Source organism: Diceros bicornis, chromosome X (assembly GCF_020826845.1).
Source record: "Diceros bicornis minor isolate mBicDic1 chromosome X, mDicBic1.mat.cur, whole genome shotgun sequence".
NCBI classification, from domain to species: domain Eukaryota; kingdom Metazoa; phylum Chordata; class Mammalia; order Perissodactyla; family Rhinocerotidae; genus Diceros; species Diceros bicornis.
In genome coordinates this window covers 123806892-123951070 of record NC_080781.1, presented here as the reverse complement: position 1 = coordinate 123951070, position 144179 = coordinate 123806892, and the positions used below count along the sequence as shown (strand labels likewise).

Sequence of the window (144179 nt, the reverse complement as noted above, 5' to 3'; positions counted from 1 at the left end):
GAGAGTGTGGGGTGGTGGTTGAGTGTGTGGAGCTCCCGCCTTGGAGAGACTGGGTTCACTTCAGGAGGTCGAGGTGTGCGCACAGGGCGGGACTGTGTTGACTGTGTGTGTGGAGCTGTGGGTAGTGGGGCTTGCCAGCTGCAGAAGACTTGTACTTCTCAAAGACCCACATAGGGGGTTTGCCCCACCTTCCAAAGCCTGAAACAATTCGGTGCTCCCATGCCTGAAGCCAGCTCCACCCAGCTGTAATCAACAGAGAGCTGACAAGAGACCTAAAAGCTGGAGGCTTACAGCAATTGTAAGCCCCTGAGCCTAACAACCTGCCACACTGGGGGCCTACTTACTTAAAAGAAATACTGCAACACAAATGTGCTATTAGAACTTGCAGTCAACTGTGCTGGGGGTCCCCACACCCAATAAAGAAACTGAGGGGCCCACAACAACTACAAGAAGCTGAGCATTACAACAGCTGGCCGGGGGCATAGCTCAGCCTACCTGGGCACCTACAGGGAAAGCAACCAAGCCACAACAGAAGGACACACGTAGCCCACGTAGGGGTCACTCCTGGAACATTCGGAACTGAGGGAAGCACACTGTCAGGCCTCATAAAGCATCACTTATATAAGGTCACCTCTCCAAGAGCAGGAGACATAGCTGACCTACCTAATACATAGACTCAAGCACAGGGAAAGAGGCAAAATGAGAAGGCAAAGGAATACATTACAAGTTAGGAAACAGGACAAAACCCCGGAAAAGTAATTAAGTGAAACAGAAATGAGCAACCTACCCGATAGAGAATTCAAACAAAGAGTGTTATGGATGCTCACTGATCTGGGGAGAAGAATGGATGAACACAGTGAGAATGTCAACAAAGAAATGGAAGATATAAAAAAGAACCAATCAGAAATGAAGAATACAATACTGGAAATAAAAAATTCACTAGAGGGACTCAAAAGCAGAGTAGAGGATACAGAAGAACGGATCTGTGAGCTGGATGAAAGACTAGAAGAAATCACCCAAGATGAACAAATAAAAGAAAAAAGAATTAAAAAGTCTAAGGGACCTCTGGGACAACATCAGGCACACTAACATCCGTGTTATAGGTGTCCCAGAAGGAGAAGAGCGAGACAAAGGGGCAGAGAATCTATTTGAAGAAATAATAGATGAAAACTTCCCTAACCTAAGGAAGGAAACAGACATCCAGGTACAGGAAGCACAGAGAGCACCAAACAAGATAAACCCAAAGAGACCCACACCAAGACACATCATAATTAAAAGGTCCAGAATGAAAGATAAAGAGAGAATCCTAAAAGCTGCAAGAGAAAGACAAGTTACATACAAAGGAAACCCCATAAGGCTATCAGCTGACTTCTCAGCAGAAACCTTACAGGCTAGAAGAGGTGGCACAATGTATTTAAAGTGCTAAAAGGAAAAAAACCTATAGCCAAGAATACTCTATCTGGCAAAGTTATCATTCAAAATGGAAGGAAAGAGAAAAAGTTTCCCAGACAAGCAATAATTAAAGGAGTTTGTCACCAAGAAACCAGTACTACAAGAAATGCCAAAGGGACTTATTTAAGGGGAAAAGAGAAGACCACAAATAGGAAAAATTATCTACTTCCATGATAAGAGGGTAATGGATGCAAATGCACAAAAAAGAAGTTAGATATGATATCAAAAACATAAAATGTGAGAGGAGGAGAGATAAAGTGTAGGGCTTGCAGATAGAGGTCAAACTAAAGAGACCATCGACTTAACATAGATTGCTATATATGTAGGTTACTGTATATGAACCCCATGGTAATCACAAACCAGAAAACTATAATAAATATACAAAAAACTACGAGAAAGGAACCCAAACATAATACTAAAGAAAGCCAACAAACCACAAGGGAAGAGAGCAAGAGAAGAAAGGAACAGAGAAGGACTACTGAAACACCAAGAAAAAAAAGTTTAAAAATGTCAATAAGTACATACTTATCAATAGCTACTTTAAACATAAATGGACTAAATGCTCCAATTAAAAGGCAAAGGGTGGCTGATTGGATAAAAAGAAAGACCCATATATATGGTGCATACAAGAGACACACTTCAGACCTAAAGACACTCACAAACTGAAAGTGAAGGGATGGAAAAAGATACTCCCTGCAAATGGAAATGAAAAGAAAGCTGGGGTAACAATACTCATATCAGACAGAATAGACTTTAAAACAAAAACTGTAAAAAGAGACAAAGAAGAGCACTACATAATGATCAAGGGAACAATCCAACAAGAGAATATAACACTTGTAAATATCTATGCACCCAACGTAGCAGCACCTAAATATATAAGGCAATTATTAACAGACATAAAAAGAGAAATAGACAGTAACACAATAATAGTAGGGGACTTTAACACTCCACTTACACCAATGGATAGATCATCCAAACAGAAGATCAATAAGGAAACACTGTCCTTAATGACACACTAGAACAGATGGGCCTAGTAGATATATACAGAACATTCCATCCAAAAACCAAAGAATACACGTTCTTTTCAAATGCACATGGAACATTCTCCAGGATTGATCACATATTACACCACAAAACAACTCTCCATAAATTTAAGAAGATTGAAATATTACCACGCATCTTTTCTGACCATAACGGTATGAAACTAGAAATCAACTATAGGAAGAAAATCAGAAAAGCCACAAATACGTGGAGATTAAACAAAATGCTACTGAACAATGATTGAGTCAATGAAGAAATCAAAGGAGAAATAAAAAAAAATACCTGGAGACAAATGAAAATGAAAATACAACATGCCAGAATTTGTGGGATACAGTAAACGTGGTTCTAAGAGGGAAGTTTATAGCAATACAGGCCTATCTCAACAAATAAGAAAAATCTCAAATAAACAATGTAAAAAGGCACCTAAAGGAACTGGAAAAAGAACAGAAAAAAGCCCAAAATCAGAGAAGAAGGGAGATAATAAAAATCAGAGCAGAAATAGATGAAATAGAGACTAAAAAAAATAGAAAAAATTAATAAAACCAAGAGCTGGTTCTTTGAAAAGATAAACAAAATTGACAAACGTTTAGCTAGACTCACCAAGAAAAAAAGAGAGAAAGCACAAATAAGTAAAATCAGAAATGAAAGAGAAATTACAGCAGACACCTCAGAAATACAATAGATTATAAGAGAATACTATGAAAAGCTATATGCCAACCAATTCGACAATCTGGAAGAAATGGATAAATTCTTAGAATCATACAACCTTCCAAAACTGGATCAAGAAGAAATAGAAAATTTGAATAGACCAATCACCAGTAAGGAGATCGAAACAGTAATCAAAAGCCTCCCCAAAAATAAAAGTCCAGGACCAGACGGCTTCCCTGGTGAGTTCTACCAAACATTCAGAGAAGACTTAATACCTATTCTTCTCAAACGCTTCCAAAAAATTGAGGAGGTGGGGAAGCTCCCTAACTCATTCTACGAAGCCGACATTACCCTGATACCAAAACCAGACAAGGACAACACAAAAAAAAAAAGAAAATTACACGCCAATATCACTGATGAACATCGATGCGAAAATCCTCAACAAAATACTAGCAAATCGCATACAACAATACGTTAAAAAGATTATACACCATGATCAAGTGGGATTTATTCCAGGTATGCAGGGATGGTTCAACATTTGCAAATCAATCAACGTGATACACCACATTAATAAAATGAAGAATAAATATCACATGATCATCTCAATAGATGGAGAGAAAGCATTTGACAAGATACAGCATCCATTTATGATAAAAACTCTGAATAAAATGAGTATAGAAGGAAAGAACCTCAACATAATAAAGGCTATATATGACAAACCCACAGCTAATATCATCCTCAATGGTGAAAAACTGAAAGCTATCCCTCTAAGAACAGGAACCAGACAAGGATGCCCACTCTCACCACTCCTATTTAACATAGTACTGGAAGTCCTAGCCAGAGCAATCAGGCAAGAGAAAGAAATAAAAGGGATCCAAATTGGAAAGGAAGAAGTGAAACTCTCACTATTTGCAGATGACATGATGTTAAATGTAGAAAACCCTAAAGAATCCACCAGAAAACTTTTAGAACTAATAAACGAATACAGTAAATTTGCAGGATACAAAATCAACATACAAAAATCTGTTGCATTTCTATACACTAACAACGAAGTAGCAGAAAGAGAAATTAAGAATACAATCCCATTTACATTTACAACAAAAAGAATAAAATACCTATGAATAAACTTAACCAAAGAGGTGAAAGATCTGTACACTGAAAACTATAAAACATTGCTGAAAGAAATTGAGAAGACACAAAGAAATGGAAAGATATTCCGTGCTCTTGGATTGGAAGAAATAACATAGTTAAGATGTCCATACTTCCTAAAGCCATCTATAGATTCAATGCAATCCCTATCAAAGTTCCAACAACATTTTTCATAGAAATAGAACAAAGAATCCTAAAATTTATATGGAACAACAAAAGACCCTGAATAGGTAAAGGAATCCTGAGAAAAAAGAACAAAGCTGGAGGTATCACATTCCCTGATTTCAAAATATGCTACAAAGCTATAGTAACCAAAACTGCATGGTACTGGCAGAAAAACAGACACACAGATCAATGGAATAGAATTGAAAGCCCAGAAATAAACCCACATATCTATGAACAGCTAATCTTCGACAAAGGAGCCAAGAACATACAATGGAGAAAGGAAAGTCTCTTCAACATATGGTGTTGGGAAAACTGGACAGCCACATGCAAAAGAATGAAAGTAGACTGTTGCCTTACACCATACACAAAAATTAACTCAAAATGGATTAAAAACTTGAATGTAAGACCTGAAACCATGAAAATTCTATAGAAAACGTAGGCAGTACGCTCTTCAACATGGGTCTTAGCGACATATTTTCAAGCACCATGTCTGACTGGGCAAGAGAAACAATAGAAAAAATAAACAAATGGGACTACATCAAACTAAAAAGCTTCTGCACAGCAAAGTAAACCATCAACAAAACGAAAAGACATCCTAACAATTGGGAGAAGATATTTGAAAACCATATATCTGATAAGGGGTTAATCTCCAAAATATATAAAGAACTCATGCATCTCAACAACAAAAAAACTAACAACCCAATTAAAAAATGGGCAAAAGACCTGAACAGACATTTCTCCAAAGAAGATATACAGATGGCCAACAGGCACATGAAAAGATGTTCAGCATCATTAACTATCAGGGAAATGCAAATCAAAACTACCATGAGATATCACCTCACACCTGTCAGAATGGCTATAATTAACAAGACAGGAAACAACATGTGTTGGAGAGGATGTGGAGAGAAGGGAACTCTCATACACTGCTGGTGGGAGTGCAAACTGGTGCAGCCACTATGGAAAACAGTATGGAGATTCCTCAAAAAATTGAGGATACAACTACCATACAATCCAGCAATTCCACTGCTGGGTATGTACCCAAAGAACATGAAAACCCCAATGCGTAAAGATACATGCACCCCTGTATTCATTGCAACGTTATTCACAATAGCCAAGACTTGGAAACAACCTAAGTGCCCATCAAGGGACGAATGGATAAACAAGATGTGGTATATATACACAATGGAATACTACTCAGCCATAAGAAATGATGAAACACTGAGTGTATTATGCAAAGTGAAATAAGTCAGCGGGAGAAGGTCAAATACGTACGATTTCACTTATTAAGTAGTAAATAACAACAACAACAAACAAACACATAGAGACAGAGATTGGATTGGTGGTTACCAGAGATGGGGGAGAGGAGGGCAAAAGGGATAATTATGCACATGTGTGTGGTGATGGATTGTAATTAGTATTTGTGTGGTGAACGTGAGAACATGATGTAATCCATGCAGAAATAGAAGTATAATGACGTACACCTGAAATTTATACAATGTTATAAACCAATGTTACCAAAATAAACAAAAAATTTTTAAAAAGTTTAGAAAAATAACATGAAAAAAAATAAAGAACAATGATTTTTCTTTATCAAAAAAAATGCTATTTGCTTCCTTCCCCATTCCCCCACTCTCATAAATATGCCCAGAAGCCTTTGTTTTCTTTGACTATTTGGAGGTTGGCATTCTGCCTACAGAAAGTTTGGGAAGTTAGGGCTTCTCTCTACTCTCTTTAACTGTTTCATTCAGCCCAGCACTGAGTCCCATCAGGCACTGCACTAGACAAAGAAGTACTTATTGAGCGCCTGTTCTATTCCAGGCACCACACTAAATACTAAAGATTTAATGATCAGCAAAATTAGACATGGTCCCTCTTCTCGTGGAACCTAGTCTACTTGGGGAGGAAGGTATTAATAAAATAGACGCATTAATGATTTTAATAACTCAAAACTAAGATAGGTGCTCTGTAGAAGGAGTTTTACCGTAAAGCTAAAAAAGCTAATGCAGCTTCAGGTAAACTCCAGGGCTTCTCATTTGAACAGGCTCCTATAAGCACTGGGAGATGTCGGGAGTCAGAGTATTCTAGGTGGATATTAAAGATGATGGGGGACTTGAGGTGAAGAGGAAGATCATTTTCAGCCTGTTCAATGATTTAATCATACACGTAATAGGGGACCTAAACTTTCAGCTTTCAGGCAGATGTGTGTTTTATTTAAGAAAAAGAACAGAACTTTGAATCATTTATAGAGGGAAAGGGCTCCAAATTCCTAAATATCAAAACCATACAAAAACAAGTCTGTTTCCATGGGTGAAAAAGTCCTCAATCAATTCTGTCAGAACGCTTAGAAATGACCACAGTCAGATGGATTGTTTTCTGGTTGATGGTATTCGGCCAAACTAACTGGAATAAAATCAACCAGCTGGCAATCCCATTGATTGTACTATCATTGATCATTTTCTAGTCAAAAAAAATGACCTCCATGTGAGCAATTCAGGCATATAATAACAACATAGACTCTTGTTCATATATAGTAGTCATCACTTTAGATTAGTCTTCATCTTGATTTAGTTACCCTGTGGAACACAAGGTATATTTACTCAGATTATTTGATGCTCTCTATTTCAATTAACTCCAGACAGGTCCCCTCCAGAGGTAAAAGGCAGAGAGCATAAGTTTATTTGCCTACATTGACCAAATTGGCACGTAGTCAGGCAAACACAAGCATAGAAACATCTGTCTAGTAAGCTACCCAGAGCTCCCAAGCCAGGAGGGTGATTTGAGTCAGGTGGAGATAAGAGATTACCTTGACTGTAATTCATAGTTGTCGGGGAAATGACAGAACTGGGGAGGTGCCCTACTCTTGCTGAAAGCAGAAGCCATTAATGAGGGGAAGTTATCAGTATTGATCATGAAAAGTACAGTAAATCCTGTGACCACATGCATCCGCTTATTGGGAGACGTTTTCCAAGAGTCACCAGTCCTGGGAAGCTCAGGTTGCTGGGACTGATTTGGAACATAGCAAATTTGTACATAAACCTGAGGATTAAAAGGCAGAATGATGCAGTCATTAGAGGGAGCACTGAATTAAACTGGGCACCTGGAGGCCCAGGCGCTGGTCCTGCCTCCACCACTGTATAACCTTAGGAAGACCTTTCTTCTCTCGTCTAGGCCTCACTAGGTCCCTCTGCAAAAGGAGAAAAGTTACACCAGATGGTCACCAAGGTCTTTCTCTCCTCTCTCTCTCTCACACACACAAACACACAATCTATCTCTCTCTCTCTCTCTCTCTCTCTATCTCTCTAATCCTACAAACTCCTCTCTACAAGGAGGGATCTAAAGAAGTGATCAATTTCTAAAAAATGAAAGGAAACATGTATTCTGTCACTGGTGGGAATTAAGTTTCCAGAACTATGTAATTTTAATAGAAAGAATGTCAAATAAACTCTCCTCTTTGGACCAGGCTTCAGGCTGAGATTATGAACTTAAGTCTTCTCGAGGGTTCTTCATCTTACACTGGAATGATTTAGTCACCACATAACACGTGGCCACTACTGTTTTTAGCTACTGTCCCAGTCAGGACCCACTTATAACAATACTTTATTTTATCCCCAGATAAGAAAAGCTCTATTCTAAACAAGAGACCAAATTTTTACACATTTTCATCCTGCTTTCCTTGGAGATTTCTCATCTCACCAGCAACATATGAGAGGCCCAAATACTCTGTGTTCTCGCCAGCATTTGATAGTATCAGTTTTGGTTTTGCCTTGTTTTTGTTTCAGCCACCCTGATTGGTATGCAGTGGTATCTCACTGTGGCTTTAATTTGCATTTCCCTAATAACTAATGAACTTGAGCATCTTTTCATGTGCGAATGTGCCAGCATTATGCCTGGCACATAATAATTGCTCCCTTCCAAGGTTTCAGGTGGCTTCTACTCCCTTCTTCCCAAATACATGATTTTAACAGAGGCCATGCAGAGAGAAGACCTTACCTCTCGACTCAGAGTATTAAGTAACAGTCGCATGCTTGAGGAGAAAGGCATGGAGGAGCTGGGGAGACAAGGGGTGTCTTGGGGAACTTCTCACACTCCACACCGTGGTAGTAAGAATTGCCCTAATTCAAAAAATTCTTTTCAATACTAGCTTCTCTGGATGAAACACACACACACACACACACACACAAAGGAGCAATTTTCTCTTTAATTAAAAAATCGTTTCAGTGACTTGTACAGTGAAGGTAGACGGCTAGATTGGAAGGCGGCTGTAACAAGTCGCTGAGGAACTGCCCCCATATGCACTGCTGGCTGCATTGTTAAGCTATGATTCACATAAAATGAGATGAGAACATTTACTCTCCTTACAGTCTCCCCTTCACACTCTGAAATGAAGTCTCCATAGTTTCCCATGTCTTTTGCTGTTTAACAACAACAACAACAAAAAAAAATAGCTTGAAGCCTGGAACCTGGTTACAAAGTCCATTTGACTCACTAAATATTTATTGAGTATCTAAAACATAGCCAGCCCCTGGTGGTCTAGTGGTTAAGATCAGGCGCTCTCACTACCGTGGCTCAGGTCGTTTCCTGGTCAGGGAACCATACCACCCATCTGTCGGTTGTCACACCATGGTGGCCGTGTGTTACTGTGATGCTGAAAGCTCTACCACCAGGATTTCAAATACCAACAGGGTCACCCATGGTGGACAGGTTTCAGCGGAGCTTCCAGACTAAGACAGACTAGGAAGAAGGACCTGGCCACCCACTTCCGAAAAAACTGGCCTCGAAAGCCCTATGGATAGCAGTAGAGCATGGTCTGATATAGTGCCAGAAGGTGAGAGTATGGCGGAAGAAGACGGGGCAGGGTCTCAGGGTCACTAGGAGTCAGAATCAATTCGGCAGCACTAACAACAACAAACCTACAGCATGCTAAAACTAGGCTCGACAACCTGGGGGAACTTAATGATATATAAGACAGAGTCTCAACCCCTGGAGGGAAACTGGTGGTCTACGTGCACCTTGGGTGTGATTCAGGAAACAGCTGAAAATTCTGCTTGTAGTCCAGACTTGGTATATGGAGTCTAGGCCTGAGGCGAGGCCTCTATTTTTGTTTTAAAGGCCTTTTTTTTGATGACCCTCTGAACACAAAGCTTCCTTTAGTCTCCGACTCACTTCCTCTTTCTGAACGGCATTCACAGCTTGTGTTGACTATTTCCTGTTCACATTTTCTAAATGCTCTTGTTTATTATTCTCTGCCTTAAAAAAAAAAAACATAGAGAGACAGCATAAAATGTTAGCATAAGCCTTAGCATATATTTTCAGGCTAAGGAACAAAAAAAAAGTCAAAAGTGGGGACGAGCGGGCCAGAGTAAATCACTGTTGTGCATATTCTGTATAAATACACTAGACTAGAGATGACAGATAGATAGAGTCTTGTTTAGGGAACCTCTTCACCTAATTGATAATTTAATGGGAGGAAGAGGGGATCATATTTGACAACAAACACTGGAAGGAAGTCCAGCTCTTTCAGTGAATAATTCTGTGCCTGCTTGTTTATTACCGAAGAGAATTATTTGTGTGAGAAAGGAAGGTTTGAATCACTTAACTACACAGTCAGTTCTTAATTATCCATGTTAATGGAGAGAAGCAATTGCTCTGATACACTGAAACAACAGATAATCAAAAATTCTTCCCCTTAATTAGTCACCTGTTCTCCGACAATCTGTCTCCCCCTCCACCCTCCCGCCCGGCAAATAATTTGTTGTAAATTAGGGAAAATGTTTTCCCGAGGTAATCTCTCCCCCTAGAGGCAACTAGCCTACCCAGCTGATGGATCAGTTCTCTGTGGAGAGGCTGTAGTACTAGAATGCCTCTGCACTAATTTACAGTGGGGTCTGTGGGTGATGAGGAGGGAATCCTTTCCTAGAGATAGAAATGTACACGTCCACTAGCCACAGTGTGCCCTCTCACCTCCTGCTTCCCACATTAGCGCATCGGGGAGGCCAAGCTCTCAGGGAGGATGTGGGACAGGGTAGAGATTAAGGGCCGAGATAGTCAGTGGGAGATGTGGGACTCTGGGTAAACTGCACTGAGCCTCAGTTTACCTCATTGGGCTTTTGTCAGATGTAAATGAGATCATGAATGCAAAGCCCCTGACTCAATGGATGCCCTTGGTGAAGTCAGCCATTATTATGATGATGATGTTGATGATGATTATTAAAGGTGGTTGACTGTGTAAAGAATCATTACAAGAGTAAGTGGATCACCTCAACCAGGGGCTTTGAGTTTGTTGCAGTGATTTATTATAATAGTAGTAAAAGCTTTTGATTTTTCAAAATACATTCTAGAAGATGCAAATTATCCCGCAATAACCTTTGCTTTCACTCTCCCTTCTGATAATCCTTCCTGCGGGCAGAGGAAAAGGTAAGATTACACCTGGTGCACTGGGAGCCCCAGGCACACCCCCAAGGGTGAGGTTGTGTCTCGGGAAGATTGAGCTCCCTTGGCGGGGGGTGGTGAGTGAGCTCTTCCTTCACCCCAGCACCGAGTGCCTTCTAGTGCTTAAAGCTCCCCTCAGCGTCAGCTCCCCCAAGTTTCCGGCCAGACCACCCATTCCTCCCCACCGGAAAGACTCGGGCTTCCTTTGAATATGTAAATATCATTGATTACATCTCCTAATCTTCCTTCAGGCCCGGGAGCTGTATTCTCTTCTGAAGGTGATTTTGCAGAAAGCTAATCTGGTCCATTCTGGGTGGATTTTGTCAGACTAGTTTTAAGAGTTCTGGGACCAGTCTACTGTCACCCCTGCCAATGTTAACTCCCTCTATGACCTTGGTCAAAACACTTCCTTTGTACTATGAAATAGGTTGCCCTAGAAATTCTCCGAGGATGGTTCCTTCATGCTCAGACCTTCTAGGGTTCTGAGATTCGAGCTGGGAGAGGAAGAGGACCATGGGATAGGTCACAGGATACACACCTTTGGAGGAGGACAAAGACCCACCAGTCATGTCTACTCAGTAATACCGCCCAGAGAAGCTCTTCTCCCAACCTCATTCTAGTCAAAAGGAAGGAGAGAGGCTCACAGAAACACTGTAAGATCTAACACGTCAGTGAAATCTCCTAAATTATTTGGTCGACTGGATGATTTCTGGCAGTTTCTCCCTAGGCCACCACAGAAGGACCAGACCTTGCATGGAAGCCATGCTCCTTTTCCTCACTAGGTGGCAGCAACACTTAGCTTTGCCAAATAGAAAAAGTGTCCTTTCTTTGTCATTTCTATGATGATCTCTATCATCTATATGTTTAATTTGGGAGCACCTCGATACTTTGTATTTCTATTTCTATTTTCTTGAGCAAATAGACAAGTTTCATTCCAATTACAAGTAATCGCAAATAATGGTACAGAGTTCAGGAAAAGGCATAGAATATAAAGCCAGGAAAGAACCAAAGCAATGACTGAGTAAGACCCTTGAATTTGTAGAGGATGAAACAGAGCTAGAGTGACTTGCCCAAGGTCATGCAGGCAGGTAGCGGCAGAGTGGGAACTAGCACTCAAGGCTCTTAACTCTCAATCGCAGTCTCTTCCTGTTTCCTTGTTTTGGGAGGTGAATATGCCCAATAGCTTCATTTAGTAACTGTGTACCCCAGGGCAGATTAGCTAACCTCTCTGGGCCTCGAGTTCCTCATCTGTACTATGGGCATAATTATAGTATCTACCTCATAGGATTTTACTAGAACGAGAGACCCTGTGTGTAAGGGACAGGGAGGCACATCACGCTCTGCGAGTTGTGTCACAGGCAGGCAGGTGCATCACACACAGGGGTCCCCGAAGGCATTTTCTTCCACAATTTCCTGTGACAGAGTCTGATACAACACACTACATACAGGGTTTTCCTCCTCTTTTCCCCACACAGGACAGTACATGCATTTTTAACAAAAACAATAAAGCTGTATTCAGGAAATAAGAAATGGGAGGGGTCGGTGTCCAATGAGAGGACATCTCAGGCCTCTTTCAATGCTGACAGTCTCCAACAGTGTCTGATTCGGGGGTTAAGGTGAACTGTGTCTAACTCCAGGTTTCTCCCTCAGGAGTGGAAGTGAGACATAGCGGCTCCTTCACCTACTACCCCCAGCTTTGTCACTCGCCCACTGCAGTAAGACCTCGAGGTAGTAGACTCTCTGAGCAGAAGTCTCTGAGTACCACGCCCAGTCTAGTTCATCTGACTCCTTTTGAAACATGCATAAGACCATCAGAAGCAAAACCAGCAACCCAGGTGAGTGTCACCTTTCTCCTTACAGCTCTACCGTGGGGGAGCACTGCATTTGCAAATATCACAGTGTAACTATAATCGGGGACCCACTTCTCAAAAATTGTTCTTAGGATAGAAACTACTGAGTGTCTCCAGAAAGCCCAGGGCCGGGCCAGGTAATGTGGCCCCATAGAGTCCTGGAGAATCATTGTAGCTAAATTAAATCCCAGTGACGGTAATGTGTCACATTTATAAAATGCTCACACATTGAGACAACGTTTTGTTTCCTCTTTTACCTCATTTGATCCTTGAAACAACACTGGAGTCAGTATGGCAGACAAGTCACTACCTCATAAATGAGGAGAGTATGAGAGGCAAGACAAGATCGAGTACAAAGAGCTTCGAATCAAACAGACTTGAGTTCATATCACAGCCCTGGCACTTAGCTGTGTGGCTCTGGCAAGTTAAATAATCTTTCCAAGCCTCAGTTTCCTCATCTGTAAAATGGGGATGGTAATAGCATCTGCTCCAAGGGTTATTGTGAGGATTAAATGAGATGATGCATGGAAGCAAAGGGCCTTAGCACTCAAAAATGTAACTTATTAAATCATTGACAATATGTAAGCGACAGAAGTCAGAACAGGTACCCCAAGTCCAGTGGGCCAAATGTCCAAATTCAAGCATATGGATACATAGATCCACAATTAGACTTTTCTTTCTGAAATGGCAGGCTTTTCTTATCAGCTGATCTTTGCAACCAAAATCACCTTTTTGGCCGTTATGGAGATTCACAAGTGAATCTCCAGCATTTTATTTGGTGAAGCACTCGGGATAGTCACACTTCCGTGTGTTGCTTTTGTTAGATTTTACCTCGTATTGATACAGAAACTGTTCATCCTGTTCTGTATTAGCATGGTCACTTCTGCCCCCAGACTGCGCAGAAGGAGGAAGTTAGAAAAAGGCCAGGAAAGCACGAAGACTGCCAAGGGTAGAGGGTGGGGTGAGTGGGGGTGGGGAAGGAAGTTTCAGCCAAGAATCCCCAAATTCCTTTTCTACACCTAGAGAAAAGAGTTAAACCACTTTTTTTTCCCCAATGATATAGTCTTCCATCACTGGTGACACACAAACACAGTAAACTAGTGGTATTTCTCTGGAGAGCAATCTGGTTTGAAAGCTCTTTATATGTCTCATTCCATTTTTGAAAACATATTCCAAAGAAACAACCTCAGAAGGAGGACAGGGGGTGGGAGCGTGGCAAGCTCTGTAAGATTGTTCCAAGTCCCACTATTTATAATGGTGAAAAGCTAGAAACAACCCAAATGTTCAATAATGGTAGAGTATCTAAAAAAAAGTAGTCTACCAACCAGATGGAACGTTCTTCAGGCATTAAAATGGTAAGCACGCAGGCTGTGTTAAGTGAAAAAAGGAGATCACAGTGTGGTATAGACACAAACATTACAACTATGTAAACCTAAAATATAATATGGACATGAATGTAAAGGAAACAAAACGTTTAATGGATAGAACATTTTAATTTAGTTTTGTTTAGCTACTGCGTGTGCCACTTTACAGACATTACCTCATTTACTTCTCATGACAGCTAATCATCTTGTCAATTTCTACACACAAAAATGTCCCCTGCTGGGACTATAATTTGGGCTGTGTATAGCAGCATTTTGAAAAGGGGACTTCAAAACATACGGCTCTGCCATTTACTATCTCTGTGACCTTGGACAAGTCACTCCCTCTAGGTTGCTTGCTTTGTAAAATGAAGAGAAATTTGACTACATTTTAAATCTCTAGCTCTCAAAATCGAGTGTCTGTGAGCTACCAAATAAGTCATAATTTGAATTTTTCTGTTTCTGGTGCTTCTGAGAATCCCTGCTCGGTATGCCTACCCCAAAGTGTCATGTCGTTTTGAAAAGTACGGTGCAAAATGCCACTGGAGAAAAATATAACTGACTTTCCTATTTTAAAACAATACACAACTCAAAACGTTATATTACTATCATTCATATTTGCGTGAATTTTGAGGACCAGACTGAAAGTGCTTCCTTTCTACCACATCCAGAGAATTGGCAGAGGGGGCGGGGAGTGGGGAACGAACTCAGAGAGAATTTGGAACCATGCACAGATAGTGTAAGCGAAAAATGGTGAAATTCTGTGCAGCAGCATCCCCAAGGCCAGAGGGAAACTTGAATCTGCTTTGTTTTCAGTTAGATTAAAATAACCTTGCCACAGAGGAGGCACTATTTCCCCCGAGTGCAAGCTGTCCTTCTGAGGTGGGTGGAGCAGTGTGTTTAGCCACGTGGCCTGGGTTAACCCCTCCCAGCCCTGGGGTTCTTCAAAACCCACGTGCTGCCCTCTTTGGCATAAACTGCTGAGGCTGACTGCGGTCTTTTGATTCAGATTCTAGCTTGATGGGGCTCCAACTTTCCACACTCTTAAGAGAGATGGTCTGTTCTTGCAAGATCTAACTTCCAATAAGGCCGTTCCCATTTGTAAGAAATGAGCAGAGTGCAAGCATCCTAATGGCTGCCATCCATCTGTTTGGACTATATCTGCTTCTGCCTTGTGTGCCTGGGGGTGGGCGTGGGTGGGTCTGTGACCACACTACGTGCTTTGTTGCCACCTCAAGTGAATAGATCCCACTTTGTCCCCTTCTGAAACAGGACTTCTCCTCCCCAACAGCTGAGGGAAGTGGAGAAGGAAGGGGGGCACAGGAACACAAAGGGGACTGACACTCTGTGAAGTGCCAGGATTCTGGTTTAAAAAGCTGTCAAGTATATGAATGACTCCTGTGTTTGTTTCCCCCCCAAACAAGCCTCTTTGTTAGCTAGTTACACACAATTATTATCCTTTGCATGGAAACTTGATCTCTTGTCTCTGACTGCAAACCCCTCCTCCAGCATTTGGGTTGCAAAATTCTTGTTCTCTTGACCTCCTGTCTTTATTCCCTATCACCTGGTGAACCTCTCCAGCCCTCGGGCCACAAATGAACACCGTGGGGGGAGGTGTGGGGGCGAGGTGAGGGAGAAAAAGCAGAACTAGAAAGCACAGAATTATCTATTCCAAGCCGAGCTGTGTGTCATGTTATCATTATTAATAGTATAAGGCATTTTAGGGGATAATTCTACTGACCTCATAGCATCATTGTCAAGAATAAGTGAGACAATCTGAAAAAAAATGCCTAACGCAGTGCCTGGCACATTAGTTCGTGCCTCCAAAATATTAGCTACTATTATTACTCCTAACTATTTTATATTGAGCTCCTACTGGATACTGAGCAGGTACGCGATCCTTTATATCAACTCGTTTGAAGATCAATAAAACAGTTTTAAGCAACTGATATTATCCTCATTTTACAGATGAGGAAACTGAGGCTCAGGGTCAAGTAGTCTTTTAAGTGGCGGGACTGGGACCCAAGCCCAGATGTCTTGAGTGCAAAAGCCCATGCCCTTTTCACCACACTGCAAAGGGTCAAGGGCATGTTTGGGGACTTCACAAGTTAGCCAGTCTGTTACTGTCCTAGCCAGTCAGTTACTAAATTTCAAATGCTCATAAAATGATAGCATTTCTCCCTGAAACAATTTCTTCAAATGTCATTTCCTCCTTCTTTAAACAGACTGAACACATCCCTGACTCACATTTGAACAAAGTCATTTCACATTTCGAATTTTCTTTCCCCTGCAGTCAGCCCTATGGCAATTCCACAGGCCCAGGGCCAAATTCCAGCTCATAGTGGAGGATGTGTGAATACCATAGGCTAGGAAAATAGCAAGAGACCAACTGACAGCGGTCCCCACAGTGCTATCTTACCCAGCAATTTTCCAGCAGGCTGTGGATTAAGATATAAGTGAAACATATGGAGATAGGAAAAAGCATATGTCAGGCCTACTGTGGCCCGTGTTCCTGTCAAGCGCATGCACCGGGTCATTTTCAATCACGAAAACAACACCGAGCAGGCTTCCCAAATATTTCTACAGAACTAAAATTGAAATCAGTGCTTTATTTCTCACACCTTCCTTCTGAAGTCAGCCTCATCTGCAGTATCCCAGGGTACACACATCCAGAAGGAACCAGAATTTGGCGTACACACTCCTCCTCCCAGAAAGAAAAAAGAACTGGTTAGTTCCAGAAGACTGAACAGTTCCTCCTGGGTTTGTTTCAGTTGAGTTAATTATTCCCAAGCATAGTAATAAATATCATCAGCAACAACAAAAACATATTGAACACGGACCCTCTACAGAGCAGTGTGCAGAGTTCTGAGGATAAGACATAGAAGAGTTTACCATCCAATAAATAGGGACCATTTATAAAGCCTGGTTTTAAGAGCCATTTCTTCCATGAAGCCAGATTCAACTAGCAATTCGATTTTACCATTCTTTTGGCCCTTGGTGTAGGCTGCAGCACTGCTTTTAGCGGCCCTCTCTTGCTCTGGTTCCTCATACCTCTGGAAAGCTCGAGAACTCTGAAGTCAGATTATGCTGAATTTGAGTTATGCCTCTGTGAGGTGGGGGAAGAGTAACGATCTAGAGTCATGTGTGAACCAAGGTGTTTGCCTGGTTTTGCTGCTGCAGAAAAGGGATCCTGGAAGGAAGTAGTGAGAAATGAGTCCAGAGAGGGGCCAACTCATCGGACGCTTCCCCAAAATAATGGTTGCGAAGCATCCTTTAAGTGTGCCTTTCACAACTTAGTGCTATCTCCATCTAGTTCCCTTCCATCTCCGTTTCAGTTTCATTGGGAGGATATAGGTCAAATTCCAGCTGGATTACATAACGGTTCCCAGCACTGGATCAGCAATTCTCACTTTTTTTTCTTTCTAAAGATTGTTTGGACAGCCTTTCACATGTGTGTAGAGGAAAGAGCATTAGATAGGGTGTCAGGAGACCTGGGTTCCAGCTGTGGGAACTTGAGTCAACACCCCTCTCTGAGCCTCAGGGGGAAATGAGAGGACTAAATTAAGTGGCCTTGACAGTCTTTCCTGGCTTTCACATTCCCTGATCTGTCCTTGACAGTAATATCTGGAAACTAAAGAAAAGCAAAGTCAAGGGTATGTGTCTTTCATGAGAGAGAGAAATATGGTCTATTTCCCATTGACCTCAGAGACAACCTGCCCTTTTTCCCTTCTGCTTGGGAGTCTGGAGGATCTGGCTGTTGGGCTAATCTGACCCTCAGAAGCTTTGCTCTGTATTGCTGAGTGCACACAGAGATGATGAGAACCCATTGGTGAAACCTACTTCTGTTCCCGGCTGCCCATGTGTGCATTCCAATAGACCCGCGTGCCCTGGAGAGTGTGCACACAGGTCCCTTTGTACTCTTGGGCCCTTTTTCCTCTCAAAGTACACATTCTCTAAATAGATCTGTGAGCTGGCCATGAAGAAACAATAAGGTTTATTTACAGTGCAGGCTTTAGACTATACAACTGTATCAGCCCATTGACAAACAATTGAGTTTTGCGAAGGGAAATTCTCAAGAAGAGCCAGAGTAAGGACAGATTTTTTTTCAACCATTGAAAATGGTTTCGGCTTGAGTCTCAAAATCTTAAAGACCTAAGACGTTTTATAACGCCATGTAGTCCCAGATAGAACTTGATGATTAATGAAGTGCAATATATAACTATGAATGAGATTCCTTGCATCCACATAACTTTCAAACAGCTAAGTTAATACCCAAAGCAACAAACCCCTCCCTCTGCTGCAGAAGCATCTGAATTTGCAGCATGCTAAACTAGCAGCTGTGTGTAGTGGGTGAAGGGCCGTGATCTACCCTAAATCCGACCAGAGTTCCCTGGGAAACATCTCTCTCAGGTCACGAGGAGAGGAGTTTCTTCTGCATTTCACTTCCTGTGTGCGATCTGCATGTCTTTACTTTCCCCTCATTCATCAAACTAGTTCCTTTTGAATTGTAGGTGCGTATGTATGTGCACTGTCCTGTGTGGCAAAGTGAGAAGGAACACTGTGTATATAGTGTGTTGTATCAGACTCTGCCACGGGAAATTGTGGTACAAAATGCCCTTAGGCCTCCCTGGCACACCTCCCTGTATGTGATGCCCCTCCTGGTGTGTGATGCTCTCCACAAAGCCTTGGCGATATCATGGCTTTCGATATACTGTAGGGCAAAGCGTCTGCCTGCCCTTAGTAAAAAAATGTCAAGGATCAGGATGTACACGACGCTAGATCTGTATTAGAATTTTTAATATTTATCATCATCAAAGTGTAATGATACTAAGTACTCAGCTGTAATTGACATCACACTAGACATTATTCAGTACATTTCCTTAGAGGTGTATGTTATACAACTAATAACACTTATAGAATCCGAAACTCTGGGAATGGGGCCCAGCAATCTGTGTTTTAACAAACCATCTCGACTCCTCTTCTCATTTTCTCCCATCTGGATTTTACAAATTTTTAGCTCTATTAGAAATTTCAAAGTGTCTTTAAAGGGCATTCCTTGATATTTTATACTTTTTGGGCATCCTCTAAAGCTTCCTTTATATTACAGACCTGTATTTAGAATGAGAAGACACAGCCCATGTTTGCTCTACTTTGTTTGAAGTCAAGAAAAAAAAATGAGGACATTTTCTTGCCCTTTAATAATTTTAAGTCTAGAGCTTTTCATCAAACCGGTGGCCATCCAAAATATTTTCGTTTCTTCCTCCTTCAGTAATGTGGGGTTTTTAGCACTATCTTCCATGCATTCAACAAATATTCGTTGTAGGATAAACAGTGCTATAGATGCGATATGTTTTCCTTTACGCATGTATTTTGAAGTGAGTCCCGAGTACTCAATGTTTATTGTCTCTGCTGAGCATTTCTAGAAAAAAAGTTGCTTAAGAGGAGTCATATTTATCTCCTTTGCAGGACATATATTAAACACCCGTCTTCAATGATCTCTTATTGAACAGTTTGAATCAATTCTATTAAAGGCTTAAGAGAGAGCTATACCGATACTTGCGTTGGGAGATGTAGTTGTAGGAAGACCCTACCTATTATAGAAAGTGCAACTTTGAAAAGGTTTAGTAGCCCAAGTGTAGGGACTGGATCAGTGAAGAAGTGGAAGATGTGGGTTAGGAATTAAGAGTGGACCACCTGGTAAACTGGGAGACACAGTGGAAGGAGTACTGAATATATGTGGGCTTGAATCCTGGCTCTGTCACTTCCTAGCTGTGCTAACCCAGGGCAAGTTAGTTAAACTCTCTGTGCCTGTTTCCACATCTGTAAAATGAAGATGAGAATAGAAGCTATCTTATAAAGTTATGGTGAGGATTATATGAAAGAATCCACGTAAAATCTTTAGCACTGTGCCTGCCATTGAGTAGGCACTGGACAGATGACAGCTCTTCCTATCTACCCATAAGTATTGAAGACTCACCCTACTGCTCCAAGCAGATTGCTACCACACCCTTCCCCTCTGAGGTTTGTCTGAATTTCCAGTTTGGAGGGAAATACCCTCCAAACAGGCAGTGGTGGCCTCTTCTTCCTCTCCTCAGCTCACTGCCCCCACCCTGCTGAAGTCAGGCCATGAGAATCAGCACCCCACCCCACCCCAGGACAGACCAGAGCCTCCCTAAAAGGAGAGGGTACAGAGAGCAAGGTCATCCCCATCCTCCATGCAAAGGGAAGGGGGAATGGGAATGGGGGGAGGGGTACTGAAGGGTCACTGGCGGGGCGGGACATGGTGCTGCAGTGGGAATTCCGGAGCTGGGAAGGCTGCCATCAGGCAAGCAAGAAATGACCAGAGCCTGAGGTAAGTCTGTAACTTAGGAGAGGAAAAAAAGCGCTGATTTGGGAAAAGAAAGGAAAATGTGAGTAGATTTGGCAAGAGATGAGTCCAGAATGAAACATCACTCTCCCCCTTCATCACAGCCAAGCTGCAACAGATGCTAGGCAAGAGTCAGAAATGAGAGGAGAAAGAACGCAAAGCCAGAGCCCAGTCTCGCCCATGTGCATGATGGATGAATCTGACAGGTAGTGCAGGTTGGAGAGGAAGAGCCATCTCATGGCTGTGAAGCATAAAACTCTAGGACGGTGGTGTGGTGGTGGGAGTTGAAATACAAATTTGTTAGACTTGGTTAAGTCCGCTGAGTGTTTATTACCTGTGAATTCAATTCTTTAAAACTTTATCGTTTAATAGGAAAAAAAAGTGACAATTCCTAGACCTATTATGACTGTGGTTTCTGAATCTTTTTTCCTGCTGTTGTCAGGGTTAAGGGGAAAAAATAGCCAAGTAGGAAAAAAAGTGAGCAGGATTCCAGTTGTCTTTTGCTCACTGAGGAACATCCGCTTTCCAATACGAGAGGAGAGAAGAGGAGCCGCCTGGGTTCTTTCCCAGCTCTGAGCCTGGGTTGGCTCCAAATAGACTCCCTCTCCCCCAGCTGGCAGCGTTCAGTTCCAGTATTTTCTGAGAAATGTACAGATAGTCTCGTGGAGGCTCCTCAGGGAGCTCTTCTAGCCCCAAAGAAGCATGTAAGGGGGCTCTGACGACGTCTAATCACTCGCTTAGAATCAGTGGAGGGCAGGGCTCCTTCCCTGCCTCTCTCCCCAGCCTGCCAGGCACAGAGTAGGCGGTCAGTAAAAGTTTCATTGAATGGGGGCTGGGCCGGTGTCTGAGTGGTTAAGGTTCCGCTTCCTCTGCTTCGGCGGCCCGGTTCCGGCCCAGATCCCGGATCCGGGTCCCGGGCGCGGCCCTACGCCACTCGTCAAGCCATGCAGTGGTGGTGACCCACCTATAAAGTAGAGGAAGATTGGCACAGAAGTTAGCTGCAGGCTAATCTTCCTCAAGCAAAAAAAAAAAAAAAAAAAAAGGAAGATTGGCAGCAGATGTTAGCTCAGGGCGAATCTTCCTCAGGAAATAAAGAAGAAAAAAAGTTTCATTGAATGACTTACCTGCTGAATGAATGGATGAGTTCTAAAAATCACAGGGATCTATCGAAGATGTTAGTGAGAAATAAGGGTTACCAATAGATTAAAAGAGACTTGAAAGTCATATCAATTAATACTATGTGTGGACCTTGTTTGGATTTTTATTCAAACAAAAAATGAGACAATTTGGAAACTTGAACGCTGATTAGATATTGGATCATTTTATTTGCCCTGCATCGTGTTTTTTAAAACTTTTAATGTTGTCAACATTTTTAAAATAAGAGATTTTATGTTGAAATCCAGATTTCCATCTTATTTTGAAAAATGGGAAGATCTGGCCACAGAAGGCCCATCTCCTCACTCAACTACATGGGCTGGAATGAGGAATGATTGCTCTCTTTCGGTCCTCAGATCCAGAATAACTGCCAATTCTTCCACAAAGGCTTCTCTGATCACCCCAATCAGGAGTGATTTCTCATTCCTCTGAGCTCTTGGGCGGGATTCAGGCCTTTAGAGGCACTAAATGCTGAAAAGATTATGGAGGATGCCTCCCTGTGTGTAATTCCAAATAAAATTTGATTTTTCAAAGTAGTAGTGTTTACAAGTAGGCTGAAGACAAAATTTCTAGGTTTTAAAAAAATTCTCCAATTTCTTATTTTGAAAATTTTCAAACCCACAGAAGAGTTGAAAGAATGGTAAAATGAACATCTATGTAAACATCTAGATTCACCAATTTGTAACTTTTTGTGATATTTGCTGGTTTTTTCTCTGAACTACTTGAAAGTAAGTTTCAGACATTATGATGCTTTACCCCTAAATTCTTCAGCATTTCTTTCTTTAAAAAAAGGACATTTTCCTGCATGACCACAATATCATTCTCACACCCAAGAAATTTGACCTTGACCCAATATTATCTAATATACAGTTCATATTCAAATTTTCCCAATTGTCCCAATAATGAATGCCCTTTAAAGCTGTTTTTTTTTAAATCCAGATTCTAATCAAGGATCTTGCATGGTACTTTGTCTCTTTAGCCTCCTCTGATCTGGAACACTTCCATGGGTTTGTTTTTAATCATTCACGACATTAACATTTTGCGACATCCAGGCCAGTTGTTTTGTAGAACATGCCACAGTCTGGATGTGTCTGAATGTTTCCTCATTATTAGATGGATTCAACATTTAACAATAGGTTCAACATTTTTGCCAGAAACTGCAAAGGTGATGTTGCATTTTTCAAGGTTTTGTTTGTAAAGATCCAGATAAATTCACCAAAGCTGAATTTGTGTGTGTGTGTGTGTGTGTGTGTGTGTGTGTGTATGCTTTGCTAGCGCCCTATTCACATGTGTGTCATATTAATAAGCTGGCTACCATCATATACATCATGCAAAGCATTCGTCTCAGTACATACATAGGAGCAGGGCTTTGGATGCTGTAATGCCAAACTTTTTCCCCACTAGCATTAATCTACATCTTCACCAACACTTATTGTACCCTGTTTAATTTTTGTTAAATCTGTAGGTGTAACATGATATCTTGTGGTTTTCGTTTGTATTCTCATGACTGCTAAAGAGTTTGAGCATCTTTTCTTATGTCTATTGACCACTTGTGTCTTCTTTCCTGTGAAAGGCCTGTTTATGCCTTTTGCCTTTTTGGAGGTTGTCCTTTTCTTATGTATTTTTAGATCTTTATGCATTCTGCATACTAATTTATCAATTATGTGTATATCTCAACTCTTGCGAAACAGTATCGCATAAGGCTAAGCACATAGATACTGTGGTCAGATGTTCTGGGTTCAAATCCCAGTTTTGTTACTTACTACCTGTGTGACTCTGGATAAATTATTTAACCTCTCTCTGCTTTAGTTTCCTCATCTATAAAATGAGGGTGATAATGATTAATAGGGGGATTAAATGAGCTAATATATAATGCAGTTAGAACAGCGCCTGGCACATAGTAAGGGGCAATAAGTGCTGTTAACAGCGGCTTCCATTTTACAGCTCCCATGTAATTTTGTAAGACCCAGCGGGCTCCTCCAAGTGCTCATCCCACAAGTGGTCTCCCGCACCATACCTATGGCCCCATCCATAAACTGCCTCCCTACAACCGTGCACCACACCCCACTAATAACGCGGTGACTCCACTTTGTACAGGCAAGCGCTCATGAAGTGACGTCTGTCACTCAAAGGTGCCTCAGGCCAATGAAGTTTTCCCTTGTGAATGGGAAAAACATTCTGCAACCTCGAAGGGCCTTCTCCAAAATCTGGAGAGATTAATGCCAATAAACACCCTGAAGATAACTCACGACACTTTGAGACCTAAGTGTCATAAAGTATTCTGCAACAATTTAAGCAAGTCTTTACTCATGATCGGGCCCCTAGCACTTCACAGAAACTTCTCTCTACCCCAACCTCTCCCTGGGCCTCTTCCCCCAAGTTTGGCCTTTCTTTGTGTAGTGTTTCAAAGACTAGCAACTTCATGATACAAGCGCACCCAGGAGGCACTCGGTAAATGCTCCCTAAGCGAACGAATGAATGAACGAATGGAGGAAGGAACGTTGCCGCGTTCCGAGATATTAGTGATGAAAGGGAAAAAGGAATGTTGGATGGGCAAGCCGGGTGATGATTGGCTGGCCCCTAGGACCGGGGTAGGGGAGAGGCAGAACGCAGGAGAGGGTTTCTTTAGACAAGGTGGTCGCTGCCCAGCGCGTTACGACGTGGTGCGTGAGGAGCAGCCCTGCCGACTTCGAGGGTCCGACGCGAGCGCGGCGGGTCTTCGGGCCCCGCCCGGCCCCGCCCCCCGGCGCCGCGGCCACGGCCGAAGCGGCGGCCGCGCCGGAGCCTGCGCACTGGGGCCCCAGCGCCGCCAGCGGCTCCGGGCTCGGCTGCTCGGAAGATGGCGGACCGTGCCGGCGCCGGCAGTAGCACATCCCTGAGGGGGATGCGGGAACGGATGGGTGAGCGGGACGGCAGCTCCCGGGGAGGATCGGGAGGCGGGGTTCCTGGGGCCCTGGGGACCGTTGGAGCGGCGTAGCGGGCGCCAGAAAACTTTACTGCGGAGTCGCCCGCGCCGTCCGGTCGTTCCCTCACCCCCGCCGGAGCCCCCTGGGACGGGACGGGTAGCCGTTGTGGGACGGGGGCAGGAGAGGAAACGGCCGGCCAGCGCCGCCAACGGCCGAAGTCCCGCAGCCAGCGGCCCAACTGCCACCGCCAACGGCCGAACCCCGCGGGCTGGGCGCGAGGGAACTAACGGGCGCTGCCGGGGCGGGGGGCCTGGAACCCCGGTCCCCGCGGACGGGCCCGAGCCCCGCCTGCCGTTGGGGGCGGCGGAGGCCCGCGCAGCCGCCGGAACGGACGCGCCGCTGCCCGGGATGTGCGGGCGCCCGCCCAGACCCGGCGCGCGGGGACCGCCCCCGAGGCCGGGGCAGCCCTTCCAGGCACGGGTAGTTGGGAATTTTCCCTCTGCCCGGGCGCTCGCGCTTTAATCCTCTCCCACGATCGCAATCCTCGGCTCTCCCAAAGGCTTCCCTTCCGCACCCTCCCGGTCGAGGTCGGGTGAGGAGGGAGTCTTGGGAGCCCCTTGCTTGCAAAGTTGGGAAGAAACTTAGCTCTCTGCTTCTCCTGATTTGCCTGCTGTAGCACATGACTGCGCTAAGATGTCACCTTCCGTGGGACATCTTACTGACCCTAGGCTGAACTGAACGGGAATCAGCACTTCACAGTGCTTTCTCCTAAACGAGTCCCATCGCCGAAAAGTTATTTTCCCCTAGAATCGTTAATTTTATAAAATTTGGCAGCGCATTGCTTAGCCCAGGAGACGGCTCCACTACGTGAGCGCGATAGTATGTATTTCTTGCTTGTCGGAGGTTGCTTTTAGCCTGTAGCTAAAAGCAGAAACACTGTAGCAGTGTTTCCTCCTATATGAGCTTGAATAAAACGATCTTATTGAAATCCTTAGGGATTTTTCCATTTGCAGTTGAAAAATTAGATTGGCTGCAATTGGGAGGCTTCTGTTACTAAAGAACGCTTTGAATCAACTCCCCAAAGAATGTGTCAGAAGCAAATACACTTTGATTATTCCATAGGGAGAAAAACTTTTTTTTTCTGTCTCTATCTTATTACCGTTCACCTAGAGCGAGAGCGTGCCATTAATTCAGATCGTTTTATTGCTCATTGACGCCTAAGGCTCTCTGACTTTGGTTTATTTCAGTGGTTTAAATTAACCAGCATTCTGCATAACCCCCAAAAGCATTTGTATATTGAATGTTGAAAAGTATGTTAAAATTTTGTATGGGATAGCTGCTTGAATGCACAGTATTTCAAACCAAAAACTTAAAGCCGTGCACAAAAGGCTTAATCCAGAACGCTACTTGACGTCCCTGCTACCCATTTCATATTAGGAATTGAAAATGTCACATGTTCGGCTTTCACAGAGCACCAGCTGGACTAGAACTGCCCTCACGGTCTCAGCCTTTTCCTGAAGGGGGCAAGGAGTCAATGAAATGTTTTGCCACTTTGTGCCAATTGCTTCTTTTTATTCTGTTATCCAAATAACAGTGAGTAGCTCTAAATCTATTAGTCTGGTCAATTTCGTCTCCTGGGAGTCTGGCTGCAAGAGTTAAAACACTATCCTGGACAAGTAACTTCTTTAGGCACACAGTACAGTCTACATATATTTATTATATACATTTATTGAGTTATGTTTTCTGTGCATGGCGCTGTGCTAAGAGTGTAGTATACCAAGGAAATACACTTATTTTAACAAAACACGTTTCATATTTTTATACAGAATTGTTGTAAAATAAAAATTTATGTGACTGTTTCAACCAGACGAGCATAAGAAACTTTGCCCAACTCGTCACCTTTCCCTTCTTGTTTTACTAAATTCGCAAATGATTTCTCAGTTGAAAATAAATTATTAAAATAATACTTTCTACAAATGCAGAAAAAGGTACTAAGACTGCCAGCCAGATCATCATAGCATTTTTAGAGCTGGAGAAACCCTAAGATTATTGAGTCCAGCATCCAGAGGCCCAGCTGTAAAATCCTGGGCAGCTTCTACAACTGGAATGTGTACTCTAATGGGGAGCTTCGTGTTTTTCCAAGTAGCCATTCCATTATAGACGGCTCTAAATGGTAGGATAGGAAAGTGTCTCTGATTTTCTTCAAGACATGCTATCTTTGGGTTGAATTTAGGGGTCTTCCAGAACTTTCTCTCAGCCCTATGACTGTTGCTTTTTTGGCAAAACTCGGTGAATCTGCCATATTTTTGTGGTTCCCTGATTGCAGATTTCTTTGGTTTCCTATTTTTCCTTAATATTTTCTCACCCTCTCCCTGGCCTAATGACGTGTGCTCTGTCATAAGGCCATGAAGAGAGATCCTTGGTATGGGTGGAATGGATCTGCCGGGGATCACACCACTCCCAACTGCTTTTCTTTGAATGAGGGTGGATCCAGGACAGGGCCAGCAGCTGTGGGAAAGGTCAGAGACTGGGCTGCAGGAAGAGAGTCGACTGCTAGACCCCCCAGCGGGCACTTTGCAGCACTACATCCAGCCACTCAAGATGGGACTTGCTGGCAATTGCTTCTTTCTATTCTGTTATCCAAATAACAGTGAGTAGCACTAAATCTATTAATCTGTCACAGTTAGTTTCGTAGTATGATCTCTGCCACAACTGTAGCCCTTTTTATAATAATAAAACCTTTCAATCATTTTTTGCAATCTACACCCTTTGCTACCTAATAAAAATACTAGTTTATGTGATCTAATATTTCTGAGTACAGAAGAAAGGATCTTGGGGAGGAAAGATCATGGAGAGGTGGGGCTACAGATTTTATGTTGAATTCTGAGTGAGTTCAAGAGCAACAGCTGTGGCAGACAATATAAAATTGCTGAATAGTATTGGGAAGAGTATTTATCATTGACATCTCATGAGATGAAGCATTTGGGGGAGATTGTGCTGGGGTGCAGCCTTAGGAAGATTATTACCATTCTTGAACTAGTTGTCATGGAGAAGTGTTCTTCCTTCCTTTCTTGCATTTAGCTGGCCCTACTGGAGCAGAGCTCTAGTGACACAGGTCGTGTGCGTGTGTGTGTGTGTGTGTGTGTGTTGAGGAAGGAGGGGTCCAGGAGAGAAGCAGAAATTTTCCACTATATTAAAGTCAGTAATGAGCTAAAATGCTTTATGTCCAAAAGGAGCCTCAAAATTTCAGTGACATCTTTTAGAAAATCTATTAAATGTAAAGCATTCTCTAACTTGGACATCCTAGTGGCCCCTACTTTTGGTTCATTTCATTATGAGGCTTTTATTGGGCTAGATAACCAGGATGATGGAATTTGTAAGTTTTCCCCTCATAGGATGAGAATGGTTTTCTTCTTATAATGTCTTTCACACATTTTCTCTAAACATAGACCTTTCTTAGCCACAGCATAATAGTGCTTTCTTAAAAAAAAAGGTAAATGCTTTATTTTAAAATCTTTACATTGCTGTATTTTCAAAGTATATTTTAAACCAAAACCCATATATTTCATTTATTTATTGTTGAATCAACTTTATACATTTAGATCTTGATTCCTTCTTTGTGATATTTTAAACACAAGTAACCTTAGAAGTAGCTGAGGTGAGAATAATGAATTAAGTCATATAAAGGTTAATGTGGGGCCGGCCCCGTGGCTTAGCGGTTAAGTGCTCGCGCTCTGCTGCTGGCGGCCCGGGTTAGGATCCCGGGCGCGCACCGACGCACCGCTTCTCCGGCCATGCTGAGGCCGCGTCCCATGTACAGCAACTAGAAGGATGTGCAGCTGTGACATACAACTATCTACTGGGGCTTTGGGGGGAAAAATAAATAAATAAAATTATAAAAAAAAAAGGGAACTCATCTCAAGGAAAAACAATGTTTAAAAAAAAAGGTTAATATGGGTTTTGTACAGTCTGGTTCTTGATGATTATGTAATATTTCAAAATAAAGTTGCTTCTTAATCTACAGTTGAATCAAGTTCTGGCTTCACCAGTTATTACCTGTGTGATCTGGGAAAGTTATAATTTAATGAGGTAATACAAATGAAAAGAACTTTGTAAATGGTGAAGTGATACATATTATTTGTTATGGCAGTTTTTAGGAAAGTACTGTAAATACAGATCAAGATTCATAATTCAGTTTTAGTAATAAACTCTACACATTTTCTTATTTAATCTCCAGGCAAAAGGTAACTTTTAAATTTAATTTGGGATTTAGAATTAGTAGAAGAACTACAGAAATACTGTAGTATACTTACTGCACCTTACTCTTACTTGCAAATGAATGGTAAGTAAATTCCCTCGTTCAATGGAGTTGAATAAAATGTTCACTCTGTTAGGTTCAGACATAAGGGCTTTCTCCCGTTCCCTGGGCAACTTAAATCATTTTTAGAACCTGTCCTTCTGGTTAGTGTATTTCTGGCCAGTAAGAATTTGGATATAAAAGTCAAAAAAAATCGAATCTGATATTATTACCTCATTAACCTTTATATGATTTGGTTCATTATTCCCACTGCAGCTACTTCTAAGGTTTCTTCTGTTTAGTAGCATCTTTAAATCTGGTAAAATTGTACATTTTGAGAGAAATTGTCCTTATAGTCAGCTAAATTGTACCAAAATATGGACTTTCCTTAGGACTTCTAAGCAGGAAAGCCGAATGTGCAAAAACAACTGTTGTTTTCTCTGTGCTCACATAGAAATGTTGCGAGTGGGAGGGGCATATGTAAGAGGGCTTAATTAATTTAGAGAGTATATTTAAGAATTTTTCTTAATACACTAGTACTCAAATTCAGAGGATAATTGGGGGTCCACAAAATTGCCGGTAGTTGAATTTTTAAGGAGGCTGAGAAGAGTCTAATCTTCAAATTTAGCTAGGTCATGGATTATCTGAGGTGTTAGGTCTCTGGGGTAAAAAAAAAAATCCTTTTTCCCTTTTGAAATGGCGAACCTTATGGCAGCAATTGTGACATCACTGTCAAGGTTACTCTGTAACATGACTCCCGGATATCTTTCCTCAGTAGCAACTAACATCCAGAGTCCATTCATTCTATGAGTACAACTGACAGCTCCTCTCTTCCCTTAATTATTTTAATTACCCGTCTTTAACTGTTATGTTTTTCTTAATATATAGAAACCAGAATTGTATGCAGTATTGCAGGGGCATATTTCCTGTGCTTTTATACAGGAGTAGAAGAGAGTTTTCAGTGTTATTCTCCAGATCCTTCCTGAAGATGCCCAGTATTGTGGGGGCATTTTAGATACAGCCATACTTGGAATTAAAGGATTCAGGGAATCCCCTGTAATAACTTGTATGTTATCATATCATATATATCATATGATATATCATCATATATATATCATATCATATATCATCCTGGAATTTTAGTTTTTCTTACTTTCCATCAAATTGTGTTCCCCTAATCTTATATTTGACCCTTATTGAAGTTTATTTACCTCTTTTCTGCCTGGTTACACAAGACCTGTGTAAATTTATATTGTATAATTTATATTTGTTTGCTTGACATTTTTCTACCTAGACTAATCCCATCTCATTGGAAACTCCTTGAGTGGTTTTCTACCTTCACTCGGCATCCGAATAGAGCTTTTAGCAACTGCAGACCGCCTGGTCTCCACCCGCAGAGAGTGGGGGCGGGGAGGGACAGGCATTGCTAATTTTTTTAAAGCAACGTTAGGTGACTCCAGTATGCCGCCAGGGTAGAAAGCCCCTGATCTGGGTAATTTATAAATGTCCTCATTAATACTGGGCCCAATCTTTGAGGATTTCAGTGTTGACACTTTTGCTTCCAAATTTAGATCCATAAACTCCAAATCTTTGCTTTACTAAATTCCCAATTTATGGTGAAACATTTTTTCCAATTCCTTGCCAGCTCAGTTTTTCTAGTACTTGGTGTAATGTCTTGTCTGAGGCATTTTTGAAAGCTTCATCATTAGCTCCTACTCATCCACAAGCTTGCTCCCACTAACAACTCTCTCTTTATGTCCGCAAATATGCTGGCACATCCATAGTAAATGCTTTTCATTCTTTGTTAAGTTATTGTTGAACATCGTAGGTACTCAGTATGTCCTTGTCGTTGACCCAGATTAATCTGTCATTATTTTGCCTTGTAGAAGAGATGCTGTCCTTTATCGTCAAAGATACACTGTCTCTGCTTTGCCGCCCCCTGTGTTAGTGGTTTATATTCTTAATATTGAATCCCTTTTCTTTATCTCCCTGTATTTTAGTTGCTGCTGCTCATGCCATTGCTGAAGAAAGACGGAGTCAGAGTGGCTTCAGCTCTTTTCCATCCCAATCCTCAAATATAAGATCAGCATTTAAACCAGGTATAACTTCTAGAATGTGTTGATAGATGTCAAAGTGTCATTAAAATTTGATATCCTATTAATGTCTGACTATATTCTTTGTTTTTTTTTTAGTGATAGATGGATCTGTCCTTAAAAATGATATGAAACAAAGGTTAGCAAAAGAGCGCAGGGAGGAGAAGAAAAGACAGCAAGATGGTATGTTTTAGACATTTTTTTAAAAATCAAAATGAATTAATTTTATGTTAAGGTTGTATATTTCCAAAGTGGTTTTACTTACTTTTCCTAATCTGTTTATGTGCTAGATTATACTTATTATAGTATGTATTATATTGGATTAAATGCTTATATAAATCAGATAAAGAACGCCCGTGAAAAATATTTGATTAAATTGTTTAATTTTTGAAGTAGTATTTATTAGCTTTAATTTTCTGAAAACTAAGGTATGAAAACTTCAACATTTGTGGAAACAAAGAAAATGGGATTTCAGTAAAAATGATTCTAAAAATGGAAGTGAAGTTGCTAATAATCTTAACATAGATGCATTATGTTTCCCTGCTGTGCTTCTCAAGTGTAACTTTATCAATAAGGGTCTAAAAGAATAATCTCTGCACCTTGAGAGGATGCTTTTGCAACTATGTATTTTTCTCCTCTGGTCTTGTAAATCCACTGACAAAACTAGTGCTCAACTGCATTCAAATGGAAAATCATTATGTTTGTTTTGGTGAGGAGCTGTTTCTTCCTGTAGCTCTTTAGGAGAGTATTTTACAACTGCATAGATACTCTCCAGGCTTTAGTGAGGGGCAATTTGTATATAGGAAAACATCATGCTGTTTGGTAATGTGGTATGTGACTAAGCCCACTAACTGGCATGCTTAATAATGGGCTGTACAGATGAGACCTTTGAAAGAAGTTTCCTACTAGAAGGGGAAAAAAACATATATTCTGGCCATGTGGTTTTTTTAAGTCTTATTTTAATGTACAGCATGTTAATCTAGTGGGGTTTGACCTCACCTCAAATCAGCAGAAACATCACATGAAAGAAAATATTTCTTCTTAATTTGGAATTTTAGTTCAGACAGGATGAGAGTCATCTAAGCCAATTCAGTTCTCTGGAGTTAAATGAACACCCAGTGAAAATGATTCTTTGGTGGCCATCTCTGTTCACTTATATAATAAATCTTTAGTTATTAGCACAGGTTATATTATTTTTAAGAAAGAGAATGAGCTATATCAACTTTTTCCTCCTCTGTGTGTAATGTGGAAAACTTAAATGTTTTCTTGGCTCTTACATCTTATATTTGGAATATTTCAGCTAATAAAGAAATGCAACTACTTGAAAAAGAAAGAAAGTCCAAAATCCAGTATGAAAAACAGATGGAAGAAAAACAGCGGAAGCTGAGAGAACAAAAAGAAAAGGATGAACAGCGGAGAATATCCGCAGAAGAAAAAAGAAAACAAAAATTACAGGAAGAAAGGGTACGTATCTTTCTAGTCCGTTAATCAGATGATACAATATTGCCTGGGTCTAGAATACTTGTTTCTTAGCCCTTCTCTGCCTTTACTGGTCCATCCTGTGGAAAGGGAACCAAATCCCAATTCTTCCTTTCTTCTTCCCTTCCACGTTAGAGGCTCTTGCCCCTGTCCTGATCAGATCCCTGAGTTTTGGCCCAGTAGTGAGGTCAAGAGGATCCTTGCAGGTCCAAGAAGAGAGCCCTCTCCACCCTCAGGACTTGGCACGCAGGGGGCCTGTGGCCCGGGGTTTGCTCTGAGTGGCTCTCTGTCCTACCAAAAAGCATTAGGTGTTGTCCCATTGCCTGGAATTCACAGACCCACCTTCAGGCCCTCTGTGATAGGCCCTCATCTGACTGGGTACTTCTCACAACTCCTCTGATTGTGTGACTGACTCCCAACCAACCAGATCCACGCACTTGCTCCCTGACGTAGTCCCCTGGCTCCCTCCTGTGTGCGCTTGCTCTCTCCCTCGTGTTCCTCACATTCCCTTTCTTTCTCTGTTGTTTTGTGGTCCTGCCGCTCTCTTTTCCTTTCTGGACTCTTTTGGTGTCTTTTGACACTCTGTTGTTATGAGTCACTGCCTTTGTTAGGCCCTCTCTTTCCCTTCTGTCCCTCTTCAGTCTGTCTTTTTTTGTTTATACTTGGGCATCTGGCTACCTGTCTCATTCTGTATGATTCTCTCTGGCACCTTCTCTGTAGGTCATTCCACTGCTTTATCCTGAGTATCCTTGACTCCTTCTTCTGAGTCTGGCATGTTCTCTGTGACATTATTCTCTTTCTTACTGGCATTCTCTCTTTTTCTTTATTTCAGTGACTCTCGAGTGTCCCTAAATAAGTCTCATTCTATCTTCTGGTTCTTTCTGACTCTGGCTCTTTTCTGCCTGAGGCACCTCACTTTTATTTCTGCTCTCTTTGTCTTAGCTTCTCTGTTTCTCTCTCCCCATCTTTGGACTTTCTGCATGTTCTCTCACTGTGTGTGTTTTTATCTCCCTCTCTTTTTCTGTTGCTCTAATTTTTAAATTTCTTTTTCTCTCCTTTTCTCTTTGGTTCCATTTGTCCCCATGAACCGCCTTCTCTATGTCTTTCTCTGTGGTGCTCACATTTCCTCCTTACTTGTGCACACAGATAACTTGTGCACATGGTTGCTCTCGCACATGCTTCACCCCCATCCCCTGCTCCCATATGGGGATCTTCCTTGTTCTAGGACTGTTGTCATGCCATTTCTTCCCCATCCATGGTCCACTGCCACTTTCTCTCTGTCTTTCCGAACCTTTTGCTGTGGTTGTTTATACGCTTTTTTCACATTCCAGTATTTAATGGACTCTCATTCAGAATTTCTGTTATTCTCTGTCTTCCCCTGGGAAACATTTTCTTACTGTACTTAACTGTGGTAAAGAGAATGAAGGCCAGAGATAGAGAATTCACTGAGTAAAGACAAAGAACCAAACAAAGTAAAATAGAAAACTGTGTGTGCAGAGTGGGGGAGGGTTGCTGGAGGAGAGAGGCAGTACCAGGGACTGAGAAAAAAGACCATCTTACAGAAAGAGGAGCCTGAGAGAGCCAACACAGAGAAAAGAAGAGAATGCAACAAAATGACCTGCAGACAGACAGGGAGCCAGAGACGTGGTAGGAGAAGAGGCATAAAGACGAGGAGCGAAGGCAAAAGGGAATCAACCCCAGAGAGCTAGTGTGGGGGAGCCCCAGACAGAGCGGGGACCATGGGGCACTGTAAGTAGGCTGCACATAGAAAAAAAGAATAATTCCGTAGAGCAGGGAAAAAACCCCAAACTCGGTGGTGCTGAGGAGGGGCGAGTGTGGACAGGAGATAGATCTGAGCTAGGACAGGAGCTTACGAATGAGCCACAGATGCAAGAAGGAACCTGACAGAGCACAGAGATTCAGTGCATTTGGAGACAGCAGGATGGAATTCTTATGAATCAGAAATGCTTTAACAAGACAAGATTCATCTCTGTTTTTAGTATTTATTATACTTTCTGGGTTTCTAAGTAATTTAGAACAACTTACTTTCTGTTAGAAAATATAATTTTAAACTATTGCCATTAAATACATTTTATTTGGAGAATTACAGTTGCTTTTCTTCTCAGATGATATGGACAGCTCTCCACCTTTCCAGTATGTTTACCCCACCTTTCCAGTATGTTTACCCTCTTTGCCCTCAGAGAAATGGTGGGGACACTGTAAGGGTGATGTTGCTATGAAATGGTTGTTGTCAGGAAAGAAGAGAAAACCTTCTGGCCCTGAGATTGATTTGCTGAGCTAATCTAGTCCATGATTTGTTGTAGCGCAGGGCTGAGAAATATCTTCAAAAAGAAAACTGTGCCACTCATTTATGACAGTGGAGTTGTTCTGCCACTGTATGGCATTTACATTTGTATAGCTGTCATCCCGAGCAGTTTAAATTGAAGTTGAGGTTAAGACAAACACATTGATTATCTTTTTTAAAACTTTATTAGTTAACACCAGAATTCCAGATGTTACATTGTGGGTATAATAGGTAACTCTGGCATCGATTTCACTTAGATGTGTTAGTTGATTTTTTTCCTGCCTCATTCTACAAAGAATTTAAGGTGTATTTTAAAAAACATTTGCCACAACCAGATGATAAGATAAATGGTTGAGGGAATCAAGCAGAGGGGAAAATTAAAGTAGGAAAATAATAACATATAAGGTATGATTAGCATACACAAAAGTATACCACTCAGTCTTGGAATAACTGCTAGAAATAGGCTACAAATTTGGTCCTGAACTTCCTAGTGATATAAGCAAAGAGGGAAGCGTGATCAGTTCCTTAATTCAGATCCGTAAGATTAAAACCTAAGTTATTCAGGAGAAGCACTGATATTGATTGATACTTGAGCCATGTCTCCAATTATTTTCTAACTTTTACCTGATACAAAAATGTGGTGATGGGGTTGTTTTATAACCACAGATCAAAATTATACTAACCAATATAATGAATGTGTAAAAATTTGTTGGCATTTATTTTAAATAGGAGAAATTCAGAGCCGTTCTTTATCGCACGTTGGAACGGAGCAACCGTGTCGATCATCGTCAAAAAAGATGGTCATGGGAAGGGTCTATGACAGTGAACTCTGACAGTAAAACTGGTAATTAATACAACTGTTAAACTTCAAGTTCATTCATGTTCGTAGTTAAATATTGGCTCTTAGTATAAGGTTGCATTTACGACAAGGTTTTGAGCTTTGTATCCTAAATGAAAATGCTGCCGTGTATTCTTTGGGCACAGTCAATTTATATTTAAATTTGTGTCATGTGACATTGCAAAAGAAACAGGTGACATTTTATAATTTTGTCCAGTATATCCAAAATCTTACCATTTAAACTTGTAATCAGGGCCGACCCCATGGCTTAGCGGTTAAGTGCGTGCGCTCCGCTACTGGTGGCCCAGGTTCGGATCCCGGGCGCGCACCGATGCACTGCTTCTCCGGCCATGCTGAGGCTGCATCCCACATACAGCAACTAAAAGGATGTGCAACTATGACACACAACTATCTACTGGGGCTTTGGGGGGAAAAAAAGGAGGAGGATTGGCAATAGATGTTAGCTCAGAGCTGATCTTCCTCAGCAAAAAGAGGAGGATTAGCATGGATGTTAGCTCAGGGCTGATCTTCCTCACAAAATAAAATAAAATAAACTTGTAATCAGTATAAAAAGATTAATAATTAATTAATACTCTTTACACAGCTTTATCTAATGCATATTTTAAAAATAAATTGCCTGCCCTGTTTACTGTTGATGTACTGTAAATTTTCCTATGTATGGACATAATTCTACACAATTTCATACAACATAAATTGAATTTATATAGTTTGTAAGGCATGACTGATAATGAACATTGTGTACCTAATAAATGTACGTTTATGTGCCATAGAACTACATCACAAACTCATTTTGTTTTAGCTAATGATACTTTCTTTAAATATGAGTAAATACTATATCTGTTCTCAGCCAATAGACGTTCTATATCTACTGAAAAACTTGAACAGGAGACTTCCGGTTTACACAAACAAATGTCTACATCATCTGCAGGTCTTCAAATTTCTGTTGTCAAGAGTAAGTAGTTATTTCATGTATTCTACTGAATTTCAAACCAATGAAATCAATTCTTTCTATGGATTTTTACAATACCACTTATTTAGGTTGTGGAACATTTAGATTTATTTCAAAAGAACACCACATTGTTTTACAGTAGATAGAAATGATCATTACTGTTTTGTATTTTCATCAGTATAAATCTGTGTTTTGTGATTTGTGTATTAATCATATCAGATGGGTTTGTTGGGCTCAGGTAGCCCAAACTGAAACATATTTTCACCAAAAGGCATTACCATTAAGTGACACAATAATTTATTTTAAAATTCATATTCTATGTGACGTATAAATGAAATTGTTTTCTTTAGGGACTAGTTAGACTAGTCATTCAATTTCCATTAAGTTTCATGAATATTACCTAATTTAAGGAAAATAATAGCCTATATATAGCAGTGGCCAGGTTGATCTGCTTCACATATGTCATATTTGTTATTCACAACAACCTTGTAAAGTTGACAGGCAAGTATAGTTACCTTCCTAGTTTTATAGTTAAGACCCCAAGAAATTCAATGATTTCCATTTTACCATGCTTTTTTTTTTTTTTAATTTTATTTATTTATTTTTTCCCCCAAAGCCCCAGTAGATAGTTGTACGTCATAGTTGCATATCCTTCTAGTTGCTGTATGTGGGACGCGGCCTCAGCATGGCCGGAGAAGCTGTGCGTCGGTGCGCGCCCGGGATCCGAACCCGGGCCGCCAGCAGCGGAGCGCGCGCACTTAACCACTAAGCCACGGGGCCAGCCCTACCATGCTTTTTTGATTTATATTTTGGTCATTTGTTAGATGGATCATGATATTTAAATGGTACATTTCACTAAGAAGTCCATGTTTTCCCCCAAAGCAAATAAAGTGATAACTGTTTAATGAGAGAAGTATCGCTAAGCTCCACTTTTTATAACTCTTTGTAGTGGTAATGCAGTCTTCTTTAAAATAAAACAGAGTTATCTTCTGTGGATACTTCAAATACCTTTTGCTCCTGGTGTTTGCCATTTTAATTAGTGTTCGTTATTAAAAAAAATCTTTACCTGAGTGTGTGTCAGTGACCACTTCTGGCTTGTAGCACATGGTGCTTCTCACTGATAATTGAAATGAATTAGTCAACCATACTCATTAATCAAGAAAAAAATATTTTTTTCTTTCCAAAGGAAAAAACAGTATTGATCTTAGCAGGAAAAAGACATGGCAAACATATTGCACATCATTCGCTCAAACTTAGCCATTAAAAAAGAAAAAATACCACTTTTGTGCCTTGTGAATTGAAAAAAAGGCATAATTATAGTTGGAATTTAAAAATGTTTCTTTTGTATTGCTTAGGGGCTTTGATATTTTTTTGAGCAATGTGATTGCTATAAAATTCCAGTACAACAAGAGATTCTGGATCTCATTTAAAGCATAATTAATTGTAGCAGTGGTTAACTTCATGGGAAGGATTTCCATTTTTGCCTAAACATTATAACTTTAATATGTTAAAGGATTTTTGTTTTGTTCACACTTACATTATGTGTTATTTGTACTTTCAGGACTCTTACAATTTCCAGCCAGGAGCTTGAGAGGTCTTTTGTTATTTGTCAGTCTGGGTGCAAAACATTTGCTCTTCTGATGTTTTAACGAAAGTTGATCCACTTACCACCCCCACCCTCAATATGCTTTCCCAAAGCACTTTTATGTATAGCCCGGGTTCATTCACAGATTACTGTGGGAACATTTTTCTCTAGCACCATGCTTGACATGTGATAAAGCTAATTGATTTTTTACCAACTCAACCCTTTAGAAAAATTAGATAACATTCATTGCAATGTCATGTTTACATTTTAATATATCTTAATTGTTTTACAAGTGTTGACTACGTTTTCCTATCTAATTGCTTTGAGGAATTAGCAAAGATTTCTTCCACAGACATTTATTACATTTTCAATAAAATGAGCAAACACTAGTATGCTTTTGTTAATATGTCTACTTGCCATATTAATTAGACATATAAAGAGAAGGGACAGGTGATGACTTGCAAGGTAATAATTAGTGAAATTGCACTGAAGGAGCAGTTCCAAGAAACTTTTTAAATGATTTCATTACTGGTTTTTAATATAAGGAGGTTTGTGTGGAAAACACTTTGTGAAATAACTTGCTCAAAGGTACAGTATGTTGCACACTCTGAAATGATGAATGCTGTAATTAGTGATTCCAGGGAAAATAAAATCAATATTGGCAGTGGCTTACCTTTTTAAAATCCCTTCAAATTGAAATGAAACCTGTTCAATCCAGAGAGATGAACATTTCAAACTCAAATGAAGTTCATAATCTAACCTGTAATATTTTAAATAGCCCTGTTTTAAATCTTGGCTGATTCAGGGGCAGGCCTTGTGGCCTAGTGGTTAAGTTTGGCACGCTCCACTTTGGCGGCCTGGGTTCAGTTTGTGGGCACTGACCTACACCACTCGTCAGTGGCCATGCTGTGGTGGCAGCCCACATACAAAATAGAGGAAGATTGGCACAGATGTTAGCTGAGGGCGAATCTTCCTCAGCAAAAAAAAAAAAAAAGAAGAAAATCTTGACTGATTCAAATAGTCTATTTTTCTTCTGCTCACTGCTGACTCATAATAACCGTTCACACTATTTTGTCATTTCTTGCAGTATGATAATAAAGGATATGTGATATAATCACATGATTGAATTGATTACACCTCTGTGGTTCATGTTGCTCAATTACATTATCAATTCAAGAATTTTCAAATGACGCTGTATTGTCAATATGTACTGTAATTTACAGATCCCCAAAAGAGAAGTTATTTTTTAAATACATTCCTCAGTATTCTGAGTCAGAATATTTCAGGGGAAATGGAAAAGTATCTACACAAAACAGATTATTTTTCTTTATGAATAGTTTGAGTTGCTAAACTTGTGACGTCTATACCAAATGCTAATGATCATTTTTGTTTAAAAAAATACTAGTTATAACTAAAGTATAAATTACTTTACTAATAGATGTCATGGATTGTGTCCAGAATTAAAAGTTGTATATTTCTAATGAACTTGGATGTTGTCAGGTAGTATGAGACATTTTCCCTCTTAATTTTTACCGTTTTCTAAATAATTTTATTTCATTTCAGGTAACTTAAAGAGTAAACTAGTTTTTAAGTTTGGGGACGTGGAGTCTCTACATAATATTTGAAATTTAAATAAATTCTTATATAAGCAAGAGTAAAGAAGATAAAAAAAATGTTTGTAAAAAGGAGTGGATTACTCCTGAAATAATATATTTAAACAGTTTGTAAAAAATAATATTTCTTTGCCCTTGATCTGCAGAAAAAACAGAAAAGAGGAGAAGCTCATCCTTGAATAGAAGAGATAGCAAAGTAAATTCATCTACAGAAACAGAACAAGTAGAAGAAAAACCAGTTGGTTAGTTATTTCTAAGTACCAATCTTAAATAATGGTTTAAAAGAGATGTGTTCATGTTGACGTTCAGTTGCTTGAAAAGTCATTCCTAAAATTGGAAGCCAAAATAATCCCTTCTTTAACTCAAAAATGTACTTTGGTGCCATGTTTATTTGGCTGAAGCCAGAAGAGTCTGTCTTTAAATGAAATCTATCATTCTGCCGTCATCTGAGCAAGGGGTCTATAATGAAGTTGAGGAACTAGATCACAGATGCTGCTATAGATAGATTTGTACTGCAGGACTCGATTCCCTTCACACATTTCATCAGTTTGCATTTTGAAGTTCTAAATTACTGGCCACACTTTGAGCTTCGAAACTTTGCTCTGTTGCTTCATAGCATTACCTACGTCTATCCTTTGTGCATGTTTTCACTGCTGATTATTGCACACAAAATTTCATAATTATTACCAAAGTGCTTTATTTAAAGTAGTTTCTTTCTAATGCCTTCCCCTGTAACTCTTCCCTGTCAAACATGATTGTTGCTTTTTGTTTCCTACCGAACCATTCACTTACAGAAGACTCTCCACTTAATTGATTCAGGTCAAATCCTATTATAACAAATGCCATTGTCACAGGGACCTTTCTGAACATAAAAATTTATTGGAGCAAGATATCTATAACAAGATTCACTTTGAACAAAAGAATTCAGTCAATCCCTTGCAGCTTTTGGCAATGGACTTGACTGGTATGACTCTCAGTGGCAGATATCTGTGGGAATCCACGTCCAAGTTGTTTCGGCCTATACAGCTTTTTCCTCCATATGTGAGTTGCTCCGTAGAGACGCCATACATTGGGTATGGTTCTGTTAAATATATCGCCTAGACTCCTTCACTGGGGTTCTTGTGGGATGCTAGGGCCTTTGCCCCTTGATTCAGGTACTCTCTTCCTGACAATGCCGTTCAGTCAGGTGGCAGTGTTCAATCCTATTATGTATGTGTTGCTCTCATTGCCTCTACTTTTAGGCTGGGAAAGTTATTTGCAGCAGTTCACATTGCTCTTTCTTGCTTTGCATTTATTTGTGAGACTTCAAATTGAATCCTTTTTGTTTGTTCTCATGATTTAGCTCGTCAGCTGTACACCAATGTTCGGGAGAATAATTTAATCACACGCCTGCTCGCCCCAACAAAAGCATCAATAGCCAGGAGCAAAAGTGCTGCTTCATTATCAATCCCTGGAAAAGATACTCCAGGTAACAGGCCTAGGGTAGAAAGCCTGAACGAGTTAGTATCTGCACTTAAAAAATAGGTTGCATCACTTAATTCATTGCGGTAAGGCATAAAAAGAATTCGAATCAATAGTTCCCAAATGAGTGATTCTACTCAACATTTTATGTTGTGTATTTAATGACTTTTAGTATGATAGAGTAGTTATCTGGGTAATAGGTAATTTATAGGATAAGGAGGTAATTTTGGCTGTTGTTAAATTTTGAGGCTCTGTGGGTTTCTTGACCTATGCTTAAATGTGTCACAGTACTGTAAAAAGTACTGGATTTTAAAAGTATAGGAAACCCTAAGTAATATCAAGGGAGAAAGCTTCTTACTCCACTCTCCTTTTTTTCCTAAAATATGGAAGAATAACATTGAGCTGCTCTTAAGCTTTTTTTTTTTTTTTTTTGTGAGGAGATCAGCCCTGTGCTAACAACTGCCAATCCTCCTCTTTTTTTGCTGAGGAAGACTGGCCCTGGGCTAACATCCGTGCCCATCTTCCTCCACTTTATATGGGACGCCGCCACAGCACGGCTTGCCAAGCAGTGTGTCGGTGCGCGCCCGGGATCTGAACCAGCGAACCCCGGGCTGCCACAGTGGAGTGCGTGCACTTAACTGCTTGCACCACCCAGCCGGCCCCCTGCACTTAAGCTTTTAATTAAGAACATAAAGATTGTTAGTAAAATAAAACAAATCTTTAGGGTTATATGGATTTTCTCATTTAGAGCTTATAGAATGTTAGATACACTGGTGGATAGTAAGAAGTCAATAATGGAGAGCTCTAATGCATTATTCCCCTTATTCTTTTCCTCCACTTTTTCCTTTCCAGAATATATCCTACCCCCTTGGCTTTTTTTCTGTCAATAGTCATATGATTAGTAAAATAACTCAAAATGCTGTCACAGACTTTCTGGTAGGCAGCCTTACTTTTTTTGGTTCAAATTCCTGACTTTGTTTATGCCCAGTTGTATATATGTCAGATTATTTTCTGCCAGTCTCCCCCCAATCTATTGTAAGATATTTCTAATTACTTTCATTTTAGCTTAATATATTACTCCTATAAAAAAATTCAATATTTTGTCTTAAATTTCTATAGCTCATAGAAATCTAGTTATTATACTTACTATATTTCCTGTAGAACAAATTGTTGGTGTTAAATAATGTGACTGTTTAGGCACATGCAGATATGTAAATAAAATGCTTTCTCCACCAAAAGTGAGGGACTGAAAAATAACATTTAATTTAGTCAAATTTTTTTATCCATAAGTAGTCAATCTCTGGTAATTTGTTCTATTTTAATTATTTGATGAGATCATGTAAAAATTTACCACCCTTATTTATTTATTTATTTATTTGTTTGTTTGTTTGTTTGTTTTTTGTGAGGAAGATCAGCCCTGAGCTAACATCCGTGCTAATCCTCCTCTTTTTGCTGAGGAAGACCGTCTCTGAGCTAACATCTATTGCCAATCCTCCTCCCTTTTTTTCCCCAAAGCCCCAGTAGATAGTTGTATGTCATAGTTGCACATCCTTCTAGTTGCTGTATGTGGGACGCAGCCTCAGCATGGCCGGACAAGCGGTGCGTCAGTGCGCGGCCGGGATCCGAACCCGGGCTGCCAGCAGCGGAGCGCGTGCACTTAACCTCTAAGCCACTGGACCGGCCCACCATCCGTATTTAAAATGAAGTGACAGATTTATCAAGTCTTAAGAAAGCCACCACCAGATACCTTTTTAATAATGTTTACTTTCTTTATCATACAAGCAATAAATATTTAGTATAAAAAATTTTTAAATATAATTCCCTATTATCCCAATACTCACTGATAACTGAATATTTTTCTTTGCATTTATGTATTTTTTTCACAAAATGGGGTCAAAACCTGCTTTGGTTTAAACTCAATATATACCATTTTCTGTGCCCCCAAATTACATATTATTACTCTTAATGACTGCCTTAGTGTAGTCCAAATTTCCTGTTGAATATTTGAATTATATTTTCAATTGTTTCAATATTATGAACAGTGCTGTAATAAGTAACCTTGTACATACATCTTCATTTATTTATCTCATTTTTTCCTAAGGATAAACCTGAAGTGAAATTGTTGGAACAAAGAGTATGTACTTTTTAAAATGGCTTTTGATGCATTATTGCCCAAATGCCCCCCAGGGAGCGTATATAAATTCACACTCCCACCAGCAGTGTATGAGGTTGCCTGGTTCCCAACATTGGTATTGTCACTTTCTTCCATCTTAGCTAGTACTGAGTATTATCATTTTTGTCCATTTGTCAGGAAAAAAATATTTAGATTGTTAAAGCTGCAAGAGACCTTGGAGATCCAGCTCATTCTGATTAATGTCTTATTGCAATTTTTAATATGGGTGAGAAGATGCTCTTTTTTACATTCTCTTCTAAAGCAATCATATGTAGAGTGTCTTCTATAATCACCTATAATGATAAGATCTCTGGCCCTGATGAAGTTGTTTAGACTGCTTTTAAAAAGTGTTGAAGATCTTGTAATTTTCCATGAAAATCGTTCTGAACTATAGTGTGGTTAAAACAGAAATGGCTTATTGCAAACATCGACTTTGGAGAAGCATCTTATTTTCATCTGTAGTGGACTGTTGCTTTCACAATGCCTCCCTATTGGTGGTGGCGCTTTTGAAGTACTGACTTTGGGATGCTTCTCTCCTGTGTCTGTGATTCATTTCACTAAATACTTCTGTGTTGTATATAATCCCTGTGATGTCCTAATAAACTCTCTTTTCTCTTCCTGTTCTTATACACGGTATGTTTCTGTCTTGTCAAATTTCTAACTGTATGGAATTTCACTCTTTGTCCTCATTCACCCACAGGTGTCCACAATGCGTTAATCCAGTATATACACGTGCCCTTGCATAGCCATAGCAGTGATGAATTGAAGAATACCATAGTGCTTCCCAAGTTAACAGGGGCAACTCCTTCCCAGGAGAATGTAGAAACACCTTCTGAGGTGAGCCTGGAAGCACCCCCTAAGGCAAGCGTGGAAGTGTTCCCTAAGACAAGCTTGGAAGCGGCCCCTAAGGTGAGTGTGGAAGCACCCCTCGATGTGAGCACGGGAACACCCCCCGAAGCGAGTGTTGAAGCTCCCCCCAAGGCGAGCATGGAAGCAACTCCAGAGGCAAGCATGGAAGCAAGCCCCGAGGCAAGTGTGGAAGCATCCCCTGAGAGTGTGGAATCACCTGAGGTGAGCTTGGAATCACCTGAGGTGAGTGTGGATTCGTCCCTGGAGGTGAGCGTGGATCCGTCCCCCGAAGTGAGCATGGACTCATCCCTCGAGGTGAGTGTGGAAGTATCTTCTGAGGCAAGTGTGGAAGCATCCCCTGAGGCTAGCGTGGAAGTATCCCCCAAGACTAGTGTGGAAGCCCTCCCCAAGTTAAGCATGGGAATGTCATCTGAGGCAAGCGTGGAAGTGTCCCCTGAGGCTAGTGTGGAAGCCCTCCCCAAGGCAAGCATGGAAGCATCATCTGAGGCTAGCATGGAAGCCCTACCCAAGACGAGCATGGAAGTGTCACCTGAGGCAAGCGTGGATGCGTCACCTGAGGCAAGCGTGGAAGTGTCCCCTGAGGCTAGTGTGGAAGCTCTCCCCAAGACAAGCATGGAAATGTCTCCTGAGGCAAGCGTGGATGCGTCACCTGAGGCAAGCGTGGAAGTGTCCCCTGAGGCTAGTGTGGAAGCTCTCCCCAAGACAAGCATGGAAATGTCCCCTGAGGCTAGCATGGAAGCCCTACCCAAGACAAGCATGGAAGTGTCACCTGAGGCAAACGTGGATGCGTCACCTGAGGCAAGCATGGAAGTGTCCCCTGAGGCTAGTGTGGAAGCTCTCCCCAAGACAAGCATGGAAATGTCCCCTGAGGCAAGCGTGGATGCGTCACCTGAGGCAAGCGTGGAAGTGTCCCCTGAGGCTAGTGTGGAAGCTCTCCCCAAGACAAGCATGGAAATGTCCCCTGAGGCTAGCATGGAAGCCCTACCCAAGACGAGCATGGAAGTGTCACCTGAGGCAAGCGTGGAAGTGTCCCCTGAGGCTAGTGTGGAAGCCCTACCCAAGACGAGCATGGAAGTGTCACCTGAGGCAAGCGTGGATGCATCACCTGAGGCAAGTGTGGAAGCGTCCCCTGAGGCTAGTGTGGAAGCCCTCCCCAAGGCAAGCATGGAAGCATCATCTGAGGCTAGCATGGAAGCCCTACCCAAGACGAGCATGGAAGTGTCACCTGAGGCAAGCGTGGGTGCATCATCTGAGGCAAGCGTGGAAGCGTCCCCTGAGGCTAGTGTGGAAGCCCTCCCCAAGGCTAGCATGGAAGCGCTCTCCAAGGCGAGTGTGGAAGCGCCCCCAGAGGTGAGCGTGGAAACATCTTCCAAAGTGAAAGTGAGAGACTCTCCACAGGTTTGTCAAATGCATTTTATTGACCAATTTTCTGTTAAGATCTGTATATTTAGTTGTGTAGATTATGATAGGTCAGGTTTCACAACATAAGCAACTTATTTTTATTTATAGCATTCTGCAAGAAAATTAATAAAATAGGATAACTCACTTTAATTATTTAAAATTCTATGATATTTATTGTACCAGAGTTTCCCCCCAAAGCTGAAATATTAGTTAACTTTTAGTAGAAGGGAGAAAATGTAACAGTTTATATGAACTATATTTCTAAACTGAAGAAATAGTTTTTGAGAAATACTGCAGACCCTTAGGATTTAGAAATAGAATTAGGTTTTGAAGTAAAAGACTTCTTTTAAATTAATTATTTCCCATGACCTTCTTGAACTGTATAATATGAGTTGTTAGTCTGGGAGAATGTATCTCTGTACCTAATTCTCATGCATGACAGGAAAATTGGGAGTTTAAGGATCTATAATTGTATTTTCTTCAGAATATTTTTCTCTTAAAAAGGAAAGCCAGCTGCAGTAAGGTAAATGCTAGTAATTTCTTATCTGATGGTGTTGATCTGTTCAGAAATCACAAGTGGACAAACAAGCCTCAAACTCTGTTACCAAGAAGCGCCCATCATCGCACGTACTGTGTTACAGAAGGTCATCTCCTGCAAGTGGGTTGCATCCGCTCCCTCCTGTCAGTGCTAAGTAAGTAGCTTATTTGCAACTGTTCCTGATAGGTATTTTACCAGGATAAATTTCACATCAGTGTTTCATAAACTAGATAATGTAGTATGCATGGTAACGTAAAGAAAAAAACCTTTAAAAATGGATTTACCTTTGCTATCATAAAATACCATTATCTTCTAATATCAAGACATTATATTTTATGAAATGGTACACTAAAAATTAATTAGCACATATTTATTACAAAACCATATTGATTTCCCCCATTAACTATTAATTTTTCCCAACAGGCAAGTTCAAAAGAATCGCCCCCCATCACCTTCACTCATCATGTCAAAGCAATCAGGACAATCTTCTCCTTCCTCTAAAATAATTCCTGTTCAACGTACCCTAATTGCACAAAATGCATTAAATACTACGGGAAGGAAAAGAGAAGCAATTTCTAAAACCACTAACAGCTCTGAGGCTATAAGCCAAAAGCATATGACCTATGAAGGTAAGTTCCTTCTCTAAGAAGTTTATTTTGGCAACACAGAAAATCTTAAGGTAGCTTGGGATGGTCAACTTCATTTTATTCCCCAATTCAGAGAACTTTAGGGGGTGAGCTTTCTTTTAGATAAAGAGAACCTAATCAATCACCGGCACATTGCTTACTTGTCCTTGCCAGAGCTTCTTACTCACCCCCACCCCCTTATTGGTTTGGAAAATCCCTTTTTGGAACTGATGTTAAAAGTACCGGTTGGATGAACACGTTGGTCTAGGTGATCCCTACGGTTCCTTCCAGCTCTGATAGCGGATGGTTCTGTGAATGGCCCTAAGGTACTTGCCATCCTTGGAGAGAGCATATCTAGTCATTTGTGGCTGAGCAGGTTTCTTTCAGGAGCTGTAAGTCAGTTTCTATACACAGGCCATAATGTGTGTCTGGGCAGTATATGGGTTCCTGAAAGTAGCATAGTGGTATTTTGCCTATCACATACATTCTTTTTAAATGTGTTTTTAATAGTTTCTTTCTTTCTTTTTTTTTTTTTTGTGAGGACTATCAGCCCTGAGCTAACATCCATGCGTATCTTTCTCTTTTTTTGCTGAGGAAGACTGGCCCTGGGCTAACATCCATGCCCATCTTCCTCCACTTTATATGGGACGCCGCCACAGCATAGCCTGGCAAGTGGTGTATCCGTGCGCGCTCGGGATCTGAACCCAGGCCGCCAGCAGCGGAGCGTGCGCTCTTAACCACTACGCCACGGGGCCAGCCCCCACATGCCTTCTTAATAACCATGGGCATTACTTAATTTTAAATATACTTAATTTTAAATAGGAAAGAGCCGGCCCTGTGGCTTAGCGGTTAAGTGCATGTGCTCCGCTACTGGCGGTGTGGGTTCGGATCCTGGGCACGCACCGAGGCACCACTTCTCCGGCCATGCGGAGGCTGCATCCCACATACAGCAACAAGAAAGATGTGCAACTATGACATACAACTATCTTCGGGGGCTTTGGGGAAAGAAAGGAGGAGGATTGGCAATAGATGTTCGCTCAGAGCCGGTCTTCCTCAGCAAAAAGAATTAGCATGGATGTTAGCTCAGGGCTGATCTTCCTCACAAAAATAAAATAAAATAAAATAAAATAAAATAAAAATATGGTAGGAAATTTTGCTGTTTGAAGGAATTCCACAATGAATTCTTTGTAACAGAAACAATCTTTTTATTATAAATTATTCATTCCTGGTGTCTTAAAATCTTCATTTTCTTATGTGGTTTATTTAAAATAAAGAAATTAGTCACATGGACTAAAATATTATAATATGCTTCCATGTGGTCACCTTATTTTACTGATAGTCTTGGTTTCTTTGGTTATCTACAGTTAGCCTCTTAATGATCAACCAAATATAGTAATATACTATTATCAACGGTTAGCTAAACAGTAATTATTTAGTAAAAATGATGCACAAATTTCAAAATGTATGTTGGATATATTTTTGTTTAGTCGAGTATTTAAGATTTTTATACTTCATTTGGGCCAAGCATAAGCTCATCTTCCTCTATATTCAGTATATCTTAATCATTTTTCCCATCAGGTCAATTTAGTCAGGTTTCTTAGAACAGCTAAACCAAAGTAGAAGTACATTATTTCATTTTGGAACAAGTAGTTGTTAAAAAGAAATAAAATGCTACTTCTGTTGTTGGAGAGAGAGTTGGGGTTTTGAACAAAATCTGTTATATAATCATTTATAGATTGCTTGTTATTTATAAATTTCAGGCCATGTACATATTGTTGGGTTTTTTAATATTGTTGGTTGTCTTGCACCTCTGTGTTGGGCTTAGAGGCAGTAAGTTCCCTAAACTGTTTTACATGTTAATTTAAACTAGAGTCTGGTAATAAAAGCACACCAGGGACTATGAATGCTGAGGAGGCAACAAAAATCTTGGCAGAAAAACGACGCCTTGCTCGTGAACAAAGAGAAAAAGAAGAAGAAAGACTACAAAAAGAAATGGAGCAAAGGTCGGCACAAAATCATCCTTTCTATAATATAAATCTTGGCTGGGGCCCAAATTTTGAAAGTCAAAATTTATCCTCAAGTTAGATATATTATAAATTCTCAAAGAGTAACTGAGTTTTTCTTCAGTGTGAATTGGAAATTACTCGTTGCCTTCTAAACATGTGTAGGAAGGATTTCAAGCAGAGAGGACGCTGGTGTGTAGGTGATGGTATGGTCCTCTTTAGTCTCCCTGTGTCATGTGTCATTAAGTAAGGTGAGCTATAAAGATACATACGGAGACCCGGACTCGTGTCAGGGACCCTTTCCTCAGCAGCAGCACCCGAGTGATCACACAAGATGCTTTCTCTTGGCATTCACTCATGTCAGCCCCTTTCTTTATTTCAAAAGGCTTTTGTAACTTTAGAATTTATAAACCTGGAAAGTGTACTGCCTCATGTTTTACTAGGGGCGCTTTCCAATGACCTTTGTGACACCTGAATCTCATCAGTCATTGTTGGAAGGATTTCCTGTGGGCAACAAATCTCATGTACAGTTGTGTGCATTCTAACTCAATCTAAAGGTTTCTTGATCCTCAATCTTGAGGCCCATTTGATTTGGGGCCCTGTAATGTAAACCTCTGTCCACTGCCTGCAAAGAGTAACTACAGTCCTGACTTTGTTTTTAAGTATTAAGTGTTTTTGAAATATAATCGCGTGCTTTTCATATACTTTATATGAGTTTAGGAGAAAGGAGGAGAAGGGGATATTGTGAATAGCAAAAAACTATAACTTGAAGAATATTATTCATTGCTTCATGTAAACAGGGCTAATTTTAGCATTTTAAAAGCCCTGAATCCTGGTCACTGCAGACTGGGCTTTCCTCTTCCGGGTACCACCAGATCCTCCTCTAAATTACCCCTCTCACACACCCATGTGGGATTGGGTGGGAGCATGTGTAAATGAGACCTTTTGGAGGGTCCCATTTGTCTAAAACAGTTAAGAAGGAGTGATAATATCTCGTGTGTGTGTGTGTGTTTTAAGATGCAAAGTAGCCTACTGCTTGATAGAAATGTCTTTCTACTCCAAAAGGCTAGTTTCCCCCATTTAAAAAGGGTGAAATTATGCAAATCCTGTGTAGCAACAACGGAAAATGTAGTGAGTCTGGTGTAAACATAAATTGTATTGCTGTACGCAAGTAGTTTCACTATAAAAATGTACATACTATTGCAAGCTGCGGATGGTAGAGCCCAAGACCAATACTAAGTGTTACTTAAATATTCTTTGTCATTAGAAAGGTGAAAGATGTGGCAAAGACAGCAGTTGAAGGCCAAGAAGAAGAGTTCTCAAAATCTAAAGGTGGGCAACCACAAAAGGAGATAAAAAAGAAGAAAGGATGTCAGGATCAAGACCAGGAAGTGCTACTACAGGTTTGCTGCTTTGCACTTTATCAGGGGATGAGAACCACATTATAAAATTCAGTTGAAACCTAAAGCAGAAATCTGTTTTTTCAAGAATGATGAGCAGTTGCAGCCTTCTCTGGCTGCAGTTTTCCATTACAGTCTAGCCATTACCCAGTACCACTGCAGGTTATTCTCAGCCACCCTTGGCAAAATCCTAGAATGTTCTCCAGGTGAAACAAAAGCAGAAAGCAGCAAATTATAGATAGTAGTCCTCTAATTTGTCTGCATAAACAATATTATGGCTTGGTTTCGGGAAATCCAAATTACTTGCACAGATTAAATATCCTATGTGAGTTTTCCTGATCCTGTATCCTGTGGTGACACTCACAACGGTACCCCACACACAGCCCCCAACAGATAAGATAAAAACTAGGAATACCTCTAAAGTTTAAAGTCATCAGATTCACCAATAAGAATGTCTCACCCATGTAAATTCAAATCACCAGGTCAATAAATCCCCAAACTGAGTTCAGACTATATTCAACTTGAATTATTAACAAAGCCTAATTTATATTCCAGTTTTAGTGTGTTATATTCATCAGAATCAGTTATATGTTACATAAATGACTATGTATTTGCATTCCTTGAGAAGATACCTTAAAGAATCCTCTCGGTGCTTTTGAGAAGTGTTAAGACTTGGCTCCTGTTGCTATGTTAATGGATAGCTACACACTTAAATACTTTGAAACTGTAGGCGTCTGATAACCACTGTAATGACAACCCTGAGGTCCTGGAGGGGCCTAACATGCCTTCTAAATCCTCAAGATAATAGTTAGCCTAGTTTTGTACCTTTTAGCTAATGCTTTAAAAACTGATAATCCATGAATGTTGTATGTATAGGTACTCTCAATCGAAAGAGTACATTCTTTGATGCTGGATAACATTTTACTGTTTAACTTTTTAAACTAATGCTCTCTGATGTCACTCAGATATACGGAGATTAAATCATATTTTTATACAAATTTCCTAGAAAGGCGATGCCAAAATAAAAGCTCAGGAGGAGGCTGACAAACGCAAGAAGGAGCACGAGAGGATTATGTTACAGAATATGCAAGAGAGATTAGAAAGAAAAAAGGTACTCTCTCTCTGTTTTCGGGGGTTCGATTCTTTGTTTAAAACAATGTTGGGCACAGGATTTCAAAACACGTTTTTGAAAATCACAAGTAAGCGATGCACTAGCCCCTCGTTTTCCCTCTATCCTCTCTTCTTCCTTATCAGGTGATCTGACCTCTCCTTCCTAGAAGGGTCTCCTCTGATTGATCGTACCTCTCCCTCATGGCCTACTGGTGCCCCTTACAGTGATGCCTCGATATAGCAACCTCTGGGAACAAAGCTCCTTGGCACAGAATTACTCGGGTCGTGGTAGGGGTTGGTGGAAGTTAGACTTGCTTCTAGACTGGGCTGGAAATTGCAGTAGCTGAGTGGGAAGAAGCAGAAGGTGCAGGCCTCTCTGAGAGGCGGGGGTACAGGCTGTTGGTAAGATAGGACGTCACTTTGCGTAACTCATGTCACTCTTCTGAGAGCAAGGAAAGCCCCGTGCAGGCTGAGGTGCTGCAAGGCCTCTCTGTCAGATCGGTCATCCTGAGGCCAGAGAGCTGCCGCTCTCCTCACCTTCAGGGAAGGAAGTATCCACTGGGGAGAGAACTCTTATCCCTCCTGTGTGTGCTCTTTCTAGTAACAAAACCTCTGACAGTCTCACGTCCTTGGGGTGCATTCTTTTCATTAACGTCGGCTTCAGTCAGGGTCTCTTCAGAATAAAACTGTGTTAAAAAGTTGTAATCGGTTGGCAATAATATGTGCTTAGTGTAAGTAATGAATTTCCAAGTCTGCAACATTAGGAGTGAGAAGTCATTTGGATTTCTGTGTTACAAGAACAAGTATAACTGTCACCTCTCAAGGCATTTTGTAGATGACTGTGAAACCAGGATCAGAATGAGGAGCCCAACTGCCGCCCTAGGGTCTTGTGTTGGTTAAGTCTATGGCTTTGGAGCAGTCGCTGATACTGTCCTCTTCTGGAAAATGGAAATTATCAACTTCTTCAGGACCACTGTTTTTTTTTAATCTGTTGTCATGTTTGAATTATTTTCCTTTAAATAGAGAATTGAGGAAATTATGAAGCGGACAAGAAAGACAGATTCGAATGCCTCAAAGGTAGTCTACGTGCTCCTACCCGCAGTGTATAACAATTCTCGTTGCTTCACATTCTTGCCAACTTTTTAATGTTTGCCAGTCTGGTGGTTATGAAATAAAGTATCACATTTGCGTTTCCCTGATTATTAAAAAAGTTCAGCATGTTTTCATATCTTTAGCTAGCTTTCGTGTTTTTGCTTGTGTGAAATGCTTGTTTAGATCTTTTTCCCAAAACTTTTGGGCTGATCTGCCTTTTTCTTACTGATTTGTAGTGCTGTCAATGTTCTGGATACTACTACTTGCTTGCTTATATGTGTTGCAGGTATCTTCTCCCAGCTTATGGCTTGTCTTGTCTTAATGCTGTCTTCTGCTGGATAGAAGTTCTTAACTTTCACATCATTGAATTTGTCAGTGTCTTTGATGACTAATGGAGTTGGGTGCCTTTTCATATGCTTTTTGGCCATTTGGAAGTTCACTTTGGTGAAGTGCCTTTTCAAGTCCTTTGCCCATGTGTCTGTCTGGTCACCTGCCTTTTTCTTATTCATCTGTAGGAGTTTCTCCCTGTTCTGGTTCTTAGCCTTTTGGATATATGTATTGCAGGTGTCAGCCCCCATTCTGTAGTTTGTCTCACACACCCATAAGGTCTTTTGAGGAACAGAAATTCATTTTAATGAACTCAAATTTAGCAATTTTATTCCTTTATGGTTAGTGCTTTTTGGGTCTATCTCATAAGTATTTGCTTACCCCAGAATCCATTCTTTTTTTTTTTTTTTGGGTGACGAAGATTCACTCTGAGCTGACATGTGTTGCCAATCTTCCTCTTTTTTTTGCTTGAGGAAGATTAGCCCTGACCAAACATCTGTGCCAGTCTTCCTCTACTTTATATGTGGGTCACCGCCACAGCATGGCTTGACAAGTGGTGTAGGTCTGCGCCCGAGATTTGAACACACAAACCCAGGCTGCTGAAGCAGAGTGTGCTGAAGTTAACCACAACGCCACAGGGCTGGCCCCAACCAGCATCCTGTCTTTTGATGGATAGCATGATCCGAGGCCATTTTTCTTCAGATTCTATACTCTTTACCCTCTGTGCTACAAAACTGATATTTTGTCTGTTTACAGTTACCCAGTTGGGGTCATTCATATCATTATGAAAATATAGAATAGAAATGTCATTTCTGAAAAGTGCTTGGAGTCACCATCTCAAAGATCATTTAGCCCTCTGGGTAAATGAAGTTCTACCTTGTGCAGCAGCCAAGAACATTTTTAGCTGTTCACCAATTGGCCCCATGTTGGCTTAGCTAGGACTCCAAGCGGGCAGAGACTGCATGTCAACGAAGCTGTTGTCCCTTGGCTCCCACTCAGGGAAGTCTTTCATTCTTGAATGTCTTTCCATAGGTGAAAGACGCAACTAGGGCCACTTGTCCTGTCCCCTGCAGATTCTTGGGGTCAAAGAGGTTAGATTTTTCTACCTTTTAATTGAAATGATGAAAATTAGCCATCAATCCAGCCATGAAATCTGTCTTCTTTAAAACAACTACATCATGGGGCCGGCCCCGTGGCTTAGCGGTTAAGTGCGCGCACTCTGCTGCTGGCAGCCCGGGTTCAGATCCCGGGCGTGCACCGACGCACCGCTTCTCTGGCCATGCTGAGGCCGTGTCCCACATACAGCAACTAGAAGGCTGTGCAACTATGACATACAACTATCTGCTGGGGCTTTGGGGGAAAAAAGTAAATTAATTAATTAATAAAAAAAATAAAAAAATAAAACTACATCAGCATGATTGAGTATTAGATGTAATCATGACTTTCATTTTTCATCATAGGCTGCAGAAACATCTGGCAATGACATGTATGAGGAGGACGAGGCAGATGATGAGGACGAGTCAGAAAGTGACGAGGATTCCTCCGAAGACGTGAATCCGTCAGGTTTGGTTGCCTTTTGAGTTCTGTTAGTCACCATTCAGGAGCTACACTGCCTAGGTTCATCCAGTGGCTCCTCCGCTTCTGAGCTGTGTGGCTTTGGGCAAGCTACTCAACCTCTCTGTGCTCAGTTTTCCTGCCTGAGAAAGGGGAAGCTAATGTTGTCTTCGTCCTAGGGCAGGCATGAGATTTCAATGAGACAATCCATGTAATGCTAGAATACTGCCTGACACATAGTGAATCCTCAGTAACTATGAGCTGCTGTGCTGCTGCTGTTACTGTTTTTCAGGTTGTGCTGATACACTATAGATGGCAGCTCTTAGCCAAATGGGAGGCTTCCTAGCATTTCATAGCTCCGGGTCTCATAATGCGTCCGTGATTGGCCACAGGTGGAAGACCACTTTTCACTGTATTGAGAAAAATTAAAATCAGGTCAAGATATACGTGCCCTCTAAAATATATTGTAGATTCCCTTACGAGCAGGAACCACTGCGGTGATTGTCCACCCATAATCCAACAAGCGGGTGTTGAACACGCAAGTCAGGCACTCTACTAGGTACTGGGGAGATAGAGATGAAGAGACGCTGGGCCTCAGCCTTGAGGAATCATAGCCCGTGGGGAGACAGACATATGAGCAGACAGTGAGACTGCCACGAGCTGGTTGCAGTAAAAGAAGTTTGGCCAAAATGCAATGAGAACATAGCAGTAGGAACAGGGTAGGTGTAGGGTCTGCCTTAGGGCACTGAGGAAAGGTTAAGGTAGGAGGCAGCATTGGAGGTGAGACTAAAATAAAAGGCTTTATTGGCTGGGTGGGGAATCAGGAGGAGGGGTAAGAAGCATAGTGCAGTCCTGCCCTCTGGCCTGGAATTCTTTCCTGGCGAAGGAGAGGGGACAAGTTCCTTACAGGTGGCCCCTTTGTGCTTTGAAGGCAGAAAGAGTCATGCGGCAGGACTCTGGGGAGGCAGGATCACAGCCTTTGTTTGCTTTTCTTGTCTTTGTTGTTGAAACTCCAGTTTTAATCTTTTTCTTTGCTTTTCCCAGACTTTATAAATGGCATGGATTCATCCACAAAACTCAAAACACGTTTTAAAAATGTGAAGAAAACTCCCAAGCTGGTGGTTTTAGACGCCACTTCTGGCCAAGTCCATCAAGAGACAAAAACATGTTTTAACGGCGACATGAAAACCTTTGGACAAAAAAATGTGCAAGACCCTTTGACTCAGGAAAAGGGTACCAGGTGAGTCACTTGGCGAGCTTATCCAAATAAGCTTGGTGGGACTACGATTGACATTCTTAGAATGATGCACAAGATCATTGACTGAGCTCTTAGTTTGTACCAAACACTATGTCGAGAACTTGGCTTACAGAAACAAACTAATCCCCACAGCAGCCTCGCTGGGTAAGGATTAGCATCCCCATTTTTATAGACAAGGAAACTGAGGCACGGAGGGGTTATGGGCCTTATTTATCCAACGTCCCACTGTTAAAGGGCAGAGCACAGATTCAAATCCAGACACATGTGACTCCAAACTGTGCTTTTTTTCACACTGGTTAATGTTGTCTCATAAACCAGGGAAGGAGACATTGAGTGACTGCTCAATGGGGGCATTGAGTATACCAGGCATTTTACATTACCTATTTTCATTCTTATTGCAACTCTGAGTTTGATATTAATGTCCTCATTTTACATATGGGGAAACTGAGGGTCAGAGGTTAGGTCGGAAGAGCAGGAACAGATTCTCGGAAAGGAAGACTCCTCGGGCGATGGCCTGAAAAGACATTAACCTACAAGGCCCATGGAAACAAAAATCCACCAAGAGGCACAGTGATGGAAAGAGCACTGGAGCTAGAAAGCCCACGTTAGTCCTCACCACCTTACTGGCCTGTTCTGGATCAGCTTCAAGTAGGGACAGGGTTCCCAGAGCCCTGCATGCTTAACTGCTCCTAGCCCCCCTTGGCGTTTCCGTGGAACCCTAGGACACAATTTGGAAACCAGTGTGTTCTGTGATCTCCAGGGTCCCTTCCAGCCTTCCCATTTCATGATTCTGCAAGTTCAATTACTCCAAGGAACTTCTTAGAAATTAATTAAAGGGTAAAGCTTCTTTCAGGACAAAACCTTGGTTTTGGAATAATCAGGATTCTAACCAAAACATCTCTTTCCGGACTGTCCACCAAAAGAATGACCAGCCGAGCAGCAAAAACTGGAAAGGCGAAGGAAACCAGCAACACTGTGGGACCTTCCAGGAGTTTACATTTGCCAGCACAGGAATGGGTCGGTGAGAAGATTGACATCGTAAGCATGGCAGAGCCTCTTATGTCCAGTATCCCTCCTGGTAGTGAAAAACATCATCTGAAAGGTTCCATGACATTCCACCAAAGTCCCCAGACACCTTTAGACAGCAAGAAAAGAAACAAATCTGTTTCTGCTCCATCGGGTAAGGCCTCGTCCCATCTTCACTTTGCTTGAAAGGCAGTTGACCTTGAACCCTCCTCTGCTTCCGGCTGTTGTTCCAGGGCCGTCTTGGCACCATGTAACTTTGGAGGCGAGGGAGAAGACAGTGGTGGGTCTAAAGGCTAGGTTGATTTTGAAGAGTCTTCCATTAAGTTAGTTTTGAGAGAGTAAATGACTTGATTCTAATTTTTATGTCCTGCATTTCCTGCCAGATACACAAAGCAGGTTCTTTTCAAACCCCTGATCCCTCTCAGATTGCTCTGAGGGATCCACCTCCTGATCCACTGGCTGCTTTACGGCATGCAGACCATCATTTAGGGCAGATGGTTAGTGAGGTCTTGGGAATTAGTCTCTCAACCTGTGTTTCCAAAACCAAAAGCCCTTTGTTATTCTTTCCTTGAGAAGCTCTCTTTGAAATGGAGAGGCAGCTGGGGTCCATTTGGTGGTTGGGGACGTGAGGAATATTTATAAGAGCACCAATGTGTTATCAACTCCAGGGGGGCTGGCGAGGGTCCCAGGCCCACCCTGAAGGGAGGCCAGGGCCCAGTTGCTGTGAGACCAGCATCTTCTCTACTAATCTTCTTTCTTTCCTTTTTCCCTCTGGTCAGATAAGTAGACCTCATGCTGCCTGGGAGAGAATTCATCCTCCACCACTCTGGATTTCAACTTCCAGGCCCATCTCCCCAAATTTCTCCACCTCGGATTTGAACATGGCAAAGAAAATGACCATCAAAAAAAGGGAAAACACCAAAAAGGCACCTTAACGTATCTCAGAAGATGCTCATACCATCTTGACTCTTGCTGACAAGCAAGGGTTCTGAGTAAAGAGGCCTTTTTGTCTTCCTATAAAAATTGCCATTGTCTCTCATTCTTACGTTGTCCTGACCACACGTGTGCAAGTGTGCATCCAGGGCGTCTTTACAAGATGGTAACTCTGGAGTTTCTAAAAGAATCGCTACCAAAGAAATCATTTTCTTTCCGTACATATTTGAAATCTTAAACTAATGTTTATTCTATTTAACAGTTACATTAATTTAGCAATTAAAAACTCACCTTTGATCTTGTAGAGAGCATAATGGGTTACGTGAGGGACTCCAGATTGCTCACGAGAGCCTTGTTGGATTGTCTGTAATATACAAATACAGACGGTTGCAAAATAGAGGAAATCACATTTTACCATTATCTGTGTATGCTTTTAACTCTGCCATCGTCTGCCAGCCGAGTGCACAGGCACTGATGCCCCAAATGCGGGTAGTTCTAGAAACCGTGATCTTGGAACAGTTAGCTTCTTTCATGCTCTTGTCAGTGTTTCCTTTCGAAGTATGTATTGGCTCTATCTACAAAAACGTTATTTTTATTGTGTGCATAAAGCAGTATTTGGCTGTTGTCTGGTGGGGTGAGTTTAATTCCTTGAAATGTTTACTGTGTATCTTTTTCTGCTTGTGCTCTCTAGTCCTTCCCTTCAGTGTACACTCAGACTTGGGATATGGAACCAAAATTTGCTCACCTTTCTCTAGCCACTGGCTGCAAGTGAGTACAGGAGCGGTGTTATTCTACAGTCCCCATGGTAGATGGGCACACAGATGTACACATGCGCACGTGCACACGGGATAGGTTTCCTGAACTCCATCGAATCCTGCTTAAACCGTTGACTAAAACTTGAATGCAAATTAGTCATCCTAATGGTAATGAGTGTTCTGGTGAATCACAGATAGTTTGAAGCAGGCCCATGTTCCTTTCTAGCCACCAGTCTTGGATTAGTAAAAGAAAGTAATTCTTTCTGATTTCTCTAATTCTTTGCTATTCAGAGTACTGTACCTTTGTTATAGATTAGAGCTTGGTGCCTTAGATTTAAAAACTATTTTTATACACTAGCTCTTTTATATAGAAGGCAGAGACAATCATCCTAACAAATGAGTTTCTGATATTTTTCTGCACAAATGTCACATGTTGAAACACTCTGTTACACTTCCATATAAATGTGTGCTCTGTGAAATAAACATTGCAGATAAAGCAAGTTTTCTTTTCATTATAATAACAAAAAATGTACTGGTGGTGGTATAAAAGGTGACACCAATTGTTAACCAAGCTATGACCACAGGCACTCGGCTAGTTCAATAAATAGTAATCAAATCCTCTGATGCCCCTCTTCAGCTAGTTGGTGACTTGGCAGAGTTCTGCGTCTGGGACATAAAGATGTCAATTTCCAACTCTAGTCTTCTTCCTGCACCTATTTCGGTGCTCGTTACTCTTCCCCGTGACAGCTCTGACTTATATTTGAGGCCAGTGATTAAATGTCTTTCTTTATACTGTGGTAAAATTCACAGGACAAAAGTCACCGTTCAGTGGCGTTTAGTACATTCACAATGCTGTGCAACCCTCACCACCATCTAGTTCCAGAACATTTTCATCACCCTCAAAAGAAACCCATTCCCCTTTAAGCAGTCACTCCCCATTCGCGCCGCCCGCCCCCCCCCCCCACAGCCCCTTGAAACCTCGCGTGGGGTGCTTGCCATGGATGAGGAAAACACGTTTGCTGTTTAAAGTCTGAGTGTGTGCTCAGGCCGAAGTTGTGCTCTGTTACATACACATCTCTTCATGGCATCACTTACTGTGCTTGGCAAAATAAATGTTCTGATCTGCCCATAAATGGTTCATTTTCAGTCTTGAAATATATCCTACTCCATTAGGTTTTGTTTTTGGTAAGGTGAAGTCCTTGTTTATCCCCAGTCTTGGGGTCTGGTGCTTATGAGAACAGTGGCAGCCATTCCCCACTTTGCGTTCCGGACTGTTGGTCCAGCCGTTGGAGCTGTTGAACCGGATCTTACCTGGCGTGCACACAACCTGAAACACGGTCAAAGCACCCTGTTTACAGCTCCAAAGTGATGGACAGTGGCCTAGCCTCCCCCTCTTGCCCTGGACTGAGTGCCCTTGAACCTGTTAGAGGACACGTTGGTCTCCTCAAGTTTCCCTTCCTCTCTGGATAGCCTCTTGGTGTCTTCTCCCCTGAGAAGCTGGTCCCTGGCCTCTATCAGTGCATTCTGCATATCAGCACCTGCCCTACATCTGTGTCATCTTGCACACGGCGTGTGGAATGAGGCCTTTTGACAGCCGCAATCCCTGGCAACCACAAATGTGCAGTATGGGATGCTGTAAAGGATGCTAGCCAGGGATCTGAGTGCCGGAATCCCAGCCCAGGTGGCTGTGAGCTCGCCATGTGACTGCACATTACGGCCCTTCCGAACCCTCTTATCTGACAAATGAGGGGCTGTGCTACAATCTGAGCCCCTTCAGTTCTGAGGCATCACTGGCAAGAGGCAGAGGATGGGGAGGCGAGGCATAAACCAGGAGCAGCAGCTGCTGCCAAGATGCAAAGCCTGGAGGCGGACTTCCCATCGCATTTTATCAGGGGTCAATTCCCTGTGCCACGTTCCGTGCCCTCTGCACCCTGCAGGCCCCAGAAAGGCCACCTTGCCTTTGGTCTCCCCACCAATTCAGCTCCAGTGTTTTCCAGGTGGATTTGTCTCATAATTTCCCCAACTCTTTTGTAATAACTGTAGTTATGTTACACGTATTTTATAGGCATTGCTTTAAACCCTCACACAACGCTGTGAGGGTATTCATTTTTATCTGGGAGGACACAGATTTGTGGAGATTGGCATTCATTCAGGGTCACACAGCAGAAAGAGGCAGAGCCGATACTGGAATTCCGGTCTCTGGTTCTAAAGCCAGCGCTCCATACTGCTTTGGGAGTGGGAACGGTGGCTTGTGGCATGCCGGGTAATGTACTGTCTTTGCTGCTGGAGCTAGAAATAATTGCTAACGTTTATTGAGCACTTGTATTGGGTGTCAGTGGCCCCGCTCAGCACTTGTAGTATCATTTAATCTGCACGTGCTTCTGCAAGGTAGGAATTCTGTCTCATTTTACAGGTGAGGAAACAGGCTCAAGTTCTCATGAGTAGAAGTGGCAAAGCAGCCAGCATTTGGACCCAGGCAGTGTAACTCCAGAACCAACCCTGCTAAGCCCAAGCACGTATGTTCTTGATAATCTGATCCCCTTAGCTATGAGGGAGAATAGGGTTCTCTGCTGACAATTTGGTAACTAGAAATTTCTCCTCCTTCCTCCGGAGTCTTATGGTTGTCACTCTTAAAATTAAGTACCGAGCACCGTGCGTGATAATTTCCTCATCACGATGCCTCAGACACTGTCCCTGCCTAAGGGGCTCACCGTTTCTATGGCAATGCAGTGTCCTAAGTGATGGCTAGTGGTGTGCCCAGGATGGCAGTTTGTCACTTCTTAGCTGTGTGACCTTAAGCAAACCTCTTAACCTCTCTGAACTTCAGTTTTCTCATCTGGAAAATGGGGACAATAGTGCCAGTGTTGGCTGTGAGGATTAGATACAATGTCTAAGGTGCTTCTCAAGATGCTTAAGTGTTAAGGGCAGGCCTCGTGTGGCAAGCAATTGCTAGAGGCTGACCCCCGATGGGCCTGTTTCCTGGGTGAGGAAGGTGGCGGAGGCAATCTGTGGGGACTATGGAGGAAGTGGTGGAGTGGTGACGGGGCATTTTAGGCAGAGTCGAGGGCCTGGCAGGAGTTCACACAGTGCTGCTGGCTGCGGTCTGTAGGTCCATGGCCTTTTCTCAGCAGAGCTCTTCGGCCCTTGTGTGGGCTGGGTTTTTGCAGGCCAAGTGGGATAGGAAGGCAAAAGGGTCACAGGATTGAGGGGGTAAGAACAGTTGAAGTGAGAGAGCATAGAATCCAGGGCAGACAAGGAGGGAAGTCAGGGCGCGAAGGGGCTGAGAGAAGAAATTGGAGCAGTCAGCTGACTGGAGGGTGAAGAGCTAGCGCAGTGAGAATAAGTGGGAGGACCGGGAAGGGCAGGAGCGCGTGGGGGAGAGGAGAGGTGAGTGGCTGCTGCAAAGGTCCAGGGTTTGCGGAAGTGGAGCAGAGGTGGAGGGCACTGGAGATGTGGCGTGGTCTCTCCCTGCAGGGGAGTCCAGAGAGACGTGCCCAAGTCCCACGGCTGTAACCCAGCCTGCTCCCTCGGGAAGCGGAGGGGTGCCAGCTCAATTCCCCACCCCTCCCGCTCCCTCAGGTAACTGCTAATTTCTCTAGGGAAACCACACTCACACACCCCCCCCCACACACACACACACACTCATCCACTCACCCACCCACACACGGTCAATCCTCATTCATAAAAATGCTCCTGCTTTCTTGCTGACAGGTTTTGAGTCCCTTCTTTAGAAGGGAAATGGTAAATGCTAGCACCAAAGGGGTTCTGCCCTTTTCTTTTATTACCCTGGGCATGAGGCTCATCAAAGACTAACGGCCTCTCCTCCCGACCCTGCCTTCAGCTGACATGTCATTTGACGAGGTGCCCTTATGGCCTGCATCAGACACCCGTTTCACTGGACCTCTAGTGCCGTCTAGAAATGACCACGTGGGTGTGGGCGGGTTGGATGGCCTGAGAGCATGAGCCTCAGAGGTGTGTGGCGATGATCTAGAAGCTGCAACCTCTACCTCTGCCCACACCATCCCCGTGTCCCCCACCCCTAACAAACAGAAAGTACATGGGCCCAAATGAGGGGGCCTCCCTAATAAGCACCATCCACAAGGGGGAGCAGGGTTCTGAAGGCCCGACGGTGGAGGGAGCAGCAGTTGACGACACAGCACTGTTCAACGTGGATCCAGGGCTCCCGAGGGCACAGGGAAAGGGCAGCCAACAACATAGGGACCATGATTACTTCTTGATGACACGCTTCAGCTGCGATTCCCTTCCCACCTCCCCACCCCACCCTGGCCAAAGAAAATCAGTTTGCTCTTTTTAAGGAATGTGAACATCTGGGAAATGCTATTTTGGGTCAGAGTGGGTTTTTGTTGTTTTTAACTGGATCCAAGTGCTGTTATAGGTTTGTTTTCTCTTGTTTATAATTCCTGTGTTCCCTGCAATTGCATGAACTGAGTATGTCCTTGAAGGAAGGAAAAAAAAGTCATCCAGGTTTCTGGATCAGTAGTACCCCCTTATAGCAATTCCTCCTTGGCAAAATGAAAAGACAGGAGGCAAGTTATTGATATGCTGCTTTATTTCTGTATGGATACACTGAAACGTTAGATGATAGCTAATGACAAACTGTAGAAATGAGGCATCGGCTTCTCTAACCACTCCTACAAGAATGTTAATACGTATTGTCATTACAGGTTTACTTTTGATATCGTCTCGTTATACTATGTCATATAACAATGTAGATAGAATACAGTGAGTAGGTGATCCTGCATCTCAGGTAAGCACTATGTGGAAATCCGGTTCTGCCTATGAGGATGGTAGCCTCCCCACTCCCCCACAGATCCAGCTAAGCTCTTTGAGGAACAGTCCTAAGAATCACAAGAGAAGGGACTTAGCAGGCCTCTTCAACACACGGACACAGAGCAGACAACTACTATGTTACAAGGGATTCAACTCGTCACTGTTGGGAAATGACATATCCGTGTCAATGACAGTCCTGGTGCCTGCTCAGCTCCTCCTCTGGAGTTTTATGGTTACTTCTGTAGGATGAATTTCAAAACTGCAGGAACATTTGAGGGGGCTAAAATATTTTCATGCAAGTCTCCAAACCCATAAACTATGTTGCTATTAATTAAAACAAAAATATTATTAATTAAAAAGAGAAAAAGGACAGCTGGGTTAGTCTTGTTAAGCTTCCGGAAGTATTCGCTGTGACGATGCTCCTCTGAAGCAGGCTCATTTTCTCAGATCTGCCTACACTTCCCAAATCACCTGCATGTTCCATGCTTGAAAGTCGGAACTCACAGAAAACACGCCACACGGGGAAATCAAACGTTAGTACGGGAAAAGGTCAGTTTAGAATTAGAGCTAAGTTCAAATGTTAATTTTCTGGAAATTCAGATTAGTCGTTTGAAAGCACAAAAGAACAGAAGGAAGGTCTGATGAGGAAGTTAAACCATGCATTTCAGTAAGTTCTCTTTCTGCTCACAGAACAGGGTGAGCAGCCGAGTTGGAGCAGCCGCTGCAACTCTTGCGTGTCCTGCCGACACGGGGGGGGTCCCAGCTGAGCCACAAGAGGCATCTCAGTGGGGGCATCATCTCTTATGCTTCTTGCGAACATCACTAAGCAGCTAAATGGTTAGCACTTTTCTGCTCTATGATAAACATGCAGAAGAGTCAATCTATCTAAGTGTTCGTTTTTTAATTGCAGCTATGGAGAAAATAACTTGGCTGCAGAGTCGCTGTTTGCTAAATCCTAATATGATCACTGTGTGCCCTTATTTGAGTGATACTGTAAAATGGGAGAAAAGACAGAAGGAGCAACTTTGAAGAGGTGAAAGGCCACTCTTTGCCTATGGATGGTGCAGGGCAGAGGGCGAGGACACAAAGAACAAGACTCAATTCCATTTTACAGGACAGGAGCCCCTGTCACTTTACAGCTTTTTGGCACAGTCGGGGCAATACACTTGCTCCTGGTGGAAAACAAAGCGCTTGTTGGCCAGATTCACGGAGCATTTTTTGCAGTGGAAGCAGTAGTCGTGCCAGGATTGTCCTTCATAGGCCACCACACTGGAGCCTTTACCAAACCCTGCGGAAAAAACAAAAGAAAACAAGAGAGACAGCTGAGTGCACACAGGTCCGAGCCCTGCCGCCGCCTTGCCCGTTCGCAGAGCCAACAAGCACGCAGGGGCAGCGTCTGCCCGGCCCCCGGGCCACCCTCTCCACCGCGCACTGTCCCCCACGCCGCCGCGACCCTGCTAAGGCTCTCAAGGACCTGAGAAGATGCCAGAGCTCAGCCAAGGGCTTCCCTGAGTTCGAGACCCCACATTCCCATGCCACTGCTATTGCCCTGTGACGCGCACCGACCTCCCAGCATAACCAGTTTCTTTGATTTAGGTCAGGGCCATGGCATCAAAGTGGCCACCAGGAGGCAAACTTGGGCTGTTTGTGGGGTGTGCACTTACCGGGCCTCGAGGAGCTGCTAAGCTTCGATTTTTTCTATAAAGAACCACCACCCACGAGGGACAAGTCCTCTCTCCACCCGGATGCCTGCCCCGGAGGTTGGCGCTGGGAAACAGGGTGAGAGGCAAGCGTTTCCCGTGGCACACTGGGGGCTTCCTAGCTTTAGAGACTGGGTGGCTCACTCTTGACACAGTCCTTTTCCCTGAGGATGGCAAAAGTCTTCTCAAATGTACATTTCAAGGCTCCCCGGGGAGATGGGAAAATTGGAGGCGGGGGAAAGGGCCCAGGGCACGTGGATCCCGGCCGCAAGATGAGGAATGAAGTGATTAGCTTGGCTTCTGATCGCAAAAACCTGCCCACAGGCACTCTGAGCTAGCCTTCGGCTACGGGGTGCTATAAGCCCAGCTTATCGCTCTCCAGCCCCCCCTCCCCTCCCCTCCCCCTCTGCCCCCCACCCCTCTCCCCTCCACACCCTCTCCCCCCCAGAATCCCCCGCGCAGTGCCTGCCCGTGGCCGTGGGTCTCAGGCTCGTGAACGCCGGCAGCATCGTTAGTCAGCAGCAGTCAGGAAGTGTTCTGTATTGCAAAGGCTAACCTGGCCTGGGGGGGAATCCAAACTATTCGGGGGCCTTTGGGACCACAGTGGCAGGGGGAGAGGGCATTCTTTGGGGCCTTTGTGGATGAAACCGACGACGTAGGAAAATGAGAGATGGTTACCATGCGCAAAACCTAGCCTGGCAGACTTAGCAAGGACTCTTTAGCCTACCAGTGATGGGGTTCTTGCATCCAGCACACTTCTTGGCCACAAAGTTCTTGTAGCAATCCACGCAGTAATACTGGTCCTCCACAGCGGTGAAACGCTGCCCAGCCAGCTTCTTAGAGCAGGTAACACACACAAAGCACTCGGCATGCCAGGGCTGATCCTGGTAAGTGATTCCTCCAGATGTGATGGCCTAGACCAGGGAGTGTAGCACCGGATTCAGATTCAACAACCAGTTTGTTGAATGCCTATTATGTGCCAGGCACTGTGCTGGGCGCTTGGGTATACAGTATCTCATTTAATCGCCACAACGGCCATGGGAGGCAGGTGCCATTATTACCCCCGAGTTACAGATGAAGACACCGAGGCTCAGAGAAGGCGAGCCCCTGGGCGAGGTTACAGAGCCCCTAGGTGGCGGAGGCAGGCCTCTTGAGCCAGGGCCGCCCGCGCCTCTGGAGGGAGCGCGCCCCCAGACAGCCTGACTTGGCCTGGGCACTGCTTTCTACTACCACAGTCTCCTCATCTGTAAAACGAGAATAATAATTCCTACGTCGCAGGGCTGTCGTGAGGATGGAATGGGATAGCGTGTGTGCAAGTGCTCTGCAAACTCTCAAACGCTTCTAGAAACAACAGTCAACACAGAACTCCCTTGACAACGTACCTTGTTGCACTTCACGCAGTGCTTGGCAAATTTGGCCTCATGGCAAGTCACGCAGTAGAAGTCCTCCCCTTTAGGGAAGAAGCTTCCAGTCCCGATGACTTGCTTGCAGTGGCTGCAGGTGAAGCAGTCTTTGTGCCACACGGTCCCCTTGTACTCCACGTTTTGATCTCCTGTGGGGGGGAAGTGATTGGATAGCCCCACTGACAGTGCTCTGCAGGGGGCTGCATCCACTCAGCCTGCCCTGGGCCCGCCAGAGGGGAGGGAGTGCAGGCCCTGCAGTTACCGGCCTCACCTTCCAATTACCCTACCCACGGAGGGTCTCCACAATGTCCTCCTTGTGGTTGTGCCAACCCAGATTCTGTCAGGGGAGGGGACCCCAGCAGCAGTATTTTAGGATCAGATCCCTGACTCCCCACTCCCCCCAGTACCCTTCATGGACTCAGCGATACAGTACGGGACTACCTGACCCAGACTTACACCCTGAGGAAGAAGCATGCTTCGATCACTTACTATACCCAAATGAGAAAGCGCTACATACTTTTCACTTCTTCCTCTTGCCAGACAGTTCTCTCCAGTGTTTCTTTAGTTTCCGAGTGTGTGCGTGTGTGCGAGCATATATGTGTACGCATATATACAGGTACATATATGCGTGCATATATATGCTAAAATCTAAAAGCAGCTCACAGCAGCATTAGCCCCCCCCCCCCCCCCATCACAAGCAACCCTGCATCATCTCTGCCCTCAGGGCCTCCTCCCTGCTGCCCCGGGGGTGAGCGTGGGCAGTACCTGCCACAATCGGCTTGAAGCACCCCTTGCACTTGGGGGAGTCCTCCCGAGTGGTGCACCTGTTGCACAGGATCTTGTTGTCCTTGGACACAAAGGTCTCACTGGCCAAGGGGTGAAGGCACTTGGCACAGCGGAAGCAGGTATCGTGCCAGTAGCGGTTCTTATAGTGCACCTCCTGGAAACCAAGCACAAGGCGGTGGGCCGCTAGGACACCACCGGGGCACCAAGGCGCCGGGGCAGCGGCAATCCCATCAAGACCCACTTCCTGGGGTGGACTACTGAGACGGCAGAGTCCCTTACACCCGGGGATGCCCTGAGGTGAATGTTCTGGTGAGTAACATGAGGGACACTGAGGTGAGGAAGAAAGACCCATAATCCTAAAACAAGAGGGAGACCAGAACCAAGAGCTGGCAAAGGCCTCGGTGCCCCTGCCGTCCAACCCCGCATCAGAGAGCCAGGGACGCTCGGACTCAGGGCGTGGCTAGGGAACGGCACTAGAAGCAGGGGCATCTCACTCCCAGGCCAGGGCGTCCGTCCCTCATCTCCACGTCACTGCCTGCCCTGCCTGCCACACAGGTGGCCACGGTGATAAGGAGAAATAAGGAGAGGGTGGGCTGTTGTCTCAGCAGCAGGAAAACCACCCTCCCGAGGCCAGCCCGTCCCTTCCCCAGCTGGGGACCCCTATTACCTTGGCGTCCGCACTGATGGGCTTGCGGCATTCCACACAGGTGTTGGCGCAGAACTTCTCAAAGCACTTCAGGCAGCAGTGGCGGCCATCCTTCTGCACGTACTTCTTCCCCTGCAGGGGCTCCCTGCAGTAGTGGCAGTCAAATTTCTCAGCCATCGTGCCCACCTTGTGGCTGGAGGGACCTGTGGGGGCAAGCAGGCAGAACAAATGACCAATGGAAAGGCCAGAGCATTCTGCCACAGAGGCTCCCGAGGCCAGCTGTGTGATGCCACACGGGGCCAGAGGGCAGGGCCCAGCTGCCACCTGAGCCTGGCTGGCCACAGGCGCCACGGCAGCAGCTACTTCACTTTGACTCCTGGGAAGAAAGAGCCCCTGAGTGTAGCTCCCCAGAGGCCAGTGACCGGGGAGTCCCTGGGGACTTGGGAGAAATCCCTGCTGGGATATCCCCCTGTGCTGCTTCACAGAGGGCACTGAGGGCGACAAGTGGAGCACAGCTTGTGCTGGCTGCACAGGGGTTCTGGGAGGTGCGGTGGCTTTGAGCAGCGATGTGAACGAGTGCAGGGCTGTGACGGAGCAGGCAAGACAGAAGCAGTGGTTTACACAGAAGGACACACAGCTGTGGGCACAGTCTGCATGCAGCAGCTCCTCGGGGGAAAGCTGCTCCGCTCGCTCCCAGGCTGCCAGGCAGGGCGGCTCGCGCAGGAGGGAGCTGCCCAGACCCTCTACTTCCAGGGCTGCATTCTAGATAGCGAGCCAGAAAGCTCCCTGCCAGCTTCTGGCTCTTCCTCCATAACTTCTTAGCGGGGGACAGGAGAGCATCCTCCTGAGGCCTCACTTTCCTCCTATCTGTAGAATTCAGTTCATCTGAACCAAAACTTATTGCTGACTCGAGACCGCACTGGGCACATAAGCAATCCTTATTAATTTGTTTAAAATGTCTGCATCTACTTTACCTCTGGCAGAACACTTTTAAATCCCTGACTGGATCCGAAAGAGTTTTGTCTCAGATAGTTTACTGACTTTTGTGGCCTGAGCAATCAAGCAAGAGAGGATTTATAAAAATGGCATTCTTGATCGGCACCGGCAAGTTTGGCAACTGTGAATTATTTGTCACAGCGATGTGTAGTTTTGTGACGTGCCAAAATCAATCCCCCTTTTTTCAAGCAAGTGAGGATCAATCTAGTCAATGAGTCATTACTATTTAGGACATTTGCTGTTTGAAAAATCGCAATTTTAAAGTATAATCTGGGGGAAAAATTGACTTTTAAAAAATGTTAAGCTGATTATTTCAAGAACCCCCTTCTACTGCCTTCTTATGAACAACTCCCCTTGTCCCCCACTGGCCCCGGCCTCAGCCCACACGCCAGCAATCACAGCATTGCAAAGGCACTGTTACTCCTGCAACCGAAAATGTACCAAATGTGAGCTTCTATGACCTCTCAACATCTTTAAACATATGCCCATTTGTTCCTCTCTCCATGAAAAAGAAACCTACCCGAGTAAACAGACAGCAGTTATTGAATTTGTGCAGGACACACGCGAATGGAGCCTGTTCTCCCAGCTACCCACCGCCACGGTTACTGTGCTAGCAGAGACCCCCGTGGCATTCCGAGAGAGAGAACGAGGGAAAAGCAATGAGCGGGTGCCCGGTACTCACCACAGCTCTTCCGCTAACTCAATGGCCCCGAACTCCCACTTTGGGTCCCAGTCCCAGTTGTTTTTTTTTTTTATACAAACACATGTCCAAGTTGTTTGGATCCTGTTGCCACAGGCAACCAAATAGCAGAGAGTGAGCTCAGGAAACCACACCCTGTGTCTCAGAACCGCCTCGGCAGTGGCTGTGAACTCTCACTCAGAACCAGGCTGTATCTGAAGCAGCCTCCCGTCAAAGTGAATCAGGCCTCGGACCAGCCTCATGCCCGGGGCCAGCCACGGCTCCTGCTCGAGCTGACACACAGCCAGACCCCTCACCCCAGAACCCTGACAATCGAACCAAGTGAGTGACATTCTCGTGCAAAGACAGTTGCTTGGGACAGTTGTGTCATAGTTCATAGATTTATTGAGCCCAGAAAATGGTTCTTACTGGCACTTCTGCCCCAAAAGAAAACCGGAATGTTTCCTTACATAACTGGGTTACAAATTAAAAGTAGAGACACAACGAAAGCAGGGTCTGTCTCCTTGAACTACACACTGTTTACGTCAGGCAGCTTTTAAACTGCCTTCAGCCCCTCTGTGGATATAGAAAAAAGTGCCTGTCACAGTGATGGCATGTTGAGACTCACTCTCCCTAATTCATTCTTGCTGGTTTCTCACATGTCCCATAAAATCCTTGTCTTATTAGCTTTTCCATATTGAAATTGTCCACTCAACAAAGATTTACTTTCTTGTTAAGAGCTGAGTAGAGAAACCACATAAATCTCCAGTAACAGTAAATGCCAGGAAATGAAATTATCAGTGGCTCCTAAATGCCATTTGGCAGGATATCAAAATTTGTAAGATTAGACAGCACTGGCTTCCTGCGTGGCTAGTAACTGCGGCTGGTTTAGCCCTTCAGCGACTATCTTCTTGGATCATATTTGAAAACCCCTCCTTCTCCCTTACCAAAGTGTCTATTTAGAATAAAACTTTGAACCCTACTCATTTTAATATCACTCTTTTGATGTCTTTTAAAGAAGAAATGAATTCCAAATATTTCTATATTCAAGTACCATATAGAGTCCCACCTAAGGGGAGTCCCATCTCATGGTATTTCTGAGTCTTAGCTTTATGGTAAAAATATAGATATTAGTGTCACACATAAAAAACAAACCACTAGAAAGCACAGTGAATTCTCTTTAGAGGGATTCAGAGGTTTCGGAGCAAAGGAAAACCACTATGGTTCAGAGTACCAGAGAGATCTTACCTGCCAAGCCTTTCCCACTTTAAAACCACATACTCTCAAACCATTATTTTACCAATGCCAAGTTCTTCATTGGTCACTTTCATAGCTCTAGAACACGACTCGCTCAGAGTTTCTAGGCATCCAGATGATGACATAATCCATGGCTCACCAATGAACATGGAAGTACCACAGTGTGTTGAAAATGGAGTCAGTCAATGAAGCTGCTCACCACTTTATCATTCCTATAGCACAGTGTCTTAAACCAAGCAAAAGGAAAATTAAATGAATCAATTCCAAATTAATGGTACCACTAAGGAGAGTCCCACCTCTTGGTGTTTTTGAGTCTTAGCTTTAGGCATTATTTCTTCTTTCTGTAGCATGAAAAATCCAGGGTCATCTTACATTCCCCACCATTGTACACTTAAACCCAGAGTCTGTATCCAGGTGGAGAGACAGATTTCAAAGGGCATATCCTCTTAGAACTGATTTCCACAGCTGACTCAAGCCTTTTTCTTGTGTGTGGAAACACTTATTTGTCAAGATAAAATAGGCACTTCTAGGAAAGTTGGCTTCATTGCCTAATAAGTAAAGAGGCTGGAAATACTTAAAGCATGTTAACAATGTTGATGTCAAATGCATGAACTTCAGTACTTTTTTGCAATAAATCCAATTAGGTGGAACTTTGGGCAACCTGAATTAGCTTACCTCGTGTTTTTCTAACCTTACGATTATTTGGTCCCGAACTATTTCAAACCTTCATGCAGTAAGCTTAGGATGAAGTTCAAGTAATACATTACTGCTGACAAGAATAGTTACCATGTCAAAACTTTGCATAAGATATGGACGATGTATATAAGAGCAAAATATTTTGTGACTATTTATCTTCAAAGAGGTTAACAACTCTAAGAAAACAGCTTATAAATGACAACAGTGAGACAGACAGAGGCTCCTAAGAGACAGCAAGGACCGATTCATGGGCTCCACCAAAATGAGCCACAGTTAAGCTTTGACTTTATGAGGAGAAAAGAGTTTTGTGCTTTCCTTTCTTTCCCTTTGTTAGAAATAAGAGAACAGAGAAAAATGAAGATGGCACTTTACCTCTTCTTTGGGGCTCTCTTTAATCTTATTGAATTACATCTACTTAGGCATTTATCTCTTAGGGAATAATTTTTTATCCCCTTAGCAATTTCTAAGTACATGAAATAAGAAGCCGTTTAACCTTCCAAAACTTCCAGATCTCTTTGCCTTGACCTATTGCTGTTCTCTGGGAAAGGGTATGTCATCAATCACTAAATGAAACACTGGATCTATATAATTACAATGCCACTTCCCTTGCGACCTGTCTCGGTCCAGGAAATGTTCACCCCAGGTTAGCTCTTGGACTAATCTTAACCTCATGGTGCAGCCCTCATCCACATGTAGTGATGAGGTTTCTCCACCACAGAAAAGTTTGCAAACACACTAGGAACCCTGGGGACCTAATCTAGGGCCTTATATACAGGGGTCACACAGTATGTGCCTGTTGATTGACAGATGGAGATAAGTCACCACCATTAAGCTTCTAAAACTTCTTTTATTAAAAGCATTTTATGATAAAAGATTTCTGTTTTAGAAAATCAGGGGATGGCTCCTGTGACCCTAAGGTGCTGATGTCTAACCCACAGTCCATTATAGACTTAGTAGGGTAGAGTGCAGCTGGAAATGTGACTGGGTGATCAAATTTTAGATACAGTCATACATCACTTAACGACGGGTATACATTCTGAGAGAAATGCGTTGTTAGGTGATTGCGTCGTTGTGTGAACATCAGAGAGTGTGCTGACACAAACCTGGATGGTATGGCCTACTACACACCTAGGCTGTGTGTTACTCATCTTATGGGACTACTGTCGCACATGTGGTCTGTCGATGAGTGAAACGTCATTCTGTGGTGCATGACTGTATTTATTCCACGATGGTAGCCTGACTTGCTTGCTATGCCTGCTTCAAAAGCTACATCATTCTTCATTTAATAAACAAGTCTCCTCTTTCAGAAAATTCCTAAACTACATCCAACATGCTAAGAAGTGCCTACATAAACCTCAGAAACTCAATAAAAAGTTTTGGCTTTCAATTTAATCACATACACATATGGGAAATATAACTTTGCAACATTTGCTTTTTTATTATAAACCTCTCATTAGAGAAGATTCAACTTGTAGTTAATAATCTTGCTTGTGTTTTTTAAATTTTTTTTTGTGAGGAAGATCAGCCCTGAGCTAACATCTGTGCCAATCCTCCTCTTTTTGCTGAGGAAGACTGGCCCTGAGCTAACATCCGTGCCAATCTTCCTCCACTTTATGCGGGATGCCGCCTCAGCATGGGCTGACAAGCAGTGCGTCGGTGCGCGCCCGGGATCCGAACCCGGGCGGCCACCAGTGGAGCACGCGCACTTAACTGCTACGCCACGGGGCCAGCCCCCTTGCTTGTGTTTTTATGTGTATTTTCTCAGGTATTTCTTGTAAACCTTCATTTTTCCCCTCGTGCCCAAGTGGCTAAAAATAAGAATATTTGAGGAAAAAGCGAATATTATAACTAAGTAGCACTTTTCTAACTATGTGCTTTCCCTGAGTGGTATAATGTACAGTGTAAACAATGAACAGCAGCCCAAATGGAAAAAAAATTTCAGGTTATTTCTGGTTTGTTAATTGCTAAGTCCAACATACCAGTACGTTAGTCATTCCACATATAAATGCTGGCTTCTAAAGAAAGGGTATATTGCTTTTCTGAGAACATTCAACGAGTGGAACGAAGCCTTAGCCGATGAATAGGACACTTGTGTAGTAGACATGCTAATGTACCTGGAGGTGTCGTCAGACATTTGGGAATAAATACCTAAATAGCTGCATGAGACGGAGTTCATGAGTCATGGCTGAAAAGCAGTCTTTCACAGAATTTCATAGAAAATCAGAAAGCGTTTTTTCCCTTAAAAACAGAACAGGCACAGAATGATTCAATGGTATTAGTAATTTCACTTGTATGCTGCATTTAGGAAAAATCCCATAAATCTCTTTTGGGTCACTGACATACAGGTCCCACAGTTTTAGATTATATCTGGTATCAGGAGGGTTGGATAGAGATTATTAAATGAAAAATTATGTGCCACCGAACTTCCGCCAAGCCAGATTCTATTCCAGTACTATCTTGTCCATAGATGAAGCTTTTCTTAACATTGCACATCTTACGTGCAGCACATTCTGTCTGTCATATAGGAAAAAAAGTGCTTCCGACCTGGCAGCGACAGAACGTGTGTTTTCAGTTTCTCTAGCTGTGGTGAACTAGCAGGCGGTCGTTTGGTGGTCATTAAAAGTACAAAACGTTCAGTTGCACCCTCGACCAAATCTTCTGACTACCATTTCTCAGTTATTTTAAGAAGCCAATCCAGTCTGATTACTCCCTCTCACTCCCCCGTTTCATTTTCCATCCTTGGCCTGAGAAAAGTCTGCCGGCTGTGTGTAACAACACCAGGCAGCGGCTGGCGAAGGGAATCCGTGGCTGCATAACACGGCAAACGATCTTACTGCCCTCCCCACCCACACCCACACCCCGCTCCTCAACTTGAAAGGCAAAAAGGTAAAGGACTTGAATCGACATAATTTTGCAGACTGTAAGTGTTCAATAACAAAAGTCTAAACTCTTGTCCTTGAAACGTCCTCTCAGCATGCGGATGGTCACTAAAAATGGATTCTGATCCAATTCCCGAGCCTCTATTTTGTCCATACAAAGCCCATTTCAGGGCAGTGTGAATTTTCCTTCTGTGAGGACTTCTCTCTCCTCTGCTTTCATGGACCTATGAACCTAATGCAATATAAGATGATAGTTCCTGATTTTAAAAATCATCTAAAAGGTGTCAATAATTTGTCTGATTTAGTCACAGTTACAGCCTCCAGATTTATGTAAGCAAGAATGTCAGGATTCGTGCAATTTAAAATCCAAGGTTGGGTGTGCTAGAAATACATCAGCTTTTAAATATATTTCCCTATTCTGTCACTTAATTAGTAAATACAGTGAGTGGGGAGTTACTCTACCAGTTAATACGGGTTCAAGGTCCACTGGAACCACTGGTTCAGCTGAACAGTTTGCCTACACCCAGAGAATGTGTATGTTGGCCGATTATCACAATCTCAGGCACGTGGTGCCATGTTTGTACAATGGCTCCTGGGGGTGAGGGGAAAAAAACCAGACAGCTCTTGAACACTTGGGAATGAGGAAGACATTGCATATTAATTCACTAAAGCAAGGCATTCCATTGCAGTACATTGGTTTTAAAATAACAAAAGAAATTTCCAAAAGTATTCCCATTATTTAAATATCCACAGGCAATTACAAGTTTTTAAAAATAATTTTCCCAAAAGGCTGCCACTGACAATTACTTTGTCCCTTAATCTGAAAGCCTGGAGACAGGACAAAGTGCCTGGTTTCTTCACAAGGTTCCCGTTACTTAGGCAGAGGGCAACAGAGCAATGGCGACATTCCCGGCTGTGGAGGGGGATCAGGCAGCAGGCTGGCTTCAGGGAACTGGGCTTTCTGGGGAAAATGCCTCAGTCCTTCAGCCCCTATTCCATGGGTGTCTGTCCAAGCCCAACGGGGTTCCTTAATGTCAGGTTGCAAAACCAGAGGAAGACACTCATGGTAATGATGGTCTAGAAGTTCCAAAACTTTGGCCCTTTTTCTGATAAGAACAATTAATAACCTTCTTGTCACACTGAAAGGATCACAGCTGTTTCTTCGGGAAGACTAAAAACATTGTTCAGAAAAAGGGAAGATGTGCTAAGTGATTATGGACTTTCTTAGTTATAAATATTCCTCCTTCCAGCTCCATATTCGATCAACCTTAAATTCGATTTAAAGCCCTGTCAAGATGAAGATTTCTATCTTATAAATAACCAAAAATTCCTAAGCAAAAGAAAAAAACACACATCTTCTTTCCTCACACAATCTCTTAGTTTCATAAGATGTCCTGAAAAATGTACAACACAGTAATACGTTTATATTTTTTTAAAAGCCACTCAAACTGCTAATTTTACTTCAGTAAGAACAATCTTTTGTCTTTGAAACAGCATTAGCAGGCAAGAACAGAATAGAGACAAGCTATGAATTATTTACTATTTAGCCAAGACGAAAATCATTTCATCAAAAAGTATCTTTTAGGCAAATGATGGATTCACCGCCCTAACAAAATTGTGCCCGAGAGAAGATGAAGAACATGAAGCTTTTACCTGAGTGTCTATGGGAAGCCATGGCTCAGAGACCAAGTTCAGGAGCAGCACCCAGACCAGTCTTCCCTCGACCCCAGCTGATAAGGCTGTGGCTCATTTGTGAACATACATTTAAGGGGAAGCGGCTAACACAAAAATAACTGAGAGCAGATGGCCCACCCCTCCCCAGAGATCGCAACCTTAATCCCACTAGAAAATTCTTAACCATTTTAGGTGATCCAAGGGAGAAGAATAGGACCCAGTAAAAATACCAAACACTACATATAAATACCTGTGGGGCTACTCAGCATCCAAATTAGCTCCCGAGCCAGAGAGGCCACATAGAAAGTCATCCCTGTACTAGAATAAAAGTTGGACTCCGCTCTGGCATAGCTTAACGCTGAGCCACCCTTATTAATCCACTTTATGTGCCTAAAGAGCTTGCATTTGGCCCTATGAAGATTTCGGTTTTGTGCCGTTAATAATAAAAGTAACTATAAGAGATAGATTTATGTTACCAGTGTAATTAAGAGGGATTAGACATGCTGAATATAGAGATCAAGGCCATTATCTACGTCCTCCTTGGGATGGACCTTAGTGTCAGACAGAGCAGGACAGGGCGAAGAGACATACACATATATACCTCCTATGTACACTAGGAAGATACTTTGTCCCACAAATGAAATCTCCTGGTTTCCACTGTCAGGAATGATAAAAGTAAAAATACGGATGAAAATAAAGACAGCAACCTAACATGTTACAACAGCTCAACAGGCCATCTAATGGCTGGAGGCTGGTCATCTGGAAGGAGCTCGAGGAAAAGCCGAGGTCCTGAGGATGGCCTAGAAGTCCCTCCATGACTCCCTGCCCTGTCCCTTCTCTGGCCTCATCCCTGTGCCCCTCGCCCCCTTCGCTCCAGCCTCACTGGCCTCCTCGCTGTCCCCTGCACCCTCCGGACACGCCCCACCATAGGGTCCCAACCCCGAGCCCCTCAGCACAGAGCCTCCCACGGCTGCTCCTCTACTTCCTGCAAGGCTTCGCCCCAAGTGACTTTTTCAGTGACGCCTTCTTTCCCCACACTATTCAAAACCGCAACCACGCTCCCCACACTCGCCTTCCCTCCCCCCTTCCCCAATTTGTTCTCCACAATAACTATTTGTTGACAGAATGAATTAAAAGAAGCAAAAAGTGTTAATCCAGCATCATATAAAACCAAAACATAGGCCCACCTGGAACTCTAAAAGTGGCTTTGGCCACTGAACTTCAAGGAAGCAGCCGACCTTTACTCTGAACAGGCCCTGGGCTCAGTACCTTAGAGACACGGTCTCATCTAGCGCATGTCACCAGTTTCGGCCCTCTTCACGCCTCTCCCCTCCCAGGCTGAGGGCTGGGGCCACGCGTTACCTGTCTTCCTAGTCCCCGCACACAGTAGGTAAGCGATAAATGCTTCATGGATACATGAATGAACGAGCTTCACAATTCTTACGCTCTTCAAAAATTTAATGAAAAGTTATTCTAAAAGACAGCTGAAATTGTCAGTAATTCCTAGTTGGCTGGAAAATGACATAACAATAAAAGCCAGGATGTTTCAGGCAAATTTATTATAGGTTAAGGTCAAAACATAAGCCTGGGAAAAGAAGGGAAGTGACTCTGTGCTCTCCTCCACTCCTCTCTAGCCTGTTTCTTGTCTAGCTTGATAAATTATGGCAGGGATGGGGGCCGGCTCGAATAATATCGCACCCCTAAAATAAACTTTTCACTTAGAGGAAATGCACTTGTTTGACTAGATAATTAACCTTTATGAACCCTAAATTGTCGATTTTAGTGAGGTATATTTTTAGGTAGAGCCAAGGTATTTTTAAATGCTCCTCATGGCGTCCCTGCTGTGAACAATAAGCTTAGTGTTCTCCCAAGGCTTTCCTGTAGGAGTCAATTCTCATTTCAAGCCAGGCGTCAGGAGGGGCTCCTTTAGCCAGTCGAGTAGGTCCTTTAGCCGTCTGATCATTTTGAAAGGCGACAACAGAATATGGACAGACTGATAGCCTTATGAAGTTAGCAAATAAACATAAATCTATTTTGCCTGAAACACAACAGAAAATACAAAACCAAGAGAATTACTTCCTGACCATTAGTTAATTGGTCAGCAGGACAAGCCAGCGTGAGCCTTCCTAAAAGCTTCATGAAGCATGGCCACTGCCTGCTCTGACATTTGTCCCCACTGCCCACGTCCTCAAGTCACAAACTACAACTCTCACAAAACCAAAACAGAAAAGGCCCTTTGCGAGGTGAAAAACCATTGCTTGGTAAGAATAGCTGGTAACTTTGCCCTGTCTTGGATCAGTGGTTCTGAAACCTTGACGGCTGTTTAGCAGACACTGGAACAGTCGCTGAAACAGACAGTTTCATCAGCCTCTGAGTCAACTTCGTTACACATTAACAGTACAATGTTTAATAGTATCCTTAGTAATCACTGCACTGTTTACCAAGTGCCCTGATATACTGTTGGTGGGGCTGGCTGGTGTCTGATGAACAGATTTCTTCCGTGTCTGAAGGCCACGTTTCAGGCCTTCCTGTCTCACATGCTGTAGCATACGTCCCTCAGGAGGCTTTTTCAGTGAGTGTTAGGCATCAAACCCCCTAAGCTCCCTCTCGCATGTGATCCTCTGAGAACCATTTACTTCAGACATGATCTACGCATTCGTGTCTTCCGATTACTCAGCAGTTACATTTTAACCTACCTTTGGGCTCCACCTGTAGATGATACCACCCCATCCACTCATTTATTTTATAGGATGAACACTTATTCAACAGATGTCTTACTACATGGTGCAAGATATCTTGCTGGTCACAAAGAATAAGATGGAGTCCAGTCCATCCTTCCAAGTGTACCAAGGTCAATATACAAATGACTATCATACAAGGCAGACATGGCGAGTACCACAAGAGAGATATAAAGTGGTATGGAGATTTATCCCGGGCAGAGAGCACGTCAGGTTTGGGGGAACAGATAAACTTGATGGATGTGATGATATTTGACCTGGTCCCTGAAGAATGGGTAAGGCTTTAGCACACAGAGAAGGGGAGGGGGCATTCCAAGAAAAGATACAGTGTGAGCAAGGGAATGAAAAGAACACAGGGCCTGTCCAGAAGCAGGATGCAGCCCAGTGGGGTAGGAGCACAGAATAAGGAAGTAGTGGCACGAAGCTAGAAAGGAAGGGAAAGCCAGAGCACGGAGGGCCTTTTTGCAACTGGTGCAAGGGAAGGATGAACTCAGAATAATGCAAGCAGCGATAAGAAGGGGGGATCTCGGGTGAAGGGAGTCTGGAGGCAGGGAGATAGTCTGGAAGGGTACTGCAGTTGTCCAGATGAGATGTGAGAGAGGACTGAAGGAATGGGAGCAATGGCAATGGGCACAGAAAGGAAAGAAGAGATGTAGGGGACACTGTGGGGTGGGACTGAAAGGACAGGTTAGACCTATCGGACGGGAGGGAGCCGGTGATCCCTCTGAGACTGTGATTCTGGGTGATCAGGGAAATGATGGGGAAGTGGGGAGACAGAGCTGGTGTGGGGAAGAGTGGCACCTTATTTGGGGCTTTATAATGAGGTTCTTCTGCGATGTCGATAACTAAGCCCCTTAATGGGATCCAAGCTGTCAATTCAAGAGAGAAATAGGGCTAACGTGAGGTTACGGTGGAATCACGTCTGTGGGGATTTTCGCACTGCAATCTAATCCCAGACTCTCCCTCAGAAACCCCACTGGGAGGATCAAAATTCCAAAGTTCAAAGTGGTGCAACCTAAGAGGCAAACACGGCAAATTCAGTGACCCAGTTGGCCCACATCTCAGGAGTTCCTCGTTCACAGCTTGGCTTGTGGTCACCCTTCTCCCTTTCCTATATTTTTCTTTTACCGAAGAAATTTCCAATTGGTTGAAAACTTATTCAGACAATTACTGGCCATTAGTCACAGCCAGAGGCAACAGACTGATAACAACCTGCAATGCAGTCTTTGTGAACTTATCCGCGGTTTCATCTTATTATTTTTTTTTTTTTACAATCTTTTTCTCTTCATGCCTACTACTAATAAATTAATACACTGCAAGTTTTTTCTCAATATAACTTTGTCAGGCTACTAGTCCATCTGCCAACAATTTTACTGAGTGACTCCAACTGCAAGATTAAGGCACTGGCCACGTGATTCAATGTTGAGCTTGCCGGAGTATTGCTTGTCCTATGTCCTCTTGCCAGAAAAAACCCAGTACGGCTTCAACCATCTCATGTTCCTGTCAATCTTTAGGGTGAGAAGAGTCCTTTTTCTTACTGACAAGTCAAATTTTGCAAAGTCATTGCTTAAATGTCACAATTCAGGGCATACCCGTCAAAGAGTAAAACAAGGGAGGCCCCCCCCAGAACCACATGGGGGTGATTTCATCCAAGATCCAAATGAAAGCAAACCTGAAAGTCTTCCTCCCAAAGGGTTTCTGAATTTCAGAGCAAAGGAAAGGGTGGCTATGAGAGTAGAGGACCTGCTACAAATGAGGCCCTCCATGAAATAGAAGACTTTGTAAATAACAAAGCACCTTGAAAATGCTAATTCACTCCAGTGAAGACCTGTTCATTTCACACTTAACCAGGGCTCAGAAGGTTTCCTTATAATACTCACTCAGAGATTAAGAATTTAATCACGTGCCATGGCCTCTGCCATTTGATAATTCAAATGTCATTCCATAATTAGTAACAGTTTTAAATGTCTCCTCTCCCCAAATTTTGCCCCTTCCCATACTGCTACTAGACCCTCACCAAGACGTAGGAACTATCCCAAACACATCCTATAGATATTTTTATGGGCCTCTAACCAGAAATCACCATCAGGACAACACTGAATAAATGACTTTCAAAGTAAGCCACTATGATGATCTCAGATATAAAAAAAATTTGAAGTGGCACTTTTAAAAGAGAAAATAAAGAGAAAAATGATAGAAGAAAAGAAACAGAAAGCAGAAAGAGTTTAGAAGGAAATATATAATATAAATACAGAATCTCAGGTCGAGGGAAAATGAATGTTTTATGAAACTGAGAAGCTGGTAGGGATAAATCTTTGTCATATTTTAAGTGTTAAAATTCTCTTCCAGTCTATTTCTACCACCCACTTGTGATATATCTGTTTTATTTCCATGTTGCCATGTGCCATGACTCAAAACACCCTTTCAATCATGCTAAGTCCTGGCATTCACCAAGCCCACCTGTTATGGACATTTCAAGCCTGTGATAGATACTTGAGGGCTAAACACTCCATGACCCTAGTCTATAATTTGCCTAGCTGATTAATATCCATATCAGGAAAGAAGAGCAAATCAAGTAAGCTTTCATCTCTTTATTCTTAAAGCTCCTGACATTGACTCCCTTGACCAGAGGTGTTATCATAATACCTTATGAACCCTGTTTCCTGGTGGGAGATCTCAACTAGTAACATATAATCTGTCTTCATTCACCAAAGGACTGTAATTAATACATTACCTTATTATGCACTGGTGTTTCCAATTCCCAAACAGGGGATAGCCCTAGAATTCAGGGTAAAGGTGGGAACACACATGGTTCTGTGGCATTTGGTCGTGGAGCACAGAAGTGGGAGTGAGAGCATGGGAGGAGGAAAGAGATCAAGCAGTGATCTGGGTGTTTCAGCATGTCTAGATTTTGTTAGGCAATAGGGTTGATTGTTTGATAGCAGGGTTACCTAAGGTGAAAGGCTCACTTGGTCCCCATCTGCCAAGTTTCCCCGAGGGCCATTTTCTGTCTACCTGAGCAGTGTCTCAAGTCAGATTCGAAGCAGATACTCACAGGCGGACCCAGAGGGTGGTGGTCCATGGTTATTCATGTCTGAGAGCAAACGTAAATAACTTTCTGTGGAAAGAGCTATTCTGTTTGCAAGGACAGGCACCATTGTGTGAAAACTCAGCAGCAAGCCCAGAGTAAAGGCTAATGTTATCTTGCTGTGTGTGGCCTGCGGTGAGTTACTGCCCCAAAGGGGAGATCGTTTTCCCTGTTTGTCAGTCTGTGCATAATGAGGACAGGGTATAATGGGTGGGATCTGTGGGTGTTTCCACCTTCATAAAGACTGCATAATGATAGAGTTGGAAATGACCTTAGATACCATCTAGTCCAACCACCTCATTTTACAGATGGGAAAACTGAGGCCCAGAGATGGGGAGATGACTTCCTTCACTGTGCTAATGGCAGCTCCAGGTCTAGAACCTGGGTATCCAGACTCCCAAGGCACTGTTCCTTGCATTATATCAAGCTGCTTCCAGCAAGAGCTCTTTACTCATGACAATGTAAAACTTGGGAATGCCATTCACGGTAAATGAGGTTCGAGGTCCTTCGACTTTGGATGATAATCAGCAGAGGCTAGGTGCCTGGGTCACAGACCCCGAGACTAAGGGACAGTCTGTGTGATTTATAGATGAAACACTTTGTAGATTCTCTCATGCAAGAGTCTAGTTAAAGAGACCAAAAACTTCAGCTGAGATAAGTGGGAAGCAGTAATTGATAGAGAGCCAAGAGATAAGGACCAGGCTGATGGAGGAGCAGAGGGTCTGCCTAAAACAGCTGGCACTCAAGGAGCGTGAGTGAGTGGTTTCCAAGCTCTTGAAGTCAAGCAATAGGTTCACCACGCCAGGCAGCAAGTACATGAATAGAATGACAGGAACACGAAGTCCAGCAAATAGAATGCGCGGACTCTGCAGCTAGAGTCACAGCAGCCACCACAGGTCATGCACTCAGAAAGATTACATCACATCTACCTCAAATCCCAACCCTTCTTGTTCATTTTCAAGCAGTGTGATAGTCAAAGAGAACAAATATGTGAATACGTACCTAGTGTAAATAAGACCAGATTATCTAAGGTACGGAAAACTAAACAAAGAGTGATGGTGATTACTCTACTGCATTCAAAGGAATTCAGATAAAATGGTTCAGACTGGACCATAACTATTTTTGAAGGCTCCCATGAAAAAAATTCAAATTTTAATTTTATATGAGATTGTCTGAACAACTAACATTGTTCTAAGACAAATAATACGGAATTTGCCCTGAGTTTAATATAGGTATATCTATTTTATAAAGTTTCAAGGGAATACAGTGTATTGGCTAAGGGCATAGATTCTGGAGCCAAAATGTCTAGAATCGAATCTTGCCTCCACTACTTACTGATTGTATGCAAGCAAGTTTTACTTAACTTCTCTGTGACTCAATTTGCTCATCTGTAGAATGGGGCTAACAATAGTACCTACGTTAATAGGGTTGTTATGAGAAATGAAGCAGTAAGTATTTGCAACATTTAGAACAGTGGCTGGCACACAGTAAGCACAATATATTATTATTTATTCAATTACACTCTAAAAACGTGGATGTCCCAACAAGCAGCAGATTCCAGCAAAAGAGGAATTTATCTTCAAGTTCACCAGTTCACAGGGGATACGTGGAAAAGAGATAAGAGCTCAGGATCTTGGCCAAGAGCCCAGCTGTAAGTATTATGAGCCTGAGAATGATTGGGGCACCAGACAGCAATTCTAAAAGTCCTAGAACTCAGAGGAATCAGCCTCCGGCAGCAGGACAGCCCAGAGGAGAGAGCTGTCTATCCCACATGGACGAGGAGGGTTTATGAACAGATGATATTTAGGGAGAACAAAACTCTGCTCTCTTGATACTCTAGTGAAAATAAAAGACCCGCTAGGTCTAGGTCATCTGCTCACTCTTGAGATGGGGAAGGATCCTCCCCACATCCCTCCTACCAAGTAAAGGCCCAGTGAGCCCCATGGATTCGACTTTCCAACACGATGAATAAGGGCTTGCTTCGATGAGACTAATTAATGAGGTCGGCCACCCGTGGTTCGCATCTCTGATCTTAGGTTGGCCTATGAAGATCAACAATGAAAACAGGCTACCTAAACCATCAGGAACAGGAGCTCCAGCCAAAACGTAGGTTAGTTTTCTACTATGTGAGTTAATTCTGAATGAATGCCAAGGACATGGATCTGAAAGACCTTATCTTACTAGGCCACTTACAGGAAGGACTCAGCAGCTCAGGTGAGGTAAGAATGCTTCTGGAGAGACTTAGCCTGAGTGAGCACAGGCACATTAGGCATTAGGGAATGCCCAATGTCTCAGAGGTGGCAGAACGGAAATAGGCGTTGTCTATCCCACTCCTGACCAAAGGTAGATTGTGGTCAACTCCCCATACCCACCCCAAGATGAATTCAGGTTAAAGCACCTGGAGTTGGGAAGACCAACAGAAGACTGTTGTCTGACCAATCCATGGACAGGCCAGATGCTATGATGGCAACTGTCCTGCTGGACAACACTCCACAATGACCCCGCACCTATGAACAGTCTGGGATGAATGAACAGTCTGGGACGAGGGGAAGAGAAGCTACACCATCAGGTCCTCTGATTTCACCCCAGAACCCCAACGCTAATCCCCTCCTATTAGGAAGGGCTCCTTAAACCCTGTGACTCAGCTCAACCCAAGAGAACATAGGAAGGGAAGAGGGGCGGCTCAATGGCCGAGGGAGGTGGGCTAGTGGCAGGGGCAGCCCTGGGATCAGCTGTGAGGAGAGGAAGGGCAGACTGGTCCAAAAGGTTCTCTGAGACTCCTTTGAAAACTCCCATAACCTTCTCTCCTAGCGGCAGAGTCTGGGGAAAGCCTGCAGACACAATATCTCAATCATATATAATTAAAAATTTTTTATTTGGTTATTTTGCCTAAAATTCTATCAATCAGGGCTTCATTTGGGTTAACAATATCCCCCTACAAAATGAAAAGATCACTGGTGTTAGTGAAAGGAGCTACAGGATATACAGTCCTCTGGCGTTACTATGATACTATGTAAAATATTTTACAATGGGAGTATGTCTTAGGTGGAAACTCAAGAAAGTTGTTCATCGTTGTACATGTTCATGGTGGTTCTTAAGTTTCCACGGTCATGACTTTGCCAAGTTCTTTTTTATTTTATTTATTGAGACAATAAATTTACACACCACAAAATTCACCCTTTTAACGTGTACTCTTTGGTGGTTTTTAGCATATTCATAAACTTGTGCGACCATCACCAAGAACATTTTCACCACCAAAAAAGAAACCCTGGACTGCTTAACAAACACTATTCCTCCCTCCCCCCAGCCCCTGGCAACCACGAATCTCGTTTGTGTCTCTGTGGATTTGCCTACTCTGGACATTTCATATAAATGGGATCATACAATGTGTGACACTTTGTGGCTGGTTTCTTTCACTTAGCATCACATCTTCAAGGTTTGTGCATGTTGTAGATGTGTAGGTACTTCATTCCTTTTTATAGCTAAATAATATTCCATTGAATGGACACACCACGCCCTGTTCATTCAGCAGTTGATGGACATGAGTTGTTGCTCCTTTTTAGCTATTATGAATAACGCTGCTGTGAACATTCTTTTTTGTGTGGATTTATTTTTTAAATATGTATTTTTGAAAAGGTACAGAAGAGTATATAGTGAAAAGTCTTCCTCCCCCGCCTGTCCCCGAACACCCACTTCTCCCTCTCCATAAGTAACTAACCAATGACACCAGTGTCTTATGTTTCCAGAGACACCAGGCATAAGAAAAATAGAAAGTTATACACATTTTTTCTTTTTCCTTTTTAAATAAATATAAATGGAGATATACTATACATTCTACATCTTGCCTTTTCTTTCTTTTTTTTTTTTAATTATTTATTTATTTTTTTCCCCCAAAGCCCCAGTAGATAGTTGTATGTCATAGTTGCACAGCCTTCTAGTTGCTGTATGTGGGACACAGCCTCAGCATGGCCGGAGAAGCGGTGCGTCAGCGCGCGCCCGGGATCCGAACCCGGGCTGCCAGCAGCGGAGTGCGCGCACTTAACCGCTAAGCCACGGGGCCAGCCCTTGCCTTTTCTGTTTAATATATTTTAGAAAATTTTCCATGTCAGTACATAAAGAGTTTCCACCTTTTTAACATGTACATAATATTCAACCGTGTAGATATGTCACAACTGACTTAATCAGTCCCATATTGACAAGACATTTAAGTTGTTTCCAGTCTATTATTACAAATGATGCTGTAAGAAATATACAAAGTTTAAACGGTGGAATGAACCAACTAAAAAAAGTAGGAAGTTAGTTTAAGCAGATTGCCTTCCTCTAACACCCAACAAGCGTCAGCTGCACTACAGGAGCGAGAGCCGTGATTTACAAGGGAAGGGAGTGAGGAAAAGGAGAAGGGTGAAGGGATCTCAAGTGGACCAGGCAGCACCCACCAAAGCTTACGGAAATAGCCGATTATTTTTGTTCAGGCAGAGAAGACACCATCTGGAAACCCTATGCCAACTCTGCTAAGGTTACCCTCAGTTAATAAGCCACCCAGACAGGAAGTGGCTTTTGATTCCAAGTCTAGTGCTCTTTGCACCAAACCACAATGCCTCGCCAATGAATTACAAAACAATAAACTGAGGAACACACTTTTCCTGACAACATACACACATGCTCATGCAGTGCTGCACCATGATAGGTCAGTGGCCCTGGAGGATTTACCCCTCGAAATGAAGGGGGCACTTAGTGTTCACCAAGACTTTAGGCTGAAAAGCCATAAAGTACATATGGTATTCGACTTTCAAATGTTCATGTTCTCTTCTTTATCTGGTTTAAAAAATGAAAGGTGGCTTCTCAGCTGGGGATTATAATGGACAACCTGAGCTGGGCACAAGGCCTTCTGGACGATCAGACTGGCAACATGTCACCGACACGTAGCGCCAACGGAGTGCACGGCTCTGAGTCACAGGGCTGACCTTCACTTTGCATGCCGGGAAAACAAAACACCATACTCGTTCGTTACAGAAATCTGTCGGGGATTTTTCAACTATGTCTGTATCTGAGTTTTAAATTCACCCTGTAAGTGTTCCTTCTTTAAAGCAGAAGAGGAGCTGGATGTCTGTGGTCTCAAAACTCAGTCTTTTCCGAAACGGCTACTTGTTTTGTAAAGGTCGCATAACTAACTGAAGCCAGGTGGCTCGTGATCTATTTATCACCGATTTACCAACTTAGATTATACTCCCCTGGTGCTATGGATAAACAAGAAAATGTCACTAGCAGCCCACTCCAATCTCACAGTGAACATGGGAAAAAGTAACTCTTTGGATTTCAGGAAAAGGGGCTGATGTTTATAAATCAGCTCAATAGATGCAAATCTATTAAAATCATCTTAAAAGTATGCCTACCAGCTATTTTTGTTAAAACAGGGACCACCAGCTGGGGCAATTCAGTGTGGCAAACCATGAGTATTATAAAAATCCCAACACCTAATTAATTTTAATTCACTTCAAACTGTCTACTCAGTTAAAGTCAAAAATAAATGCTAAAGCCTACATAAATGATCACACTGGACAAGGAAATGCAGAGAGAAGAGATTAATTCAGGAACTGTGAAACAGGACATTTAATTTTAAAACATTTTTAGCAAGTTCAAAGCCAATCAAAACTTAGCTCTATAAAAACAAATTGAGACAACAGTATAAAACTTAATTTTAAGCTTTCATTTAATGAAAAGAACAGTGAATGTTTTGTTGACTTTATTGTTTTATAACTCAAGGAATGAGCAACAGATGTGGAATCAAAAACCCCAGACAGAATCCCTGACTCTGCTGAGCTGCTCACTAGCCAAGTTAATTTTTCTTCCTCATCAAGAAAATGGGGACATTCATACCTGTCCTGCTTTCCCTATACAGTTGTTTTAGGGACCAAATTAAATCATATGTGTCAAAGTACTGTATGAACTGAAAAGTAATATCAAGATAATATATTTGTCAAAGCAAAAAAATATATAATTCAGGCTTTGTACCTAAGTAGACAGTGTCTTCTAATTTTTCAAGTGGATTTAATTTTTCACGATTTACACGATTTTTGCAATAAACACACACATTTATCAGGCACCATAAAATCTAGTAGCAGATCACTGTGAAAAGACTGACAATCTCCATGGCAGGGATTTTCTCTCTCTCTCTCAGGTTAGCCCAAACTTTCAAGGACATAGAATTTAGAAAATAGTAATACGGGTATTTTAGTTTTATTTAGGGTCTAGCTACTTAATACTCTTGATATTTAGTTAATATTTAATTCTTTGTAAAAGCACAAGTAGCTAGGAACAAATGTATAATAAGCAAGCTCTACATAATCTTGGTTCTTTGCTTTGATCTGAAAATCAAAAGCATACTCCTCTGCATATTTGTAGTGCGCAATTTTAGTCGCTTTAAGTAAGTGACATGGTTTATCCTTCACTCTTTACAAAGAGAATAACTTGGAAAGCTCTCAACAAAAGAGAAAATTAAGCCAAGGTTAGTTCGAAGACTTTTACTTGGGAAAAATTAAATGAAACAAGGAGTCCTTTTTATTTCTGTTGTCAAAAGGGCTGGAGATTTAGTAACAACTTGAAGAAGTGAGTTAATCCCGTTGTAACACGGCCAAGACAGGGTTTATTTTCCTACTGTTATGATGGTAACTTAGAACACACAGGACAACAATATCAAATATCAATTCCCTCCAGAGTTGTAACTTTCTAAATGTAGTAATTAGTAATTTATCAAGATTATCGTTCAACATACAAATAATTTCTACATAGTAATTTGAACCTCCATGCCACCTTCTACATCAAGTCCTCAAATGCTATCAAATACAAACCAGGTACTGTTTTCATGAAATAAGACTACAGGTGTTACAGATGGATAAACTGAGACATTAAAGAGATTAAGTGTCTTGCCTTAAGAGAGGGGGGCGAGGTCAAACTAAGAATAGAAGCTCAAATACTGTCACCTGTCCCAATCATAAATCTAGACACCTTCCCACCTTCCTGCTAGCAATAAGTATATAGTCTAATCAATTTCTACGTGTTTGAAACATACGTTTTGCAATAAGAAAATTAATCTTCTAAACTAACTTGTGAAAATATCACCTAATAAAGGGTGGTGCTGTACATATGAACTATGGAATATAAAGTAGTCATACCCAAAACAACTTTTTACAAATAAAATTAAACCTTATTAATGTTAACTTCTCAATGTTAATAATTTAAAAACTTGAGCTATAACAGAAACTAGAGATAGTTTTAAACTCCTCTATTATACTATATACAGTAAATTAGTTTTATTATCCGTGCATATGAAACCATCACAGAACAAGTCAGTCACATTCTGACATCAAAGAGCAAGGCAGTGATAGAGGAATCAAAACCTTTGCAACCTAATAGTCTCTTCCAAGACCAAAGGACATATTATCCCATGGTGCCAAGGAGTTTTTATGGGTTTTAAAGGGTAGTGTGTCTGTCTGAGGAGGTTGGTAAATTTTTTACAACTCCCTATATACAATTTTTTTAAAATTTATGTTCTATTGACATATTTAAAATATATCTACTCACCCAGTTCCCTACCACATCCCCCACCTAATCTTTGCTCCAAAGATTTTCTATCCTAACTTTTTGTTCTTACACATTAGATTTTCTTAGAAGGTCCAGAGATTGGGAACAGAGCAGAGACCTGTTGCTACCCAAGCAACGGCAGCTGGAACTGAAGTGGAAACTACAGGACTAGCCCCTATAGGGAGTAGGTAAAACTGCGTGGAAATGCTTTGAAGGCATCTCCTGCCAGCTAACTCAAGAGTGCGAGTGAAGACTTCCAGAAGGAAATATACCCAGCCAACCCCCTGGGCTAAGGGAGAGTGTCTGGACGCAATTCTGGGGATTGAGAAGAAAGGGAACAACAACACAGCTTTGCAGGAATGTATTGAGTGCTTTCCACATAAACAGGGGCAAAAGCCATATGCTAAAATCTTTCATCTCCATCCCGGTCTCACTGTTCCAATTGTAACAAGAGTGTTTTTTTTTTTAATAATTTGCACTTAACACCTTGACACCAGGGTTTGGGATCAGATCCAGCATAGACCAATTTAGTCCTCAGTTAACTGCTCCTCTGCTTTCCAAACGCAATAGATTTTGTGGGAGTGACCGACACTGGATGTTTATAACACTTTTAAAGACGATCCGGCCTCTCTATAAGAACTGGAAGTTATCTGGCTCCTGTCTCAACGATGAAAACAAAATTTACAAGTATAACCCCTCTCTTTATTAGGGGTCAGCAACGTCTGAGTCACGAAAAAGTTCAGATTTAAAAATAAGCCAGTATTCTTTTCCAACTCCAAGCCAGAATGCCATAAAATCTGTTACTTTTAAAATAAGGCTTCTAAATGTTTTCCCAGTAAAACTGGGGCATTTATTTTACATCTTCTTTCACAGGAATCTATGCCTATTTAGGCACAGTTGTGTAATGTTCAAAAAGTCAGACTCTAAGTGTGTAAACTATATGAAGTTATTTAAACTGGTGACATCCACTACATTTGCTTTGAAATGCATCCAAAAATACTACGGATTGATGGATAGAGGGACAGATAGAGAAGCGATCCAGCAAGTATAGTAGAATGTCAGTGGTCGACTCTAGATGATGCGAATACAGGTGGTCCCTGCAAAATCATTTCAACTTTGAAAATCTTCATAACAAAATGTTAGGGGAAAATAAAACACAGATAAGCAAACATTTTCAAAATTGACTGCAGCTACACACAAGCAAGTACTGGCTTCCAAAAGGCATTTTAGACTACGGGCACAGAATGTGGCACAATCCAGGATAAACGAACCAAAGTGAGGAGCACAGCGTCTAAGCGAAAGAAATCTGCCAAAGCCATTGTAAGGCTTTTCAGGCATAATCAAAGAAGCCCTGAAAATCTCACGATGCTCACATGCTCAATACTGCACACATACATTGTCAGACCTATGTTGAGCAGTTTGAGCTACAGGCCAAGAGACCTTCTTGAAGGTTCCCCAGTCCATTTGCACAGCCCCAGCTGAGGGGTGACGCTAGAGCCAGCCTCCAGCCTCTTAACTCTCTTTCCCCTTTTATGGTCGTTTCAAGTTGAAAGCATATACTTATCTGTTTCCAGATTCCTAAAGGTCCTAGGGAAAAAAAATCTAAATATAACAGATGGGTAAGTGCTCATGGTAACTAGAAACCAAAATGTAACTTCAGCTTTTGCAGGCCAATGCCTTAACACCATGGCTTTAGTGTAATGGTCTCGCTGAAGACCTTTTGTCTTTATTCCCACAACAGAAATATTACCCTGGCTTTGATGAATGACAGATAAGTGTCATTCAAAATTTTATTTTAAGTTGACATTAACAACCTTTACTTAAAGTCAATCAGTAAGTGTTCTCCAGTATGTTAAAATTTATGACAAAACACAGTTGAGTATGTCTGCTATTTTTTATCATTTTTAATAGTTTAATACACTTTAAAAAAATCTAATTCAAATGTTGGTGAAGCCTCTGAAACATTTCTATGAGTTCTAGGGTTCCATGGAATATAATGTAAAAACCTTTTATTTGTACTGTTAGTGTTTATTAAATCTATGACCCTGAGGTAAAATAACAGCCACTGAACCCTCTCTAGACTTTCTGTAAGTGGTATCACGCCGGTAACTTCCTGATTCTGAATCTCTTTCCCCATCCCTTATGGTATCCAACTCTAACCTTTTGCCCCACTATCCTCAACCCCAATTCGCTGGTTTTACTCACATAAACAAGACCCTCAATTCTATTTCCTAGGCTGGCCTTCCAAGTTTCAACAACACAAATAACGTGACCATGAAAGGAGGAGGGAAAGGCACAGTGATACATACGTGTGTTTGTAGACTTGCTGGTAGAAACAAACGAAAACTTTCCCGAGTCTGAAAAGGGAGCTTATTTCACATTCAACTTACCACCTCTTCTTGGCTACCACCAAAAGAAATGTTGGAATCTTAGCAAATCTGACAGCAGCTCTAAGACTGTCAAAATCGAAACCACATAATGATATGCATGCTTAAGTGTTTAGGGGTGAAGTGTACGGATGCCTGCAGCTTACTTTAAAATGCAACCAAAAAACTAAGATGGACTAACGGATGGATATATGATAAAGCAAACACAGAACAATGTCTAACTGTAGAATCTGGGTGGTGGGAATATGAGTATTCATTGTATAACTTTGACTTCTCTGTTTGAAAAACTTCATAATAAAATGTTGGAAAAAATGACGCCACGCTATAATGAGGTCGGAGGGAGTGTTCTATTTGAGAATATACTCCAGTGATGTCAGGAACACTGATATTAGAGGAAAAGGGAGTTAGACAAAGACCCTGAGATTGTCCTGTATGATAGCACAGTAATGCTATGGCTTGTAATTTATAAAATGCCTTTCATCCAATTAATTGTATCTCCAGTAAATGCCTGCTAAGCCTCTCGCACTAGATAATAAATGATACAGAGGACACCAAAGAAAACATTAGTATTCTTGCTCTCAAGGAGCTTCCAGGTCCCTGGGGAAAGGAGAGTACAATTTAAGAAAATAACCCCAAGCAAATCCTGGACTCTCTTTGTGCCTTAGACTGTCCCAGTAATAAAAATGGAAAACACCCAGGAAAGGGCCACAGGAGTTGGGTCAAGATCCTGTGTAAAGTCTCTGAGGACTGACAATACAGAGGACGCAGCTGGGAACATAAAGGAGGGGCTAAAAATAATGGAACATGTTGTATTGTTTCCAGGTTCAAACCAGTCATGTGAGCCCAATGCCAAGGGTGGAACTCGTCCTCTCCAATTAGTCAACATTTGAACCACTTTAATGAGCAAAAGCCACTATGGACTATGAATCTCCTAGCCCACGTACACTGACAGCTATGTATACAAACCCCTCACCAGAATCCACAGGAAAAGCTCCACTGGTGCTGGGAAAGAAACATCTGGAATATCTTAAGTAAATTATTCATTCATAGCCCTGAAGAATGTATAAAAATGGTCATATCACATAAATCTATCGCACAGTTTAAGAGATGTCTGCAGACTCGCAAAGACCACCAGTTCTCACTAAACTACCTAAGGACCACTGCTTTATTACTTAGGTGAGGAACTGTTACAGAAACTAACTGTTCTCCAATAAATGGAGATCCTTCAGTGAGAGATGCTATACAAAGTGTGAAGCTCATCTGGCTGATCGGATAGCTGAATAAGGCTATTACTGAAATACATTTTTATATATTTCATCCTTTTTTATTTAAATTGATTTTATCCCTAGAGCTGTTTAAACAAAATGAAATATTAACGATTAAAGAAATAATGAAACAAATTATAACTATTATTAGCACAGTTCTCCACGCTAGGCTTTCAACACATAAGGTTGATATGATAATGATGATGATGACAATGATGATGATGATGATAAAAGTGCTACTCTTTCCCAAGCATTATTAAGGGCTTTGGGCCTTAACGTTTTGATTTCTGTAAAAGCTTTGACCTCAGCTTTGCTTATTGTACTGACCATAATAAAATGTGTATGATTTAGCTATGACCTTGACCTAATAAATTTTCTAAGTTCATGGTTATAAGACACATGAGTCAAGGTTTCAAACCCAGAACTTAATGAGTATCCAATGTTCATCTCACAAGTATGGATCAATCTCTTTCACAAGTGAGCATCTGTTGTTTGGCTTCTCAAGTCTGTCCTATAAATAGAAGAGTTGAGGATAGAGAAAACCTTCAACAACTTCCCTATCCATTGAATTTTATTATGTTAAAAAATCTTAATAAAAACATTAAGTATTCACAAGTTCCTATTGGACTTGAACTGAACTTGATGACAGATCTGAACTCGAATATTTTATTGGGGAATAAGAATGTAAGGGCACTTATGTTGCTTCCCTTGTCTCAGCCTTTGTGTATCCCTATTAATCATTTATTGACTCCTTTGCTTTGGTTTTAAAGAAAATTCACATATGTAAGTTTGTTCCTAGAGAAGGTGAAAGGACTTGCAAATAGATAAATTATCCATGAGTAAACTAACACAGTACACAGTAGCCTTAAATAAAGCACTCTGACTTGATTTTGGATAAATTATTAAATTTCCTAAAACTGGAGCATCCTTGTAAGTCTCAAAGAATCATATGGGAGAGGATAAAAAGTTTTAAAGGTCATTTGAACCAAGATGGTTTGACTCCAGCTACCTTAGAGGTCAGATATCCATGTCTTCACTTCACACCAATAGGTAGAGATGGAATTCCAGATTTGAATTTCAATATCCAAAGCTGACTTCTTCCATGGGAATCCTAGTCAAACCCAACCTTTATTTTGGCCTTCCATGGCACAGTTTAATGCAGTTGAACTCTGTAATACGGTTTGCATATTTATATGCATGCAAATTTATAATCCTGTAATGGATAAAGGAGCTACATTTTAAAAATAAAAAAAAATTGTAATATCCAATCAATGTTTCCATTGATTTATATTCTTACAAAAGGTTCTCTTATAAAAAGTTCTCACAGACAGTTATTCACATTTAATTAAACAATACTTTATTTCACTGAAAAGAAAATCATTTTCTGGGGCCATTAGTAATGTTGCGTGCCTGTGTGTGTTTATCTAAAAGACTTCTCAGCTTTCTTTACAAGTGCTATATGAACTCTGATGGAAGATAGCACACGAATAGAAGACTCTGGAGATTCCACTTTTCAAGAATCTAGTCAGGACCCTTTCTCTAAGTGAGGCAGTTTCTCTCCTAAAGTGAAAATGAATTCCTTCTATCTCAGAGGCTGGGAAAGTTACGAGATGTACAAGAGGTCAAAATTAAGTCCATTAAATCCCAGCCCCGGATTTAGTCACCATAGAGACAGGGGAGATAAATAAACCAGTAACCTTAACAAATGTGCTGCACCTTTGCCAGACATATCTCTGACTTACCATTATTTTTACTTAAGTATCTTTCAGTCCAAACACAACTGACGATGAAGACTACAAAACCAAACAGAACTAGGCCCAAAAGAAATAGGAGCGCTCATAAGGCAAAGGGCAGGCAAAGAGTCAAGAGCTACCCCCTTAGTAATGTGCTCTCTGTTCCCCTTGAAAAACGATTGCAACATGAAGCTCCAGAGGCAATGACATATGGGGAAAATATGTGCTTCTAAAGCCAGAGGAAAGCATGTCAAAAAAGAAAAACAGACATGAAGTAACTGACCTAATTAAAGGAGAAAAGTATACTTACAGCAGGGAAACAAATATATCTGAAACAGGGAATCCAACTGGAGGGGAGGGGATGCTGTAAGAAGGCTCAGGGCACTAAAGTGAATTTTTGTTACCTATCTAAATGAAACCAGAAGATGAAATAGGCATTGCCCTTGAATTACGGCTCCATGAAGGTTCTACTTAAGTGTACACTGAACCTTGAGACACGAAGATTCATTCCCTAGCACTGCCACACACTAATGAAAGCTCTGAGACAAATATTTATACTTTGTCACGCGGGATACCAAGATGCCTCCCTACCAACCACAGAAAACAGAAGAAGAAAGAAAAACGGGAGCTCGGGAGGATGGAACAAAGCAGCAAGTAGGAACTACATCATCAGAACTCCCTGTTTAGGCTCTGGGCGGGAGTCCTCGTGGTGTTTCAGAGTGATTTACTGACGGCCTGCAGTGTGGGCAGCGGGAATATCGCTGCTTGTGAAACGGAGTTAAGTAGCTGAAGCTGAAGGTTCTCAACCGCTAAGTGAGCATATACTTATGGTAAAATGTACAAACAATAGGACAATACCACGAATAAAACCTCAAAGAAAGGATTACTTACATTTGTCCATGTGCCTTCTAGTTCTTGTCCATATGTACGTACCACTTTACAGGGTGATAATCACAGCACATATACAATTTTGCATCCTGAATTTTTTAGTAGGGCTGTATTATACAAATTCTTTCACATTGCTCCACAAGCATCAAAATTATACTTTTGAACAGAATCGTGGAATTCCACTGCAGAGATGTATAATTACTTTACAAAAAATATTTGTTGAATAAATGAACCATTTCTCTAATGTTGGACATTTCAATTCCTTCTAATTTTTTGTCCTTATAAATGACACTGTGATGAACACCCGTAACACATAGCTTTTTTTCTTCTTTTTTTAGAACAATTCGTTTCTTAGAACATATTTCCCAAAATAGGATGACTGGATCAAGGGGTACCAATCTTTGTGACTTTTGCCATGTATTGCCAAATAATGTTCCAAAAGGCTTTTTACCAACTTACAATGCTACCAGCAATGAGTAAGTGTTTATCAGTTTCAAGGTAACCATATCAGCATCGGGTTTTTTTTTTGGTTTTTGTTGATTTAATAGGTGAAAAATGTACCCTGTTGCTGTTTGAATATGCTTGTCTTTGCATACCAGTGAGGCTGAATGTTTTTCCACGCATTTACTTACTTTGTGATATAACATGAACACCTTTTAATGGTCCAACTACTGAAGAATTCATTCAGCCAACAGTTATGGAGTATCTACCAAGTGCCAGGCCTTACAATCTATATGAGTTCTGCGCATAATATGAAAATTAATTATCTTGTCAACGTCACCACAAACTTTCCCTGGTATGTTTTCCTTTTCATTATTTATTTTTTCCAACTTTATTGAGGTATAAATTAACAAAAATTGTATATATTTAAGGTATACAACGTGATGATTTGATATATGTATACACTGTGACATGATTACCACATCGTGTTAATTAACATGTCCATCACCTCAGAGTTACCAATTTTGCGTGTATGGTGAGAATACTTAAGATCTACTCTCACAGTAAACTGTTATATATTTATATCTGTTGATCTCTTCCTTTCTGACTTCTTCTATCATTTTGTATCTTACAAGGTTATCATATATCCATGGATTTGATAATCATCCTCTTTTCTGTGGCCTTATTTATAAGTTTTCTAAGAGTCTCATAAATATATTCTATAATTATAAAATTAAAAGCTCTAATCCATACTTCCTGATTCTTGAGCTTCAACACATCTAGCTTTTTTTACTAGAAGCCCTTAATTTAAAACAAGTTTTAAAATAAAAGTTAGATTTATCTTTTACATGGGCTATGTTGTATTAAAAATAATTGAGTCTTTTTAACTTACCTTGCTGCAACTAGGAGTGAACTCAGATTTATCTATGATGGTTCAACGCAAAATAGCCTGGCTAAGGTCTCGTCTTTCTCAGGCCAAAGAAAAAGATATCTAGAACCATCACTGCATGACTGCTTTTTCTTAGGACTGCTTTAGGGTAGAGTCCCTTTGCTACTCAAAGAGAGCTGGGTCCTCAGCCGAGCAGTGGGATAAGCTGGTGCTTGTTGGAATTGCAGAATCTCAGGCCCTCCCCCACACCTGCTGCATCAGACACTGCATGTTCAAGTTTGAGAAGCACTGGGGTAGACCACAGGATTCCTCCAAACTCTGTTGATGCTCCTTCTCTTAATCAGACACCATCAGAAGGTATCCCTCTCCTGAAATATCTACCCTCGACCCTTTTAATGCACCCCCTTAAAATGAACATCATCGTGCACCTGAATATTAACGAGCTGATATTTTGAGAGAAAGGATGGCCGTAAATTTGTAGCCTCAATTTCATCTAGACCTGGGGTTGCAAACTCACCTGCCTGTAAGAGCCAAGCAGATCTTATAAATGAGTAAAACATTCAGATAATGGCAACTGACCCTGTCCTTAGTGTCAAGGAGTAACAGAGAGTGGTAGAGACTGTGGCACATTTCAGAGTTCACGTTCCATCTAAAGATACAGCAGCTATTTGGCTCCAGCTTAGTGTTGCCCAACTGGAATGCAGGCTCAATGTTGCCAGATCTTCTGATATTTCAAGAGAAGCTGAAAATCTGGACTTCTTCAAAATGTGAAATCTCTCAATTTTTAAATGCTGGCAATTCATTTAAAAATTTAAAAGAACAGCCCTGTGTGCCAGATCCAGCCCACCACTTTGAGCCCTTGGCTCTAGACTGATTATTTCCAAACTCTTTAAGCCTGGGCAACCCATCTGCGTGGATTTTTCATGCTTACTGCCAGTGCACCAAGAAGAGAGGTCACCTCAATAGTAATGGTACAAATCAAATCCCTTATTTTAAAATTTTGTGTTTTGTGAATCTTAAAAACTGCCAAATCAATAATGAAAGCGACCATATGTCAGGGATACAAATATTTCCTAGATGCGAAATACATGTTTAATTAATTAACAATATTGTCACTACTACAGAAACAAGTACATAGAGCACCCAGCTCATGTACGTTGTGTTCAAGTTTTTGTTCCAAATAATTCCATAACTAAAAGGCAGCCAAATGGAATAATTTCGTGTTCCTGAATTATAAAGTTTACCTGTGATAAATGCTGTATTAAACACAGAAGGGGACACATTAAAATTTAAAAAAACAAAATATCCTCACGTGGAAATCGCAAAGTCCATTTTCCTAAACTGTTCAATTATTCCAAACAAACTTTAGAAAAATGGAGTGTGAAATACACAGCTTACATCTGTTTTCATGCGGGGGCCATCTGGGTCCCAGGCACAGCTGTATCCCCAGCAATTAGCGCATACTTTATTATTTGCACGTGCTTAAATGGAGGTGGCATACATCACAGGCTCCAAGAGCAGACTGGAGACAGGGATTCTGAATTGCACCCATCAACCCATACTGGTCTGCTCAATACTGGGCAATTTAATTAAAAAAGGAAAAACCAATTTTCAGTTTCCTCATCTGCAAAAGGGAAAATAATCTAGGGATGTCCTACACTTGAAGAATAGCAGACCAAATGTATTATTCTTTTTGTTTTGCTCACTCCTACATTCCTGGCCTGGGACATAGTAGGGGTGAATGAACGAATGAATGAATGAATAAAAGAAAGGAATAAAGACCACAAGATACAATTGCATCATGACTGTTGTTTACATCAATTCTATAGATTTCTGTCACAGGGAAACAGAATTTAACAGATTCTATTTAATTGACTCACCTGAGAAACTCATTGCTCTACAAGAAAACCCAATGATGCTAAGTTTTGGTCAAATTAAAGATATCATTGAGGTATTCTTAATATCACAAAACCATTTCAAATATGTGTTCAAAAAACTTCAATTAAAATGTTCCATCTTAAGAATACAGTCTTGTGCACATAGTTTCTATTGAAGTTTTCTAGCAACGACGTTTGTCAAAGCTGCAGATTGCTGTGGAATTACTAAGGGCAAAGAATGCATGTGACTGGCCAAGTTTCACCTATCGGCATTTCCAATTAAGGCAATGGGAGGACATTTTACCCTTCTGTATCTCGCCTTAAACAATCTAGTCTCTGTTTCTGTGGAAAAATCGAAATGAGAGCTGTGAAAGGGCCCAGAGTGAAAATCTCTACTCTTTAGACAGAGCACTGTGCCATCCAACTGTGCCCTAGGGTTCCTCAGAGGGGAGCGAGTCACAGGCTCCCACTTGAGCCAAAGCAATTCCGCTTTGGTCTGCTCTAGTGGGGTTAGACCTAAGATTTTATTGGAAGACAGGTTTCTATCGTTAAAAAAAAAAGTTTGAAAACAACCATTTTAGGTAAAGGCTGACAGCTACGTCACGGCTTAGACCCGAAGACGGAAGAGCCGCTCTCTGGCAGCTGAGAGAAACTGCTGAAGCTTTTGTCCCTGGGCCAGTTTAAGCTCCAGGCCCTGGGAAGGACTTCCGACTACCACCATAATGGATAAGACTGATAAAATTCAGACTAAACACTTCTAAAAACCTGTCCTACTCTTTTACTCTTTAAGGTTTAATATATTTAGGTATTTGAATATATAGTTCTTAAAATGTGTGAAGAATTCTGCAGCAAGCAGACGTAACAAATGCAATTATCCTCACCTAGTGAGCATCTACCCTACCAGAACTAAAAAGACCTACACTGAATGTGGGACTGTGTGTGGAGGCAGGGCAGGGTGGAGGGGAAGGCAAAAATGTAGCAACCTTTTGGTGGATGAAACTGGAAATCCTGACTGGTCTGGTGCTGGCAAATGTTACATCCTCTGTTGCAAATACGTGGAGACTGGGGCACAGAAAGCAGAAAGACTGGGGCCCCTTACCTTGTACCTGGGTGAGATTCCCTCCTTTCATTATTTTCAAAGGCAAGTGTCCCGTCTCTCAAAGAGAGAAGTGAGTAACCCTGAATGATCACCAGTACCCATAGCCCCTGTGGCTAAATGAAGAGGACAGAGGACGCCTACCCACTGTATGTTAAATGAAAGGGCTGGTCAATCTGGCTGCTTGCGCTAATGCAGCAATGCTTTGAACTTGAGTACTAATCTGAAAACACCTTGTTGGCCCACCTTAATGTAACCCAATGGAAGTCCTCTTCGGTGTTCCCATCACCAGATTTTGCAGTGGCAGTCCCACACCTTGGCTCCTTCCCCCCCAACCCCAGGCATAAAGATTGCTGACAGCTGATTGGTTAGCCCCACCTTCTCACGGTTGTCAGCAGCAGTCTCCTCCCTCCATCCCAGCATTTGCTCCATGGAGCTTTCCTGCGCCCTACTGTTCATGCTGTGACATGAGCAGATCTTTATTTTCAAGCAGACCTTCTAATAGTTCTGTTGTGCTTGGCATATTCACTTTTCATGCCCTCAGATTAAAAGCAAATGAGATTTTTTTCCTTTGAAACGGCATCCCCCAGAGAGCTAATATTTAGGGTAAGCAGTGATATTAGTTGGGTCAATTAAAAGGAACCCTCCTAAACCTACTGTACAAATAAAGCTCTTCGTACAATTTCAACCCTAACACCACAAATTGGAAGGCTGGAGATCAGCCTAAGAATTTGTGGCAATTAGTAAGACTTACCTCACACTGGATGTGTGGCGAATGGGATGTATTTTGCAAGGGCTGGATACAGTTGACAGCAACTTCCAACGTGCCTAAGTCAGAAAAAAATGAGAATCAAGAGGCAGAGTTACCTTTTCAGAAGAAAAGTTAGAAATTCTAAGGAAAAAAACAGTCAACTTCCTGTGAAATGGCTCATGGTAACACATTCTACTTTGTATTTACAACCTTTAAAGTTAAAGGAAAACTGCCAAGATGTTCTGCATATTTCCCCAAATGTCTGTTTATCATATAACATTCGCCCCGGCAGTGGATCTGGCCCCTCATTATCAAGCTGTATTAACTGGAACACTCAGCATTGTTAGTGGAGTGAGCTCATGGCCTATTTCGGTTTTAAATTAACATTTGGCAATCACCCGGGTAATCAAAACAAATGACTCAGTCGTTTAGAATAGATTTATTAGTTGAGCCTTTTTTTCCCCTCTTCTAACATCTTTAGAATATTTTGCCACAGGAGGGCTCAGATCCAGACAGAATGTGGAGCACAAGTCACCAGAGGAATATTTAGAGGTGTTGCCATGGAGATGAGGTGCCTTGTGACCGCTGAAGTTATCTCCAATCAACAACAGGATTAGCATGCAGGCTGGCTGGGCAGGTTCATCCTGGTGCGGATGGTTCTGCATCACTAGGAAACAGGTGTGCCCTGTGTGTTTCCCATCACCGACAAAGACAGTACACCCCGACATGCTGCTCTCCTCGCGCGCCCACGAGGCCTCCCCACAGGCACATTCACATCACAGCCTCACCCCCCCCCCATTATTCAGAAAGGACTGGCTGGGGCTAAGGAGAAAGGAAGTGTGATCACTGTATTAGCCCCAAAGTGTGAGATCCTGAAACTCACACCAAAAGCACTTTCATATCAACTGTGAAATGCACACGAACAAACGAAATCTGAGGGAAAGACTGCTCGCTGAGAGGAGGGGCCCCCTTTGTTCTGTTCGCTGCTCTATCCCCATGCCCAGAACAGTGCCTGGCACACAGGAGGCTCTCAAGAAGTACCTATCGAACGAAACAGGGCAAACGTAAGCCAAGGATTATAACCAGGTCATAACCGTCCCCACCCCCCACCAACCGTTCCTAGGCTGATCAACATACAAGCAGTGGTTAGAGATTTTAAAAAATGTTAATGTACTGGAAAAGAAACAGCTGGTCCAGTTAGTTCACTACACTAATGAGTTCATCTGTTTAGAGAGCCTAATGACAACTGTCATAGCTGAAGACAACTCTTCCAAACTCAAAATGGACAAGTCTGCTGACTACAATGACAGGGTTCTTATCTGCCAGGTCAAAACCTCAGAGGAAGGCGAATTTGTGCCAGGAGCGAAGAGCTAACTTTCAAAAGTAAATGTTTAAAAGTGACTGACTGCAAAAGAACACCTTCTAGTCCTCTTCCCACCTTTACTTAAGCTGAGATAATATTTTCATATTCTATCATATCAATATGTATTATTTGTTTCATGTTATGTCTCTTTGGTCTAACAGGACTTTTAAGTTTCTTGGTGGCAGGGGCAGAAATCGCTTATTTTCTGTCTCCCAGTACTTAGCATGGTATGTATATACCAACGGCTTTGCTCAGTCTCATCTCCCACCACCCACACCCCACTCATATGGAACTCACTGTTTCTAGAAGGTGCCACACCCTTTCATGCAGCTGCGGCGGGAATGCAGCATGGCACAGCTGTTCACAGCAAGGGCGCCAGAGTCAGACTGCCTGGCTTCAAACACTGGCCCTGCCTCATATCAGCCTCATAATGGTCACCCACCTCACAGAGAGGCTGCAAGGGGGCAAGAGGGCAGTGCCTGTAAGCCCTTACCCGTGCCTCACACGTAAAAGGTACTCACTGAAAAGTAGACCTATATTTATCACTATGATTATAGCAGTCTCACGGTAAACATGTTATCAAACTTGGATAACGATTTCATATGCTGCCACAAACGCTTGCCACCAAATATACTCCTCTACAGACTCAATCCAACTGAAACTTCAAACCTGAATCTATCACACTCTAGCCTTAATATACTATTTCATTTTACTCACCCTTCCAGAATCGATTTTTGCTGGAGATAGATTTGATACATAGTGGGCTCTCCTTGAGGGAATCCAGTTCTCTACTTAAAGAACCAGAATAGCTTCCTCCCTAAGACCCCGACTGGGCCAGTACCTTCCTGCCTCCTCTCTGTCTGCTCCCCACCTCTACAAGTTCAGGCTTTGAGAGGCCCCTTGACGGGGCAGGGGGGGTGGGGGGGGTGGACAGAGAACTTGCCTTTTAGTCACCAAGACCCTGAGCTCTCCGTTTCAGAGAAGTCCTTGCACGCCATGTTCCCTGACACCCTCCAGAGGGCAGAAGAAAGAAAGGCCCAAAGGCTGAGCAGCCAGAGCTCTCACTTTGGGGTCCAACTTGGGATCCTGCCAGAGGTGTCTTCAGTTCCATAGGTCACGGTTTCACCATTAAGAACCAGACCACAAAGAACGATAAAAATGTACAGTGAGATTTTAACAGCACTTGTATTTCCATTTCACTTTATCATCTGTGCCAGTGTGTCCCACTTAACATTTAGTTGGAGTTGGGAGGATGAAAACATGGCAGGTAAAGTCATGTATCCTTTTCAATCTGCAGTGTGTAACTGTGGCTTTAATCAGACATAATACAAATTGTGTTGACAATACTGCACAAGTCAAAGAATAAACACAGAACAGCAGCCAAACACACTGGGTAAAATGTGATGACAACAAAGTAATCCAAAATAAAACCCAAACACTTTAGGGTCAGTCAGGCTTTAAAAGAAATCATGCTAATCTTGTCCCACCCTGACAGAATTAATAAGTGAAATTAGATAAACCATTTACATTATTCCAGAAGAAGCCAGTAGCTATGTTCCAGTGACATTTAACATACACAGTCATTCTCCTTCAGGTTTAACAGCAGTATTGTGGTCACAGACACTGGCGACCCTATCACTATTGACAGCCAAGCTTAAACGATCCCCAAATCACCAATCAATCAGGTGAATTATGTGGAAAAATAAAATCCAGAGACAGCAGCTGTTTGAACGAACCTAAAAGACCAGTTGAATCAATCAAAATGAATGAGCCCCACAGATTCGTCGTCTCCTCTAAATTTTCTGAATGTGATTGCCATGATAACCGTTTCTTAATCATGTCCTTCAGAATATTCTCTCCCACCTAAGACACCAAATGGCGCTGAGCCCCAAATATCTTCTTAATTAGGTACACTTGTGATGGTAACAGACCGCTCAGACTTCTCATTTATCCTACTTTCGTACTTTTATTCAAATGCTTACGCTACTGTGGCAGTCAGAAACACTAGTATATGCACTATTCAAAACACATGTAAATGTTACCATAAAACCCAATAAGAAATACAAATGAGATGGCCACTGGCTCACTTCCTTCAGCAGAAGAACTGATAAACTGGCTCTTATTCAGCAAAATAACTTATTGGTATAAATAAATGGTACAGATGTAAGACACTTCATTTTTAATAATTTCACCATAATCAAGATCTGCAATATAATCAAATATTTAACAATATATTAACTTAATACATAAAAACAAAAAGATATGTTATAGAAATACAATAAAGTCTAATTTTGTGTTCTTATATTAAGATTTAGTATCAAGTATTATCACCAGATATACTCTATACTATGTCTGGAAGATCATTTATTCCATGCAAGTTTCTATGTTTAATTTTATATAATATAATCATAACGTTCTTTACAATTTAAAGACAAAGGTTTTATCCTTATTCAGTTTGGGAAAAGATAGGCTATATTTTTAAAAGATATCTACTAGATATATTACACATTTAAAGTTGTGATCTGTCTAGATTTTTCCCTAGATTTTTACAGTTCCTTCAGAAATCCAAAAAGTACACAGTTTTACCAAAGTTAGAATGGTGAGCCATTTTTAAACCTTGCATTGGAAGATATATAACCTTTTAAAATACTGAATTTGCTTCCATAGATTTCCAAGCTAGTAAACAACAAGTGTCTTTCCTTCTGGATATGGCACAACCTAGGAACTAACAAAAGGTGGAGAGGTGAGCGATGCTCCCATCGTGCCCCAAATAAACACTAAGGAGCTCTTTCGATGAGCCATTTCTGGATGCAAATTTAAAGAATTTTTTGGTCATAAAGGGGGGGTAAGAAATAAAAATATATCTGTTTATATTTTGACTGAAGTATTAAAACATTAAGAATACTTTTGCAAGAAAAGCAAAAATAAAGTGAGACTACATCATACTAAAAAGTTTCTGCATAGCAAAGGAAACCAACAAAATGAAAAGGCAACCTGCAGAATACAAGAAAATATTTGCAAATCATATATCTGATAAGGGGTTAATATCCAAAATATATGAAGAACTCATACAACTCAATAGCAAGAGAACAAACAATCCAATTAAAAATGGCCAGAAGATCTGAATAGACATTTTTCCAAAGAAGACATACAGATGGCCAACAGGCACATGAAAACATGCTCAACAGCACTAATCATCAGGGAAACGCAAATCAAAACCACAATGAGATACCACCTCACACCTGCCAGAATGGCTATTATCAAAAAGACAAGACATAACAAGTGCTGGTGAGGACGTGGAGAAAAGGTAATCCTCGTGCACTGTTGGTGGGATTGTAAATTGGTATAGCCACTATGGGAAACAGTACAGAGGTTCCTCAAAAAATTAAAAATAGAACTACCATATGATCCAGTTAAGTTCACTTCTGGGTATTTATCTGAAGACAACGAAAATACTAACTGGAAAAAATATATACACCCCCATGTTCATTGCAGCATTATTTACAATAGTCAAGATATGGATGAATAGATAAAGAAAATGTGCTATATATATACAATGGAGTATTATTCAGCCATAAAAATAATGAAATCTTGTCATTTGTGACAACATGGATGGACCTCAAGGGCATTATGCTAAGTGAAATAAGTCAGACAGAGAAAGACAAATACCATATGATCTCTCTTCCATGTGGAATCTAAAAAAAACAAGCTCGCAGATACAGAGAACAGACTGGTGGTTGCCAGAGGTGGGGGTTGGGAGAAATGGGTGAAGGGAGTCAAAAGCTCAAAAAAAAAAGACTATAGTTATTTTTCCATGTATATTGTTGCATAATTGCTGGTTAATGAGCTTTATGATAAAGAAGAAAAGTAGAAAAATGAAAAAAAAATGAAATATTAAGAATACCTAAGAATAAAAAAGCCATCAATAACAGAATAGAGGAAACTAAAATTATCAGGCATTAGGAAAAAATGAGAACAACGCAAAAAAACAAACCAAATGGCAAAATCTAAGCAAGAAAAATGGAGCAGCAAATATTTGCTAAAGTCAAAAGGTAAAACCTTGAAATTCTTGTCCTTTGCCCTAATGTTCAATGATATTTTTGTTTTGTTTTAAAAATACAGAGATTGATGTCCTTTCAATGACTATTACAACAGCTCCCAAATAAAACAAATGATAAAATAAAAATTCACTTAATTGACTGATAGACTTGAATTAGTCATTGCCAAGTTTACAACTTTCCCATAACTCCAAGCATTCTTTCGTTAAGAGAAACAGGATTTTTTTCCCCTGCCATGATGACTGTGGGTAGCTTTCTGGGTGACTACAATTCCGTATTTTTATATAACTCACTGGGGAATATCCGTTCCCGAAATTAGAACTCCTAAATCAAAGCAACAAGGGACAAAGAAAGAGTACATATCCATAAAATGCGACAATTCTGACAGATGCATCTAGAGAGCACCAGCTGTCCCAGAAGTCTGAGAGGAACTCCTGAGCCAAAGACATTCTAATACTGCCCTCACTCCCACAACCATCACCAAATCCTGTCCATTTGGCCTGCAAAAGAGCTTTCATACCTTTTCTTCCTTATAATCTCATTTCAACAATCCTAATTTGGCCCATTATCACTTCACGCCTAGACTATCTCACCAGACTTCTTAACTATGGACATGCTCCCTTCTTCACATAGCTGCCAGAATAATCTTTCAAATGTATCACTCCCTTTCCCCCAAACCTTCCTCCATTGTAATCTAAAGGCCAAAATTCTAGCATGAAATTCAAGGCCTTCTAATCAGACTCAAACCCACGTTTCACCTTCCCCCATACTCAATTCTGGCTTTGGCTGACTCCCTGCCTCTGAGGTTTGTCACCACTGGAGAATACAGGTACTTCAGCTCATGCCACCCTCCCCTAAACCAGTGATTCTCAAATTGGCTGCACCCGGGGAGCCACAGCTACTAGTGACATCTGGATGTACCCCCTCAACCCCCCCACCAAGTTCCCCCAGATGAATCTAATGTACAGCCAAGTTTGAGAACCACTGCCCCAAATTCCCATGGCCCGCAGTTGTCAAAGTTTAGTGGGCATCAGAATCTCCCAGGGAGAAGAGGTTGTTAAAACACAAAGTGTTGAGCCCCATCCCCAGAGTTTCTGGTTCAGCAGGTCTGTGGTGAGGCCCATGAGTTTGCATTTCCAACAAGCTCCCAGGTGATTCTGATGCTGCTGGTCCAAGGACCTCACTTTGAGAAATACTGGTCTATAGCTGTAATTAGTATAACTGTATGTACCATATATGTATAATAGTAACTATCATAGGTACCCTTCATTTGGCAGAAGAGAACGTACTATCGTGTGGAATCTCTATTATTGCCTTGTACTGTTAACTTTTTAACACATTTGTTTATGAACCAACCCACAGAATGTCTGACAGATTATATAGTCCGATTCCCTTTTCATAAACTGAGACCCCAAGAGGGGAAGTGATGTGCCCAAGGGATCAGATGGTTATTGGCAGAACTTGGGCTAGGATTCAAAACTCCTGACTCTCTCCTCCTCCCCCTTAGTTTAGTACTCTTTCCACCACATCCTTAATGCATCTCTAACAGCTTCTCTAAGTAGAATGGACATTCCTTGCTTGAAGAGATCACTTGTACTTTTAATATTCCCCTCAGCATCTAGCAGGCCTAGCAAAGCGCCTTGCACATAGAGTAAGTACGCAATAAACATTTGCTGATTTCATTTTATGAAGTACTCAGCCTCATACTTTATAAGCTGGGTTTGGCACTCCATGAACTGTTTCCTTAAGTGCTGGCAATTGGGCAGCCCTGCTCCAATCAATTAGCCATAGAGGAAATTCTTTACATCAGCACACATGCTGCCTGTATCTGCTGTAGGGACAATAATAAACACACAAAGAAAAATTACAGGGGTTTTAAAAGTGGAAGGAGTGATATGCTGACACAATTCAACTTTTAAGTTGTGTGTCAGAAAATGTTTACAAAGTACCCTAAGTCCCATTTTATACCTAACAAACCAGTACAGCAGTGAAAACCTGGCAGTTAGGGAAGTCTAAAGCACATTGCTCTGGTAGTTTGAATACTTACGGCAACGGTCCCCCAACTTTTTTGTGCTGAAGCCCTCCCTCCCTGTCCCTTAACAGAAAATTCACAGGTAACTGAATTAAGGGTAGAGAGAAGATGGAGGGGAAGGGAGACGAAGAGGGGCCAAAGGGTGGTGAGAAGCAGTTGGGTGAGGAGCAAGGGACAAGAAGATGTCACAGACCTGCCCTGCATGCTATTGCCACTGCATCTCCCGGGGCCTTCCAGCAGCCTGACTGGGAGGAGCATGACCATGCAAGGCCTCATGGCTGACTGAGCCTATCTACACCGTGATGCAAATACATTATGATTTGGTCAGACCATTACTTTTGCTCTCTCTACAATGGACAGAAACTGCTGTACAATCAAGTCAGCTGCAGAACTTGGTATCAATTGTGAAGGTGACCACAAGGAATGCATTGGCTGTGCCACTATTTGGTTCACCACCGGCACAGAGTAGCCGTGATCTTGGCAATGGAACTAGAATCCCCAGCCTCCATCGTGGATTGTGACTCAAGGGAGAGGTTATTTCTGTCCCCTCTCTTTCCTCTTCCCCCTGTTATGATCTGCCGCCTCTAACAGAGGTAGGACCTCATGTATAGTCACTCAAACAAGCAGTGAAATCAAGAAAAAAATACGTAAAAGTTTGTCTAACAACAGGTGTAACAATGAGTATACATAACAGATCCACACATAAAAAATTACTTCTGATATACAAAAGAAATTTTAATAAGTTAAATAAATGAACTCTATAACCAACTCCCCCTTTTATTAGTATTTTTTCAGGTAACTGTACGAAGTTTTTCACCCTGAGTCTAGCCACAGACCTGGTGGACACATTGCATGAACAACCACACCCCCAAGAGATCCATCCCATGCGTGAGCTCCCTCATTTATGTTCTAAGCCTTGATGCCTTGTCAGTTTTTTCTCTTTCAGCGACTTTAACATCACCTGACTTTAACATGTTTGCTTGTCTCAGTCTCAATGTGCCTCTCAGACCAGATCCCCGCTTTGCTTACCACGGCCTAAGAAAGAATGTTCTATTTTCAAAGCCAACTCAAGAAAGAAACACATACTTGTACTTAATCATAATAAACACCCAGTTCTAATATAGAAACCATTTACACTAAGACCTTAAAAACCCTAATCTTTTCACACGGGTTTACCGTAGAGCTGGCTACAATGAGTAATTGTATGAAGGATTGCTTTTTTTTAATTAATAGATTTTTTTAGGGGCTGGCCTGGTGGCGGAGTGGTTAAGTGCGCACCCTCTGCTTCGGTGGCCCAAGGATTCACGGGTTCGGATCCCGGGCGTGCACCGACATACCGCTTATCAAGCCATGCTGTGGCGGTGTCCCATATAAAGTAGAGGAAGATGGGCACGGATGTTAGCTCAGGGCCAATCCTCCTCAGCAAAAAGAGGAAGATTGGCATCAGATGTTAGCTCAAGGCTGATCATCCTCACACACACACAGAAAAAGATTTTTTTAGTAGCTTAAAGTTTACAGAAAAATTGAGCAGAAAGTAATTGCCATATACTTCCTCAAAACCCCTCCCCATTTCCTCTATTATTAACATCTTGTATCACTATAGTACATTTATTAAAATTGATAAGCCAATATTGATATATTATTAACTAAAGTCCATAGTTTACATTAGGGTTCACTCTTTGTGTTGTGCATTCTATAGATTTTGACAAATGCTAAAGGCTTTTTAAAAAAATCCTTTACAGTACATTCTGAGGAGCAATAAATCACCTTCAATACAATTTTAATCGCTTTAGTTTTGTAAAAGGAAGTTTCATAGGAATATTATAATGTAAATCATTCATTTCTTTTTAATGATTCACGGTTTCAAAGACTGCGTATAACACAGCCCTGCAAACATATTCAACTTTTGATTATCTGAAAACCAATCGTTCACAACTCTCAAACCTCTAGCACGGCTCCAAACCTGAAAGGAGTTGGAAGAAATTACTGGACCACAAAACAGAATGTAAGAAAAAGAGCCTCCAAGAAGACATCTAACATGTGGGAATTAGTCAGCCCGCTGATGACTCGGTCTGGAGATGTATATAAAAACAGTTTCATCGTGAGAAAGCAGAGCAGTGTAAGAGAAGCAGCATCAGAAGAAAAGAAAAGAGTACAGGAGGAAGAAAATCGAGCAAGGAAGACAGGAGAGGGCAGAAACAGCAGAAGTCAGGAGTGGCAGATGGAGACTAGACGCAGGACAGAGTGACAGCAATGGCACGGAGAGCCAGCCAGACATAAAAGAACAGTGCCATGAATTTTTTTGAGGGAGTGAGTGAGGAAGGGAAAACTTTGTCTCAATACTATAGCCCTTAAATTGCCTAATTATTCATTCAATTGGATATATCAATGGGAAAGTAACATTTAGCATATTAAAAGCTTGACTTGCACGTAAGTGTGTAAAGATGGTACACCTTCCAACCACAGAAAGATCTCTCTGAAACCTGTTTCAAATCTTTTGGAAGGTTCCAGGGACAGGGTTATTCCTGTGTAATGATTATACACATACACTAGCTGGAGCTATAGAGACATAACAGACGTAAAATATTTATTCTCATTCTTTCATTTTTACTTTATGCATAAGTGTGAAGCAACACTCAAATTATTTTATTTGTCCTGTTCTTGGGGGACTTGACATCTCACCAGAACTACTTCAGAAGAACACACACCACTTTTCCATTTATCAGAATTGTTTCTCTCTGGCTGTAATTTCTTTTCGATCAAGTATGTAATGAGGCTATTCAATAAGGATGCTGTAGTTTACTTGCAGGCAAAATTCTTAAGTACTCATCTTTAGGCAATCAGGAAAAGGTTCTAGGAAATCACACCTGGAGTCTCCCTGCAATAATATTTCATCTTAAAAAGAAAAGAAAATTGCGTTTTAGATATACACCTGGTCTTTGGAGAGAGAAGGATCTACAAAGTTTCATATCTGAGTTTAGAAAGTGGTTCTCCCACAAAAGCAGATCATGGCGGCCTGGGGATGGGGGCAGAGGGAAGAACGTACTGCAAGAGGGGCACGAGGAAACTTTGGGGGAGTGATCAAAATCTTCTATATCTGATTGTGGCAGTGGTTTCACGGGTATATACACCTGCAAAAACTCATCAAACTGTATGCCTTAAGTGGATGCAGTTTATTATACATGAATGATATTCAATAAAGTTGATATCAAATTATCTTGATAATCATTCCACAATGTATATGTATATCAAATCATCACATTGTACTCTTTAAATATATACAATTATATTTGTTAATTATTCCTTAATAAAGTGAGGGAAAAAGTGGATATTAAAAAAGTGGCTCTAACAAGGGCCGACTGCTTTATCTATAGTTGCAAGTATAAACTTTCGCCTCCTATTAGTTGGCCACTTGGTTTCTTTCCGTAGTGTGGTTAGGTGTGCTTACTACATTGGAAAATTCTTTCCCAGTTCCTTCCTTAAAAAAGGCAGAGCTTCTTGGGGCCTAGAAGGGAAGGGCCTAGGATTTGAACATATGAACTGACGCTGGCATTTGGAGATGCAGAATCTCTGACAAGAAACTTAAAGTGTCTCCTTAGCGTCCAGAAGCTATCTGGCTGAGGATAATATTTTATCATTTTAAGTATTTGAAACTACAATTATTTACAGGGTATTTCTTGGAAACTGTTGAAAACCATAAAAAATTTTAACTCAAATGTCTAAATCCACTCCTATGGCTTAGTGATATAAAAACGTGGAGACTGGGCCGGCCCCGTGGCTTAGCGGTTAAGTGCGCGCGGTCCGCTGCTGGCGGTCCGGGTTCGGATCCTGGGCGCGCACCGACACACTGCTTGTCTGGCCATGCTGAGGCCGCGTCCCACATACAGCAACTAGAAGGATGTGCAGCTATGACACACAACTATCTACTGAGGCTTTGGGGGGAAAAATAAATAAATAAAATTATAAAAAAAAAAACAAAAACGTGGAGACTTCATAATTCGTGTGTGTGTCTGTGTGCACTCTTTAGTCTCTAAGAAACCTGGGGGGACACCTGTTACTTCAGTCCACCTGGCCACCTGAAAGTACAGATGACTGCTTATGTCTCTAGGCAGACGCTAGCAATCAGCTTCACAAACAAGAACGATGTGTAAAACTAGAGCTGGCAGAGTCACTGAAAAACCAATCCTTACTGTCTTCCTAATAAATCACACATTTGAAATCTGACGGGAGTCAAGCAGCCTTATCCATACTCTAAAACCGAAAGCATATGACAAAACTTATTCATCGAGTACAGAAATAGAGTTTTGTACTATCCTCGTCAATAGAACCTTGATGCTAAATCTCTGCGTTCCCAGCTATCACCTCCTTAGTATCGAAGAGTCAATTTAAAACCTCGTGGGGGCCGGCCCCGTGGCTTAGCGGTTAAGTGTGCGCGCTCCGCTGCTGGCGCCCGGGGTTCGGATCCCGGGCACGCACCAACGCACCGCTTCTCCGGCCATGCTGAGGCCGCGTCCCACATACAGCAACTAGAAGGATGTGCAGCTATGACATACAACTATCTACTGGGGCTTTGGGGAAAAATAAATAAATAAAATGAAAAATAAAAATTATAAAAAAAAAAAAAACCTTGTGGATATTACAAACTCTTGTGATCAGGATGTCTATGGAACATTTTATGTCTTGGAATATATATAAGACCCAGAGAATTTTCCCATGGAAAAATAAAATATAAATTCTACAAGCAGTAAAACGCTGACAACGAAGACTTACTTTGATTGTTCTTTTCTTTTTCTAGGTTTCACTGCATTAAAAAAACAGTACACTTGTGTCTTTTATCTGTGAATTTTATACCTATAGTAGCTCAAAAATGAAGTACAGGCAAATCTCAGTGGTTTAAACACAGAGGAAAACCCAATTTCAGGAGAGAACTACAGCGTGGTACCGGACGCTGGGAAGAGCTGGCTGCTCACTGACAGCGCACATATTCATTAGCAGGCAATCACAAGGAACAGAGCAAAACCTACCGACGAACACACCCCTAGGCAAGGGTACAATTTTCTCATTTGTTCAAACAGTAAGCCCTTGGCGATGAGTATCCACATGCATTATTTAACGTAGCTTTAGCATTTGCTGGGGCCCTGGCTATAGAGAAGGGATGATTTTGTGTTCACAGGTTTACATGTATATGCAGCCTATGTAATCTCTGGGTGTATTTTGTTTAACTCTATTCTATCAGTGACATTCTGTATCAAGTGACACCAGCACTTCTCACCCCACTCCTGCTCTGGAGAGCAGCTTCCCTGCCCATCCTCGGCTGAAAAACAGACCTGTCCCGGTCCAGGCTGGGGTAACTGTAATGCTGGCAAATGGGGAGAGGGGAAGACACAACGGCAGATGCACCTAAGATGTGGATACACCGAGAGCCTGGAAAAAGGAAAGTGGGCAGTCAGCTGGATCAAAAAGAGTCATTCTGTCAGTGAAACAGACACACACACACACACAAAGGAGACACAGAGAGAATGATCCACACAGCTATAGAAAGAAACGAAGAGGCGCAGTGAAAGAAAGCGAGGAAAGCTTAAGAACTTATTTTTTTTTAAGAACTTATTTTTTAATAGTGCCAGATTAAAACAATCGTGTTTGTGTGTTTTTAATGATGCCATACTGCCAGCATTTGCTACAATTGGTTGACTTCCTACCTGAGTTTGGAAGCAGATGCAACCTTTAAAATTTCTTTCCCACAGTTTTAACAGACGTCTCATTTTATAAAGGAAAAAAATACTTTCATGCAGGAACAGCTCTATTTGTGGTCTTCCAGGCTAGCATGTGTAAAGACTCTTATAGAGTCATTTTTCATTTCTGTGACTATAGGCATATTCGATATGCCTTGGTACCTGGTACTTGCCCCACGGGCCGGAGGAAATTAAACTGAGGGCTAGATGCACAAAAGAGGTTCCCCACCACTAATGTTCAATTTCAATAAAGCAAATAATATGAAAAATTCCTGCACTGCTCACAACTGTTTTGGTCATTTTCTGAAACTAGGAAATACTTGGCCTTTGTGGTATCCTTTAGTATAGTTAATATACTTCCACCGTGAAAGCTTGCTCTTTTGAGGGACAGGCCAACAAAAAGTTCTTGACTGTGAAGAGTTTTTAATCAGCAAATAAAAACTTAACCTACGTATGGAGGACCTAAAACTTCAAAGTGGAGCTCTGACATTAACATGTTATATGACCTTGGATCCAGGGCTTGACCTCTTTGAGCCTCAGTTTCCTCATCTGTAAAATGAAGGGGGGGGACTGACCGCCCCTTCTAGCACTGAAATTCTATTCCAAGTTGGAGGAGGAGAAATTTTAAGGAGCTCACGTAAGAAGGTCACAGAATAGTTCTCCAACTTCCCGACAGCCTCCCATTTCACTCGTTAGGACCCTGTCTTCTCACTAGAGATGCAGCAATAATTCAGAAAATCTTTTGGTAAAGTTTAAAAAAATAACTTAGACTACATTTATAAGTTGGAGATTTTGCAATGGACTTGAATCCACCATTTAAAAAATCACTGCATTTCAAAAAGAAACACAGTCATGCACGGTATAATGATGTTTTGCTCAACGATGGACCGCGTATACGACAACGGTCCCATAACATTAGTACCCTATAGCCTAGGTGTGTAACAGGCTATACCATCTAGATTTGTGTAAGTACACTCTATGATGTTTGCACAACAACAAAATCACCTAACAACACATTTCTCAGAACGTACCCTGTCGTTAAGTGACGTATGATTGTACAAAATATTGTCACTAATTTCTGAGTGGTGGATTATAACTGATTTTTATTTTCTTCTTTATGCTTTTCTGTATTTTCTGAATTTCTCTACAATGAAAAAGTACTACTCTTACCATTAAAAAGTTAGATTTTTGAAAAGACTAGTGCATTCTTGCAAGTTTTATCAGATCTCTCGAGTGTGCTCTAAAATCATTGGAGGGGTTACAGAATCAGGCTGTATCACAATGCGTGTCTATACCCAGTGGCTGATTACCCAAGTGGCTGATTGCTGTAGCCATAATCAGGACACTATTATTATAATCAGAATCAACGGCTCAGAGTTCTATGTGGAAATCAAAGCACGCATTTTACCTAAATAATATTTCTTTTTTTTTCCCCAGCATCCCGGCCCTTGAGAATCATGGTTAAAATTCCTTTCCAATTTAAAGTAAATGAAATGAAACATGACGTCCTTCCTCTACCCACCCCCCAAAAAAAGCTTGCCAGACAAAATATGATTGCTATTGGGCTTTTAATTTTTCCTCTTTTTATGCTCTAAAACACAACACATCAAAAGTTAAAATAAATCTTTAGCTGTCAAAACAAAACACACCCCCCACATGGAAAACACAAGTATGAATTTGATGACGTTTATTATAAAAACAACTGCCATGCCAAACACAAATGTTTAAATTGTGTAAAAAGACGACAAAATCAAACGCTGTCATTACTAAGTTCTATAGGACAGTCCTAACAAAAGGGAGAAGGGAAGCTGCTGAAAGGATATACACACAGGTAACTTCCAGTTTCACAGTTATCAAAACAGTGTTTGAAAAATTCAACTAAGATAAAAAATGAAGTTCTCCAAAGTGACAATCAATCACAGTCTCAATTTGGGGAGATCTCTAGAACAAATTCCAGGTTGAACTCAATTCTCACCAGTTGAGGAAGGTAGAATAACTCACCTCTCCATTCATTCTCTCCCTGATAAAATCCATCGTCTACTACACATCACCTCTGAAATTACTTTTTATCCAGGACCAATTACTCACCTCTCTGCAGCATGCTCCTCAGCTCACTCCCCTTCCGCAATCCCCAAGCTTTAGAGCAAGCAGCAAGGGACAGTGGCTTAGTCGTGGGACTAAGTTCAAACCTCAGCTCTGTTGCTTATTAATTGTGCAATCTCACACAAGCTACTTAACTAACCTCATCTGTGAAAAGCACACCATACTTACTTTGCAGAGTTGTTGTGAGAATCTAATTACATAATGGATGTCAATTCAACTAGTGTATTTTCTAGAACTATAGTAGGCCTTCAAGTAATGTCGGTTCCCTTTTTCCCCCTACTCCTGGCCGCTTACTCCAAGTATGATCAAATTTAACGTTCATCGTTTTAATTACTCTCAAGCAAGCTCAATGGTATATAGGACATGTAGCAATTTTAATTTTGTTAAGCAAGATTTTGAATGCAGCATGCCACAAGGGACAGTATGACGTTGTGCTCAAAACCACAGACTTCTGAGGAGTAAGACGATCTTAATTTTGATGTCTACTTTCAACCCTGACCAGTTGTGAGAACTAGGGCAAGTTACTTTACCTCTCTGAGCCTGGTTCTTCATTTACACAAGGAAGAGAATTTACAATGTATACAAATGCCTGGCACAGAGTAAATACCATAAATGGCAGTTGTTATTGGTCATTTAATTATTCAGGTCCATATATGGGAACTGGTCACTTTTAAGGCAAGTGAAGGGAGTCCAGCCAACTTAGTCACATCAAGACACTGTTATTGTTCTCTACTCTCCTGAAGTTACATTTTACTGCATTTTGTAGAGGAAATTACATCAGCCTCAGCACCACTGACACTTCGGGTCAGATCATTCTTTGTTGTGGGGGGGCTACCCCGTGCATTGTGGAATGTTTCATTAAGCAGCATTCCTGGCCCCTACCCAGTAGACACCAGTAGTGTGCCTTGCCCCAAGTTGTGACAGCCAAAAATGTCTCCGGACATTGTTCAATGTCCTCTGGGGGGCAAAGTTGCCCCAGTTAAAAACCAGTGGTCTAGCACTCTCCACAAACAGGGGAATTCTCAAAGATCTCAGGAGGTAGCCCTCACGGGGGCAAAGGTTTATTCCAGCTACTCTTTAGTATTATCTCCTCTTCTGGGCTCCACCGCCCATTATTATCCATAATTCAAAGTTGAACATAGAAAAGTAATTTTTTTGGCCCAATTTGCTGTCAGAAGATGCTTTAAGTCATAGGAAGGAATGCTGGCCTGGTCGTCTTCCTCTCATGACTCTATGCCATAATACAAAATGCTGAACTCAAATATCAAGAAATCTGCTGTCCTATTTACTCTACATAAAACTTATCTTTTTAAAAAAGGCCATAGACTTTTTTTTTTTTTGTGAGGAAGATCAGCCCTAAGCTAACATCCATGCTAATCCTCCTCTTTTTGCTGAGGAAGACCAGCTCTGAGCTAACATCTATTGCCAGTCCTCCTCTTTTTTTTCCCCAAAACCCCAGTAGATAGTTGTATGTCATAGCTGCACATCCTTCTAGTTGCTGTATGTGGGATGTGGCCTCAGCATGGCGGGAGAAGCGGTGCGTTGGTGTGCGCCTGGGATCCGAACCCGGGCCTCCAGTAGCGGAGCGCGCACACTTAACTGCTAAGCCACGGGGCCGGCCTGGCCATAGACTTTAAAATGACTTATAAACCATGTTATTACCCCAAATGAAGAAGTTTGTCTTAGTTGGGAAGGTGAGAGAGAATTTACGCAGTGAATAATTCCCTGGAAAGAAATGACTCCACTGTTTGCGGGGGTGAAGCATGTGTGATGTATATAAAGTGATACGTTAATGGCCACAAGACTCTGGACAACTCTTGATTATTCACAACAAATCCACTGTCTATTTTTCATTTTAATAACTGCACCAGAAGGCAGGAGCCATTTCTCACCCACTGTATATCCTGCACCTAACACGGAGCCTCCAACAGAGGCGGTCACTCAGTAAATGTTTGTTGAATAAATGAATGGTCATACACTCTGCTTAATTAAGTACTCTGGTGACAAAAAAAAAAAAGAACCTTTCTTTGCTCTCATCCAACAGCAGCTAAAAGAAAAGATCTTTTAAGAGAAAATAATTACAGTCCACTCTCTTTTACCCCAAATGCAAACAACTGGAAAGTTCAATTAACCAAAAAAATTTTGTAGGCAAAAGTTGAGGAAAGCAGCCAAATAGATAAGGCCTCAAGTTCAAGCGAGCACGAACATTTGTTCAACTCCCACAAGGTTATAAAAGCCAAAGATGCTGGCACCAGAAGGGGAAAAGGGAGAGGTGTGGGGAAGGGAACCCGGAGGTGGAGCACCAGCACAGGAGGCAGGCTCAGAAGGTTAGCTTCCATTCCTTCAACAAACTGGCATTATTTTAAAACGTCAAAACTTTCAGGGCGAGGGTCAATTTCCTACACAAAGGCTTGACTTACAAATGACTTTTCTAATGGATAGCAGCAAAATCTTTAAGAATATTTCAAAAGATATTTGATCATACTTTTGTTAATTTCTGAAATTTCTTCATCTTTTTTCCTCCAGTCCCACAGAGCAAACAACAGGTTCTCAAAAGCCTGGGTGAAAGATACTCCATTTACTCCTTTCATCTGGAGAAGCTTAAGGGCCCCCACCCATCAACACACTTCTTTCTGTAAAAGATTTTACCACTCTCAGCATTCTACTCATAAGAGAAAAACAGACAAATTGTATTTTTATATGTACTATTTTAATTTTTATTTATTTATTTATTTTTTGTGAGGAAGATCAGCCCTGAGCTAACATCCATGCCAACCTTCCTTTTTTTTTTTTGCTGAGGAAGACTGGCCCTGGGCTAACATCTGTGCCCATCTTCCTCCACTTTATACGGGATGTCGCCACAGCATGGCCTGACAAGCAGTGCATCGCTGCACGCCCGGGATCCAAACCCGGGCCGCCAGCAGCTGAGCGCATGCACTTAACCACTATGCCACGGGCCCCTGTATGTACTATTTCTAGATTGCTGCCTGTGTACAGAACAAGTATCACATTAACATTAGAAATGATGCATACAACAGTGTTTATTTAAATGCATTTTTGTCAATCTTTGAGACCAAAAAGCTCTATTTCCAGTTTAGCATTTCCAGTAAACAAATAATTATTCAAACGGTCCATTGAGTTTGATACATATTAAATTAGTTCCAATTAGCTGGTATCATACAAGAGGAATTTTACCAATTTAAATCTTACACAAATTTGCTTAAGTTTCACTCAAAAATCTAGACTTGGTTGAAAAAAACACGTTCCTTCTCCAAAAACTCAATATGGAAATGGTAGCTTAGAATTTCAAAAACCATATATGGTTACAGAATCTATATGGTAGGCTTAGACTATATACTTATTGTGACGTGGTTTGCACAAATCATGGCCCATCTGACCAATTTCCTGTTGCATAAAGATTCTATTTGCTCTTAAAAATGTTAAATAAGCATTTTTAAAGACTGAAGATAAAGACTAGATTAGAACCTTATGTAACCAAAATGGGAAGGCACTTATAGCCTCACCACATTAAAGACCTATGCCTTTTTAACATGTGTTCTTCTTAAGCAAATATGAGCATGAGTTTCCAAAGGCAGAGCTACCATCCCAGAAGCCCTTGCTTCTTCAGTGTAAAGAACCTGGAGAGTTCTGTTCCTGGAGAAGGTGAGCTGGGGAGGGAAACCCTTTGGAAAATTCCAAGCGGCCCATAATTTAAATTTAGGCTTTTCTGCAAATGTTCACGTTTCCAAGGAACAACATAAAATTTACATTAAAACTGTCTTAATCAAGATAACAAAAATATTATTCCTGCTGCTCTATAAACTTGCCATAGATTTGATAACCCAGGGAAGAATTACAGGCAATTACAAAATGATGGCTCCAATTAGGAAAACTGGATCTATTCCAAATTCAAATCAAAGGGGGCTCAGATAATCCCGATGGAATAATTTAAACGAATATAGGGGACTTCCAGCAAAGACACACATTTATTCTATTTCTACCTCTTCTGGAAGCCAAGCAAAATGCTACTACGACGTATCTCTTGCCCTTCAGGAAATTCAAAAACCAAACCTGGAGTCCCCTTAATAAACATTGTTCTCTTCTTTTCCCAAGGGGTCTCCCCGGTACAGGGTTTTTTTGTAAAGGGCAATCAAAACAAACCTGAGAAACTCGCACAGTCCCAAATGCAGAAAATATTACAGCACTGAACACGAGCCACACACAGTCCTCCCTTGCCGATTTTCAAACCTCTACCCAGTCCTGGACGACTGGGAAGAGGCCGCGAGGAACGGAAGAGAAAGAGAAACTTCGAAAGCAGAAACCTCTCTCCCAAGCCTAGAACAGACGGCACCTTGTAGGGATTTCGTGATTTTTGAGACGGAAAGGTCACACCCTGCAGTTTTGAAAATCCACCTTCTAAGGCTCAACCCACGTGATAGAACCTTCCTCTTGCTTCTCTAGGTTCCACGCTGGAGCTGAAATCCCCCACTCTCCCCACCCCCATTCGCCAACCCCTCACCATCCTCTGCGAGAGACGAACCACAGCAGGCCCTCCCCCTCCCTCCTCATTCTCTCTGCACCCCACCCCCACTCCTCCAACCACCGCCCTCCCCCAGCATCCCCGTCGAGTAAACCAGGACGAGCCCCTTCACCTCCGCTCCCTCTCATCCCCAAGCCCCGCCATCCTCGTTGAGCGAACCAAGGAAGGTCCCTCCCTCACTCCCTCCTCAGTCCCCGCCATCCTTGATGAGAAACCAAGGGGAGCCCCCCATTTCATCTTCACTCACTCCCCACAACCCCCGCTAGCTCTCCTTGTTGAGAAAACCAAGGGGTGCCCCCGCCTCGCCCCACCCCCACTGCCCGCCATCCTTGGTGAGAAAACCAAGGGCCCCCCCTTCACTCCCACCCCACTCCCCACCATTCCGCAGAGGAAAACATGGAGAGCCCCATTTTCACTCCCGACCCCCCACCCCTCCCCTCTCCCTCTCCCTCCCCGGTCGCTCCCCATCCCCATCGCCCGCCACCCCAGTGGCGAGAGCCCAGGGGAGGCCGAGGCACGCACCATAGGGGACCCCACGGTCGGCCGTCCCGCAGCCCGCAGCCGGGCGCGCCCCCAAGCCCCCACCCCCGGCCAGGCGGCCGAGGCCCGAGGCCGCAGGTACCCAGCCCCGCAGGCCGGGCAGCTGGGGCGGCGGGGGCCAGCCGGGAGCGGCGGCGGCGGGACAGGAGGGCAGCCGCTCCCCCGGGACGCGGGCCCGGCGGGCGGGAGCACACACGCACGCACACGCGGAGAGAAAGCGGGCTTACTGCCTGGGGATGCTCGCCCGCACAGCTGTCTCGGCGACGGCCGCTGCCTGCACCGAAGCCGAGGCGCGGCGGCGGCGGCGACTGCGGACTGAGCCCCCTCGGCCGGGCGCTGGATGTAGGGCGCGGGAGGGGCGCGAGGGGAGGGGCGCGCGCGGGGGAGGCGGGCAGGGGGAGGGAGCGCGCGGGGGCGGGCGCGGCTGGCCCGGGGCGGGGCGGGGCGCGCGCCAGCCGGGGCTCTGCCCGCGGGGGCTGCGCTGCGGGCCGCGCGCGCGGGAGCCGGCCTGGCGCGGGGCGGGAGCGCCACGCACCCCGCGCGGCCACGTGCCCCCGCTACGGGAGCGGCCCGGCTGCCTGCAAGGCGCGGGCGCGCGGGGAAGCTGGCTGCGAGCGGGCGGTGGCGAGCGCTTCCCCGGAGGGCCGGCTCCCGCCTGGAGGCCGAGAGGAGGGCGGGCTGTGGGCGCCCGCTGCCCCCCTCCCTCGCGTCGCAGCCTTCGAGGCCGGCGGGGCGTCACGAGTCACTGTAGGCAGCCGCGGCCAGGGCAGGCGAGGTGGGAGCAACAAAGAGAGTCGAGCGAAGGTGGCCTGTCCGGGGGCCTCAGCCAACCTGCGCACTCCCTGCAAAGCGGCCCGGGCCCGAAGCGCACCCGGTTTTGGCCCCCGACTGCGGAGCCCCGTGGTTTGAAGCGGCGCCGAAGGACCCACTGGCGACCCTTCCCCTTAGTAACAAACTGGAGGGAGCGAAAGGAGTCCCATCCATAAGCCCAACGCCGCTATCCAGAGGGCTTTACGTCACATCACTCAGAAAAGCACCGATGGCAAAGCCGCACGTGGCTACTCATTCATTCACTCAACATTCAGTTTACTGAGCCCTCGCTATGTGCCAAGCACTGTGCCAGGCGCTGGGGATACAGCGCAGAGTCCTGCAGAACACTATCCGCCCTGCCCTAGGAGCTTGCAATCTAGTGGGGGAGACAGACGATAAAGAAGTGAGAAAAGAATCACATTCGGGATAAGACCTGTGCAGGAAAAGAAAAGGGTGCAAATTGTGTGGTTAGGAAAAGAGGAGGTGGCATTTAAGCTGAGCCCTGAAAGTTATGAAAGAAGCAACCATAAAGAAGAGCCAGAAAAAAGCCTTCCGGAAGGAGGGAGCAGATAGATAGATGTACGAAAGCCAGAAGGAGGGGGCAAGTCTTGATGCCTTGGAACTAAGAGGTGGTGATTGTGATTGGCACCAGGAGAGCTGGGGAGAGTAGCATAATGTAAGCCTGGACAGGTTGGCAGGGACCGGATCATGGACTGCCTCCCAGTCAATGGGCAGACCGTTTTATTCCAAAATCAATGGGAGGCCATTGAATGAGTGGCTTTACCCCAGGGCATGACTTGATCTGATTTATATTTCTTTTGTATTTCTTTTTTTGGGGGGATAATTGTAGATCCACATGCATTTGTAAGGAATAATACAGAGAGAGCCTATGAACCCCTTACCCAGTTTCCCCCAAAGCAAAACTAGTACAAGATCACAACCAGAATATTGACAGTGGTGAAATCTACCAATCTTATTCAGATTTCCTTGGTTTTACTTGTACTCATATGTGTGTGTGTGTATGTTTAATTCTATACAATTTTATCACCCGTGTAGGCTCGTGTATCCACCACCACAGTCAAGATACAAAATAGTTCCGTCATTACAAGGATCCATCCTGTTGCTCTTTTGAAACCACAGCCACCTCTTCAGTCTCCCTAGTCCCTCACCACTGGCCACCATTAATCTGTCCTCCATTTCTATAGTTTTGTCATTTCAAGAATGTTGTGTAAATGAATCATACAATATATAACCTTTGGGGATTGGCTTTTTTCACTCAGCTTAATTCCCTTGAGATTCATCGAAGTTGTTGCATGTATCCATAGTTTGTTCATTTTTATTGCCAAGTAGTATTCCAGGTCTGATTTATATATATACATATATATTTTTTTTGTTTGTGAGGGAGACCAGCCCTGTGCTAACATCCGATGCTGATCCTCCTCTTTTTTGCCGAGGAAGACTGGCTCTTAGTTAACCTCTGTGGCCATCTTCTTCTACTTTATATGGGACACCGCCACAGCATGGCTTGACAAGCGGTGCGTGGTGCGCCCGGGATCCCAACCTGCGACCTCCAGGCCGCCAAAGCGGAGCGCGCGCACTTAACTGGTTGCGCCACCGGGCCAGCCCCCTGATTTATATTTTTAAGAGACCACCTCCACTACCATGTGGAGAAAGGTCCAGAGGAAACTGAGAATGGAAACAGGGAGACTAGTTAGGAGGCTTTCCCAATAGTCCCCATCAAAGCTGATGGTGGTGTACACTTGGATGGTGCCTGTGGAGGGAAGGGGAAAGATTTGATGGAACAGGTTTGAAGAGGGAATTAGAGTTGAAGTAGAGACAGCATAGTGTAGACAATCGCTTTGAGACATTTCCCTGTAAAGGGGAATAGGAGTGGAGTGGAACGAGGACAAGAGACAAGAGGCGATTCCTTTCTCTTTTTAATTTGAGAGATGAGAGCATGGTTAGGAATAATCAGTAGGGAGGGGTTGCTGATAAGAGAGAAGGGCTTACTAAAGAAGTCAAGCCCCTGCCTAGGTGAGATGAAGTGAGAGCGGGATTCCACGTGGAGGATCGGCCCTCCACCTGGAAAGGCTTTCTCCACTGTAAAGACCAGGAGGTATATGCTGATCAGGGGGCGGGGTACGGGTGTGTGCGTGGGGCGGGGTGGTTAGCCATCTCTATAGATCAAGCAAATCCAATCTGATGACTCCTGTTTTCCCCTGTGGTGCACGAACTGGGCACTGGCCTCCCTTAGGAGAGAGCATAAACCCTTTCAAGGTTCCCTTCTTTCTCTCGGGCACCAGGGGCCTAGGCCTTCCCCTATCCCATTCCAAGCCCTCAGAAGCACTGAAGTTTGTTTGGTCTTCTGGGATGGCAAGAGCTTCACACTTGCTAGGAAAAGAAGGCAATCTGTCCCACCCTGATCTTGAGAAGGCTCTGAACAATCAGCTCTGCTGCAGGCAACTCCCCAAATAGAATACCAGCCCAGGGCCCAGTCCCCAAATAGCCAAGAAGCACCCAAGATGGAGGGCTCCGGATGAAGGGCCCTCTCCCAGGGAACTTTCTTGCCATCCTTTGGCACTCAGTCAGTGTTAGTTGTGGTTCATTCCTCACAAGATCCCTTTCTTCCTCCCACCTTCCTTCTCTATCTTTCCTTCCCTGTCCTTTCAGCCCCTACCTTCTTTCTCACCTCCCCCACTTCTTTCCTCTCTTCTTCCCTTCTGCAGATATTCACAATGTGCTCCTGCTAGGTGCAAGGCGCAGATCTCCCACATTGCCCACCCCACCCCCCGGCCCCCCGTAGTTTACACCCAAGGCCAGTCCTATCCACCTCTTAACAGTTCATCTCCTTGGATTTGAACTCAACTTCTGTGGGTCATGGAAACATATTGTTCCACTTAAACTGTGGGGGGGACTGTGTTGCAGAATAAGCAAAATGGATAAAAGGAAAGAGGCTGTCCAAATTGTGAACTTGTATGCTACATTCTGGTAATGTTTTCAGCATCTAGAAGCAAAAAGACACTAAATAGACTACAATCAAATGGTATGAGCTCAGATCTGATCTTTTTCATTTCTGTTTGAGTAAGGAAATAGGCATGAGGAGAGGGTCTTAGATTTTAACAGAATTTAAAGTCCCCTCGGAAGGAAATAGGAAGCGTTTATCAGCATATAAAGTAATCAAGACCTTTGCCTTCTCTCCAGAAAGTACCATTATGACTAATGTTCTAAGTTATTGAAAGTGTGTTACATACCAGACAGTTTACATGCTTCGTTTTATTTACTCTTCATGTTAGATACTATTATCCCCACTGTACAGATGAGAAAACTGAGGCTCAAAGAGGTTAAGTAACTTTGGAGCCAGGATTTAAAACCAAGCAACGTGGCTCCAGAGTCCACAACCCAACCATATACTACACTTCCAAAGAGTTAATCACTTTTACTATGGTCATCCAAAGTGGCTGCTTCTCTCTGGTAAGTGATTTTTTTTGCAAAGTGATTCTGAGTCCTTCATCTCAATGGCTTTTCCCTATCAATGGAACCCACCGAGTTCAAGGGTCTCCTTCCACAAGAGGCCTCAAGCCTACAGACCGTTACTCCATTTCATGTTCATCACACACAGGGACATTTGGCAGAGCCCGGAGCAACTCCTAGGAGCACATGTACCTCTCTGGCCAGCCTGATTTCCCACCTCTTCCCCCTCAGACCCTATGGGCCGTCAGCCTGGCGGGTAGGAGGATCTTGAAACATATCCTGTGCATTCCTCTCTGGAAGCCTTGGTTACTCTGGCTCCTTCTACCTAGAACACAGTTTCAACAACTTCCAGGACGTCTCTACATTTCACAGGTATCTCCCTGCTGCCTGCCAGCACCCTGACCTATTTCTCTTACTTATTCTCTGTCTCTGGTAATAGCATGCCACCCACCCAGGTGCCCAAGGTAAAAGCTTCCATTACTTTCGACTCCTTCTTCACGTCCAAAAGATCCTCAAGTCCTGTAAATTTTACTTGTGCAGTAGTCAAACCTTACCTCCTCTTCCAAATCCTCCCTGACCAACTTAGGCAGAATTAGTTGCTGCCATGGCACTTGGTTTATACTGTTAGTACAACAGGTAATTGTTTACAAACCTGATGATTTCAGGGGTCCATTTCTCCCACCGGATCATAGGCTTCTTGAGGGCAGGCAATGTGTCTTGCCTGTTTCTACCTCCAGTTTCTTGGCACATGGTAGACATTAAATTAATATTTCTTTATAAAAATATTTCATTATGATAAAATATAAACATACAAAATAGAGAAAATAGTATAATGAACTTACATGTACCCAACACCCAGCTTCAACAATTACCAGCACAAGACCAATTTTGTTTTGTTTCCATTCCCCCACCCATTTTCTCCAACACACAATACACTGGCCTATTTTAAAGCAAATGAAACACATCATATCATTCCATCCAGAAATACTTGAGTATATATTGCTAAAAGATAAAGACTTTCTTCTTCTTTTTTATCATAAGTGCAATATCATTATGACACCTCAGAGCAATTAACTAAAATTCCTTAATATCAATAAATACCCAGTCAGGATTCAGAATTCCCCAGAAGTCTCCCAAGTGTTTTTTACAGTTTGTTTATTCCAACTAGGATATTTTTAAAGGCTCATTTAATATATTTGGTTAATATGTCTCTAGTTAATGGTTCTTGGATGGATGGATGGATGGGTGGGTGGGTGGGTGGATGGATGGATGGATGGATGGATGAATGAATCCTCCCTACCTTCTCTCACCCATGTCTCCCCTAGGCAAATTCTATCCATTTTACAAAGACCCATCTATCTGATGCCAGAAGCTGCCCGAGCTCCTCTGTGATACCCCCCAACTAAAAGTAATCTCTCTCTTTTCTCATAGCATTTTTGATAAATGTCTCTTGCTGTTATTATATTTAGTCTTACATTAAAGATTTTATGAAGACAGCTTATCTCTCCTAGAAAGCTTTCTGCTTCTTGAAGTAAGTAAAATGCCTTAATCACTATTGTGTGTCTAGTGGCATTGAGCACAGGACCTCATTCATATTAGACAACCAAATAAATTATTTCTAAACTGAATGGAGTTTAGTTAAGACCAATATTCACAGCATCCTTTGTCTCCCCCCAATATAGTCAAAGGACCACGAGCTTTGGAATCTAGCAGACATGGATTCAAGTTTAAATTTGGCCAGCTGTTGGTTGTGCGGCCCACGGCAAGTTATAAACTCAATTGTCTTCAAACATTTTGCTGGTGACTATAGTAAAAAACAAAACAAAAAAAGATTAAAAAGAAAGAAAAAGGTTTTGCTCATATGCTCCCTAAAATAATTTTGAAAACCTGTTTACCCCTCACATATTGTAAATTGATATCTAAACATTTTCATCTCATGTTTAAATAGTTACAGAGGAAGATATTTTTGGTATATAGTAAATATCGACATTCTAAAATAAAATGGTTACATCACTTTTTTGAGTCTGTCCAATTGAATCTGAATATAATAGCCATTTCATACCCACCATCAGCTATCTAAAAAATACACAATTAATGTCTTTAATTGGAAAATTAAAGTTGGAAATTTTACATCATTCCTTTTTTCTCCTTAAACTCATATCTCCATCCCACTTCTCCCACAGAATTTTGTCTTAATGTAATATATTTTATGTCTAAAAGTCTGTTTGATCACTCTGTATACTTCTCTGCAACAAAAATATGAACATAAATTATTATTTTTTCTTTTTTTCCTTTTGACTCCCTTCACACATTTCTCCTTCCCCTAATCCCCCACCTCTGGCAACCACCAATCTGTTCTCTGTATCTATGAGCTAGGTTTTTTGTTTTGTTTTGTTTTATGTTCCACATGTAAGAGAGATCATAGAGCATTTGTCTTTCCCTGTCTGACTTATCTCACTTAGCATAATGCCCTCAAGGTCCATCCATGTTACTGCAAATGGCAAGATTTCATTCTTTTTTTTGTGGCTGAATAATATTCCATTGTATATATGTACCACATTTTCTTTATCCATTCATCCATAGATGGACACTTAGGTTGTTTCCATATCTTGGCTATTGTAAATAATGCTGCAATGAATATTGGGTGCATATATCTTTTCGAGTTAGTGTTTTCATTTTTTTCAGATAAATACCCATAAGTGAAATTGCTGGATTGTATGGTAGTTCTATTTTTAATTTTTTGAGGAACCTTCTCACTGTTTTCCATAGTGGCTGTACCAATTTACATTCCCACTAATAGCCAGAGCAATTAAAATTAATTTTTAAAATTTCCTATCACTATAAGGCTCTATGTGTTAAAAAAAAATGTTTTCTGGATACTTTATCCTTAGCACACAATTGATCAAAACAACTTAAATATTTTATAAGATTTGAAAAATAAATATACAATGTAAAAAATGTTTTGGAAATGTCTATTAGAGATGAATGAGGTGTTTTTCAATTAGTTCATGCATCTGTGGATAAATATTACTTATTGCTAGAATGAGACAGGGTTTGGTATCAATTTTATTTTGATTCTATTCTTACTTTTTAAAAATGTAAACACTAAGAAGCTTTATTCACAGAAATAGGTAGAAGGAAATGAAAAGATTTTCTCACAGCATTGTCACACAATTCTTTGCATTGCTTCTGAGTTATCTACCAAAAATCCCATCGTGATCTATCATCAAAAATTAATTTTAATGATTTATTAGCTGGCCGTTCCATTAGATCCTTCAGCAATTTTGTTGAAAGCAAAGAATTAGAAATCACCTCTGTTGCAAAAGGTCTTGTTAAGTAATGATTAGGGTCATTCATTTTTCCACACCAACGCCCTTATTTTGGCTGGTCCCTTTCTTTGGTACCCTAAGGTTTCTGTTGTCTTTCTTTTGTAACATAAGAGAAGGGCTGTTGAGAAAAAGGAGGTGGGATAGAAAAACCTACCTACCAGAGACTCAGTGTTTTCAGGAGATCAATTTTAAGAAGTTGAGAGTCTAGAAATTAATTTCCTTACAACTGAATGTGCCCACGGACTCCTGGCAATTCTGCATGTATCCCCAGTGATATTCTAACCTAGTTTGACTTAATTTACCTCATCCCAGTTGCCACATCTGCAATTTGGGACTGGCATTATCTAAATCACAAGATTACTATGAGGATGGAATTATATTACATACCACACGTAAAGCACCTAGTACAATGTCAGACATATACTAAATATTCAGCAAATATTGGATTCCTTCCCCACCTTTCTGCCTTGACATGCCCATTTTTACACAAGTACAATTGATAATTTTGTTTTACAGTCTGAAATGCATGTTAAAAAAATTTATGTGACTTCCTCAAGATTACACAGGAAATCAATAAAAGCGGGCTGAAAATCTAATTCAAGACATTTCCCTGTGTATTTTTTTTTAACTTTCAGACATTTTAAAAAAGAAAAGTACAAAGAATAATACAATAAACCCCCATGCTCCTGCCGCTCAGAATTAACAACCGTTAACAGTTCATGTTTACTTTAGGTCTCTCTTTTGGGAAATAAAAGAATTAAATACTACAGAAAAATAGTTAATATTGGCACTGCCTTCAGTTCTACCCCCTTGTCTCTCCTGAGTCAACCACTATTATGAGTTGGTTTTATTTTATGATTTTACGTTTAATGTGTACTACTGGTACCATTCGCATGTATCATTCTGTAACTTCATTTTATCTGTTTGACTCAACATCATGGCTTTATTTATTCCTCTCCTTCTCTCCCTGCCACCATCATTTTAGAAGTCATACATTCTATTTATATCATTTAGTCCAATGAGATGAGTATCTCTATCCTTCTCCCAAACAATGTCTCCTACCTGCACCCCCAACTGTGCTGTTTTTGTTGTTTGTCATTTTTGTTCCAGTTTTTTGTTTTGTTTTGTACAGCATGTTGTTTTTGTACAACATGTTGATTTGATACATTTATATACTGCAAGATGATTGCCATTGTAGCCTTTTCCAACACCTGTTTGTTTTTTACTTAAGATAGAATTCACCTACCATAAAATTCACCCTGTTAAAGTATATAATCTATCAGTTTTTAGCATATTCACAGAGTTGTGCAACCATCACCACTGTCTATTTCCAAGACATTCTTAGCACCCGAAAAGAAACCCCACTAGCAGTCACTCCCCCAGTTATTTTCCATCCCGCCACCACCTCCCAGCTCCTGGCAACCACTAGTTTCCTTTTTTTCTCCACGCATTTGCCTATTCTGGATGTTTCATATAAATGAAATTGTACAGTAGTGTAGCCTTCCGTGTCTGGCTTCTTTCACTTAGCATAATGTTTTTAAGGTTCATCCTTTATGTTGCTGAATAATAGGCCATTGCATGGATATTTTGTTTGTCCATTGCATTTTGTTTATCCTTTCATCAGTTGAAGGACATTTGAGTTGTTTCCACTTTTTGGCTATTATGAATAATGCTGCTATGAATATATGTGTACAAGTCTTTGTATGGACATATGTTTTCAATTCTCTTGGATATATACCTAGGAGTGGAATTGCTGGGTCAAATGGTAACTCTATGTTTAAGCTTTTGAGGAATTACCAAACTGTTTTCCAAAGGAGCTGTACCATTTTACATTCCCAACAGGAATATATGAGGATTCTAATTTCTCCACAGTCTTGTCAACACTTGTTATTGTCTGTCTTTTTTTAGTGTAGCCATGCTGGTGTGTGTGAAATGGTATCTCATTGTGGTTTTGATTTGCATTCTCCTGATGACTAATGATATTTGTCAATTTCTGCAAAAAAGCGAGCTGGGATTTTGATAGGAATTGTATTGAATTTGCAGTTCGATTTGGGAAGTATTGTCATTTTTTTTTATTGATGTTTTAATGGTTTCTAACATTGTGAAATTTTGGGTTGTACATTTTTGTTTGTCCATCACCCCATATATGACTCCCTTCACCCCTTGTGCCCACCCCCCACCCCCACTGCCCGGGTAACCACAGTCCAGTTTTCTCTGTCCATGTGTTGGTTTATATTCCACATATGAGTGAGATCATACAGTGTTTGTCTTTCTCTTTCTGGCTTATTTCACTTAACATAATACGCTCCAGGCCCATCCATGTTGTTGCAAATGGGACGATTTTGTCTTTTTTTATGGCTGAGTAGTATTCCATTGTATATATATACCACATTTTCTTAATCCAATCGTCAGTCGAGGGACACTTAGGTTGCTTCCACTTCTTGGCTATGGTGAATAATGCTGCAATGAACATACGGGTGCATAAGCCTCTTTGGATTGTTGATTTCAGGTTTGTTGGATAGATTCCCAGTAGTGGGATGGCTGGATCATAGGGCATCTCTATTTTTAATTCTTTGAGGAATCTCCATACCGTTTTCCATAGAGGCTGCACCAATTTGCATTCCCACCAGCTGTGTATGAGGGTTCCTGTTTCTCCACATCCTCTCCAACATTTGTTGTTTTTTGTCTTGGTGAGGAAGTATTGTCATTTTTACAAACTAAGGCTTCTAATCCATGAACATGGGATGTCTTTCAATTTATTTAGGCCTTCTTTAAGCAATATTTTATAGTTTTCAGAGTACAGGTTTTACATTTTTTTGTTAAATTTGTTCCTGTGTTTTTATTCTTTTGATGCTGTTATAAATGGAATTGTTTTCTTAATTTCACTATTGGATTGTTCATTGCTAGTGTATAGAATTACAATTGATTTTTACATATTGGTCTTGTACCCTGCAACTTTGTTGAACTAATTTATTAGTTCTCATAGGTTTGTTTGTGGATTCTGTAGGATCTTTCATATACAAGATCATGTTATTTGCAAGTAGTGATAGTTTTACTTCTTTCTTTCTAATCTGGATACCATTTATTTCTTTTTCTTCTGTGATTACACTAGCTAGAACCTCCAGTACAATGGTAACTAGAAGTGGTAAGAAGGGACATTCTTGTCCTGTACCTGATCTTAGAGGGAAAGCTTTTAGTATTTTACCATTAAGTATAATGTTAGCTGCAGATTTTTTGTGGAGGAAGGTCCTCTCTATTGCTGGTCAGTTGAGTGTTTTTATCATGAAGAGATGTTGGATTTTGTTAAATGCTTTTTCTGAGTGTATTGAGATGATCATGTGTCCTGTATTCTGTTGATATATTCTATATCAATTCTATTGATTCTATTGATATGTTGTATTACATTAATTGTTTTTCTGATGTTAAATTAACCTTGCATTTCTGGCATAAATCTCACTTGGTCAGGTGTATAATACATTTTATATATTTATACGTTGCTGGATTCAGTTTGCTACTATTTTGTTGAAGAATTTTGCATCTAAATTCATCAGAGATATTGGTGTATAGTTTTCTTTCCTTGTGATGTCTTCATTTGGCTTTGTTATTGGGGTAACATTGGCTTCATAGAAGGAGTTAAGAAATACTTCCTCCTCTTTTATTTTTTGGAAGAGTTTCTGAAGAATTGGTATTAATTCTTCTTTAAATGTTTGATAAAATTCACTGGTGAAGTCATCTGGTCCTGGGCTTTTCTTTGCATGAAATTTTAAAATTACACATTCAATCTCTTTACTTATTGTAGCTCTATTCAGGTTTCCTAATTTTTTGAGTCAGTTTTAGTAGTTTGTGTCTTTCTAGGAATTTTTCTATTTCATCTAGGTTATCTACTTTGTCGGCATATATTTGTTCATAGTATTCAATTATGATAGTTTTAATTTCTGTAAGGTCATTAGTAATGTACCTTCTTTCATTTCTGAGTTTAGTAATTTGAGTCTTTTCTATTTTTCCCTTGGTCAGTCCAACTAAAGTCTTTCAGTTTTGTCAATATTTTCAAAGAAACACCTTTTTGTTTTGTTGCATTGTTTTTCTATTTTTTTTCTAATTAGTTTCTTCTTTTCTTCAACTGATTTCTTATTGCATGTTCTGATTTCATAATCTATTATTATAATTTTGTTTATGCTAATTTATCTTTTTTAGCTTTGGAAATGTTATTTGTTTTTTTTGCATGTTTGTTTGTTTTTCTCAACTTTTTATTTTGAAATATTTCAAACCTTTAGAAATAGTGCAAAAACAGTATAATGAAAACTCATGTACCCTTCACCTAGATTTGCCAAGTGTTAATATTTTTCCACATTTGCTTTATCTGTATGTAGATGTCTGTATCTCTATCTATCTATCTGAACTATTTGATAGTTGTAGTTGCAGCTGACATGACGCTTCACCCCTAAATACTTTAACGTGAATTTCCTAAAAATTTGGATGTATGCCTATATAATCACAGTACAATTATCATCACACTTGGGAAATTTAACATTGGTATAATAATACCATTGAATTTGTATCCATAATCAAATTTCCCCAGTTGTTCCAATAATATCCTTTATAGCTGTTTTTAATCCAAAATCCAATCAAGAATCAAGCATTGCATGTCATGTCTCATTAGTCTGCTTTGATCTAGAATTATTTCCCAGCCTCTTTTTGCTTCCACGATATTGACATTTTGAAGAGTCAAGGTCGGTTTTTCTTCTAGAATGTCCCTCAATTTGGATTTGTCTGACTGTTTACATTTTGGCAGGAATACAGCGTAAGTGATGTGTTCTTCTTAGTGCATCACATCAGAAGGCACATGATGTCAGCTTGTCCCATTATTGTAACAGGAGGTTTGATCACTTGCTTCAGGCAGCTTCCACCAGACTTGTCCATTTTAAGGGTTCCGTTTCCCCTTGTAATTAATAAAGAATCTGCAAAGTGATATTTTGGGACTGTGTGAATATCCTATTCCTCAACATGCTTTCACCTGATAGTTTTAGCATCCATTGATGATTTTTGCCTGAATCAGTTATTAGTATGGTGGTTATAAAATGATGTTTTATTTCTGTCATTTCTCCTACATTTATTAGTTGGAATTCTCCTATTAACAAGACCTTTCCCTTCTCCTCCCACTTTTTCTGAACTTTTTTTCAGTATCCGTATGGACTCATAGGTTCTTTATTTATTATTATTCCATGTGTTATAATTCATTCCTGTCCTTATTCCTTTTGATGCTCACATTATCCCAAATTTGGCTAGTGGGGGTTCCTTCTAGCTGGATACTGTGTCTTTTTTACATAAGTCTATAAATTTTTGAGCATTTCCTTGCTTTCTCACATAACAAGATATTCCAGGCCCTGTTTGTTCTTTCCTTCCCCTGGACGTGGAATGAACCACTTCTCCAAGAAGATCTGTCTCCTTTTAGTGAGGAACAGCGTGGTAGACATGGAGATGTGCTGTCCAGATCAGCCTTCAGGAAAGGACTTGCTGCCCAGCTGTGGGGCATGTGGTCAGTAAGCAGCCTCCAGCTATCAGCTCCTTCAGCATCTGCCTCAGCTGCAAAACCACTTCACCTATGTGCATGCCCTCCTGGGGCAGCCCACATCAGCCCACAGCTAGTGGCTGAGAGACACAGGGGTATAAAGGCCCAGCTTTTCAGCTTGATGTGGGACAAAATACCAGTTCCAGAGCTCCCTGCTGAGTTGACTGAAGCTTTGTCAGGCCTGCAATCTTCTTTCTCTTCTCAATCCTGCTTCCTTCCCCATCTTGATACATTTGTTGATCCCTAGTAAATACCTTGTACTTCAAACTCCATCCCAGTGTCTGTTTCCAGAGAACCCAACCTGAGGCATGTGGTATTTAGAATACAAAATCTAGGTGCTGTGTGCTCGTTGCGACTGGAATGTCATTACTTCTAGGCCCTTTTAGTAGACAGATATATATTTCTAAATCATGAATTCATACTAATAGCTATATTCCAATCTAACATCATATGATTCTTCCTCTCTTTCCCTCATAACATAGTTCATATTTCCCTTTACCCACAGTGAGAACCCTGACTTCCAATATATTTACTCAATTGCAATGTATTTATTTATTTGCTCAATTCAATGATACACACAAAATAGCTTCAGAATTGCTACAGCAATATATTACCACTAGTAAATCTACTAAAAAATGTTCAAGATTGCTTTGCAGCTATTTTTTAAATCTATGTAATATATCCCACTGAGGGTATACAGTGAGAGTACTGTGTCAAAAGTTATTAGACTAATTCCTTTTTATTTTCCTGCATAATTGTATTTTCAGTGTGATATGCAGTTAGGTGAATTTATTTGTTTATATTGAATTTTAGTTTTTTTCTCATATTAATTCAATTTTATTTTTTGAATGTAAAATATTAATGTAATTAGACAAAATATACAAAAATATATTCAGAGAAGTCCCATAGCCCTCCCTTATATCCCATTCACACCCACTCACTTTAGGCAATCAATTTCCTTAATTTCTGGTTTGTCCTTCCTGTAAATTATGTTTTGCAGATATTAGCAGATACATATATACATATTCCCCTTTCTTTCTTACACAAAAGGTAGTGTACTGTATATAGTATTTCGCATCTCACAAACACAATATAGTCTTTGATGATTTTACATAAGCTTACTTGAAAGTCCTTTTTAGATTGTTCTCTTATCTCCATTTCTTCAGATATTGGACCTGTTGACCACTTTTCATAGTGTCCAACTTCCCATAAATTTCACACTTTTGTTTGGAAGCTAACCTTCTATGGGGATTTTCTTCAACATGTCCATCCTTGTGGGTGTGGTTTCTCAGTTGCCTCAGGTCTGGCTCCTCAATTACGAGCAGCTCAGGTTAGGGCTTCTTCCTGCAAGATTTAGCAGTTCTAATGCCCGTACCCACATGGCACAGACCCAGATATAGGTCTCATGTTAGTAAGAGTTCTCTGCTTCAGCCCCGCCTAAGGCAAGCAGGAGATCCTGGCCCAGTCCTGGTGGGTAGGCAGAGCTCTTTCAGCCACTGCTCCCAGGAAGAAAGTACAGTCCTAGGCCCTGGCTTCATACTAGGATCCTGGTTCCACATTGCTGGGTATTGGTGCCATTCCCCCATGGACTTGAAGCCCTGGCCTCAACTGCATATGGCTTACCACTGTAGTTTCTCTCTCTGTAGTTTAGGTCCATGCCGATTTTCCTCTCACATTTGATCATTATGTACTTTTAAATATACCTTTAAAGACCTTATAGATCATCCCTATGCCTTTGAAGTGTGGGAAGAATTATGTAAACGCTTATTTCACCAAGTTAACAGGAAACCCTCATTTATTTACTCAACAAATATTTATTTAGACCTACTATGTGCCAAGCACTGGTCCAGGGTCTTGGGATACGAAAACAAATTAAAGAAATTAGCATAGCTAATCAAAGCTCACATTTCTTTCTGTTTACACTTTGTTTATTAAGAATGTGCACTTTACCTTCATAATACAATAAAAGCTTTCAAATATATTAGGATTGCTAGGCTTTCTTGAAGGAGTGCCCATCTCACCCACTTCCTCCCCCTCTGCCGCTACCTGGATATACACTCTAAAAATAAAAGAAGGTTTCCTATAGAAAATAAAAACTCACCCAGAAAAGAGAGCTTTTCCTTTATTTCTTTAATCCTTTCTTTCAATTGCACCGATGATACCCTGGCGTATGCTAAAGTAGACCACAGGAAACTGCTTCTAGAAAAGAACCCTGTCACCTACTCAATATTTTGTATTGTACCCTAGGACCTCTTGCGTAGATGGGAGTCTTGGCTTTTTTAATGGTAAATTATTTTAAAGAATTCACTTGTGATGATGAATTCTAGCTTCCGGGCAGACCTCTTATGCTGTCACTCTCCCAGAATTTCTCCTTTGACAAATGTGTACTTAGGCTGTGCGTGACATTTTTCCTGATTATTGTGTTTCACGTCTTTGTATCCTCCTCTGGAAAGGCTAAAATTAGATGCATTTTCAGTTTCTGGTTCAACACTGAGACAAAAGGCCTCCTCTACTCTTTGATATTTAACAGGCTGATGTGCTGACTAATTCTGCAGCAGCTTTCTCTATTAGTTCAGCTACTAAATATAGCAGCGGACATGGTGTCTGATAAAAGCAAGTTAAATAAACATTACTTTTCATCCATTAATTTTTCGGTTGTTCACTGTTTAAGCGCAAATATCATCGTAGAAAAACAATTCAAAATAAAAGCACGTAAAATGTTCAGAATATTTAAATGTAACATTCAACTATTTTTCTGTGACTTCAGAACTGAAAGCCACTGATAACTGTAAAACATTTTTTTTTCAAAATGCAACCACACACAGCATAGGCTCATGTTCCCTTTTTAGAATTATGAGAGCTGAGGGAGGCCAGAGAGACCCACTGAGGAACAGCCAGCTTTGGCTTGGGTGGTTTGTTCTGTTTGGGGTGAAATCATGTCAATATAACTATTTTCTTAGTCCAGATTGCCACATGCAAACTTCTACCATATATGCTTATGGTACGAACATGCAGAGCTTCTCTCAGCCTGGGTTTCAGTTGAGCTTAGAGTTGGCTGAATCTTAGCAGCAGTTGGAGTTTGAAGAGCTAGATAATTTATGTTGTTTATTGACTAATGGTTTTGGCAAAATTGAACAAAAATGGAGGCAAATGAATTATTGACTTGTTTTCTAGACTGGAATGATTTAGTAGTGAGAGCCCTTCTTGGTGGAGATAAGGCCTGTATTTGGGAATTGAGTGAGAAGTGCTTCTCTATAAAGCTCATGAAGACAGCAACCAAAATTACCATCAGTTTAAGCAGTCACTTTTTCTTTTCTGCCTCACTCTCAAATTTCTTAGCTTAGGTAGCACATTGTTAATTGCTGCAAATTCAGTACAAATATAAACTGCTTTAACTCTATGTGTTTTTTTAAAATAAAGCAGGAATAAATAAATAAAAATATGATTTGTTGACCACTCTGTGCCCGGAATTGTTTTAAGAGCTTTACATGTATAGTCTCATTGAATCCTTATAGTAACCCTATGAAGGAGATGCTATATTATCCTATTTTATAGGCGAGGAAACTGAAGGTTCAGAGAGGTTAAGCAACTTGCCAAGGGTCACACAGTTATTAAGAGGGGTTACCGGTATTCCAGCCCAGGCTCTCTGACTCCACTATGCTTGCATAGATAGACTTCTTTTCATATATGTGTTCTTCACCATTGCATATAATTTTTTTAGAGATGTTGGATCACGATTTGCCATTGACTTACAAAATTGTTTGCAGGGAATTTTTGATCACAGACTGGCAAGATTCCCTTCTGCCTGTCACTTTTAATAAATCAGTGAATGGAAGGTTCACAACTCTAAGAGTGCAGCCAGAAGGAGTTCTCAGTGGAACCCCTTTAGTTTTCACTCAAGGTACTATTTAGTAATCATTAGATATGACCAGCGCTGGTTTCTCTGACTTCTATTGGGACAGTTCTGTCTTAACTTCTGAACTATTTCAAAGGTCTGAGCAGATTCCACAGGCCAACCCCCTCATGCACACACACACTTGCACACACACTCATCACACACACACACCAACTGCCACCCACAATCCTCCAAGGGCCAGACCATAAGAGGCTTGTCCATAGCCAAACACTGGAGCCCCACCTGATCGCTGCTCCTTCTCTTTTAGGAGACCTGTTTCTATCGTTTATACCCAGGAGGATGGACACTGATGACACCCAAGTACAGCTTCTCCTTTCTCACTTGAGGCACCGGGTTGCACACTTGCTCTCTTCTCCATAAAAGCGTTACACAGTTCTCGTGACACCATGCAAGATGTAAGGACGAAGGAACTCCTCACACTTGCTTCTAGCCCCCTTGTTTTATCCTAGGGAAATTATCTCTTGCATTGGGGCATTCCTAAGCCCTGCCATACCAGATTCTCCTAGTAACAGCCTGCTTCCAGAAGACTGTCCGGGGTCCCTGACCCAATAATCAATTAATCAATGAGTTAGTAAGTATTTATTCACTTACTACCATATGCCTAGCACTGTGCAGTCTTCTGTAGAAGACTCAGAAGAAATATAAGGCATGGCCAATATAATGGAAACCCCTCCGATAACTTCTAAAGCAGAATAAAATCTAAACTTCTTGCCATGACCTACAAGGCCCTGTATGCCTGGCCCTTGCCTCCCTCCTCCATCTCAGCTCCTACCAGTCTCCCCCTCTTTCCCTGTGATCCAGCTACACGGGCCTTTCCTTCCTTGAACACACTAAGATTACTTCCACTTTAGGGCATTTGTGCTTGCTTTTCTCTCTGCCTAGAACAATCTTCCGCTACATCCTCGTATGACTGGTTCCTTGTCAAGTCTTCTCTAACCACCCAATCTAAATAGCACTCACTCCCAGGTCACTGTTTTTATATATTCAGAATGCCTATAACTATCAGAACTGGTCTTGTTTATTTACTTATTGTCTCTTTCTCCCACTAGAATGTAAGCTGCACAAGGGAGTTCTGTCTCTTTTGTTCTCTGTGCTGTACCAAGGGCCTAGAACAGCACCTGGCATCTAGCAAGTACTCAAATGTATATTTATCGAATGAGCAAATGATTAAGTACTAACTTACTTGTTACCCAGATATGTAAGTAAATCATAGGGGTTCAGAAGAAGAGGAGAGAAATGAAGGAAAATTTTAAGGAAGAAGTGAGAGTTAAAATGGGAGATAGGTTTTAAACAATGATGATTCAGAGCACGTTTTTCTCTTTTTAGATGTGATTAAACTTTGTTTAGCTGTGGCTCCTTTAGCTGCTCTGTCAGTTAATTATATTTAAAAAGCCTAAATACATCAATGAGGATGCCATTCAAGCAAGAAAATCCTTTGAAAATTTAGAATAATTAGCCCTTCCCTAATTTTATCTGTTTTATAAATAATACTCTTGGCATTTGAGTCACAACAAATTGAGAAATTGATAACTAACGAGCTTTTGACTAATTTTGAGCAGTAATGATTTCTCCAGACCCCAGGAGGGGATTGAATTAGCTCAGGAGTCACAGACACAAAGGCCTACTGGGCCACGCAGGTCATGCAGGGAGGACCTTGACAAACTGGAGCACGCATGCCCCCATATGTGCCATGCAGCAGTGTGGGCCTGACATGGTCAAGTTTATCCTTTTTTCAAGAAAAGCCAGAAATCCAGATTTTTATGTGAAACTGCCTGATTTTTTAGTGTTGGCAACTAATCTAAATAGTTTTAAAATATCACAAGGGCCAAATAAAACATGTCTACAGGCTGATCTTGGCTCACAGACCACTGCCCTGACTTTCTAAGGTTCCTTCCAACTTCTCCAATGCCTCCAGTCTATGAAATTTCTTTTTAAAAGTTGACACAAAATCTGAGCAAACATTTTAAAACCTTCATTAGTATAGAAACCATTTTTAAGATCAAAAGAAGACATTATTTCAAGTAAAATAATATTCACTGTGTACTTGAGTTCTGACCAATATACTACATGTTTTGATAAAGTTGTTTGTTTTTAATTAAACATGGGGCAAGAGGAGCCAGCAATCTACAGAGATGAGAGTGTGCTAGCTGCGATGACTTAAGGCCAGGGTGGAGAAGAGATGGAGAGACTAACCTCTGCAGGTGAGGGGTTGGTGTGAATTTATGTCTAGTGTAAAAACCAAAATTCATCCAGAACTTTAACAGCAGAGTCCTGATCTTGGTCTTTGAGAAAATTTTAATCTCATTGGATCAGATTCTCAGTTCATTAAAGAAAGGAGGAGATTAATGCCAGCACCCAGGAATTTTCCATGTCCTCTAGAAAAAGAACCATATAGAAATACCCACTCATCCAAGAAGCACATTAAATACTTTAACTATTAACAGACAAGTTTCTGGAAGAACCAAAGTAAGCAGTTTCACATTAACTTTCCTAAGACAGGTTGGGGTTGGCTTGGAGTTTTTAATGATAATATTAAATCCATTAGTGAAGTCAATCGTTTCCACATCACCAAAACATACTAGTAAGATAATTTTTCAAGCTTTATTTCAGTGAAGACCATTGTAAACCATTGGAACCCCTAAAAACAACAACCTAAAAATATTAACAACCTTTGATTTTAAACTTGCAGGTTGTTCTTGGTGATTTTTTACCTCTTATTCAAAATGTTATAGTAACAATCTGAAAATAAAATTTTTAAAAATTTCATTTACAATAGCATCCAAAAGAATAAAACACTTAGAAATAAATTTAATAAAAGACGTGTAAAATTTGCACTCTGAAAAGTACAAAACATTGTATAAAGAAATTAAAGACCTAAATAAATGAAAAGACATTCCGCATTCATGGAGCAGAAGATTTAATACTGTTAAGATGGCAATGCTCCCCAACCAATCTACAAATTCAATGCAATCCCTATAAAAATTCCAACAGTCTTTTTTGCAGAAATGGCAAAGCCCATCATCAAATTCATATGGAATCACAAGGGATCCTGAATAGCCATAACAATATTGAAAAAGAAGAATAAAGTTGGAGGACTCACACTTCTCAACATGAAAACTTACTAGAAAGCCACAGTAATCAAAACAGTGTGGTACTGGCGTATGGATAGACACATAGAAGGATGGAATGAAATTGACAGTCAAGAAATTAACCGATACATCTGTGATCAATTGATTTTCAACAAGGGTGTCAAGACCATTCAATGGGAAAAGGATAGTCTCTTCAACAAATGGTGCTGGGACAACTGGATATCCACATGCAAAAGGATAAACCTCTACTTCACATCATATACAAATATTAAATCAAAATGGATCAAAGACCTAAGTGTAAGAGCTCAACTATAAAACTCTTGGAAGAAAATATGGGAGTAAATCTTGGTGACCTTGGGTTAGGCAAAACCTTCTTAGATACGACACCAAAGGCACAAGTGACAAAAGCAAAAAATAGATAAATTAGACTACCATCAAAACTAACAACTTTTGTGCTTCAAAAGGGCACCATCAAAGAAGTGGAAAAAAAATGACAAAATGTGAGAAAACATTTGCAAATCATATATCTGGGAAAGGGCTTGTATACAGAATATGTAAAGAACACTTACAACTGAATAATAAAAAGAGAACCCAATTAAAAAATATACAAAGGACCTGGAGAGACATTTCTCTAAAGAAGGCATACAAATGGCCAATAAGCACATGAAAAGATGCTCAAAATCACTAATTATTAGGGAAATGCAAACCAAAGCCACAATGAGAGAATATATCTTAAAAGTTCTCATCACAAGGAAAAAAAATTGTAGCTATGTGAGGTAATGGATGTCAACTAAACTTACTGTGCTAATCATTTTGCAATATGTACATATATCAAATCATTATGTTGTACACCTTAAACTAACACAATTTTATATGTCAATTAATTCTCAATAAAACTGAAAAAAGTAAAGTAAAAAATCATAAAAAAAAAGAAAATAACAAATGTTGGAGAAGGATGTAGAGAAATTGGAACCATTGTACATTGTTAATGAGAATGTAAAATGATGTAACCACTATGGAAAACAGTATGGAGATTCTTCAAAAAATTAAACATAGAATTACCATGTGATCCAGCAATTCCTCTTCTGGGTATGTACCCAAAGTAATTGAAAGCAGGCTCTTAAAGAGATATTTGTACACACATGTTCATAGAAGCAATATTCATGATAGCCAAGAGGTGGAAGCAACCCAAGTGTCCATCAATGGATGAATGGATAAACAAAATGGAGTATATACATACAATGGAATATTATTCAGCCTTAAAAAAGAAGGAAATTCTGACACATGCTACAACACAGATGAACCTTGAGGACATTATGCTAAGTGAAATAAGCCAGTCCCAAAAAGACAAATACTGTATGATTCCACTTATATGAAGTACCTAGAGTAATCAAATTCATAGAGACAGAAAATACAATTGTGGTTGCTAAAGGCTAGGGGGAGGGGAAAATGGGGATTTATTATTTAATGGATACAGAATTTCAGTTTTGCAATATGTTCTGGAGATGGATGGTGATGATAGCTGCACAACAACATGAATGTATTTAATGCCACTGAATCATACAGTTAAAAGTGGTTAAGATGGTCAATTCTATGTTATGTGTATTTTTGATTTCTCCTTTAATTTCATCAATGATCCATTGGTTGTTCAGTAGCATGTTGTTTAATCTCCACATTTTTGTCACTTTCCCAGTTTTTTTTTCATGGTTCATTTCCAGTTTCATAGCCTTATGGTCTGAAAAGATGCTTGTTATGATTTCAATCTTCTTAAATTTATTGAGGCTTGCTTTGTTTCCCAACATATGGTCTATCCTAGAGAATGTTCCATGCGCGCTTGAGAAGAATGTGTAGTCAGCTGTTTTTGGATGGAGTGCTCTGTATATGTCTACTAGGTCCATCTCGTCCAGTTTTTCATTTAAGTCTACTATTTCTTTATTGACTTTTTGTCTGGATGATCTATCCATTGCTGTAAGTGGGGTGTTAAGATCCCCTACTATTATTGTGTTGTTATTGATTTCTCCTTTTAGGTTTGTTAATAGTTGCTTTATGTACATTGGTGCTCCTATGTTGTGTGCATATATATTTATAAGTGATATGTCTTCTTGATGGAGTGTCCCTTTTATCATTATATATTTCCCTTCTTTGTCTTTCTTAACCTGTTTTATCTTGAGGTCTACTTTGTCTGATATGAGTATGGCAACACCTGCTTTCTTTTGTTTGCCATTAGCTTGGAGTATTGTCTTCCATCCTTTCACTCTGAGCCTCTGCTTGTCTTTAGTGCTAAGATGTGTTTCCTGAAGGCAGCATATTGTTGGGTCTTGCTTTTTAATCCATCCTGCCACTCTGTATCTTTTGATTGGAGAGTTCAATCCATTTACATTTAGGGTAATTATTGATATATGAGGGCTTAATGTTGCTGTTTTGTCACTTATTTTCTGGTTCTTTTGCATTTCCTTTGTTTCTTGTCCCATTTGTTTTGGACTGCCAATTCAGTTTGGTTGTTCTGTCTTATGACTCTTCTAGTTTTCTCTTTGTTTATCATATGTGGTTTTGTTTTGATTATTTGTTTAGTGGTTACCTTGAGGTTTGGGCAAAAAATATTGTGTATGAGATAGTCCATTATCTGATGGCCTCCTATTTCTATGTTATGTGTATTTTTAACAATTAGAGATAATTTTTGAAAATTGGAAGAGGATCTGAATAGATATTTCTCCAAAAAAGATATACCAATGGCCAGTAAGCACGTGAAAAGATGCTCAACATCATTAGCCACTAGGGAAATGAGGATCAAAACCATAATGAGATACCACTTCACACCTACTAGGATGGTTATAATAAAAAAGACAGACAATAACTAGTATTCACGAGGATGTGGAGAAATTGGAACCTTTGTATGTTACTGATGGAATTGTAAAATGGTGCAGCCACTTTGGAAAACAGTTTGGCAGTTCTTCAAAAAGTTAAACACGGAGTTATCGTATGTCCCAGCTATTTTACCCCTAGGTTTATATCCAAGAGAAATTAAAACATATGTCCACCAAAAAAATAATGTTCATAGCAACATTATTCATAATAGCCAAAAAGTGGAAACAAACTAAACGTCATTCAACCGATGAATGGATAAATAAAACGTGGTATGTTCATACAATGGAATAT

General features: G+C 41.6%; 2 protein-coding genes across 9 annotated transcripts; one reads left to right on the top strand and one right to left on the bottom strand.

Annotated features, from left to right (window-relative positions):
• The first annotated feature begins 24370 nt into the window (after positions 1-24370).
• On the top strand, positions 24371-58095 carry MAP7D3 (MAP7 domain containing 3). Of its 5 annotated transcripts, XM_058536833.1 has the most exons (19): positions 24371-24517; positions 30821-30919; positions 31013-31096; positions 32214-32377; positions 35427-35541; positions 36404-36508; positions 39850-39945; positions 41046-41171; positions 44038-45605; positions 46176-46300; positions 46570-46775; positions 48643-48775; positions 50043-50178; positions 51182-51286; positions 52309-52362; positions 54165-54267; positions 55303-55498; positions 56398-56696; positions 57322-58095. In XM_058536833.1, the coding sequence occupies exons 1-19, from the start codon at positions 24457-24459 to the stop codon at positions 57327-57329; spliced, it is 3783 nt and encodes a 1260-aa protein (XP_058392816.1). In that variant the 5' UTR covers positions 24371-24456; the 3' UTR covers positions 57330-58095. The 5 variants fall into 5 exon arrangements, with proteins under 5 accessions (XP_058392816.1, XP_058392812.1, XP_058392815.1 ...); XM_058536832.1 differs by lacking the exons at positions 56398-56696; positions 57322-58095 and having other exon boundaries at positions 24372-24517; positions 44038-44976; positions 45097-45605; positions 55303-55522; XM_058536829.1 differs by lacking the exons at positions 56398-56696; positions 57322-58095 and having other exon boundaries at positions 44038-45587; positions 55303-55522.
• A 4688-nt stretch (positions 58096-62783) lies between these two features.
• FHL1 (four and a half LIM domains 1) lies at positions 62784-121152 on the bottom strand. 4 transcript variants are annotated; one of them, XM_058536825.1, is made up of 8 exons: positions 121067-121152; positions 100475-100548; positions 67578-67759; positions 66890-67064; positions 66104-66273; positions 65449-65635; positions 64686-64885; positions 62784-64309 (listed from the first exon to the last, which is right to left on the bottom strand). In XM_058536825.1, exons 3-8 carry the CDS (start codon positions 67731-67733, stop codon positions 64226-64228), a joined length of 972 nt encoding a protein of 323 aa, XP_058392808.1. In that variant the 5' UTR covers positions 67734-67759; positions 100475-100548; positions 121067-121152; the 3' UTR covers positions 62784-64225. The 4 variants fall into 4 exon arrangements, with proteins under 4 accessions (XP_058392808.1, XP_058392810.1, XP_058392809.1 ...); XM_058536827.1 differs by lacking the exon at positions 121067-121152 and adding an exon at positions 110633-110793; XM_058536826.1 differs by lacking the exon at positions 121067-121152 and adding an exon at positions 101355-101471.
• Between the last annotated feature and the right edge of the window lie 23027 nt (positions 121153-144179).

Bases quoted from the DNA above. Each gene is read 5' to 3' on its own strand.
- MAP7D3 (XM_058536833.1), top strand. From the start codon at position 24,457: ATGGCGGACCGTGCCGGCGCCGGCAGTAGCACATCCCTGAGGGGGATG. The intron at 36,509-39,849 runs GTAAGTAGTTAT...CTTGATCTGCAG, and splicing joins TCAAATTTCTGTTGTCAAGA to AAAAAACAGAAAAGAGGAGA. The intron at 54,268-55,302 runs GTTTGGTTGCCT...TGCTTTTCCCAG, and splicing joins CGAAGACGTGAATCCGTCAG to ACTTTATAAATGGCATGGAT.
- FHL1 (XM_058536825.1), bottom strand. From the start codon at position 67,733: ATGGCTGAGAAATTTGACTGCCACTACTGCAGGGAGCCCCTGCAGGGG. The intron at 65,636-66,103 runs GTACGTTGTCAA...TCCCTGGTCTAG, and splicing joins ACTGCGTGAAGTGCAACAAG to GCCATCACATCTGGAGGAAT. The intron at 64,310-64,685 runs GTAAGTGCACAC...TTTTTTCCGCAG, and splicing joins TAGCAGCTCCTCGAGGCCCG to GGTTTGGTAAAGGCTCCAGT.